Here is a 121,896-nt window from a genome sequence, read left to right on the forward strand (position 1 = left end):
CTCAATGTTTTAACTCGCTAACTAGTTTGGACCGAGCGTTACTTTGAATACTTGTAATTGAATAGATATATTAGTTCATTCTTTATTATTATTTATTCATTATTTGTTTAATTATAATAGTTTTTTATTAAACCTATGAATAAAGTATTTATGGAACAACTATTGACTAATTATGTAAATATGTCCTTCGTATATAATTTATAATATAATGAAAATAAAGACATAATTATTATCAAAATAATTAATTAATTAAAATTAATTTATAACAATAGTTAATTTTTCTTGTATGCACTACCTCGATGAGCATTATTAGCAAATAATAGAATTGATTTTTTTTAAGAATTGTAGTTATTAAATGTTCAGATCTCCGATCTATATATATATTTATAAGTTGAGTATAAAAGCATGATTAATCAATAGATGAGATGGTAAGACTTCTAATGCATATTTTTGTGGTTGTGAGTTCAAACCTCATGATAGACATTTTTCATTAGAATATGCTCATAGTTGAAAGATGACATGGCGAGGGTGCCACGTGACACATAAACGTTTTTAGGAACGCTTTTAATATATAAGTATAGATTGCTCTATTTTAATGTATTTTTATGTATCACGTGCTTCACGAGGTTGTTTGTGTTTTTTATGATATTTTAGGTCCAAGGAAGAGACTTTGAAACACTCCAACGAGTGAGGAAAGAATTTAGAAGCAATGAGAAGAAGAAATGAAGCTATGGTAGCTAATGAGGAAGCAAGATTGAAGAGATAAGTTAAAGGGTCTTATGAAGACCCTGCACGACTGTGCCAAACCTTGCACATCCGTGCAGGGGAGTTCAGAAGCTGAAGATCATTCTGCCCAGCTAGGTTTGCATGTCCGTGCAGATGACGTCTCCCCAAGGCAGTAGCTACAACCTCTTTTTTTTAGCATTCAGCACGATCGTGCACTCTTTGGCACGTTTGTGCAGGGGCTGCACGTTCGTGCCAGACATTGGCACGTCCTTGCAGCCCTGTACGTAGTCGATTCCGATTCTTTTTTTCTCCGTTCTTTTAGTTTGGGGGTCATATAAATACTTTCTTTAGCCTATTTTGTAAAAATCTTCATCTTCTCTCTTAACTCCCTTAGGCTTATTCTCTTAATTAGTGCATAGTATTCCTCTCCACCCTTAGTTTATATTTTCAAAAACTCAATCATTTGTACAAGAATCAATTGAAGTTTGTTCTATCAATTTATACAATCTCTCTAACCTCTAATCATCAATTTTAGAAATCTCTTTCCTCTTTCTCTCTTGTTATTTTTCTAATTTTATATGCTTTTAATCTTACTTTATCTCTAATCCTTGCTAATTGTTCTTGCATGTTCAATACATCTTGATTTCATCTCTCCAACAGTTTAATTGAATAAATGATAGCTTTGGAATCAATTGTTAGAATGCTTTCCACCATGTTTAGTGGGTAGTTAGTTAGGGGTTGGGTGAAAATCCAACCAAGCCATGGATTGATTGAATTAAATATCTTCATGTTCTACTCTGGGTTGATGTTATTTGTACTTGAATCGATTGATTGCATGTGTATTTTGGTGGCCAACTTTATAATTATCATGTGTTCATGATCCGAAAGATTCTAGATCATGCATAAATATTCCATCAAAAAAATGGGCCTATAAAATTTGAGTCACGCACAACAATATATTTGAAGGGATAAGTTTTTTTTTTTATTATTTTTTTTTTAATTTTTTAAATCTCATTAGTTTTCAAACAAGGTCTTATTTGACATTACATAATATCCTATAATTTGATCGAATCTAATGACATCTGATATAAAGGGGATTTGATCTAAGGACTTTGGCACCCCAATACTTAGGTATTACCCTAGGAGCTTAACCATCTAGCTAGTTGACATCTACATGATATATAACGTCAAATTATATGTATGTAGCACTAGCTATAAGCAAAGCCTAGCTATAATGTAGCAACTTCACCTCCACATCATTTAAAGGGCCATAAAATAAATTATGATTAAAGTCCGTCTACATAATTTTCTCTATGTGGCACACCCGCTCTAAGCTTATAGAAATAATGAAATTAGGGTGGGCTAATTAAACTAATTAAAAATTGAATTCAATCCGTGATAAACCTAATTCTTGGCGGGGCGGGTCAGGGTCGCTGCGAGCCTAGTCAATAAGAAGGACACATTTTATTGGGCTATGAGCGGGTTAGGCCAATGCAGGTTGCAACCCAATCGCGGATCGATAATGAACGGGCCAATAAACGATCAAGCAAAAAGAATAAATGGCAGAGAGTGAGGGATAGCTCAAGTGGTTAGAGCTTTCCTCCCGGTTCCAGAAGATCCTGAGATCGATTCTCACCCCCGCCCTTGTGGCTGTCTAAACACACAAAAATTTTCAAAAAAAAAAAAATGGCAAAGCCAACATTACATGCACATGAATGTGCAAATATCTATATAACTTATTTTACATTATTTATTTTCTTTTCCTTATTAAATTGAGCAAATATTTTGGCCCGAAATTAAATTATTGATCCTATATTCCTACCCAATATAGACCATGTCCATTAAGGACCTATTAACCTTTGTACTAACTCTATACTCATTGGGCAAGTACCCGTCCAATACCCAGGTCTAGTCCATTTATTAATGGCTAAACATAGCTCAAATTATCATGCATTTAAATTGCTAATTATAGTGCAAATTGAAATTTATATTTCATAGTTTATCATACTAGCTAGTTTCTACGTTTCTTCCTCCTAATTACTCATCCATCATCTTAAAAGCAACCGCATGCTTATTTAATGCAACTCTACATATAAACTATGAAATGTCAAATGAATTAGTATTATTAATCACTTTCATTCTGAGTTTAGACGCCACATTTTCATACTATTTCAGTATTATTTCTTCTAATTTATACTATTTCATTATTGTCGTTCCTTTTGAATCTTATGATATGCTATAAAATGGAAATTAAACTACGTAGTAATTTTTTTTTTTTATTAGTTTACAATTGGTGGTAGCCTGGTAGGTATTCCAGGACAATATTGGATTAAACATCAGATCAATTAAATGGAAATGAGTTGTTAATAAATGTTAGAAGAAATATTGGTTTTTTTTTTTTTTTGACAACTGAAGAAATATTGTTAATAAATATATTGCTAATAAACAATATTGTAAATAAACTAATAAATGTAGAAGAAATATTGTTAATAAACATATTGGACTAAACAATATTTCTAATGAGTTGTTAATAAACATCAGAGCAGTATAAATTAGAAGAAATAGTATAAAAATGTACTGTCTAAGCTCAGAATGAAAGTGATTAATAATACTAATACATTTGACATTTCGTAGTTTATATGTAGAGTTGCATTATATAAGCATGCGGTGGCTTTTAAGATTATGGATGAGTAACTAGGAGGAAGAGACGTAGAAACTAGCATGATAAACTATGAAATATAATTTTTCAATTTGTACTATAATTAGCAATTTAAATGCATGTTGATTTGAACTATGTTTAGCAATTAGTATAATCCATGTGTTTCATTATATATAGTTATCTGCTCAGTCAAACATGACGACTGTTATATATGGATTCGGGCTACACCCATCATGGCCATCAACAATTGGTGAAAAAATTCTCCTAAAAAAGGAAGTTGTTAGAGGTAGACTTAGTATTTATACAAATTTTAGATAGACCTGATTCACATTAATTAATTTATTGTGAACTATTTTTATTAGGGACCAATTTATCCCTGACCGATCGAGTAACCCCTTATTGACCGAGTAACCCCTGATCAAGTAACCCTTGAATAAGTAACCCTGGCCGCACATAAATATCGATGTATTAGTAAAATTTCTATACAGAATTTTTACTGATAATAAATTATAGATTCTTCTTTTTTTTTAATGAAAGAATTATGTACGTTTTATTGATGAAACTAATTAAATTCTTTGATATAAACTGAAGAGATGAAAATAATATTTTCTGGATAAAAAAATTCTCTATCCGATCCTTTATGTTTTTTCCAGTTGAAATTTTTCAGAAAAATAAAAAGGACCAAAGGAAATTATTATTAAGAATATCAAAAAGTTGTTCAACTCTCAAGTCTATATCAAAGAATCTAATACTTCAAAAAAAAAAAGGAAATTTTCACTTTTGCTACCAGCAAAACACATGTATTTCACTTTTGCTACCGGAGAAAATTTTATTTTCATTTTACTACCATACAAAAACAAGTTTGTTAAAAATTGCTACCACTTAACACTTTTAGTTACTATTTCCGTTAGTGAGATCTAACAACCCTCACTGCCAGCTCTCCCTCCTCAGACACCCTCACTACCTCCCCGTCAGCCACCTTGACCCACCATAAAAAAATACAAAATAAAAACACCCAGCCACCATCACTACCCAGCAACCCCCTACCGGAGACCGGCGCCCAAAGCGTCGCCCGGCACCGGCGACCCACCTCCCCCTCCCTTTCCTCCACCGTCGCGACCCTAACCCAACCTTTCAGCCACCATACCATCCCTTACTCCTCTCAATTACCCACGACACTCTTCCCACCGCACCACCATTACTCACCTTCAACCTCTCGCAACACCACAAAAAGTCCAAAAAGCGCCGCTACTGCTGCTGCTCCTCCCTCCGAACAAGTCGCCCCACTCCCCAGCACCAAAAACCGACACCTCTAACCTTAAAGCACCAGCCCGAAACCACCCTAAACGGGTTTTAGGGTTTCGCTTATGGTTGTTTCAGGGCGGTGGTGGTTTAGGGTTAGGGGTGGCCGAAAAGGGTATGGGAAGGGGAGGGGGGTCAATTCCGGTGGGGGAATGGGGAGGGGGGCAATTCTGGTGGGGCGAATGGGGAGGGGGGTGGTTTCCGGTTTGGGATGGGGGTTGGGGCAGCGAGAAGGGGATAAGGGACGGGAAAAGGCTGCGTAGGTGGAGGAAAGGGAGAGGGAGTGGATGGAGTCGCCGGCACCGGACGACGCTTTAGGCGCCGACAGGGCAAGGGGAGGGTGGCTGACAGTTGAAGGTGGTGGCTGGGTTTTTCTTTTTCTTAAAAAAATTAAAAAAAAAAATTTAATTTTTTGAATAAATTTAACGAAACCTTAACAGATTCCATTTAGTGGTAGCATTTTTTAACAAACTTGTTTTTGTATGGTAGTAAAATTAAATTAAAATTTTCCCCGATAGCAAAAGTGAAATATGTGTGTAAAAAAAAAAAAAAAAATCAAGACCAATCAAATGACCACCACAAATAGGGCATCGACGATGAATGGGATCATACAAAAGAGACCATAGTATGGTACTCCCTCTGATTCTAAATGTTTGATAAGACTTTAATTATAATCGTGAAAATGTTAGGTATTTGATAGTTAGAATCGAATGTGGGGGCTAATCATTTATCGTCCTCAAGCAACAATATCCAATGGGTGCACGTTGTATACTTGTATCGATATATGATTTTAACAAGTAGAAATCTAAGAATAAGGAAGATTGATCCGGCCCTTTAGCTTTACTGGCAAAAGGGAGGGCGAGCTTGCTTTCACTAGCACTCTAAGTGGCCGGGGAACTTCCATGTTGGTTCATAACTTCATACAATTGTAAATTTAAGATCTAAAGCAACTTGAAAACTCATACAATCATACAACTCTGTATATAATATGATAGAACTTAAGAATTACCGAAAATTTTGCAAAAATTGTCCCTTGAACTAGGGTTTGGAATATGGAAAAAGTGGGAATATGCACATACTCTGTAGTTAACAAGTCCACAAAACTTCCCCTCAGACATAAATAAAGTTCTCCGTACCAATAAAGTAGGCTATCTACTTCTCTGTAGCACTTATTTTTAGGAGAACACCCCCTCGTTAACTTAGTTCAGTTCAACAACTTTCTTCCCAGTTATATGTACTTTTTAAAATTAAACAAAGTTGTTTAATTATAAATTGTACTTTATACTTGGGTAATCCTTACTTTTCCTAAGTCGAACATATTATATGAAATCATGTGATCTTATTTGTCCCGAAATCAGTGAAAAAGTTGAATAAAATAGACCTGAACATTATTATGTACAGAGGAAAAAAAAAGGTATTAGTGTTTGATAAAATTGGGTCATTACTTAAAGCGAAGCAATTTTCTTTCTTTGAAAAAACTGATCAACATAAATCATTATTAACCAATATAATTTGCATATATCATAAAGTACATATAATGGGATGTATAATTTTTTGTATGCGGCCTGCTGTACCATACAGCAGTGGTTACTCGAGTTGTCGGGGTTATTCGAGTTACTCGGTCAAGGTTACTCAAGTTAGTCGGACTGGGGTTACTTGAGTTACTCCTGACCAAGTAAACCCCTCAAGTAACCCCTGACCGAGTAACCCCTCGATTAATCCATGACCAAACCCATCGAGTAACCCTTAACCGAGTATCCTCTCAAGTAACCCCTAACCGAGTATCCTCTCAAGTAACCCCTAACCGATTAACCCCTCAAGTAACCCCTGACTGAACACTCAAGTAACCCCTGACCGAACTCTGTAAGTAACCCTTGACCGTATTACTTGAATAATCCCTAACCGAACTCCTTAAATAAAACCTAACTGAGTAACTCGAGTAATCTATGACCGAGTAACCCCTAACCGAGTAACTCGAGTAACCCTTGACCGAGTAACTCGAGTAACCCCTGACTGAGTAACCCCTCAGATCAAGTAACCCTTGACCGAGTGAAACCCTCGAGTAACCCCTGTCCGAACCCCTTAAGTAACCCTTGACTGAGTAACTTGAGTAACCCCTTACTAAATAACTCGAATAACTCCTAACAATATAAATCGGGTAACTCCTACCACATGGTGTGACCTACTGAACCATAAAAGTTTCTGCTTGTTTATTTATTAAAAGAACAAAACGTTTTGGGAGACAAGTTTAGGAATGACATTCGGATAAGAGCATAGATTTAAAAAGTTTGATGATAAGGTTATTGGAATAATAATTGGTCCCAAAGAATAGAATTTGCAGTGCCCAAAAACCAAGTAATAACTGAAAAATTCTATTAAATTATTATATAATTTATTTAAAAGAACAAAACGTTTTGAGAATATGCTTAAGAATCACATTCCGATGAGCTAAATATAGGCCCCAAAGAATCACATCATCGAATCAATTAATTAAATATTGCCTCCATCACATCTTCTCCCACTATATAAAGGTGGGCAAGCATGGCATTATTGTTTGCAAGTCAGACAGATTACATACAGAAGAAGGTCATACTTGATTAAGGTAACTGCCTAAGCTATTGATCTCTTTAATTAATTAGCTTGCTCAATTCACTGATTTTAAATAGTTTGGTATTTTTTTCTTTTGGTCCGACTGGATTACAAAGGCAATACAAGTTACAAATAGGGGTGTGTGATTCGAAACAATGATATATTGTAAACAGAGTCACAAACCTTCAGTCTTAACCACTAGGCCTTGTCTTATTGGTATCTTAATTAGTATTTGACACTAAAGCATGTGTTTTTTCATTTTAATTGATAATTTGTGGTTTGTATGTAGGAGAATAATATACTCAAAAGATGGCCAGCACTCAAGAATATGCAGCAACAAAGGTGATGTTCAGTAACAATGTTCAAGCTACGCTGAGTGTTAAGCTCATCAACGGCGATGGAGAAGATCCTGCACAAGTTTACGGAAGCATAACTGGTCGCTTTGGAATCAGTAACCAATTTTCACTGTTTAATAGGCCTCAAAGTCAACGCATTGACGTGAGGCCAGGGGAATTCATTCCCTTAAGCCAGCCGAGTGTGAATGTGCCTGAAGCCGCCGATGCAATGGAGATTACAGCATACTTGATGGATTATGATACTCTTTCTCCCGACGATGAAATTGCAAACGGTACCGTTACGTTTCTAGTCAGAGGACCTGGTGTGGAAGAGAAGCAACCCATCAACGGAAAGTATGGCTCCATCGAAGTTAACGTCACTTGGGGTTGAGCTTGTGTTGCTCAACTAATATAATGCTGGTGCGGTCTTGAATTACTAGCAAGCTAGCTAATATAGCTAAATAAAACTTCCTTGCACTAGTGCTTACGTTTCCTATGCGTTCATGTACTACTTCAATGTTATTATCTGAATAATACTTCGTAATTTCATATGTTTTTACCTACTAAATTGGGGGTAATTCCAAGTTTCTCATATTGATTAACAAGTCTAAATTGGAGGCCTTTGTATATGTGTTTTGCTGCTTCGTTGCCAATACTTTGGAAAAAAATGACCTTTGTATGTGGTATAGACGGATCCAAGAGGGGCTTACCCCGAGCCTTGGCCCGCCCCATGGATCAACTTAGGTATTAATATATATTGCTCTATTAACTCATGCAAATATAAAATAGCTTAGTTGGTTATGCATGCTTAATATGTTGTTGAGGTCGTGGGTTCAAATCCCTTAGTTCTCATTACTTAGGGGAAAGAAGAGTTCGTTTATTAAGTGGCAAATTTCAACTCCGAGGAAATACCTCGGGGAGAAATTCTTAACAGCACAAAGATACACCACGAGTCTACATACACGAAAAATTGAAAGTAAATCACACTTCAAGAGAAATCAAGGAAGTAAATTTAGACCATGAATTTAAACCATGATTTGGAATATCCAACCATGCATTATATATACAAACATTTAAATGATTTGATCAACTGAAACCTTGGCGTGTAAATCCACGTACGTACGTACTAATGAACTATTCTTGTGATCAGTGGCGGATTCAGGATTTCCGAGATGGTGAGTCACCATCAATTATTATGATACCGTTCTCCCGAGGATGAAATTGCAAACGGTAACGTTGTGTTTCTAGTCAAAGAAGCTGGTGTGAGTGAGAAGAAACCCATGAACGGAAAGTATGGCTCCGTCCAAGTTAACGTCTTTTGGGGTTGAGCTAGCATTGCCCAACTAATATAATGCTGGTTTAGTCTTACGAGCTAGCTAGTATAACGTACTAAATAAAACTTCCCTGCACAGATACGCAATGTGTTCATGTTTCCTATGCACTTATGTACTATTTCAATAATCCAATTATCTAAATAATACTTCGTATATCAATTACCTACTCAATTGGTGGCCTTCATATAAATATGTGTTTTGTGGCTTCATTACTAATAATTTCTATACCACTATTATGTAATTACGTGTTCTTTGGTCATATATTAGCTGAATACGTCAAAAACTAATAATAGAAGTCACTAGATTATCTTTGCGAAATATAACACAGAATATGTCCTCATGCACATCACTAAACAAAACAGAATTTTGAGCTTTGAAAAATGATCAACTACTAATGGAATGAACAAGACTAACCAATGACCATCACAAGTCGGGCATTGACAAGGGTTAATATGAATAGGATCATACAAAGGAGACCATTGTATGGTAGCATTCCCTTTGGAAAGTTTGCAAACGTAGAATCCTTTTCCTTTACATCCTAGACATGGTTTCGCCTCGCTTTTCTGCAGCAAATAAGACCAATTTGCAAAAGTGTTAAGACTGTTAGGTATCTGACAGTTAGAACGGGGGATTATATCCTTACAATTAGAAGATTGAAGAGGATACCCTTTTAGCTTCAGTGATGGATTGGATGACTTTGATGGTGGAAGAAGTGGCGCCTGGCCAGGACGCCGCCAACGTGGCGGTGGCGCCTGGCAGGGAAGCCTACCCCATGGCAGGGGCGCCTGGCCAGGACGCCAGCACCGTGGCTGGGGCGCCTGGCCAGGACGCACCCCAGGCCAGGCGCCCCAGCCACGGTGCTGGCGTCCTGGCCAGGTGCTTCAGCCATGTTTATCTTTTTTTTTAATTTTATTTCAAGTTTTGTTTTTGTTTTTGTTTTTGATTTTTGTGTTTTTTTTTTGTTTTTTAATTTTGATAAATTTGAAATTAAATGTGTGTTAATAATTTTTTTTTTTTAAAAAAAAATTAATTTGAAATTATATTTGAAATATGTGTGTATAATTTATAAAAAAAACAAAAATATGGTTTAGTTTGACATTATGTTTTAATATGTGTTAATTATTTCCAAAAATAAACAAATGAATTTTTAATTTGTATGTGTGTGAATACTTTTATATATAATTACGTGTTAGTTTTGTGTTAATTATGTGTAAATTTTAGACATTAAATGTATTATGCGTTAAATATGGAAATGATATTTAGAAATTACTTTTGTGTTAATTATTTTGTGTCAAATGTATTAATTTAATCCTTATGTAATTATATTTATATGTTATTGTTGCAGGATTATAGTGGAGACGGAAATGATTATAGTGGGATTTTCGTACATGATGGTCTGTTCGAAGATGCTCAACAAGCGATTGATTGGGCAAAACAGGTTGCAATTAGATCAGGTTTTTGTTTAGTAGTAGCAAGTCATAAATCTCAACGGGATGGTAGAATGGATCGCATTTTGAGATGCGACCGTTTTCGCAAAAGGGAGGAACGAGATTTCAGTCAAGCAATTCGGTTTGATACAAAGCGGAAAGGTTGTGGGTGTCAGTTCAGAGTAAAGGTTCGACAACAGCAAAGGCGTGACGGTTGGGAAGTGAAGGGCTACGGTAAATGGGGGTATCACAACCTAAGATGATAGTATATAAAGTGGGTCATCGACAGTTAAGCGGCCTAAGTCCTGCTGCGAAACTAGTTGTAAAAGAAATGAGTGATGCTCAAGTGAAGTCTGCTAAAATATTAGCATCTATGTTAGAGAAATTTCCTGAATTCCAGCCAAACCGAAGACACATCTACAACGTCAGACAGAAATTGAGGTTTGAACGGTCAGAGGGAAGGAACCCTATACAACAGCTTATAAACCAGGCACAAGCACGTGGTTACCTCTACTGGTTTAAATTTGATGAAGACGCATCGGAGGTGACTCATTTGTTCCTTGTGCATCCTGATTGTGCTGATATGATTTCGTCTTGGCCATCTGTGATTTTGATCAATTCAACGTACAAGACAAACAAGTACAAGTTCCCACTAGTTGAGATGGTTGGGATGGCTCCAACGAACCAGAACTTTCTGATTGGTTATGCAGTCATGAAGGATGAGACGGCTGCGAGTTACTATTGGGTGTTGGAGAAGTTGAGAAATTACATCGGCCCAAATGTTCAGCCATCAGCCATCGTCTGTGATTGTGAGGGAGGTCTCTTTGCCCCTATAGCGGAGCTGTTTCCGGAGTCAAGCCATTTACTGTGCACATGGCACATCAACAACTGTGTGAAAGTCAAAGCCTACAACCTTTTTAACAAGAATTTAGATTCAGTAGAGAGATTGGTAAATGGTAAGTGGCGGAAGATCCTACAAGCTACCACAGAGGCAGAGTACGATCGAGCCTTGAATAACTTCAAGGATGCGTACCAATGGTGCCCGGCAATCGTAGACTTTGTGATGCAGCAGTGGGTACCTCAGAGGGAAAAGTTTGTCAAGTATTGGAAAAACCAAGTTCTTCATTTTGGAAACACTACAACATGTAGAGTTGAGAGCGCTCATAGAGCTTTGAAGGACTGGATTGATTCTTCCACCTCTGCTCTGGATACACTGTTCGAGAGAATAAACAAGGCTATTGATACTCAGAAGAACGGCATCAAGAACTCTCTCGAGAACTCCAGATGGCGACATGGCATGATGTATAGCCATTTCATATTTAAGATTCTCCATGGTCGTGCGTCACACTACTACTTGGGGTTAGGGGTGGGACTTTTCAAACCGAACCGTGAAACCGCCCGTTACCGAACTGAACCATCACGGACCGATCCATTTATAAACCGATAAATATAAACCGAAAACCGAACTGAACCGTTCAATATCAAACCAAAACCGAATTGAACCGCTCAATGTCAACCCGTTACGGACCGTAAACCGATAACAAACCAAACTGCACAAATCCGAATCGAAACGAAACCGAACTGAATGGTTTATAAACTCGTTAATGACCCGAACCGTTTATAAACCGAAACCGTTTAAACCGAAAAAAAAAACCGTTTAAACCGAACCATTTGCAACCCGCTAACCGTTTAAACCGACCCGTTTATGAACTGAAACCGTTTAAACCGCACGTATAAACCGAACCGTTATAATCCGCTAACCGTCTAAACTGAACTGCCATAACCCGTTAAACCGTCAAAATCGAACTGTTTTCGAATCGCAACCTGTTTAAACTGATCCGATTACAAACTGCTTAATTCAAATTGAATTATTTACAACCTAAATGGCTAAATAGTAAATACAATTAAATAATTAATGTTAATAAATGTAGATATAATCAAACGGCTTAGGTTTATACAAAGGTTTATATCACCTAGATCTAGGCCAACGGCATTATTAATATCGTTTTAGATTACTTATTTATTTTAATTACAAGATATATCATTTGTATCATTTTCATTCCAGTAATAATGCTAGTCCACCCAAATTATCTTCATTGTTCCTTGATATTCATGATCATCCAATAACACTCAAAGCCTCAAAGGTAACATAAGATTGGAGATGTATGAGATTGCGTTACACAAGTGGCATAAGCATTAGAATATTATTGTACTAGTCAATAAGGCGTACAATCATTCACATTATCACTTTATAAAACTTTCTTATACAAGTATTTTGTAAAGGGGAGGACTAAAATGTTTATAAAACACATTTTTTTAGCTTTTCTTAAATTAAACCAGATATTAAGTAAAAGAATTTTAATAAATACGGAGGCATCCCAAATCTGTAGCCACAATTATTTCATAACATTACCACAAATCCAGCAGATAAATAACATTAAAATTAGAGTAATATCAACAAGCAATTAAAAAAAGTCACCATTTTCATTGATTAAAATTCACAATACATATACCAATACATAATGAAACTGCTATCACTACTACCCAGATTAGATTTCAGATTTATCAACTGAAACATCATCAAGTTTAGGGTTGCAAAAAATGATACATGATAAGATGAAGGGAGGAGTGAGAATGTGAGTGATTTGGGAGCAGAATCTTGAAGCAGCAGCACAGCACCCAAGAGCAGAGGAAATAGCAGCAACAAGCAGGAACCAGCACACGCAATAACAGATCAGCAACTTATCAGAAGCAAGGAATAATATAAGCAGAAGGGACTCAGCAGGAACTTATTTTTGTTTTTCAAAATTGCTCTCAGATTTACGTTTATCGTATCATCACTGAGCAATGGCTGTTTTAACTTCAAACTTGAAAAATGTTGCCAGCAAGTACATATACATTGAAGTCTCAACATAAATGACAAGGGCAACGATGATTCAAGAAAAATTAAAACAGCAAGCATAAGAAACAGCAGCAACAAAACTTATCATAAATTCATAACACAAAAGGCAGCAACACAGCATTTCAAGCTGGCAGGAGGCAGGAACCAGCTAATGCAGGCAACAATATAGGCAATAACAACTCAGCAGAGACAACAACCAAAAGGCAAAAGCACTACCAGCAGGCAGCAGCTCATAACAAGTTCAAGCAACTTCAAAATTATAGCTTTTTTTTAAAAAATTGCTCTCAGATTTACATCACTGAGCAATGGTTGTTTTAACAAAAACTTAAGAAATGCTGCCAGCAAGTACCAAAATACATTTAACTATTTAATTCTCAACATAAATGACAAGGGCAACGATTTTAAAAGTCTTGAAAAATGCTGCCAGCAAGTCTGAAAATAAATGACAAGGGCAACGATTTTAAAAGTCTTGAAAAATGCTGCCAGCAAGTCTGAAAATAATGACAAGGGCAACGATTTTTCAAGATAAAATAAACCACAATGAGACACAAATACCAGTTATGCAGATGAAGCACTTTCGGCTTCAATCTCTTTACCAATAAGGAGGACGTCTTCCTCAACATCCGCTTGATAACCACGACACCAGTATGGAGATTACAGCATACTTGATGGATTATGATACTCTTTCTCCCGACGATGAAATTGCAAACGGTACCGTTACGTTTCTAGTCAGAGAATCTGGTGTGAGTGAGAAGCAACCCATCAACGGAAAGTATGGCTCCATCGAAGTTAACGTCACTTGGGGTTGAGCTTGTGTTGCTCAACTAATATAATGCTGGTGCGGTCTTGAATTACTAGCAAGCTAGCTAGTATAGCTAAATAAAACTTCCTTGCACTAGTGCTTACGTTTCCTATGCGTTCATGTACTACTTCAATGTTATTATCTTAATAATACTTCGTAATTTCATATGTTTTTACCTACTAAATTGGGGGTAATTCCAAGTTTCTCATATTGATTAACAAGTCTAAATTGGAGGCCTTCGTATATGTGTTTTGCTGCTTCGTTGCCAATAAATAATCTACGGAGTACAATTTACCGGGGGCTATTGAAAAGCCTTCCTTAATACTTAACTTTATAAAACACGATAAAGCCCGATTGATCAACATAATTAACATTATAACATGGATAAGCTTCCTAGAAGGAAATACTTTGGAAAAAAATGACCTATGTATGTGGTATAGACGGATCCAAGAGGGGCTTACCCCGAGCCTTGGCCCACCCCATGGATCAACTTAGGTATTAATATATATTGCTCCATTAACTCGTGAAAATATAAAATAGCTTGGTTGGTTATGCATGCGTATTATGTTGTTGAGGTCGTGGGTTCAAATCCCTTAGTTTTCATTACTTAGGGGAAGGAAGAGTTTCGTTTATTAAGTGGCAAATTTCAACTCCGAGGAAATACCTTGGGGAGAAATTCTTAACAGCACAAAGATACACCAGGAGTCTACATGCACGAAAAATTGAAAGTAAATCACACTTCAAGAGAAATCAAGGAAGTAAGTTTAGACTATGAATTTAAACCATGATTTGGAATATCCAACCATGTATTATACAAACATTTAAATGATTTGATCAAATGAAACCTTGGCGTGTAAATACTCGTACGTACATACTAATGAACTATTCTTGTGACCAGTAGCGGATTCAGGATTTTCGAGATGGTGAGTCACCATCAATTATTATGATACCGTTCTCCCGACGATGAAATTGCAAACGGTAACGTTGTGAGTCACCATCAAATAGTGTGGTCCGCGCGTTACTTTGAATACTTGTAATTGAATAGATAGATTAGTTCATTCTTTATTATTATTTATTCATTATTTTTTTAATTATAATAGTTTTTCAATAAACCTTTAAATAAAGTATTTATGGAACAACTATTGACTAATTATGTAAATATGTCCTTCGTATATAATTATAATATAATGAAAATAAAGACATAATTATTATCAAAATAATTAAATAAGTAAAATTAATTTATAACAATAGTTAATTTTTCTTGTATGCATTACCTCGATGAACATTATTAGCAAATAATAGAATTGATTTTTTTTAAGAATTGCAGTTATTAAATGTTCAGATCTCCGATCTATATATATATTTATAAGTTGAGTATAAAAGCATGATTAATCAATAGATGAGATGGTAAGACTTCTAATGCATATTTTTGTGGTTGTGAGTTCAACTCTCATGATATTTTTCATTAGAATATGCTCATAGTTGAAAGATGACATGGCGAGGGTGTCACGTGACACATAAACGTTTTTAGGAACGCTTTTAATATATAAGTATAGATTGCTCTATTTTAATGCATTTTTATGTATCACGTGCTTCACGAGGTTGTTTGTGTTTTTTATGATATTTTAGGTCCAAGGAAGAGACTTTGAAACACTTCAATGAGTGAGGAAAGAATTTAGAAGCAATGAGAAGAAGAAATGAAGCTATGGTAGCTAATGAGGAAGCAAGATTGAAGAAGAAATGAAGCTATGGTAGCTAATGATGACTAATTTCGAGTCCAAAATTCATTAATCTTCACCTTCGTTCTGCCACGAACGATATGAATCGCGTTCTAATACTCAACACGGGTGGTGGAAGGATTCGATGCATGGATTTAGACTTGTTTTGTTCACCTAAGTTTTCTTTTCCGCTAACTGATAGAGCTACTTATCCCATAGTCGGGTCGTGTAATGGACTAGTTCTCATCAAGGTTATTTTTGTTGCATATCCCGGATTTGGATACAACGATTTAATCAAATTGATGTTGTTCAACTCTTGCACGGGTGAATTACTTTATATCCCGGATTTTTATCCCGAATTCACCGAGTGTTATGATTTTGGGTTTGGATTTGGGTATGATTCTTCAACACAAGATTATAAAATTGTTAGACTTAATTATTAAATTTGGTGTATTGAAGGTCTTTGTTTTTAGTTTAAAGGCTAATTCTTGGAAAATAATAGTTGATAATAATGAATCTATTCTACCATATTCATTGTCGTTGAAACACGATTGCAAATTTGGTGTGCTTATACACAACCATTTACTTCATTGGAAATTCTACTCTTTTGAGATGGAAAGCTATAGAATTGGTTGTTTCGATTTGAAGACGGAACAGCGGGTTAAAGATGTACCATTACTGGGCCATCGAGTTGATATAGATGTAATTTTATCTTCACCGATGTACCAAGGAAATCGTAATCTCTCTGAACTCATTGAAGCACTAAGAGACGATATAAGGGATGTGAAAAAGTTAGGCGTCCTTGACGGATGTTTGTGTGTATTGACCAAGAATCCAATAGAAGATTGTGGAAATGTTTGGGTGATGAAGGAGTACGGAATCAAAGAGTCTTGGGTGAAAATCTTGGGAGTTTCGGATTCCATTATTACCAAGTCTTTGTATGGTACAGTATTCGAGATAAAACATACACAAAAGCCCATCAAATCCACAAAATTCCTGAACATGATGATATGTCACGGTAGCTTAGTCGTCCTCCCTCACGGACAACGAGTTGCAAAACAGCAGCAATGATGATCAAAGTTAGTGTTTTGGGGATTTTTGATGTCCTGCGGGAGAGTTACAATTCCAAGACTGACTTCTGGACGCCTGTACCTGCAAAATCACGGAGACTCCGATTGATGGGAGCTCCGCCTCCGACAATCAAGTTAGAACGTGTTTAAGGAGTTAAGTACGGAAATTAAAGAGTCTCTCTTGGATTCCAAGAGAGGATCTGCAGTGTAAGATTGCTCTGTTTGGGGTGTCAGGTGACTGACTTGTTTTCTGTTTGAGAGTAAATGTGTTTGGCTATTTGTGAATTCCATGTTTCCTTGGGGGAAACATCTTATTTATAGTGGAAGAAATAGTCCAATACTAGGTTTCTTTGTGAAAACCTAGGATTGATTGGACTCTGCCTAGGAGTTTGGGTCGTAAAGGCTGCTTTCCTATCTGCCACGTGTCATGTCCTGATAGGTCCAGTTTGGACCTCAAACGAGGTGACACGTGGCGGATTTCAATTGGTCCACGTGGCAGGTTCCTATTGGTCCACGTGGAAGGTTCTTATTGGTCCACGTGGAAGGCTCCTATAGGTCCACGTGGCGCATCAGGACTGGTCCACGTGGATGGGGAAAAATCCCCTAAACATTTGCCCCTCACAGGGGTGACGTGGCATGCCACGTGACACCTGTGACAGATGTCACGCTGCAATTGGCCAACGGTTTTTACCGTTTTTTTTTTTTTTACATGGGCGACCCTTGGAATTCACCCCCCTATAAATAGGGGGGTTGTCCAAATCATTTTACTTTTTACAAACTTTTCGGACAGCATTTGGATGCCTGCTCTGACAAAGAAACTAGGACGACTGCTCTGACAAAAGATCGCCTGTTTTCCCTGACTTTGGAGCCGCCTTCTTTTTACAGACCGCCTGATCTTTTTGAACCGCCTGTGTCAAGGGACGCCTAATTCTACAGGACGCCTGTTTCTGAGGACCTGCAAACTTAGCAATTCTTCCAAACTTCTCACCAGGTAAACGACTGTTCCCTTGTTTTGCTTTTATTTCTCTTTTTAAGCATGGTAGCCCAAAAACACGCGGCACGATCTAGGTTAGCGATCAGCCGGTCACTGGGGACAGCTGAATCTAGAACTATGAGTGCTGATTGTTCCTTGCTGGACCACCCAATGCGAATCGCCAAGTGTCTGACTGTCTACGCGTCTGTGCAGGACATAATGACGAGAACCAAACGAACTCAAAGAATTACCAATTTTGACGGCTCTTCATTCCATATTCCCATAAGCGAGGTGTCGTTGGTGCCGCCTGGTACCCCGAGCACCCCAAACGACTCCATTTTAGACGAATTAGAGGACGAGGTCGAGAACTCAATTCCTCTAATAGACTTATCCGGACAGGCGGCTGCCATGTCCGAGACTTCGAGCGACTCAGAGTCAAGCTCGACCAGTCGGTACTCCGACGATTCTGAGGAGAAGCACCGCCGGCTGCATGAAGCCAGGGAGAGTCGTGAAGTTGAAAAGGGGGACGACTGGGCACAGCCGTCTGCTTCTCAGCGAGAGACGCATACTTCCTACTACTGCCAAGTTCCCAAGGGCAGATGCAAAGCGATGTCCGACAGAATAAGAAGCTTTCGAGCTGAGTTTTTCATGGGCCGTGATTACATACTCATGGTATCGGATGCCGAGGACACTGTCATCTGGCCAGAAGCGACAAGCTACGGGGACAAGTGTTTTGGCTGCTACGAGGCGGCCATAAAAGCTGGTTTAAGATTTCCTCTACATCCGGTTGTAGAGAGGATTTTGGACGGTTACCAGCTTGGCCTCTGGCAGTTGGCACCCAATTCTTGGTTAAACATACTCGGCTAAATAGTCGGGTGCGAGATGATGGGGGTGGACGCTTCTTTGAGGCGTTCGCCCATATGGACTATCTCAGCCGGACCCCTAAAGCAAGCGGGACCGGCTTGTATCAATTGTCTAGCCACAGGGGCTACAACATGACTAGGGGGAAGGAAAAACTAAGGAAGGATTGGAGGAACACCTTCTTTATTGTTTCCTGCCCTGACAAAACCCTGAACAGGAAATTTAATAGGTGGAACAGGAACCCACCCTTCCTCGCAGGCGGCTCTGACCTGCCGCCTGTTCCTAGAAAGGCGAAGGAAGAGATCCTTGACAGGGGCCTCTTCCAAGTGTTTATTCAGGCAAACCCAGTGACTGGGTTAAGGGAATTTATCCCTAAGTACTACATCCCAAAATACAACTCGCTGTATGAGGGGATGTATCTGGCCGCCTGTGGCCTGAGTTTGGAGATGCCGAGAGGTAGGCATCCGCTTGTTTTTTAATGTTTCTCTTGGACTTGTTTAACTTTTTGTCTAACCCTTTAACTGTGTTTTTATGTAGACAAAGCAATGGAAAGGATCTCGGCCTCCAAGAGAGTAGCCGCCCAATACCGCGCAGCCGTCCTGGGCAAGCGGCCTTCTGAGGAGTCGCCTGCAAAGGAGGCGCCTAGGGTAAGCTACTTTAGACTTTACTTCCTTTTGCATGCTACTTTCTTTTAGATTTGTGGCTAACTGTTTTCCTTTAAAGGGAACTGTTGCCAGACCCTCCTCTTCGTCTCAACCGGACCCCAAAGTCCGTAAACAGACGGCTGGGGACATGTCCACGCCTAGCAACACCAGGCGTCCAGCTGAACGACAAGGGAGAACCCCAACTACTCCCGGGAGCAGCCGTCCCCCATGAGAAAAGGAAGCGGCTAGAGGTACTAAACTTGCATTTTTTCAACTCTTTTAAAAGGATCGCCTGTTTCAAACATGCAGCCTGCCTTATGTTATTTTGTTGGCATAGTGAACTAAGACCAGTTTTGCAGGCGCCCCTGAAGAACCGGAGCTGATTATAATGGCCAAGGCCATGCTAAAGGCCATCCCCGTGGATGAGAGGGACTCGGTTAAGGGAGTCGGCACCCTTAACATTGACGGCATCCTCACCCTCCTTGCTGAGGTACACTTGGCTTAATTTTCTCCTCTTTCTGTTTTATAACTAGTCGCCTGTGTTATTGACGACTGTTTGCTGGCCGGCTGCAGACCATGCTGCGTGTTCACGGTCTCCGAAAGCCCATCAACGAGAAAAACAAAGAGGTAAAGGCTGCGAAGGCCATGGCCGCCTCTAACTCTGATAAAGCTATGTTTCAGATAGCTCAAAATGAGGTCCTGACCACTGACATTGTATTATCAGGCGTCAGCCACTTTGCAGGTCAAGAAGGACTTAGAGGCGGCCAGGAACAAAATTGCGGAGCTGAAAAAGTCCGTCAATGATCTCAAGGAGGAGATGGCGCCTCTAAAGGATGCGGACAAGGAAGCCGAGACCCTTCGCAAAAGGGTCACAAAGCTGAAGGGCCGCCTGGAGTCCCACGAGGCGGACCTCTCCCAGAAGTTTAAAGAGCAGGCGGATTAGGAGAAGATTTCTCTTGTCAAGGATATGATGGAGGACTGCTCCTCTATCATGAAGATGACTTTGGCTACCCTCTTTCCAGACGCCAGTTATGATAAGTGGGGGAACCAGTTTGTCCAATGTACTGATCAGTTTAACAAGTAGGTCAAGGGACAAACAGACGGCGATGTTGGCGGTGAAGGCGAGGAGTCCCACTCTACTTCTAGGGAGTCGGACCATGGGGAGGGGTCGGCTGGCGAGGAGGAGCCGCAACAGAAGGAGGGTGGTGCCGAACAGGAGCAGGCGCCAGTGCCAGAGAAGGAACAGGCGGCTGCAACCCCTGACGTCCCTCCATCTGCTTATTTTAAAGCTTTTTATGTCATTCTTCGGCCTGCGTGCCGTGTACTTTCTTGTTTCATTACCCGACAAAGGGGTCGGGGTGTATCAACAATTTCTTTTAACATTCTGTCGGCCATCAGGCCGACTTATTTCAATCAATCATCCGGCCAAGTGGCCGGTTTTCTTTAAATTTTTGAATGCTTCAATTTTTTGCTTTCTTCATGAATATATTGCTAAGTATGGGTAGCCCGTATGTGTAGAATACCGACTTTTATTGCCCCTGGATGTCTGGACGCCTGGTTTTTTGGCGATGGAAAACCAGTCGTCCAGGTGGCCATGTACCCAGGTGAGAAGTAGAGGAAACAGGCGGCCAAAGCCACATTCTCCTCTTGATTTGCCAAGTTTTTCTTGGCTATTATCCCAAATGACGACTGTTTTTTCGTTGATAACAGACGCCTTGTAAATGATTTTGAAAAAATAGGGGGCGGAGCCGTCTGTTTTGTAAAACAAACAGGATTACCCAAGCCTAAGGGTCTAAATGGTCTGACACCGCCTGTTTTAGAAAACAGACGATGGCCTGACCTCCCTTGCTCATATTAGCAGGGAAGCCCTGGGAAAATTTTGGGATTTGGTCCATCCTTGCCCCGGATTGAATAGTAGAGGAAACAGGCGGCGGAGGCCGAATGTTCCCCTTGATTCACCAAGTGTCGCTTGGTTTTTTACTCAACCTGTGCCGACTATGTTATTAACAGGCGACCCTTTTTGACAGATGACTTGAAAAAATTGAGCAGGGAGCCGGTTTGTTCAAAAACAAGCGGCTTCCTGACTTGTTAAAGATTAGAGGATAAGAAACCGCCTGTTTTTGTAAAACAAGCGGTTTTGCAGATATCTTTTTTATTTTTTTCGAGTATGGAGGCTCTTGATTAATCTTGAATATTTGATCCTTCTTGGCCTCTTACTGAGTAGTAGAGGAAACAGGCGGCGGAAACCGAGTGTTCCCCTTGATTCGCCAATTTTGGTTGGCTATTTACTCAATTATCAAATCGACTGTACTTTGTCCCAAGTAAGTACAGTTGGCTTCCGACTCAGACTTGAGCTAGTTACCACTAATAGGGGTATGCTTGGTCTTTGCCTCATTTTAGCCATTAACAAGGGTCTAGGGATCGCTTAGGTGGGCCGCTTGTTACTAGTACTTTTAAAACGACTGCGAGATGTCGTAGGAGACACTCGGTAGGGCCGTAAGATGCTAGTATTTAGGAAACGACTGCGAGATGTCGTAGGGGACGCTCGGTAGGGTCGTTTGTTTTATAGAGAAATGTGCCACCCGAAAAGGGAGATGCTCTCTGCAACGAATTCACCCGGAAGGATGTCGCCGGACGCCTGCTTTATTTTGGGATAGACGTATTTTTTAATATAAGGGATCATCCGACCTTGGGCACTAGGGTGATCATTCGGCCCATAGCCTTGATAGACGATAGGCTTACTAGTTTATTTAGACTTGTCGTTTTAAACTTTTTCTAATTCATAAGGTAACTATTTTAAAAAAACAGACGATGCGCCTCTCTAAGGAGACACTACAATAATTAATCTTATTTCCGACGGAAAAAAACCGTCGAAAAATAGAGGATTTCCTTCGGAAATAGACAATTCCGTCGGAAAGTCGTCGGAAAACGTCTGTCGGAAACACCCTCGTCGGAAATAAGGTCATTTCCGACGGAAATGCCAATTCCGATGCATTTTCCGACGGAAAATTTGCGTTGGAGAATGGTGGCTGGGGGCTGGAAAAGTCCGTCGGAAAGTAACGACGGAACAACAAATCCGTCGGAAAGTAAGAACTTTCCGACGGAATAAATCCGCCGGAAAAGGTGGAATTTTCCGACGGAAATAATCCGCCGGAAATTTCCGACGGAACAATTCTGTCGGAAACTCCTTGCTATTCCGACGAATTTGTTTCGTCGGAAATTTCCAGCGGATTATTTCCGTCGGAAAATTCCACCTTTTCCGGCGGATTTATTCCGTCGGAAACGCTATTTTTTTTTCATTTCCTCTGTTTTGACCTGTTGTTTGCTATAGCAACCTGTTTAAAACATAATAAAATTTCATTTGAAAATAAAGCAAACTATCAACATAAATTAATAATTATAATTACTACATTCAGTTTGGATTAGTAACCTAAATTGCATCTCAAATTGTGTACAGTACGGGAAAAGAAACAGAAAGCTACATGACGGGAAAAGAATCAGAGCCCCCAGAACCGGGGTTGTCGTCCCAAGGGTCTCGCGACTGCGGCGGCATCTTGGAACATGTGAATGGAGTGTTGAGTCCGGTCATGCGACTCAACATCTCGTCCATCATCTCTTTGTTCCTCCGCTCCAGTTCCGCCATCTGAGCCTCGGCTTTAGCCTGTAACTGAGCCTCAAATCGAGCCTGTAACTGAGCCTCTAACTGAGCGTGTACCTGGGCCTGCACTCGAGCCTCGATCTCAGCCACAACAGACGGCAGCGGCTGGTACTGCTGAGAGGACCCAGATCCTCGAGAATGGGATTGATAATACAACTCAGCACCTCGACCAAGCCTCCTTACTCGGCCTTTCTTGTTACGCCCGCCTGCTGCCTCCCAGTACTGCTCATCTTGGCTTTTGGAAGACTCCTGACTGCTTGATTCCTCAACCATTTTCTGATATGTTTCTTGCATAACATTGACGAGATATATTAAGAAATAATGACGTTTAAAGAGAAAAAAGGCCAACAATAAAGGGTTCTTATCAACTGAAAAATTGACGAGAAAAACGAACCTTAGAAGTGTTCTACCTTGCCTATTTTTCACATTGAGTATCAAACTAACCTATAACTTTCACTAACATACCAATATAGCCTAGTTACAAGTGTTCATGCGTTGAAAACGAACCCAAGAAGTATTTCACTAAGTTTTGGGTCGGTTATCGTGATTTTCAAGGGAAAAGGGGCCAAAAGGGGCTCTACCTTGCCTATTTTTCACATTGAGTATCAAACTAACCTATAACTTGACCACCTCTTCGGTTCAGCCTGTTCTGGGTGGACCGCTTCTGGTACGTGCCATCAGAATCCGGAATCTCCATCATCTTCTTGTGCACTTCCTCCGACACCCAATACGGTCTCACACCTTTCATCTTCTTCGTGACAGTGTAAAACATGTCACGAAGGCGTGTACCAGCCCGAGCTTTGAATGCCGACTGTACATGACTGTCCAGCTCCGGTGACCACGTAAAATGTTGCTGCAAAATCAAAACTCGTAAAACGTAACAAGAAAATATTTTGTAAAATAAAATAATATACAATTGTATTGGTACATACGCTGAACAAGTTCCACCAATGGGTTTTTGTGGCATCGTCAACTTCTCCATAGTTCCTCCAAGGCGCCGTGTAGTGCCCCTGGATCGAGCCGGAAACAGCTTTCTTCACTATTTGGTCATCAAACCTGTTTCAGAACAACAAAAACGACGTCAATAGCTTTTGATAATTAGAAATATGAATCACGAAATGCACATAACACATGGTCTAATATTCTTACCACAACGTGGTCGGGTCTAGGCGTGGCACACCGTGCCCCGTCGACTGCTCTGAACTCCGGGGCTGTGACAGATCCTCATGTTGAGTAAGCGAACCTAGTACTTGAGTGTCACCCAGACCCTGAACAGTCTCAGAGTTATCCTCAGCGGTCTCGGGGGCCCGCTGGCTGTCTGAAAAATGGTACGAGGGGTAAGGTTCAGATCTTCGCGTCTTCCTCCCCGAGATGTCTCCCTTTCTTCCGCCGGCCATGGTTCCCTACAAAACAGTTCAAGGGCATAACATACATACATACATACATACATACATACATAACATACATTGCATAAATAGTTGTATTCCTCATATAAATCAATAAAGCTACTTATTACTATCACTACTGCTACAATGATCACTACTGTTATCATCAGTACTATCATAAAAAACAACAATGTCGTCCTCATCCTTGTCACTGTCCTCTTCGTTGTCACTTGAAGAGACGCTTGATTCGTCTTCAGAAGCAGACACAATATCGTCGTCCTCACCCTCGGAGACAACAAATGCATGACCATCGCCACTGTTTCCATCGCCACCGTAGTCCGGGATATCAGTTGGTGGGAAGAGTGTACTGCATTCTCGTGTTTGTGTTCCTTGCAAGAACTCCAGGTCAACAGGAGCATCCACAACGGACCTTGACTGCGTTTTAAACACATCCCACCATTGAGACCGATCCCGTCTAAGGCTCGGATATGGTGCATAATACACCTGACCAGCTTGATAAGACAACACGAATGGGTCATATTTGGGGTATTTCTTAGTATGATTCACGTCAACAAGCTTGTATTGTTCATGTATGTTCATACCCCTACCACAATCCATCCAACTACACTTAAACAAGATGGTCTTGTATTCACGGATCGCACCAGTGTAGACAACTTCAATAATGTCTTGTAACATGCCAAAATACTCTCCTCCATCTTGACTGGACACACACACACCGTAATTGATCGTGCCCTTATGTCTGTCGTAGTCTTGCGTATGGAAATTGAAACCACTAACAGATATTTGGCTCCAAGTGCGAACTTTCTTGAACGGACCCATAGCCAAAGCTTGCAACACATCAGATCTTGATTTCTCTTCAGTTACCTATTAGTGTTAGATAAAATTAAAGGACGTCATAATTGGATTATACATACAGAAGTCAATAAATATCCCTATATTTGAAAGAGGTCCCACCTTGTCCCTAAACCAATTAGGAAACTGTGTTTCGAATGTCTCCCATACAGCTTCTCTATGCAGAGTAGGACGGGCGCTAAGAATATGGTCCTCAAACCTCCTGCTACAACAGCAAGAACATGATCAAGACCGTGAAACTCAGTACACGTGATCATATGATGGAAACAATTTAGTTACTGTGGATTACCTTTCATAATCACCTAATATGCCACTGTTTGATAAAACAAATAAGTGTCCACGTTGAAATTCCTTTTCATCTAACCACCTCAATTTTCCCTCGGTTGACACACGACCGGTGTCCTCCATGAACAGTTCTGGGATGTCATTCGTGTCGATGGAGGTGTCAACATCAGCATTCACATTCCGACCCAGATCTCGTGTTTTTGTGTCAACTGACGGCTGGAAGTAATTTGAGCAGAAAATTGGTAAGCGCTGCCTATCGAACCTTCAACGCGAGCCTTGTTGCCAATTTTCCGTTTTATATGGTTAAGGAACCTGAAATTAAAGTACGTTATGAAACTAAACGTTGAATTTGTGACTGCTCAACAACTAAATCAAGGGTTCACTACCTCTCAAACGGATACATCCATCGATACTGCACAGGTCCAGCTAACTTTGACTCGTACGGTAAGTGAATGGGTAAATGCTCCATAGAGTTGAAGAATGCAGGTGGAAAAATCTTCTCAAGTTTGCAAAGGATCTCGGCAATGTTCTTTTCCAGCCGTTCCATATCACTGACTGTGACTGTGTAGCAACACAAGTGTCTAAGGAATTGACTGATCTCTGTAACTGCATTCCACGCATGAACAGGGAGCAATTCTCTCAATGCGACAGGTAATAACCTCTCCATGAACACGTGACAATCATGACTTTTCATTCCATGTATTCTACACGCCTGCATATCCACACATCTGCTCAAATTGGAGGCGTAACTGTCAGGGAATCGCAGGTCACGAACCCACTCACACAAAACCTTCCTCTGACCCTTATCGAGGGAGAATGGGGCCTTTGGCATGACCTCATTCCCTCTATCATCAGCCTGTAGATGAAGTTGTGGTCGCCAACAATATTTGGCGATGTCTTTTCTGGCCGAAGGTGTGTCACAAGTTTGTCTTCTCACATCCATTACAGTGTGAAATATTTGATCAAAGAAGTTTTTTTCAATGTGCATGACATCTAAGTTGTTACGAATCAGCAAATGCTTCCAATACGGAAGCTCCCACAAGCAACTTCGCTTGAACCACCCTTTATTTTCCTTTTTCAACACTTGTAGTGATTCAGGCCCATCGGTGGCCCTCGGAAGGTCTTTCACACATTCCCAAAGTTCCACCCCTAACATGATGTGCGGCGGTGAGCCTTTTTCAACTCTGTTTTTGCAAAATGCTGTTTTACTTTTTCGGAAAGGATGATCTACAGGAAGAAATTGACGATGACAATCAAACCACGAAACTTTTCCCCCATGCTGCAACCAAAATGCCTTGCTTTTTTCCATGCAGTACGGGCATGCCTTCTTACCAGCCGTAAACCATCCAGACAACATACCATATGCAGGGAAGTCACTAATGGTCCATAGGATGGCTGCTCTAAGGTTGAAGTTTTGTTTCTTTGATATATCATAAGTACTTGCACCAACTTCCCACAACTGTTTTAGCTCCAGTATCAGTGGTTGCATGTACACATCTAAATTTCCCTTCGGGTTTTTGGGGCCAAGGACTATCAGTGACAAGAACATGAACTGTCTTTTCATACACATCAAGGGAGACAAATTGTATGGGGTCAAAATCACGGGCCAACAAGAGTACTGACCCCCGAACTTACCATGAGGAGCAAAACCATCTGTACACAACCCTAGTCGAACATTCCGTGGATCCGAGGAAAACTCTGGGAAGCATGTATCAAGCTGTCTCCAAGCTTAGTGTCACTAGGGTGTGCCATCGTGCCTTTGACACGAGGATTATTTGCATGCCAACTCATTTCCTCTGAAAGGTTCTTCGTTGCTAACATCCTTTGCAACCTAGGTGTGATCGAGAAATAAAATAGCGCATTCTTCGGAACCAAGCTGCCTTTAAAAGTTCTGTTGTATCGATCACTGCCACACACTCTACAAGTAGGAAGTTTAGCATCCTCTTTCCAAAACAACATACAACCCTTGGGGCATGCATGAATCTTTTCATGCGACAGCTCCAACCCCTTAACAACCTTCTTAACATCGTAGAATGTCTCACCCAAACGGCTGCTGCCAGGGATCACTTCTGTCAACAATGAAACGAACCCATCGACACACCTGTGCGGCAAATTGTACTCACACTTTAAGCTAGTAATTCTTGCCGCCACCTCCAAAACCGACATCGAACTCCCTTCATACAATGGATGTTCAGACGCCTTCAACAAATCAAGAAAACGCTTTGCTTCAGCGTTAGGCTCCTCCTCTGCAGCTTCAGTACCCGATCGATCATAATTATGACCAACAACATCCATAACCATATCACGATATTCGTTTGACTGGCCTTCTACCGAGGATTCAGGTAACCCTTCCCCTTGACAAAGCCACTCCCAATAACGAGGAGTGAATCCCTTGCTGTACAAATGAATTCTTACTGTGTCCGGATCCTGAAAACGTCTGTTATTGCATTTAACACAAGGACACCTATATTCATTCTTTGCAGTCTCACGATGCTCTTCGCAAAACCGTATGAATTCCTCTACCCCTTTCAAGAACTCAGGCTTAATAGAACGCCCATCCAATCTATCATACATCCAGCTCCGCTCTCTTCGTTTCATGATTCTAACTTCAACTGGTATTATTCATTTCAAACATCTTTAGAAGATTGAAATACTAAACTAACATATATACATTATACTAAACTAAACTAACATACATACATACATACATTATACTAAACTAAAGTAACATATATTATACTAAACTAAACTAAACTAACATACATTATACTTAACTAAACTACACTAACATACATTATACTAAACGAAACTAAACTAAACTAACATACATACATTATGCCAAACTAAACTAACATACCTTATACTAAACTAAACTAAACTAACTAAACTAACATATACATTATATATACTAATAAACTTAACTAATTAAACTAACATATAAACATAATTAACATAATTCGTTAGGTTTTTCACATAATATATATTATTGGTGATAAATTAAACTAATAAATTAACATATAAACTAAACTAATAAAACTAACATATAAATATAATTAACATAATAGTTAGGTTTTTCACATAATATATGTTATTGGTGATAAATTAAACTAATAAATTAACATATAAACTAAACTAATAAATCACTAAACCATTATACTAACATATAAACATAATTAACATATAAACTAAACTAATAAACTAAACTAATAAAACTAACATATAAACATAATTAACATAATAGTTAGGTTTTTCACATAATATATGTTATTGGTGATAAATTAAACTAATAAACTAACATATAAACTAAACTAATAAACTAAACCATTATACTAACATATAAACATAATTAACATATAAACTAAACTAATAAACATAATTTGAGTCGTTTTTCACATAATCTAACCTAATTTCACTTAAAAATTAACATGAATGGGCGTTTTTGAGCATAAAAACGAAGAACATCAATGAAAAACGAACCGGATTAAGTATGGGGTTATTGATATTAAAAATTAAACAAATAAATTAACATAAACATAAACATTAAAAACACTTACCGGATTGCTAATGGGTGTTGTTGATTTCGAGCTTGGAGCTAGTGGTAAGGGAGGTTGGGAGTGAAGGAGGAAGACGAAATGAGGAAAGGAATGAGGAAGACGAAAGACGAAAGAAGTGGGAAAAAGTTTCTGAGAAACCAAGGCGCGCTAAATTAAGGTCAAAAAACTTTTCGACGGCTTTTTTCCGTCGGTATTTGATAAGTCGTGTTTTGTGCATATTTATTAGCTTATTTTTGGTTGGTTTTATTAGCTTAGTCGAGTGTTTTAGTCCATTTTGGTGTAATTTGGTTTAGTTTCGATGATTCGATGCTTTTATGGGTAGTTTCGTTGTTTTTGATGTATTTCAGGATTAACGGAGCTAATTGAGTGGAAATGAAGCAAAACGTTGATGAAATACTTGACAAATATGACACCTGTTCACTATTATGCTCATAACTTTTGATATACAAATGATAATGGAGTGATTAAAATTGCATTGGAAAGTAGACTTGAAGACCTTTCCAACGATATATTACACGCCTCAAACGGAGCTCTGGATATGAAGTTATGACTGATTTAAGATGAGTGATACGCGAAGCAGAGCAGGCACGTCCGTGCCCAGCAGTCAGGCACGTCCGTGCCTGGAAGACAGACTCTGCAGCGATTTTTATTTCTAGAGAGGCACGTCCGTGCCTATGGAGAGGCACGTCCGTGCCTCCTGGGATTCTTGTGCGCCAAGGCTTGGCTGATTTTCTTATCTTTTTGGGCTTGTATATATATCTTTTTAGCCTTGTTTTTCTTTTTTTTTATCTATTATTCATTAAGTTTTTTTTTTTTTTTCAATTCCTATTATTAAGAACTAGTTCTCTATTTTTTATTTCCTCCACTTTTGTAATTCAAGATTCAAGCTTTCTACCTTCAATTCAATTCAAGATTCAGTATTTTCTTTTAATCTCTTTATTTATTCATGTTTTCTTTATTATTTATTGTTCTTGATTTTTTTTTGTTAATATGTTAGAGTAGATTGTTGTTCTAGATTTAGGTTGAACCCTAATATGGTTAATACTTGATTTATTCTTTTAAATTCTCAATTAATTATTTATATTGTTCATGCTTAATTGATTGCGCTTATGCCAATACTAGATTAGAGATAATTAGTATTGTTATTATTCCATTGTTTTAATCGCAGCGAGAGTTGGGTTTTAACGGATTTGAATAGATCAATTAAGGGTTTAATATTCATCACGAGAGTAGTTGAATGGATAATTAGGAAGTTAGAGTAATGTGCTTAATGTCTCTAATTTGCATGATTCCGTGAGAACAGGCTTGATTGTGGGTTAGAGAAGCCATTGATACTCGAGAGAGGTCCTTGGTATTATTTAGGGATTACTTTTCCTTGTGAGCATATAATTAATTGATTGGGGTAGGAATTTATCTTGTATTGATTTTATTAGCGGTAATACTTAATTCTAGAGTCTTTATTATTATTAGATTTATTTTGTTAGTTCATAGTATATATTATTCAACTCGTTATTTTATCTTGATTCGGCTATTGTAATTCATAGAAACCATTGTTTAGTCCAACATTCTCTGTGGGATCGACCCTGACTTACCCTACTACATATTAGGAGGTTTAGTTAGGTTTTTGTTATTTTTGTTAGGTGTGCGACAGCCTACCAGTATTTCCGTCGGAAAATGGTATCCTATGCGCATAACCGTTATCCGACGGAATTTCGGACGGATTTCCGACGGAATATTCCGTCGAAAATGGCATCCCTGGTTCAAACATTTTCCGACGGAAAAATTCCGTCGGAAATATTAGTCTCCGACGGAATTTTTCCGTCGGAAAATGCCTAATTCCGTCGGAAATTCATTAATTTTCCGACGAACTAATTTCCCTCGGAAAAACCACCTGTTTGCGACGGAATATTTTCGACGGAATTTTATTCCGCCGGAAATTTCCTTAATTCTTGTAGTGAGACTTGAACAAAGTAAAGTTTGTATAAGGCGGCTGTTTTAGAGATCAGACGGCTTGTCCCTTTAAGGAGACTTTCAGGGCCGGCTGGTTTACAGTCGGTTTGTCCCTAGAGGAGACTTTTTAGACCGGCTGTTTAAACAGGCGCCATGCCTGACTGAGGGGACTTGGACAAATTAATAAAATAAATGATAAATTTCATTGATGTAAATACAATTACAAAAATTTACAAATCCTAGAAGTAGTATTTTTTCAAGTTGTCTACATTCCAGGTTCTGGCTAGCTGCCTACCGTCTGGTGTTTCCAGGCGGTAGGTGCCGCCTCTTATTTCTTCATAGATGCGGTAGGGTCCATCCCTGTTGGGAGTTAATTTTCCCTGCTCATAGGCCCTGCCGACTGCTTCCAATTTTCTAAGTACAAAGTCCCCTACTTTGAGGGGCCGCTTATGTACTTTTCTATTGTAAGCTCTCGTCATTCTTAGACGATAAATTTCATGACGCAGGGCTGCATTGCCCTTGCGTTCTGGAAGTGAATCTAGTGCCAGCCGCATGGCTTCCCAGTTAGCCTCTTCGTCATACAACATGACTCGAAGAGTCGGCTCATAGTGTTCAATAGGCAGAACAGCCTCGGCCCCATAAACCATGAGAAAGGGAGTTTCACCAGTCGCCCCTTTTTCAGTCGTCCTGATGGCCCACAGAACATGCAGTAGCTCGTCAGCCCAGAGGCCGCCGGTCCTTTCAATTTTCTTTTTTATGCCACCGGAGATCAACTTATTGAAGGCCTCAACTTGGCCGTTTGCTTGGGGGCGGCCGACTGATGCGAAGCAGTGAGAGATTCCCTGGTCTTCCAACCAGTTTGTGAGAGCAGGCGTCTCGAATTGAGGTCCATTGTCAAAGACCATTGACATGGGAACCCCATACCGAGTGATGACATTTCTCCAAATGAAGGAGATGACATCCTTGGTTTTTATGCCCTTGACTGCCTCGGCCTCTACCCATTTAGTGAAGTAGTTGACTGCTACCAATATATATCTCTGTCCTCCTGTAGCAGGCGTGTAGGGACCCAGGATGTCCATGCCCCATTTGGCGAATGGTATTGGGCTATGGATAGCCATCAGATCAGTGGCCAGACGATGGATGAGCTTGCCAAACCTTTGACACTTGTCACAATTTTTAACCATCTCCATGGCGTCTGCTTCTAGGGTAGGCCAAAAGTAGCCTTGGCGCCTAGCTCTTTTTGCAAGCGTTCTGCCGCCTATATGAGAGGCGCAGACTCCTGAGTGCAAGTCTTCCAGAACCTCTCGGCCCTTTTCTGGGGTAACACATTTCAGAAGGGGTTGTAGATATCCCTTCTTGAAGAGTTCTCCCTGGTGCATCTCAAAGTTAGACGCACGTTTTTTTATTATGGTTTTTTCTGGGTAAGTATCCGGCAGGGTGCCGTCTATTAAGTATGCCCGGATGTCATCCATCCAGGTTGAGCTTCTATCAAGGACTCCAATTAGCTCTTCCTCAATACTTCTCTTTTCCATCACTTCCTAGAAAACGGATTGTGGTGTGTCACAAGAGGCGGATGATGCCAACTTGGAGAGGGCATCCGCCTGGTTATTCTCAGACTTGGGCACCTGGCTGAGATGGAACTCCTCAAGTGTCCCGGCCTCTTCTTTGACCGCCTGTAAGTATTTGATCATAGCCGGATGCGTGGATTCATAGTCACCATGATATTGGCTAACAATCAATTGCGAATCAGAACAGGCGTCCACCTTTCTTGCCCCTGCCGCCTTACACATGCGGATGCCAGCAAGAACGGCTTCATACTCTGCCTCATTGTTTGAGGCTTGGAACTTGAAACGTAGTGCATACTCATACTTGTCTCCTTCAGGAGACTTACATATGACGCCTGCACTACAGTCGTTCATTGTGAAGCTCCCGTCCACATATACCTTCCAGACTTGATCAGAATTATCTAGAACAGCCGGCCTATGAAGTCGGCAAGTGCCTGCCCCTTCACTGCTTTCCTTGGCTCAAAGGAGATTTCCAAGCTTTGCATCTCGATTGCCCATTTAATCATTCGGTCGGACGACTCCATGGTTGTTAGTGGCCGCTTGATTTGCTGGTCAGTGTATACCACGACCGGATGTGCCAAGAAGTAAGGTTTCAACTTCTTTACTGCCATATAGAGGGCCAGACCAAACTTTTCAACCATAGGGTACCGTAACTCAGTATTTTTTTAGTACATGGCTGATAAAATAAACAGGGAGCTGGCTGCCGTCTCTTTCAACAAGGAGGACGGCACTGAGAGCATGGTCGGAGACGGCCACATACATATACAACACTTCCTTGACCAGAGGGCTAACAAGCCTTGGTAAAGAGTGCAGGTGTTCTTTCAATCTTTGGAAGGCCACCTCTGCATCTGTGCCCCATTCAAACATAGCTTTTTTCTTAATTGCTTGGAAGAAATAGAGGCACTTGTCGCATGACCGACTGAGGAATCTCCCCAATGCCGCTAGGCAACCTATTAGTTTTTGAACTTCCTTTACAGTGTGGGGCGACTGCATGTCTATGACCGCCTGTATTTTTTCAGGGTTCGCCTCTATCCCTCTTTGATCAATTAGAAATCCGAGGAACTTCCCAGACTCAACACCAAAAACGCATTTTTTAGGATTGAGCATGACATGGTGTCGCCTGAGTGTGGCGAATGTTTCTCGGAGGTCTGTGATGTGGTCCGTCTGGAGTTTGGATTTGACTATCATATCATCAATATACGCTTCTAGTTTCCTTCCTATTTGATTAACAAAGACTGAGTTTATCATTCTCTGGAAGGTAGCAGGCGCATTTTTTAAACCAAACGGCATCACAGTATAGCAAAATAACCCTTGGTCCGTGACAAAAGCTGTCTTTTCTTGGTCCTTCTTCCACAAGGGTATTTGGTGGAAGCCTGAATAGGCGTCCATGAAGCTCATCAAGGCATGGCCGACTATTGACTCGACTAGACTGTCGATCTTAGGAAGAGGATAGCTATCCTTCGGACATGCCTTGTTGAGGTCTGTGTAGTCCACACACATACGCCAGGTTTCATTCGGCTTTTTAACAAGAACTATATTGCCAACCCAATCCGGGAAGTAGCAGGGCCGAATGAACTTAGCATCTAATAGCTTTTTAACTTCGGCAGCTGCCGCCTGACTTCTCTGCTCGCCATGGTTTCTTTTCTTTTGCCTTACCGGCTTCTTCTTAGGATCCACGGCGAGTTTGTGGACGGCTAGATCCGGGCTGATGCCTGGCATCTCGTCCACTTCAAAGGCAAAGATGTCTTTGAATTCTTTTAACAAGTGGTGCAGGGCTGCACCAATTTCAGCAAAAGCAGTCGTCCCAACTTTGACAGTTCGGTCGGGACGAGAGTCATCTAGGACTATGTCCATGTGCTCACCAGCCGGCTGGGGACAGAGTTCATCCAGCCTTTGGCCAGTCAGTGACTGCTATTGTTTATCTTTTCTTTTGGCCCCCATCTGGTTGGCCTTTCTTTTCTTGCCGGCTGTTGTAGCAACAGGCACGGCTTCCTTGACTAAGTCAAGGTCAGCATCTTCTCCACTAGGACCGGCTGCGGTCGTAGTGGGTTTGACATCAGAGAGATAGCACTCCCTTGCCATTTTTTGGTCTCCCCGTAGGGAGCCGACTGTTCCATCATCCTTCTCAAATTTGAGGAGCATAAGAGATGGGATGATAACAGCCTTGGATTAATTAAGGGTGGGACGCCCTAGAATCATGTTGTAGGCCGACAGTTCTTTAACAACTAAGAACCGGACCACCATGTGGCGTCCATTTCCCTTCTCGCCCAGGCGGACGGGTAGGTCTATTCGACCTACCGGATGTACTACACCGCCCCCAAATCCCACTAAGGGATGAGAGACCTTGTGCATACTTTCAGGTTTGTACCTGAGTTTGGTCAGGAACTTGAGACTGATGAGGTCAGAAGAACTCCCAGTATCAATGAGGATGTGGCTGACTCTTTGGTTGGCCACCTTGCATACGATGACCACGGGGTCATCATGCGGCCTTCTGATTTGGCCCCGGTCTTCTTCAGTAATGACGACCTCGGGGAAGGGGTCCTTGGACGCCTGTCCCTCGTCTACTGAATTAATATCAAGGCCCCTGATGTATTCTTTGTTACCCCGAATGGTTGGGCCGCCTCCTGCGAAGCCGCATGCTATAGTATAGATTGGAGTTTCATCCGTATCCGAATTGTTAGCAAAGCGAGGCTTCTTTTTAAAGGTCTGCCCAGCGTTAGCTGGTAGGGTAACCTTAGACCTTAAAAGGTAAGACTTGAGTACCCCTTTATCAGCTAGCCGATCCAACAAACGCTTAAGACTGAAGCACTCATTGGTATCGTGACCAATATCCTCATGAAAGTGACAGTATTTGTCCTTGTTCCGATCTTTTGCGGAACCTTTATCTCCATGAGGATGGAGTAACAATCCTTGTTAAATTCGTACTTCGGGGAGTACGACTTCCCTTCTTTCTTTTTCTTCTGGGGTGGTTGTTCAGAAGTCTCAGGCACCCAGACTTGTTTTCTTTTTTGTTCTTCTCTTTCAGCCGGCTGTTGAGGCCGACTCTCTTTTCTTTCGGACTTCTTTGAGTCCGACTGCTTTCCGACATTGCAGAGGTCGGTCGCCTGTATATAGGCATCCGCCTCCATTAATGCCTCTTGGAGGGTAGCAACCCTCTTTCTGACGAGGTCGAACATAAAAGTCGACCCGTCCTTCAGACCCTTAAAAGAGTCATTGAAGGCTACCTCATTAGGGAGCCCTTGAATCTGAATTCTCATCAGATTGAAGCGCCTTATATAGGAGCGCATCCCTTCCTTCTCCCCCTGCTGTATTGTGCCCAGGTCAAGGCTGGTTTTCTTAGCAGGGATGTTCATGGAGAATTTGGACGTAAACAAGTATGCAAACGTCCTAAATTTATTTATACACCCGGCCGACAAGTTGCCGAACCATTGTTGGGCGACGCCCTTTAATGTAGCCGGGAAGCATTTGCACCAAGTGGCGTCCTCCAACCCTTGTAGATACATGAGGTTGGTGTAGGCCATAAGGTGGTCTTCTAGATTGGTAGTACCGTCATAGGTGCCTACCAATACATTTTTAACTTTAGCCGGTTGGGCAGCCTCCGTTATTTCTTTGGAGAATGCTGAAGGCTGATCTCCCAGTCTTTGCAGCCGAAGCTGCCAGTCCAAAGGCTGGAATTCGGGTGCCACCTGTCCTCCAAAGGGAGTAGGCTGCACAAAAAATTGTCCATATGGCTCGTACTGCTGTTGTGGCATATACGGGGACGCCTGGAACATTTGAGGAGTAGAATGGACGGACATGCCGCCTGTCTGACCTCCTTGATTTAAATTAGAATACCTCATAGAGGTATTCTAAAAACTATCATTGAAGTTCGTCGTGGAAGCCGACTCTGATAGTTGCATACTCTTCTTTTGCTGGATTATCATCCGGGCATCGGAGTATGCTTTTTTGGAACCATCCGGCTGAATATGTCGGATGGCTTTTCTCTTTCCTGGCGCAGGACATTGAAGTCTGGCCAGGTTTACTAAAGGTTGCTGCCCCTCCCTTGGTTTGGGATAAGGAGTAGCCTCTCGGTTCTTGACCGGCTTATTCCTCCCAGAATGGGAGGATTTTTTGGCCGATTGTTCCTTGGTAGGAACAGTCGCCCGATCTGTAATGAGGTCCCTTATTTCCCCATTGAAACTTGTTATGAGAGACATGAGTTTGTTTCTCGTGATGGGGGTGGAACCCTCGTCCGCCTGGTGATGACCAGCCAGCTGTCCGGCTGTTTCACTAGGCCCGGCCAGGTTAACGCTCCGTTCCCTCCTTTTGGTGGGACGGATACGTCGTGACCGGAGGGACCCGTCGGGGGCCGTATGAGTGGCGACTTCATAGTCGTCATCTGTTTCCTGGTCTGAGTAGACCTGGACTTCGACCATGGGCCACTTCTCACTTAGAATCGGTACAGGTTCTTGTGAAGTCATCTTAAAAGTACTCTCCCCACAGAAGGCGCCAAATGTTTCGGGGTTTTTTTATGTCCTACGGGAGAGTTACAATTCCAAGACTGACTTCTGGACGCCTGTACCTGCAAAATCACGGAGACTCCGGTTGATGGGAGCTCCGCCTCCGACAATCAAGTTAGAACGTGTTTAAGGAGTTAAGTACGGAAAGTAAAGAGTCTCTCTTGGATTCCAAGAGAGGATCTGCAATGTAAGATTGCTCTGTTTGGGGTGTCAGGTGACTGACTTGTTCTCTGTTTGAGAGTAAATGTGTTTGGCTATTTGTGAATTCCATGTTTCCTTGGGGGAAACATCTTATTTATAGTGGAAGAAATAGTTCAATACTAGATTTCTTTGTGAAAACCTAGGACTGATTGGACTCTGCCTAGGAGTTTGGGCCGTAAAGGCTGCTTTCCTGTCAGACTTTCCTATCTGCCACGTGTCATGTCCTGATAGGTCCAGTTTGGACCTCTTACGAGGTGACACGTGACGGATTTCAATTGGTCCACGTGACAGGTTCCTATTGGTTCACGTGGAAGGTTCTTATTGGTCCACGTGGAAGGCTCCTATAGGCCCATGTGGAAGACATGTAGCGCATCAGGACTGGTCCACGTGGATGGGGAAAAATCCCCTAAACAGTTAGTGTGACGTTGTAGCTAGTTCTACAATATAATGGTGATTTTCAATTAGTATGTATGTTACAATTGCAAACTAGCTTCGTTATGTTTTTTTAATTTATTGTATCTTGCTAACAATAAATAATGCTAAATTAAATATTTATCTAGAGGAATTTTTCCATGAAGTATTAGCTGCAAAACCAATAGATAGATCTTCAATTCGTTCAAAAAAAAAAAAAGATAGATTTACAATGATAACAATAAATTTTGAAGCCACCCACTATAACTGTTAATTATCATCGTTAATTTATAATCTTGAATTTACTCCTATGATTTAATTGCATTAGACATCTATATTGAATAAGTACTCCATTTTAGCCACCAAAATCCCGAACCTTAACCCCTTTCGCTCTAGGTTATAGCTTTGTTAGTAAATTACCGGTGACTTGTGATCCAAAGTAAAGCTTTACTGTTAGTAAATCAATGAGGTTTCTCCGATATATTATCTTGTTTACAAATAAGCAATTGAACATAAAAGACTTGACTACGTACATCGGAGAAGTTGAACAACTTAACCCAAGTGTGGATAAGGTGGGATAGCCTTTTGCTTAACGACTTCATCCCTTCAATCAAAAAGTATAGCCTAGTATTCGAATGAGCTATATGTAGTAATATTAGTCGTGTGGCAATTCATATAGGTTTGTGTTTCTGAATTGGTATAAAGGATGGTACCAGGCCAAGCTCAATAACATTTACATTCTCTAAACCATTTTAGCCAAGAGCTTGAATTGGTGCATTAATCCAATATATCATATCGCTAATAAATAAAGTCGGACTCGCGGCCAGGCCACGAGACAGAGACACTTGGCATTCCTGTTATTCGCCAAGTGTCGCGCCACGTAGGAGATAAATAGGTATTATTATGACATACATGATGCTAAGTAAGAGATTTTTGGATAGATTTTTTAAGATAAAACTGTTGTGTAGAGTTTTATTGTCGATAAACTTCTAATATTTAATATATACAAAATTAATCCTAAATTTTAATAAATATTTTCGGTTCTATTTCTATCATCAAATTCGTTTTAAAAAGTTCTTCAAAATAAGATCCATTTATAATATATTAATTTATTTTAAAAATAATAGTGAATATTGGTAAAAATACTTCCATTTCTGTAAAAGTAATTTAAGTTCAAAAAAAAATAATTTCAAGTTAATAACAACATAAATATAATTTATTTATTCAAAAAAATAGAGAATACGTAAAAATAAGTCCTAATCAGTAAAAATAATTTTACTTTGCTAAAAATGCTTTCAGTTTAGTAAATAATTTAAGTTCAATAAAAATAATTCAAGTCAATAATAACATCGATATCTATTTATAAAAAAAATCACAAAAAGTAAACTACTATATAAATTATCAAAAGGGATTATATGATCGTATTTAACATTCACGCCAAAATTTTATCCTAAATCTTATTTACCAAATGGGCATCACCCAGGCACAAAAGCCGGTCTTGCATCCAGGCCACGAGACAGCGACACTTGGCATTCTAGTTTTTCATCAAGTGTCGCGCCACGTAGGCGACAAATAAATATTGTTGTGACACATATGATACTAAGTAAGCGAATTTTGGATAGATTTTCTAAGATAAAAATGTTGTATAGTGTTTTATTATTGATTTACTTCTAATATTTCATATATACAAAATTAATCATAACTTTTAATAAATATCGAATAACTCGGCTCTAATTCGATCATAAAATTTGTTTTAAAAAATTCTGTAAAATAAAATCCATTTATTATACGAGTATATTAAGTTAATATAAAAAATAATAGAGAATTAGTAAAAATAAGTTTTAATAATCAAAAATATTTTAATTTGGCAAAAATACTTTTAGTTCAATTAAAATAATTTAAGTTCAATAAAAATGCTTTCAAGTCAAAAATAACATAGATATCTACTTTACAAACAAAATTACAAAAAGTACACTATCATATAAATAAGCGATATGATATCATACGTCTAAATATCCTGCAAAATTAAAAGGGATTGTATAACCACATTTAACATTCAAGCCAAAAAGTTTATTTAAAGATTTAATCAACAATCTGGACATCGCCTACGCACAAAACTAATATATATATATATATATATATATATATATATATATATATATATATATATATATATATATATATATATATATATATATATATATATATATATATATATATATATATATATATATATACCTCCTGGAAAAAAAAAATTAAAAAAAATTGATATATAATATACCCAATAATCTAATATACAATACGTAGTAATATATATATTTATTATACTGTAGGATTTTTTAGTTTTTGTGTAGACTTTAATCCTACTCGAAATTGATATAATTTCCATAAAATTAAATCCATATTTGCCAATTATCAAAAAAGTCCCAAAAATAAAATTAAAAAAAATCTGCTGCTAACTTTTTTTTATTTGAAACCAAATCTGCTACTAACTTTTTTTTATTTGAAACCAAATCTGCTACTAACTTTTAATAATCTATAAATAAACAAAAACTATCTTGATTCTAACGTACATAATTCTGCCTCCAACGACACAAATCGCCTTCTAATACTCAACACGGGTGGTAGAAGGGGGAGGATTCGATGCATGGATTTAGATTCGTTTTGGTCTCCTAAGTTTTCTTTTCCGCTAACTAATAGAACTACTTATCATACGGTCGGGTCGTGTAATGGACTTGTTCTCATCAAAGTTATTTTTGTTGGATATCCCGGATTAGGATACAACGCTTTAATTAAATTGATGTTGTCCAACCATTGCACGGGTGAATTACTTTATATCCCGGGTATTTTTCGCGAAGAAATCCAGTCTTTTGAGTTTGGGTTCGGGTTTGGGTATGATTCTTCGACGCAAGATTATAAAATTGTTAGACTTATTATCAACCTTAGTGTATTGAAGGTCTTAGTTTTTAGTTTAAAGGCTAATTCTTGGAAAATAGTTGATGATAATAATGCATCACCTATTGTACCATATTCATTGTTGAAACATGGTCGCGAATTTGGTGTGCTTATAAACAACCATTTACTTCATTGGAAATTCTACTCTTTTGAGATGAAACGCAATAGAATTGGTTGTTTCGATTTGAAGACCGAAAGTGGTTTAAAGATATACCATTACCGGACTATCGAGGTAATAAAGATGTAATTTTATCATCACCGATGTACCAAGGAAATCGTCATCTCTTGGAAGCACTAAGAGACGATGTAAAGGAGTTAGGCGTCCTTGACGGATGTTTGTGTGTATTGACCAAGATTCCTAGCGTTGTTGATGTTGTTGTTGCGTTGTTGTTGATGTTGATGTTGTTACGGTTGTTGAAAAAAAAACGCAAGGAAGAAGGAAGGAGGAAGGGACGAAGGAGAAGGGTATGGAAAAAAAAATGGAGGAAGGGACGAAGGGCGAGAAGGAGATGGAAAAAGAATGAGGCAGAGAAGAGGGAGGAAAGAGGGGGAGGAGAGAGAAAGAGAAGAGAGAGGCGCGTAGAGGAGAGAGAAAGAGGGCTACGGTAAAATTGGTTTTATAATAGTACGTTCCGACGGAATACTCCATCGGAAACCCCTAATAATCCAATTTTTTTATTTTTTTCCTTTAATTTTTTCCGACGGATTTTTTTCCCTCGGAAATCACAGCTTCCGACGGGAAAAAAATCCGTCGGAAAATTTTCGAGGGATTTTCCGACGGAATTTACGTTTTTCGACGGAATTTAAGTCCGTCGGAACGTTTCCGTCGGAAATTGGCCTATTTCTTGTAGTGAAACTTAGGGCTGCCATCGATTTTTATCGATGGTAAGCCCCAAATTCTTCTTTAATTTAATGTTTTTAGCAAATAAAGATCACCAACAGTATGGTGATTATAGTTAATCCCTCCATGTAAGGTTTAGTATTGTTTGTTTGTTTGTTTTTAGTATGTGCAGGGATGCAAATTTGGAAAATTCGTCTTGCAAATTTGTGGAATTGCGGGTCTGTTGGTATAGGGGTACAAATTTAGAAGATTCGTCTTGTAAATTTGCAGATCTTGATGACCAATCAAATTTTATCACTTTTGTGATTATACATCGATGGAGCTCCGTCAAGAACGATGCAAAGACATCTAAAATTATCCAGGAGCAGTTCAGAAGCGATGCCATTAGTTTAGGGGTGTTTAATTCTTCTATTGAGAATTTAGATCTTTTAAGGGATAATTTTAAGTGCCGAATAACTATTATCATTTAATGAAATCATCCCTCCCTATTCCATTCAAAAAAAAAAAAAAGAGGTTTCTCCAATATTTCATCTTGTTTATTACTGTAATAAGCAATTGAACATCTCCTCAAATTACAAGACTCGACTACGTACATTGGAGAAGTTGAATAACTTAACCCAAGTGAGGATATGGTGGGATAGCCTTTTGCTCATAACCTCTTCCCTCCAACCAAAAAGTTTAGCTTATTATTCGATTGAGCTATATATATGTAGTAATATTAATCATATGGCAATTCAAATAGGTTTGTGTAACTGAATTGGTAAAAAGGATGGTACTAAACTCAATAACATCTGCACTCGCTACACCATTTTAGCCAAGAGCTTGAATTGGTGCATCATTCAAAAATTAAAGTCATAAAATACGACGAGTTAATACGTTCAAATCACGCAAATTAATTTTACAAATATCACATGCTTTATTTACGAGGCAATTAGAGAACGGAGGAAATTGCTAACAATACAAAGATACACTTATTCCCAATAGACGAAACATTCTAATTTAATCATAGAATGTGCGTAGCCACGAGTTTACATGAGGAATTGGAAGTAAATCACACCAAGAGAAATCAAAGAAGTAAATTTAAACCATGATTTGGAATATCCAATCATGCTTTATACAAACATTAATTCAAACATTCATATGATTTGATCAACTGAAACCCTGGCGTATAGTACGTACTATTCTTGTGACACCGGCATTTTTATGTGATTGACGTTTTTAATAAAGATCATATTGTCCGCAAGCAAGAAATGGCAGATAGGTTGGCCAGGCTTGAGGCCGAGGAGCCCGAAAGCAGCATATGAAGGGCTCCAATTGTCGGTGTCATGGTGACACCCAACAAGAGAGGTATCCACCTTAAGATTGTCGTTATCAAGGCTTTGGAGTTCAACGCGATAAGCTCTTGCCCCCTCCATACGGTGGCACATGAATGCTCCGTAGGGGAATGCCGCCTTGTGGCAAGCTATTGTGGGATTTCCAATCTCAACCACCTTCTCTACTTGAGTTATGAGATATCTGTAAACAAGGTAACCAATGATTAAATTACTAATTAACCATGATACATAGTAATTAACCATGAATAACATATAAGTAAAAACATGTTATCTTCGCCTTAAAAAAAATAATATTCATTAAAAATAATTTAAGTTCAATAAAATAAGTTCAGTTCGTAAAAATAAGTTATAACTAATAACAATTACTTCAGTAAAAAATTGTATAAGTTCAGAAAAATAGTTTAAGTTCAGTAAATAACTAGTGAGGAAGAGAAAAAGACTGTGAATTTAAATTTGGCCTCGTTAATTTTAAGCTTAAAAAAGTGGAGCAATGCTTATTACCTTTGGCTAACTTGCATAGGAGGCGTGACCGTTACACCAAGGACTTTAAGATCCATACTAGGATTTGAAGGGTGGAACTCTGAATCAACAAAATCAACCAAATCTTCTAAAGTGGGAGCACAAGTATGGTGACCAAACTTGAGTGGATCTTCACAACGAGTTAAGGTTGATTGCATAAGTTCTGCTTGTTTGGAGCTCGGATTTATCGAGAAAGCTGAAAGTACTTGATCTAAGTTTGTGGAGCTGAATGGTAGTTTTTCAACTTCATCTTTAGTCATAAACGATGGACCCAGGTCGGATGGACCTAAGTATTGTAATTCATGAACTGTCCCTGGTTTTAGTAGGTCATCTTCGCGGATGAAAATGGAGGTAAACATCTTGTTTTTGAGTTGTATCTCGGATGTTTCTTGGTCATAGTTATACCTACGTAATTCAACATGTCAATAGTAGTACTTTACACTTTTCATGTTAAGAAAAGGTTATGAATAGCCATAGTCATAATGAACAATCGCGGGCAAAATGCTAAATTTGAAGATGAAGATAAAACCTTTATTAATTTAGATCAAACATAACATGATCAAGAAGGTGCAAACATTCGTGTTTTATCCTTTTTTTTTAGGAGTCATAAAAGGATTTGTACGTAGTGCAACTGTTATATCGATAAATTAAAAGTCGATCTTTATTAGGCTTTATGAATATGAAAATTCTACAGTAGCATTGAAGTCCAAGTCCGAAAAATAATGCAAATGCGTAAGAGTTAATTAAAATATGTGAATGCATTGAAGTCAAAATGTCAAAGAACATACCAACTGTATAGAGCCATGGTCTTGTCCCTATTGAAGCTTGCTTTGCCCTTTTGGTAATCAAATCCTGTCCATTTAATAAAACACACATTAAATATAAGTCTTTGAATCTAGCTCACGCAATCTAATCTACTCTACTTATGATAAACTATTAATAATTAATTTAAATTATTATATGATTATATAAATTAGTTGCACCTGATGGATTCGGCAGCATATACTTCAAAACCGGTGGCATGGGGACATTAGGAAATTTCATATTCCAGTATGCTTGTGCAGATGGAGCTGTAGTAGCAGTGTCATCCGCAACAACTAGTTGAACCTAAATAACAACATACATACATCGATAATTAAGATCACACATACGACAACACATTCCATAAGCGTTCGAATTGATGAAAACATTTACATTGCATATAAATAAAGAAAACTATGTACATATAAAAATCTATATGTGAACTCTAAAGGATTGCGACGAAAGTTACTCCCAGCCTAGCTAGAGTCCCTACTCTCAAAACATTAGCGTATTATAGTATGAATGTAGTGTAATTTAAACTAGTAGTGCTGCTTTAGTGATGTAATAATTGAATTATTAGCTAGAGTAGAGGTAGTAGTATGCGAGTTATAACATAGAATCATACGGGAGGTGAGTTACCGAGGCAATGAACATGAAAAGAAAGATGCATTGATTCATAGCTGCAATCTCTAAGATAGAGTCTAAGAACTTTAAATTAAATGAGAATAATGCTTATTGAAGAGAAGAGAAGAGAGGAGGTGTAGGATTTATGTGCCGAGGTACCCTCTATTTATAAGGTTTAGGGTTGGTCCATGCATGCATGTTATTGTTGACTTTGGATTTCTGTCACCGTAGGTTCACTTATACATAATTAAAATCATTATTAGATACTTGTATTTATTTTTTAGTGATAATTATTGTAATTAATATATAGTACAATTTAGTACTCCGTTAGTGGCGGATCCACATGCGTTGTGGGCTACTCTATAAAATAACCCATTAAAAAATAAAATACAAAAATGTGATGAAAACAAATAATCAAAATTATAATTTTAAAAACTTTTTTGTTATAAAGGTTAGAAAAAGGAAGAATACTAGGAGATTTTTTTTACGGTGGAAATTCCTAAAGTGAGTAACATTTATTCCCGTCATCATAAAATATAAATATTATGTTAATATTCGTATGTGTATGCCACACCGTGTGGCTAAGGTTACTTATTCAGGGGTTACTTGCTCAGGGGTTATTCAGTCAAGAGTTACTTAGTTAGGGGTTACTCGATCGGTCAGGGGTTACTCGACCATGGATTACTCGGTCAGGGGTCACACAGAAAACACGCTAACCAACCGGGTAATTCCAGAATAAGTAACCCCTAACTGATTAAGTAACCCCGGCCACACAGAAAACACGATGTAAATATTAACATACGAGAAACATGTTTTTCCAGTCAAAAAAAAAAAAAATTAAATGTACATCTTTTTTCCTAAAAAAAAAAGAAATAAAAGACAACTATTATAACAATAGGATAAGCTTTACACTTTTCTTTCATATAATGACAATTGACAACAATAACAAATACTCAATAATAGTGCATTGTACGATGTAATTATGTGAATATAAAATGAGAATAAAAGTACATATTTTGATTTATCAACTCAAATGAAACATTAAGTTGATCGTTAAAGTATATTAGTAGGTAAGTTCCTCCTGAAAATTTTGGTGTAATTCTTCATCTTTGTCTTTTCCCAAAGGACTCAAGGAAGACTCATTATTTAAAATTTTATATTCATTAAAAAAATCTAGATTTAAAATCATCTCTTCAAACCAATAATATGTTTGAAAATTCATATTATTACTTCTCATATAGGCATATTATTATTTTTTATATTACAATACATCATTGATCATTAAATTAACACAATTCGTATTCCAATTATTGATGTAGTGCCAAATTACTTCCCATTTTTAATGTTTCCGTTTGAGGTTTTTTTAACTTAAATACTTGTATTTTTTATGCAAATCAATATTCCCATTTGCAATTGTTAATGACATGTGACTTTTGTATTGCAATCAAAGAAAACGGATTAGTATGCTGAAGCAAGCAATTAACATTAAAAATTCGGGATTAGTTATTAAAATGAATAATGAAGTACTGTATTACGCTAAAGATGGGCAATGTTTGCTGTTGAGCACCCAAAGTGATATATACGTTCTTTTTTTTTTTTAATTTTTTTTTTAGTTTTAGGAAATTAATATACGTACCTTATTTAATTAACGGTGCTTTTTATGAGAGGCTGGCCACACCGTGTGGCCGAGGTTACTCAGTCGGTCAAGGGTAAATATTTAAGAATAATTATTAACAACTCATTTCCGTTTAATTGATCTACCGCCAATTGTAAACTAACAATAAAAAATAAAAAAAATAGTTTAATTTCCATTTTATGGCATCATTAGATTCGAAAGGAACGACAATGAAATAGTATAAATTAGAAGAAATAGTATGAAAATGTGGCGTCTAAGCTCAGAATGAAAGTGATTAATCATACTAATTCATTTGACATTTCATAGTTTATACGTGTGCGGTGGCTTTTGAGATGATGGATGAGTAATTAGAAAGAAGAGACGTAGAAACTAGCATGATAAACTATGAAATATAATTTTCAATTTGAACTATACTTAGCAATTTAAATGCATGATGATTTGTACAGTGTTTAGCAATTAATACGGATGTCCGTGATTCACTATAGTTGTCTGCTCATTTTCGAAGTCAAACATGACGACTGTTAAATATGGGTCTGGGCTATGCCCATCCAGAAGTTGTTAGAGGTAGACTTAGCATTTAGGGTCTCGTCGAATTATAGTTGTCTGCTCATTTTCTCTCAAAATTTTTGTAAATTTGGGATATTTTGTACGTAACTTTTGGCAATAAAAGTTTTGAATTGATTTATTTCTATCTTGCAGCAATAACTTGGCTATTATGCATCATAGTTGAAATTGAAAATGGAGGCTAATTTTTAAAAAAGTTTAATTTTGTTCTTCTAATCATCTGAAAAAACAGTCCATTATTATGATATGGAAATAAATCTTTCTCAGATTGAAATTATTGCACCAGTTATTTGTCACGTTATACTAACGTTTTATTAACAATAATATGCATGTAATGAACTAATAATGATCCCATCATATCTAACAAGCATAATATATTGACAGTACATTAAATTGGTCAAAAGTAGAGTATAGAAACCAATGATAAACAACTAATTACATCTAGATTTTCCCATCCAATCTAGTCTCTCCAAACATGTTCCCCTCGTTAATTGCGCCAGGTAGCAAGGTAGTATGCTTACAATAATTACTCCGTAAGTACATTAACTAATGATGATTAAGAAATCTTATTTTTCCATCCAATCTAGTCTATACTATCCGCCAAGGCGACAAGTATGAGGAGCCGATTCGAGTTGGAGGAGAATGAATGTAATTGAATGATAGATGAACTGATGACGGTCAGCGAAAGTAAGGCGGTAGATTACGAACAATGGACTAGACCTGTTAATTGTTGAAGCTGTTAATAGAAATGTAAAACAAGAAAAATGAATCAAAGAAGTGAACAACATACTCACAAACTGTTATTTATATCTCACACACTAATTCTCAAGTACATATGATTGAATATATAGCTGAAAAAGATAATAATAATATCTTAAAAATAGGATTCATTAAACCCATGATCTATCATGTTCAATAAATCAAGGACCACTAACAAAATCCCACTAACAAACTCTACTAACTGAAAATACGTACTTTGACCCAATTGTAATAAAAGGACAGTTTTGCAATGGCCACGATAATTTTGTAGCCATTGTAATCTTTAAAATTGGACCATTGATATGCAATTTTAAATCATGGCCATTCATTTGTTTGACTACATAATTCTAGTAATAATAAATAAAAATTTATAAAAATGTTAGTTTTAAATCCAAAAAACTAGTTGCATCAAATAGCACTGAGTTAACAAATTAGAGATAATCTTCCCAGTAATCACTCTATTTGTAAATGCAGTTTGTAGGATGTTTAGTTTCAACTTTAGGAATACGTTGCGCAGAATTCATCTTCCCCGGTAACTCAGTAATGTATTAGCCATCTAATTATATAATTCTTAGTTCTAATAAAAAAGATCGAAGTTAGAATTGGAGACTAGTGTAACTGTAAGTGAATCAATAGTTATAGTACCTTATTTGATATTCTTCCATTTTTGTGTTTACGATTTTGTTTTTATATATGACGAAGATGATGATTCAGTTAATAATTTTGGTGGAAAAATTGTAGATCTTAGATACTCTGATTTTATGTTGATTGTTAATAAAACAGCAGGCAAGAGTTAAACTTAAGACTAAACAAAGCATTTACTTTCTTCAATTTGAAGGTTGAAACTTCAATAACAATGGCCATTGTGAATAACAGTTTTTTTTTTTTTTTTTTTTTTTGGTTGTGAAATAATTGAAAAACAGTTTTTTTGTTTATATAAATTTTTAAGTCAATTGGATATATGGATGGACAAGATTGGTCTTAAAAAATAAACGGCCGAGATCAAAAATAATTACAATAGCCACAATTTTTCAGTAGCCACTGAAAAGTCTTCCTATAAGAAAAAGATAATTATTAAAACAACTAATCCTAAATTCCTAACACTTAGCCACTAAGTGTGCCATACATTGACTAACTTAATGGACATGGTCTATATTGGGTAGGACCAATAATTTAATTAGGGCCAATATATTTGCTCAATTTAAAAGGAAAAGAAGATAAACAATGTAAAATAAATTATATGGATATTTTCACAATCATATATATGCAATTTTGGCTTTGCCATCTATTCTTTTTGCTTGATCGTTTATTGGATCGTTCATTATCGATCCGCGATTGAGTTGCAACCTGCATTGGCCTAACTTGATTATGACCCAATAAAATGTGACCCTCTTTTGACTTGACTCGCACCAACCTTGACCTGACACGCTCAGTCCAATAATTAGGTTTATCACGTACTTAATTCAATTTTCAATTAGTTTGATGATTAGCCCACCCTAATTTCATTATTTCTATAAGCTTAGAGCGGGTATGCCACATAAAAAAATTGATGTAGACGGACTTTAATCATAATTTATTTTATGGCCCTTGAAATGATATGGAGGCGAAGTTGCGACATTATAGGCTTTTTTTTTTTTTTGAACAATCATAGGCGTATAGCTAGTGCTACATATTTATAATTTGATTTTATATATCAAGTGGATGCCATCTAGCTAGTTGGTTAAGCTCCTAGGGTGATACCCTTATATTGGGGTGCCGACGCGAACTCCTTAGATTAAATCCCCTCTACATCAAATGTCATTAGAGTTGATCAAATTAAAAGATATTATGTACTGTCAAGTTGAAAAGTGTTCTGTCAAAAAAAAAGTTGAAAAGTGACTCTATAATTATATAATAAATACCTCATTAATAGAAAAAAATAAAATAAAAAAATACGGATCGAGTAATCCCTATAATACTAATGATTTAACCCTTGTATACTACACCAAAAATTTGTGTTTAGTTTGTGTGTAGATCTTTTTTTTTTTTTTGGAAACAAACCCTAGCGAGGAACTAAACTTTATTCATGGAAGAATCATTCAAAAGAGAAGTAATACACGACGGAAAATTCAACTCCCAAAATAAAATCCTACTCGAATTTGATATTTTTTTATTTATTTATTTTATTTTATTTTTGAAAGAAACTCGAATTTGATAATTTTCATAAAATAAAATCTATATTTGCCAATCATAAAAAAAAAAGTTCAAAAATAAATAAATAAAATTTCTCCATTCCTATCTATTAATTAATACTAAAACAAAACATGCTGACATCATCTTTTTTTTCAAATCTATACACATGAGCTATTCTATTTTAATTGCTTTGAAAATTGTTTTATGAATTAGTACAAAATCAATAGATGCTTCTACAAACTACTATACAACGTATTTATTGTTGGAAGCTAAAATAATAATTTTGATAACGTTGGTGCTAATTGTGGTTCACATATATCCTTAACTGTAAATTATTTTTATATCTAACTAGTTTTGTGCCCGTGCAATGCCCGGGTTGTTTATTTAATTTTAAAATAATTTTTTTTATCTAAAATATATGTTATTTGAATTTTCAACTCATGGACTAATAATCACTTGACAATCATACTTGTCCGTTTATGGGTACTTTATGGATTAATAATTACTTGACAATCTAAAAAAATTAGAAGTAATAATGTACAACCAAAAAGAATGGTTGTCGAAAGCTGTGATCTTTTTTCATTTTCTCTGAACACCTAAGGAAAGGCTAGTTGAATCTTAAGACTTAAGAGAACGGTTATATATAATAACAAGTCTCTTTGAATTTTTATTTTTTTCTTTTGTACCTCTCTGGATCTGTTATTTGTATAGAAATATTGGTACTTTATTGAAAATAAAATTCTAAACCAAAAGTTTTATTAAAAATAAAACTCTAAAATAACTTTTTTATCCTACTAAATCTATCCAAATTTTATTGAAAATAAAACACCAAAATAACTTTTTTATCCTACTGAATTAATCTAACTTTTTATCCTACTCTACAAAAAGTATATTTAAATAAATCCTTAGTGTCATATTAATAATTAATTGTCGCTTATGTGGCGCGACACTTGGCGAAAAGTTGGAATGCGAAGTGTCGTTGTCTCGTAGACTGGCTAAAAGTTTAGCTTTATATATTAGTTATTAGTTTTGTGCTCGGGCGATGCCCAAATGGTTGATCAAATTTTAAGATAACATTTTTACTTGAATGTTAAATACGGTCAAATAATTCGTTATGAGAATATAGGATATTTGGACATACGATATCATGTGGAGTGTAGTTTGTATAGTTTTGTTTGTAAATAGATATTTATGTTATTATTGACTTGAAATTATTTTTATTGAACTTCAATTTTACCAAACTAATGTTATTTTTACTACTTAAAACTTATTTTACTGATTCTCTAATATTTTTTTAAAATAAATTAAATAACAATGCATTTTGTATGCGGCTAACCATACCATCTGGCCGGACAAAGTAACCCCTATAAAACTGATCGAGTAATCCATGTAATACTAACTGAGTAACCTCTAACATTGACTAAGTAATCCCTATCTATAACACTAATTGAGTAATCACTATAACACTGACCAAATAACCCCTATAGCACTAACGAAGTAACTCTGATCCTTGTAATAGTTAGTGACACGGGTTGGCCAGCTACGCATAAAAGTTTGTGATTAAATATATTATAAATGCATCTTATTTTAAAGAAATTTTTAAAACGAATTTAATGATGGAAATAGAATTGAGTTATAGGATATTTATTAAAAGCTATGATAAATTTTTTTTATATGAATTATTAGAATTTTATCGATAAAAAAACTGTATGCAACAATTTTAACTTAAAAAATCTATCCACAAAGCGCTTACTTAGCATCATATGTGTCACAATAATACTTGTTTAAATCCTACGTGGCGCGACACTTGGCGAAAAACTGGAATGCCAAGTGTCGCTATCTCGTGGCTTGGCTACGAGACCGACTTTATTTATTAGTGACTAGTACGTACCTCAGGCGTTGCCACAAATACCCATTTTAAATAGTGTACTTATTTGTGGGCATATTTTGTATTATTATTATAATTATAAGTATAATAATAACAGTAATTATTATTTTTATTAGTATTTATATTTTTTTAAAATGTTAGATATAAAAAGAGAGTAGAAATACTATCTATTATTCTTTTTTCACGTTTGTTATCATTTTCTATTTTTGTAAGTTGCACTATATTCACTTGGATGGTCTAATACGACCAATGGTTGTATACACACACACACACATACACACACACATATATATATATATTGTTTATCAAAGTTTTATGTCGACATATGTGTTAAATTTCAAAGGGACGCTAAAATAATAGAGGGGGTATAATTTTGTGAGAAGAAGAGTGTGTCGGTAAAAAAATATTTTTAACACGTTCAGATTATACTACCTCCATTTTTTTTACACGTTTTGACTTTACCACTATTCACACACTTCCCTTTGACCGTATTTTGTGATTTATACGTAATAAAAAATATAGTCATGTGGGGTCTTGTTAGATTCGTCACGATATATGTTTTCAAAATATCAACTTTTTATAATTTTTGTTTTTTAATTATTACAAATATTAACGATTGAATATGTGCACTGACAAACATGACTAAAGAAACGTGTCAAATAAAAAGAAACAGAGGAAGTATATTTTTATTATTGGCTTAATTGGACCATTTGTAATAATATATGGCTAGTAAATGGGCTGGAGGCTTTGTAAAACCCGTAAAGTTCTAAGACCTTGCTAACATTGATTTGAATTCACTTCAAGATTCTCTTGTATTATACAGTTTTGTTGTGTCCTAATTTTAGTAGTTTTTTACTTCTTTGATTTCATTAACAAAATCACAAACATACACAAATATTACAACTGAATTTGAAGAATACCTTATTAAAAAGCTTTGATTGTACATCAATAGTAGACTAAAATAAATACAATGATACATGGCCATATTTATAATTAAAATTACGTTGTTATTCGTATATGAGTAAAATTATATTGTTGATTGGATATTCATATTAATTATAATATGTGGTGTGTTACTATAAATAAAATCTATTGTCAATAAAAGATAAAAAAAATTCAAAAGAATTATAAACTATTTTATGTATACTTTTTTTATCCTAAACAAATTTATCCAATCTAATCACAATAATATCTATTTGTCGCCTACGTGGCTCGACACTTGGCAAAAAACTGAAATGCCAAGTGTCGTTGTCTCGTGGGCCTGGCTGCGAGACCGGCTTTATTTATTAGTGATATGATATGATATGATTCTAATCTTTATATAAAATTTAATGCAACTGAACATAAATAATTACAAAAAAAATTAATTTTAGTCGTACATCGCACGGGGATAACCTAGTTTTTAATCTATAATTATAAACAAAAACTTTGATTCGAAAATCCCTAGTAAATTATTCATATATATAGTACTACGTAATTTTGTATAGATATTATCTCTCACACACAAAAAAAAAATTCAAAAAATCAAAACCCTAATCTAAGAAATATATATACATAGGCCACTCCAGCTGCAGACAAAGAAAAAAATAATTTCCCATAACAATGCTTCCCTTTGATATAATTCTCTCCGAAATACTCCCAAAATTACCCACAAGATCACTTCTTCGCTTCAAACGCGTATGCAAGTCTTTTGGAACACTAATTTCAAGTCCAAAATTCATCGATCGTCACCTTCGCGATTCCGCGTTGAACTACACAAATCGCCTTCTAATCCTCAACACGGGTAGTGGAAGGATTCAATGCATGGATTTAGATATGGTTTGGTCTCCTAATTTTTCTCTTCCGTTAACTAAATCTAATTATCACGCGGTCGGATCGTGTAATGGACTAGTTCTTATTAAGGTTAGTACGTTTTTTCTTTGAAACAAACGTTAGGGATAATTTTATAGCATATCGCCTCTCCGCCAAAGCAATAACACTTTGGGGGAGCTCATTCATACACACAAGCTCAGAGTTGCCCCGAGTATCCCATCTGGCTACTAATTGAGCAACAGTATTCCCTACACGTTTGATATGTGAAAAATAACAAAGGTCAAAAGAACTTGCTAACTGAGAAATATCATCAAATATCACAAATATAGGAGTCATTCCATGTGCGTTGTTGTTTGCCTGCTTCACCACACACAAAGAATCATACTCGAACCACACCCGTGTATATCCAAATCTTCTCGCAATCAGTAAGCCATAACGAAGAGCTGCAGCCTCAGCTTGTTCCACTTCCCATACACCTCTGTGAACTCTGGTTGCTGTTAGTTGGATGGTACCACGGTAATCCTTAACCACGACTCCCAAGCCCACATATGATGCAGCTATATGCGCATCTACATTAATTTTCATGGTACCTGCAGGAGGACAGCACCACTAGGCAACAGAAGGGGGAGAAAATATGGGAATTGGATCAGAGATATTGCGGGAATAGCTAGCATGATCAATTGCATTTTTCACCAAATTTGTTGCCATAATTACAGGATCTGGTTGCTGATTCTCGAAGACTGGCTTGTTCCTGCAGAACCAGATGGCCCACGCCATTGCTAAGATCCTTCCCAATTTCTCATTGTCTACTTTGCTCGCCATCCAAAGGAGTCTAGACCTGAAGGGTTCATGAGGGAGGTCACGAATCAGGGAGGCAAACTCACTCCCATCCCACCCTCTTTTTGCATTATGACACTCAAAAAGCACATGAGAAACTAACTCAACATCCACCTCACAACTCAGGCATATTGCATTTTGAATAACGTGGCGTTGATACAATGATTCTTTTACAGCCAGACTACCCCTACATGCCTTCCAAATAAAGTGATTCAGTTTCGGTTGTCTGTCTTTGCACCACACCAGGGCCTAGAGCTCTTTATTTTCTTCACCAGACATATCTTCAAGCTGACCAAGGCGCCCCAACCAATACCCTGATTTAACAAAGTATTCACCGTTCTTTGCTGGCCACCAGAAGAGGCTATCCGCCATATCATTGCATGTTAGGTTTTACAGTAATTCAAACAACAAAGAATTACTTAAAATTGTGTGGGAAACAAAACCTAAATTGTGTATAATAACAATCAATTATACAACAAACCAAATACTATTCAAAGTATTACAACCAAGCACCAAAAATACAATGTATTTCAGAAAATTACAAATGAAAACACTAATGTAAAGAATACAAACTTGCCTCAACTCCAATCCTTGATGATGATGAAAATGAACATGAAAAAAACGATGACCACTTGAGTCTCAAACCTTGATACACTGTCAAATGCGTGTAAACACTTTCCTAAAGAGGTTTATTTCCCCCACACGGTGCTTGGGTTAAACCGTATTTCCCCCACACAATACTTGGACGCGCGGGCGCTCCTTCCAGAGAAAGTCTGCAAATGAAACTAGAAGACAGTGAGGGGCGCGGTTTAAGCGCGGTCTCCCGCACGGTCGCGCCACCAGAGCAGCGCGGGCGCGCCTCAGACAGCGTGGCCACGCCCCCACTTTCATCCAACATGCTGATTTCCAGAGAGGTGCGCGGTTTAGGCGCACTCTCATCGCGGTCGCGCCTACCTGGCGCGGGCGCGCACTCTCTCAAGTCTCACACTTTACAACTCTCACAACCCCAATCACAATTACAAAGCAATTACAAGAATCTTCTAATGCACTCAAGAAGCTCAAGGATGGAAAAAACTCTACTCTGAAAATACTTAGAAACTTTATGCTCTAAAACTCAGATTATTTTTCCACACTTAAAACAGCAGCGTTGAAAGCTATTTATATAAAGCTTTTAGAAGTCTCAACCAAGTTCCCACTCCTCCCATGATCTCACATTCATCATAACTAAAATAGTCAGAGTAACGTTGAGGGAGTTGTGGGTTATGGTTTCCCTGACTTCTCTCAACTTGATTCCTTAAAACAAGGTAACAGAATTTTGCTTAGTCAAAATCATCAGTTAAAAAGATATTTATTAAAAGATAAATAATTATTAGAAGATAAAAATAATTAAATAATTATTTAATAACAAACTTATCTATTTAAAATAAAGAATTATTTATCAATTATTTTATTTCTAAAATTCATCTTTTCAAACTGATTTTATCTTTTCCTAATTTTAAGGGTTTAAAAAAACTGTTTTAAATCAATCGTAAAACTTTTCTGAGTTAATCATCAAGTTCCTTCAGGAACTTCAGGTTCCTTCAGGAACTTCGAGTTTCTTCTTAGTTCCTTCCAACACTTTGCTTCTCAAGTACGTACATGAAATTACTAAGTATTTAGAGCTGTGAGGATATCTTGAAAGCTTGCATATTGCATCAAGACTTCCAAACTCTTTTGTTCCTACTCCGAAACATTTAGTTGTTGTACCTGAATTTTCTGTTCAACCAAGACTCTTTAAACATCATTAGTCGGAGTTTGTTTTACGTAAGTCAATCATCAAAATATAAGGTAGTCAATTCAACAATATTCCCCCTTTTTGATGATGACAAACAAAAACAAACTCGGTTAAAACAAAATAATCATCCAGGCAAATTTCGTAACCATTAACTGAGTAAACTAATTATATAAACAAAACAGTAAAATAAACTAAGTATTAAGAAGTCTGCATCATTAATAAATTATGAAATTTATACCTTTGCTTAAACGATGAAGACTTGAAGAGGAATCGGTTTGAGTCCAGCTTTCGGAGTTTGTTCTTCTCTTCCCCCTTTTGACATTATCAAAATGATAGAAAGAGCATGCTATATATAGTACTAAACTACGGAGGGAGTAGTAAATCTGAATTCATGAACGATTAAGCATGCGCACACAGTTCATATGCAACCAAAATGAGAATATCAAATTCAAAAACAAAGCAAGCCAGTTGAGTTCAAACCAAACCGAAACAAAATGAACTAAAGAAAAAAATCCAAAATAAACAAAAGAAAAAACTAAACAAAAGAACATTGTTCATAAATCACAAGAAATAGTGGGGTAGGTATGTTTGGCAAAGACTAGGAAATGGTAGTAGCGTCATGGTAAGGGAACATCCTTGATCGCATCAAGAATGGTCTTGTAACAACTTTCCTTGACCTTAGCTTTGAGTTCCTGGGTTGAGGAGTCCATATGAGCGTTTATTTTATCTTCCAGAGAAATCATCTGAGTTTGCAGCCCCTCAACTTTAGTAGCCAAGTTATCCAATGTGGAAGAAAGGTGAGTTATACTCATGAATGATGCAGACTTCTTAATACTTAGTTTATTTTACTGTTTTGTTTATATAATTAGTTTACTCAGTTAATGGTTACGAAATTTGCCTGGATGATTATTTTGTTTTAACCGAGTTTGTTTTTGTTTGTCATCATCAAAAAGGGGGAATATTGTTGAATTGACTACCTTATATTTTGATGATTGACTTACATAAAACAAACTCCGACTAATGATGCTTAAAGAGTCTTGGTTAAGCAGAAGATTCAGGTTTGAAGTAATATGTTCCGGAGTAGGAACAACAAAGTTTGGAAGACTTGATGATGAATGCAAGCTTTCAAGATGTCCTCACAACTCTATATACTTAGTTACTCAGTGTACGAACTTAAGAAACAAAAGTGTTGGAAGGAATTAAGAAGAAACTCGAAGTTCCTGAAGGAACTTAATGATTGACTCAGAAAGTTTTAAACGAAAATTTGAAAACGGTTTTCAAAACCCTTAATTTAAGGAAGTGATAAAATCAGTTTTGAAAAAGATTTATTTTATAAATAAATAAAATCAAAATAATTCATTAATTTAAATGATAAGTTTTAAATTAATTAATTATTTAGTTATCTTTTTTAATAATAAATAATTATCTTTTTAATAAATCTTTAACTGATTTTTGACTTAGTAAAAATAACTGTTTACTTAAATTAAGGAAGCACGTTGATTTAGGAGTCAAGCTAGGGAAATCATGTTCCTAAATTTCCTCAACCTACATCCCAACTTCTCAGTCAAAGAGAACGTGGGATTAATATAAGGGGGAAGTGGGAACTTGATGGAAGCTTGGTTTAACTCTTTATAAAATCTAAGGGTGGATGCACATAGCTAACTCTGACTGGTCAAAATTTGATCCATCAGGAATGCTGATCAAAGGAAACTTGAAATTTTTGTGAAAAAATAACCCATGAGAAGGTGTGAAAAATCACTACAAACCACAAGAAAGCATAGAGTTGCACCTGACTTATGGAAACAAACCACAAGTAGCTAAATGTCTTGCTACTTTGTGACAACTTTCTGCATGAAGTCGCAGACAACTTGCTAAAACCTTTGATCTAATCTGATGTATTAAGCTACATATCTCTTTCAACTTAATTGGTCTAAGATGGACAAGTATTTTTGTTTCCCATCTTTTGCACAAGCCTGATGATGACAAAAGAGGCTAAGTTCTGTTGCAGGACACAGAAGAATAAAACTGCACTACAAAATCTGACTTGAGAGAAAATCTACAGCAGAAACATAAAGATTTTGTCGCAAAATAAAATTAATACGATGATATACCAAAAATTTATATATATGTACCTGGTCCTGTAGTTTTTCCTGGTAGAATCCTGCCATTAGGGTAGCATCAGTTGCTATAACTCCAACTTTGACACCGCTACCAGCTTCCAGAGGCCTAAATTTAGCTTCCTTAAGTTCCCAAGCAACACACTCAGCCATATGAAGAAAAGGCTGCTTACTCCCTTGTGATATTTCACCATACCAAGCATGTGAAAGATGGCAAGGCATGACAATGCATCGTGCTCCCCCTTCTTCAAGGAACAATCTTTTACCTCTCAAATTCTCAACCATCCTAACATGGTCTAATCCTGAAGGGATGCTACCACCATTGTTGTCAGAAATGTACTCACAGCTCGAAGGAGATGTTGGATCACTGCAGACAATGAAAGGGACAGTTTCGTGTTTATCTCTTGAGCTCCATAGCACAAACTTCTCAAGGAAGATCAATGTAGTAAGAACCGACACACTTCCAATGATTCCAACAGTGTTCTCTTGGCTGTAACAGGGAGAAGCACTCGAGGAACTGTTAAATTTCTGAGGCTCTGATGTATTTTTCTTGATTTGATCAGTTTTTATAGGAAGAGAAGAGGGCTGCAAGGAAACCGAAGATGAAGAAGGAAGTGATTTTATCATGCAGGGCTTGTTTGTACGTTTATTTACGTCATGAATTACATTCAAGGGATAATTCGGGGGAGCAAATGACAATCCCATGCCTACTCTAAGTCCCAGTTGAGCATCAGGTATACTTAATACAGAGTACATAAACTATAATATCAATGATTTTTGTCTGCAGCCAAATAAAAAACAGAACTCTTTCTCCTACAGACTAAAAACACCGAAAAATATATATATATAAAAATAAAAGGCAAGATTTGAAAATAGGAGTAATTACAGATTCATGAAATAACATAAAGAATGAAGACACTGAAGGCAGGTTTGTACTCTCCCAAAGTTTTGGGGGGTTTTATTGACATTGTAAGGTTGTATAGGAATCTGAATTATTGCCTCTTTGTACTATCAAGGGCCTACAAACTTCAATGCTTGGTTTTATGTATCAAACAATCAACGAGACAGATTAGACCAGTAGATATTTTATTTATCGTAAATAGTCAGAAGAGCATCTATGTTACAATATACCGCAACTCCGCAAGGCATGGCTTAAAAGATCAAGCAGTAACCCTGCAGTAAAAGAGAAGCATAAGAAAGAAAATTGCACATACACTCACACCGCGACACGGATGTACATAGTTTTACTCTTTCATTGCTACTTGGACGGTTGGACCACATGAACTCCGATGGGAAACCTTACTAGTGAACAAGGACAAACTCCAATGAATAGATGTAATGAGCAAAAAATTTATATCAATTACTCTGTAATGAGTAACAAATAATCAAAAATTGCTGTTCTATTTATCCTCGAAAATGCCTCCTATTAAGTCCCTACGGTCTGTAAACACCCCCGTCATGTATAAAACATACATCGGTTATAACTTGGGCAAGTGCTAAGCAAAGAGTAGTGTTTGTAACAGTACAGTCGTTACAACCACGGTATCATCTCTCCCTAGCACACAAAAAATTCTCTAGACATCATGTTACCATCTACTTTTCTAGGGAAATTGGTAACTGGTATATACCCAATCAAAATTTCTGGTAATGCTTTGATAGATGCCTAGAATAGAGACATCAGAAGTAGTGGGTCCATAGTTCTATTGGTATGTGACAGTTCAGTGAACGGCAGAAATAACTCAACTAAGATGTAAATTGTTCTAGTATGAATTATTGAGACTGTTTCTTATCGTTGAGGGCATGTGAGACAACAGCCAAGTTGAAATTGGAATGCTCTAGTGACAAATTCCATCATTAAAATATCGACTTGCACAAAAGTTTGTCTAATCCTCAGATCTTTAAGTCATTGTGATTACCATAACGACTGCTATTAGCAGTTGATTGATAGATGGTTAATTCATTTGTCCGTAGATTGAGAGTGATTTGTTTTCCTATCAGACATGATTGTGATTTCTTTCCTAGTCAATTTGTTACATATTTCAGTAACAGCCTCGATTATGCAGCAACAGACCAGATTTAGGTAGTTTGAATGAAGAGTCTACTCACTCACCATGAGGACTTTTCAGAGGAAGCCTTGAAAGTTCATTTTCTTACATGTAGTCACATGCGAACTTACGAAAATTGAAGTAGGCAAATACTCCTTCAGTCTACTAATAATGTTAGCACTTTATTTTTTTCATTTATCTCAATATAATGCTCGCACTATATATTCAGAGAAAGCCATTTGCAACTGTTAACACTAAAAACAGATACTTCAGAGGAACATATGACTTGACTGGAGTTCCAAAGAGACTAATTTTCCTACCATTATACACCTTGTTCAATGCTCTGTTTCCTAACTAAGAAAGTGGAAAAGCTTAAGCATATTCCCACAAGAGAGAGCAGGGGGGAAGCCTGCAGGACAAAAAGAATCACGTACTCCGTAATAAGTTGCTGATGACAAGAACATTTCCCCTACAATGTCTACAAGATTATTGGTTTTACTTATTAGGGTCAGTCAAGGTACAGAGACCCAATCATCGCAAATGCGTTCCCAAGAGAAGAGGACACCAGTGTGCCAAGGTATATTTAGCTCAAGTATGTCATCTACGACAGGTATTTTATTGTTGTAATTAGAATTCTATCACTGATGCGAAGCCCAGTGGGAGTGCACCCTCCTGTCCTCAGACTGGTTATGAGAGCTCATGAGGTCATGGGACAAAATGATCATGGAAAGGGGGGAAGGGGATTGTTAGATCATTTTACGCATAAAAAATATACTAGTATATAGATATACATCACAGGCAAAGAATATTTATTTCTGACAGAATAAGAATAATCACAATAAACTACAAAATCAAAGCAAAATAGGAAAGCAAAAGTTAACAGCTACAGATTTGAAAGAGAACTATTAGGCTCTTTAAGTGGACTGTCAGAACTGCTTTCTGATACCCCTTGAAAGACCCAAGTAGATATGAGGTGATGGGCAATTGCGAAAGGCCCCGGTATAACCATTGATGCAAGCTCTCCGCTTTCAGTGTTAAAGTCCGAGGAGAGGTTCTGACTCTGTGTGACCCCCTTGCAAATCTGCTCTACCTTGGCAGCAGCTGTTTTTTGTGCCTTCTCATATTCAGCAAATGTAAGAGCTTTCTTGACATCTTCTCTGCTATGCCACTGAGCATCTAAACAACCACGTACATACATTAGCGACGTAAAACAGATCAGATGTAAGCTGATGTTCGCAATTCATTAATCAGGTATAGAATAGTTAATTGTAAGTTCTTACCTAAGTAATACTTCCTCTGTTTCTCAATAAATAAATCGTTATGACTTTCATGGTTACCAACGAATAACTTGGACTCAATAACTACAAGTATTTATACGAAGTATATTTTTAAAAAAGAAATTATAAAGTCAATTTTTAAAAATTATACTGAGATTAACCCAACAACAATTTGAATAGTTACATTAATTTTTATCTTTATTAATAATAAAATGAGATCCCATAAGTAGTGTAACAAGTCAGCAAGTAATGATAAACTGAGGAAGTATTGAGATCCTACTTTCACTTTCATGTCCAACTGAGGATGGCGAAAGAAAGATACAATAAATAGGAGAAAATGTGGCAAAACATACCTTCCAACTCATCCTTATCCACAGTTATTTCAAGAGATTTCGCATAAGCAAAGAAGCCTACCATCAACTGGCAGGGCATGCTGCTTGGCCCAACTGGAACAGGTCAAAAGTTAAAGTTTGTTAAGCTGAGACAAGAAACTGATTGCAGAAATTTATCTGCTATGATCATTACAGTATGACAACATAAAAAATAGTCAAATAGGAGATGTTACTCAGACAACTGCTCCAAAAGAACTTACCAGGCCATGGCTGAGAACTATGATAAACAACTTCTCCTACTTCAATGCCAGTTTCCTCCCATGTTTCTCATCTCACTGCTTCTTCCAAACTCTCTCCAGGCTAAGACAAATGTTATTCGATAAGAGATATTTTAGGTACAGAGTAACTGAAGCAGAAAGCACAAAGGAGAGGAGAAGCTAATGATTCTTATAATGTCACACATCTCAAAATTGGAGGCACAAATGTATCACAAATACGGAAAAAAAGAGAGGTATGGAGTCCTCATATTTCTGCAGAGTACTAACCTCTAAAAATCCAGCTAAACAACTCCACATTCTAGGTACAAATCTCGACTGTCTGCTTAAAAGTGCACGGTCATTTTCCTTGTCAATCACGAGCATAATGACTACCTGGTAACAGGACAAACAACAGGAAGAATTTAATTCTACATTCAAACGGTTCACCTTCATTGCATAATGAATGAGAGACTGGCATCACCATACTGGATCAACACGAGGATATATCCTCTTTTTGCACAGTTCATTTGAGCACTGCACTCTTTTACCAGCTTCTCTGGGAATTGTTTTACTTCCACACTGCCCGCAAAATCGAGATGTACTATGCCATTCAAGCAATGCTCTAGCCTAACAAACACCAGACACAGAAAATACAAGACCATAGTCAGTCGGAAGTTGAACAAGATAGCAAACTAAGAAGCTAGAATCAAGACAACTGTTTAGAACTGAAGCGCTGAATTAGCCAGTTGGATAACTGGTTTTGAGCTTATGCACTGAATTAGAATGAGAAACAATATCAAATAGAAAAAGCTATAGAACTAGATTCGTCAGCAGTCGCACAAAGAAACTGACAACTGTTTTGGCAAAGCAAGGCTGTATAACTGACACTATGATAGAAACTTAAGCACATTTAAAAGGAACAAACTTGGTCATTGAATATGGAAATAACAGATTCAATCCCAAGTTCCCAACCCCATAGTAAACAGAGTTGAGGAAGATAGCCTTGCATTTTTATTTACTCGTAGGTCTACATAAATACTGTTAGAACAATGTATACTACAAGAGGGGGGGTGAATTGTAGTGTATGTAGACTATGGTAAATTTTGCGGAATTAAAGCTACTACTAAGAGAAAAGACACTGAGATAGGCAATGAATAAATTCACTATGTAAAAATGATTTACAATCACTAATACGTTGCCTAGACTCAAGTTCCGTGGGGAACTCAAGTTATCCAACTGTGATCCCTCAATCACAGTTTCTCACACTTTGTGATTCTACTCCGAATCACTTGTACAGTGTAAAGAACTCTCTCAAGTCTCATACTTTACAACTCTCACAACCCAATCCCAACTACACAATGATTACAAATGTTTCCTAAGGAACTTAAGAGACTAAAGATGGAAGGAACTTCTCGTTTAAACACTTTGAAACTCTACGCTCAGAATACTTAAAATTGCTTTTCCACACTTTCAAAAAGCCACGTTGATCTCTTTTTATAGGGAGATTATCCAAGCTTCTATCATGTTCCTACTTCCCCCTCAATCCCACGTTCACCTATATTGGGAAGTTGGGATGTAAGTGGAGGAAGTTGAGAAACATGATTTCACTAACTTGACTCCCAAGTCCAACGTGCATCCTGTTTTTAAGCAAACAGAATTTTACCAAGTAAAAATCAGTTTACAAGAATATTTATTAAAAAGATAAATATTTATTTATTAAAAAGATATTTAAACAATTAATTAATTTAAAATAAATTTATCTTTTAAATTAAAGAATTATTTAGATTTTATTTATTTATAAAATAAAGCTTTTCAACTGATTTTATCCCAATATTTTCAAACTGATTTTATCTCTTCCTTAAATTAAGGATTTTGAAAACTGTTAAAAACTTTTCTGAGTCATCCGTCAAGTTCCTTCAGGAACTTCAGGTTCCTTCAGGAACTTCGAGTTTCTTCTTAGTTCCTTCCAACACTTTTGTTTCTTAAGTTCGTACACTGAGTAACTAAGTATATAGAGTCGTGAGGACATCTTGAAAGCTTGCATTGATCATCAAGTCTTCCAAACTTTGTTGTTCCTACTCCGGAACATATTACTTCAAACCTGAATCTTCTGCTTAACCAAGACTCTTTAAACATCATTAGTCAGAGTTTGTTTTACGTAAGTCAATCATCAAAATATAAGGTAGTCAATTCAACAATATTCCCCCTTTTTGATGATGACAAACAAAAACAAACTCGGTTAAAACAAAATAATCATCCAGGCAAATGTCGTAACCATTAACTGAATAAACTAATTATATAAACAAAACAGTAAAATAAACTAAGTATTAAGAAGTCTGCATCATTCATGAAATTAATAAATTATGAAATTTATACCTTTGCTTAAACGATGAAGACTTGAAGAGGAGGCGGTTTGAGTCCAGCTTTCTGAGTTTGTTCTTCTTTTCCCCCTTTTGACATTATCAAAATGATAGAAAGAGCATGCTATATATAGTACTAAACTACGGAGGGAGTAGTTAATCTGAATTCATGAACGATGAAGCATGCGCACACAGTTCATATGCAACCAAAATGAGAATATCAAATTCAAAAACAAATCAAGCCAGTTGATTTCAAACCGAACCAAAACGAAATGTAAAAAACAAACCAAAAAAAAAAAACCAAAAGAAACAAAAGAAAAACTAAACAAAAGAACATTGTTCATAATTCACAAGAGATAGTAGGGTAGGTATGGGTGGCAAAGAGTAGGAAATGGTAGTAGCTTCATGGTAAGGGAACATCCTTGATCGCATTAAGAATGGTCTTGTAACAACGGTCCTTCACCTTAGCTTTGAGTTCCTGGGTTGAGGAGTCCATAAGAGCGTTTATTTTATCTTCCAGAGAAATCATTTGGGCTTGCAGCCCCTCAACTTTAGTAGCCAGGTTATCCACTGTAGAAGAAAGGTGAATTATACTCTGTGTAAGTGTAGTGGACAAAAGCTTAAGTTCCTCCTGGATTTGCAAGGAACTAGGACCAGAGCTAAAAGCACTGAATCCGAAACCAGAAGTATAAGGCTGGGAAGCAGGTGGAGAGGGTATGGTGTGGTGAGCAGGGGATGGAACTGGAGTTGGTGATGGAGTTCCTTCTGGAACGGATGAGGAGGGACCCTTCCTTCAGAAACTTTGGTTGAATCATCATCCAACTCAACAATAACTAGCTCAGATTGCAGGGGTTTGGGTTTGGATGTAGCAAGTCTGATACTTCTCCTTCGTCTGCTTGGTACAGGGGTGTGTTTGACAGAGCCCCCAACTTCCTGAAGTAACTCTTGCAGTAATTCCTCTTGATCATCCTCTTCCTCCTTCTCATTCTCTTGATCATCCTCTTCCTCCTTCTCATTCTCACTCTCCACTGCCCCAACACTCTTATCTTCTTCGACCTCTTTGTCACTATCTTTCTCTGTTTCTTTCTCACCAATTTCTTTGGTATTTTTCTCACGGTCGTCTTCTTTCTTTTCTACTTCCCCCTCACTGTGTTCCCCCTCGGAATCACGTTGCCCATCAGATGCAAAACAAACATTCTCATTCACCACTTTTAATTTTAGCTTTAATAATGATTTTTCCTGAAGGATGTGTTCAGGTTTGAGAGTGTATGTCTCGGTTTGGGGCAAAGGAACTTTCAGATCTTGAAACACCACTGTCAAAAGGGAACCATAGGGTATGTGTAGGTCGGGAATGCAGTGGTCTAGGTGGGCGATCATTAAGGCAGGAAAGTTAATGCTAACTTTCTTTGCTAGACAGAAGATGAGGGATGCATCTAACAGGGTAACAGTACTGCGTTTTTGGGAACGAGGAAGAATTCCTCTCCAAATGATATTGAACAGTAGTTTATGCAAAGGAGTTAAGGCATTGTGGTTAGTTGTAGTAACTTTCGGGTTTCCACCAATAAATGTGACAATTTCGGTTTCATTGTGGCCATCTACGGTGTTTTTGGATTTGTTTTTGACATAGGTTCTATATCCAACATTTGGGGTTTTAAACAATTTGGCCAAATAACCTGCATCAAACTCAATATTCACACCACCAACCGTAGCACTACATACACCATCAACGCAAACAAAGGATGAGCAAAATTCATCCATTAATGTAGGATAAATTGGAAACTTTGAACACACATCCAACAAATATATCCAATTTTGATAATCCAACAACTCTAAAATTTCGGAAAACTTACAATCCGTGCACCATGAGTGATCAATTGCATACCCAAGTAAGAATTTGTCGTTTCGGGTTTGCCGGGCTTTCTTCGATGGTGCCGAGGTGCGACAGGCCTTAGTGTTTTCTGGTTTTTCCTTGGGTTGAGTAGCCTTGCGTTTTGGAGCTTGAGAGGGGGAAGGAATTATCATAGTTGGAGGGACGGGTTTTGATGGGGTGTTCCGTCCGGATCGTCGTTCCAAGGGATTAGATGTGATGTTGGTTTTCATTGTTGGGTGAATTTTGAGAAAGTAGGAGAAGTGGGAGAAGTGTATAAAGGGAGGTTGGTGGGAACTTGAAGGTGAGGATGGTTTTATGGGGAGTGACGGGTGATGAGAGATGATGATGTGACTATTGAAGAGGAGTAATGGGGAAAGTTGATATGTTTGTGAGGAGTGGCGGTTCAAGGGGTGTGGTGAAGTGACGGTTTAGGGGAAGTGAATGTGGGAGTGAATGTGGGAAAGTGTGTTAGTGGGGAGGTTGAAAGGTTGTGTGATTTATTTACAATAAAAAGAAAAATAAGAAAAAAAATAAAAATAAGATTTAATTGAGAAAATAAAAAATCTTTTTGTTGTTTTGGAATTTATAAGATGAAATTAGTAAAAGGATAAAATTAAAAATTTAAAGATAAATAAAAATTCCAGTAAGTTACTTCAAAGTAAAATACTGGTTGACCTGTACAGAGCTTTTCAAAAAAAACTTGGAAAATAATATGGCTTAATTTGTCTTCTTTATTGACATAATCACATGATCACACACTCATTAGAATTACACACTCTTTCATTGCAAGATTCGAGATTATGTTTTTCACACCAAGATTATATATAGCAATGCTCAGTCGTTTCACTAAGACATACCTTGGGGTTCCAAGAAGAACTGCTCAATTTAGCTTTATCATTCCGAGTTCCAATCGCATCTTTTCGAATTTTTCTCTACTCAAAGGCTTTGTTAGAATGTCAGCAATTTGATATTCAGTTTGTACAAATTCTAATTTAATGGAGCCTTTTTCCACATTGTCTTTTAGAAAATAATGCCGAACATGAATATGCTTTACACGTGAATGATGTACTGGATCTTTTGAGATGCATATAACACTAGTATTATCACAGTATATAGGAACACATTCTAAAATTATGCCAAAATCACGCAACTGTTGCTTTATCCATATTAATTGGGAGCAACATGCAGCAGCAGCTACATATTCTGCTTCAGCAGTGGATAGAGCAACAGTGTTTTGTTTCTTGGAACTCCAAGAAACTGGACAAGAGCCTAAGAATTGAACCATACCTGACGTGCTCTTGCGATTTACTAAGTCTCCGGCATAATCTGCATCAGCAAATCCTTTGAGATCGAATGTATCACTTAGTGGGTAGAATAAACTTAAGTCTGCCGTTCCTTTAAGATATCTCAGTATTCTTTTTACGGCAGTTAGATGCGACTCTTTTGGATTGGATTGGAACCTAGCACAAAGACCAACACTAAAAGAAATATCAGGTCTACTTGCAGTTAAATATAATAAGGAACCAATCATACCTCTGTACTTTGTCTGGTCCACAACACAAGTTCCTGAGGGATCTTCGTCTAATCTAGAGTTAGTTCCCATAGGAGTGTGGTTAGTCTTTGCGCTGTCAAGGTTATACTTTTTCAGGAGTTCCTTGACATATTTTTGCTGATGTATAAATATTCCTGATTCTGTTTGTTTGATCTGCAGTCCTAAAAAGAAATTGAGTTCCCCCATCATGCTCATTTGGAACTCACTGCACATCAAGTCAGCAAAGTACTTGCACAAAGATTCGTTAGTTGCACCAAATATAATATCATCAACATAGATCTGTACAACTAAAAGATGAGTTCCTTTAGATTTTAAAAACAAAGTTTTATCAATTTTTCCTCGTTTAAAATCATTTTCCAAAAGGAACTTAGACAATCTTTCATACCATGCTCTTGGAGCCTGTTTTAGTCCGTAGAGAGCCTTATCAAGTTTAAAAACATGGTTTAGAAAGTTTGGATTCTCGAATCCAGGGGGTTGATCGACGTAAACTGTTTCTTTTAATAAACCATTCAAAAACGCACATTTTACGTCCATCTGATACAGTTTAAAACCCATAAAAGCAGCAAAAGATATTAAAATTCTAATAGCCTCAAGTCTAGCAACAGGAACAAATGTTTCCTCAAAATCAATACCCTCCTGTTGGTTATATCCCTTTACAACCAACCTAGCCTTATTTCTTACAATTGTACCATATTCATCAAGTTTGTTTCGAAAGACCCATTTTAAGCCTATGACCTTTTTATCTAGTGGCTTAGGTTCAAGATGTCATACCTGATTTCTTTCGAATTCATTGAGTTCCTCTTGCATGGCTATAATCCAGTCAGGGTCTTCTAAGGCTTCTTTGTGGTTGCGAGGTTCCAAAGTAGATAGAAAAGCATTGAAGGAACAGAAGTTCCTCATTTGCGATCTAGTCTGAGTTCCTTTGCATAAGTCACTGATAATTTTGTCCAGTGGGTGTGACTTTTGGTGCTTCCAAGGTTTGGGCTGGAAGGTTTGGATAGTAACTCGACTATTCTGATTTCCTGAGCCAGTTGCTTCTTCTTCAGTGATTTCCTCTTGTGTTATTGGTTCCTTGGCAGGTTCTTCATTCTGAGGTTGTTCTATCGAAGGAACTTCAGTCAGTATGTCGAGTTCCTTCTCTGGATTTTCATGATTTTCATTTAATCGAGTTGGCTGCTTATTTGGAATTACTGCATCTTCTTCTTGTTCTTGAGAACGTACTAGACCAATTTCAAAGTCATAGTCCTCATGCTCCTGTGTACATGGAAGTGGATTAGTTTCATCAAATATAACATGCACACTTTCCTCTACACACATAGTACGTTTATTGTAAACTCTATACGCTTTACTGTTAGTAGCATATCCAAGAAATACGGCTTCATCACTTCTTTCATCGAATTTCCCTATGTTCCTTTTACCATTATTATGCACAAAACATTTACAACCAAATGCTCTCAGATGAGATATATTCGGTTTTCTGCCTTTCATAAGTTCATAGGGTGTCTTATTTAATATAGGCCTTAGCATGACACGATTTATAATATAACAGGCTGTATTCACGGCTTCTGCCCAGAAGTTCCTTGGAAGATCGCTGGCTATTAACATGGTTCGAGCCATGTCTTCTAAGGTTCTGTTCTTCCTTTCCACAACTCCATTTTGCTGTGGAGTTCTTGGAGCTGAGAAATTATGACTTAAGCCTTGTTCCCTGCATAAATCATCAAATTTAAAATTCTCAAATTCAGTGCCATGATCGGATCTAAGGTGTATCAGTTGATGACCGGTGGACTTTTGAATTCTCCTGAAAAATGTAACAAACTCATCAAAAGTCTCATCTTTGCTAGACATAAAAATTACCCATGTGAATCTAGAATAATCATCAACAATTACTAAGACATACTTCTTTCCACTTCTACTTTGAATCCTCATAGGACCACACAAATCCATATGAATTAACTCTAAAGGTTTCGTGGAACTCACCATTTTCTTGGATTTAAAGGATGATCTGACCTGTTTTCCTTTCACACAAGCATCACAAATTTTGTCACATAGAAACTTGATTGAAGGAAGTCCCTCTACCAAGTTCCTTGTTCTTAATTTATCAATCAAAGAAAAACTTGCATGACCAAAACGTTTATGCCACAGTAAAGGATCATCCTCGATGACACTGAGGCAAGTTAAGCTGTTCCTTGGAACTGTATTGAGATCCACTGTATAAGTGTTTCCTTTCCGAGTTCCTTCCAGCAAAACTTTCCCAGTGTCATTCTGAATGATGCTACATTTTTCAGAATCAAAACTTACAGAGTTTCCTTTATCACAAAATTGTGATATGCTTAATAAGCTGTGTTTGAGGCCCTCGACTAAAAAAAACGTTATCAATAGCTTGGGAACTTGACCTTCCAACTTTTCCTACGGCAACAATGTTGCCTTTCTTATTATCACCAAAGGTCACAGTTCCTCCTGTATAGGCCGTCAGTGAGAGAAATCTTGATTCATCTCCTGTCATGTGCTTGGAACAACCACTATCGAGGTACCATTGGTTATTCCCCTTCACTACGACCTGCAAAAGAAATTAAGGGTTAGATTTAGGAACCTCATCTTTCATGGGTTCCTTCGTTGATACTGCAGACTCATTTTTCTTTTGCCATACATAAGCTATATTTTTAGTGGACTTAAGTTCCTTTCTTTTGCATTCAGTATCTTTGTGTCCTGACTTGCCACAGAAGGAACACACAGTCTCACTAGGGAGTTCCACGTATTTTTTCTTTTTACCACTATTCTTCTTTTTGTGGTTGAAACCCAAACCCTCTGTCCTTATGGTTTGAGCTTTGGATATCCACTTTGGAACTCCCATGTGGATTGCACTTTTGTTGTTTCTAGCTCTTTCTAAATCCTTTTCAAGGGACTCATTTTTGTCTTTAGTAACCTGCAATTCTTTTTTCAAATTTTCAAGATCATCATTAAAGGTTACTAAAGGCAATTGAGGAGCATTATTAGAATCAATGTTAGTGCATAGCAATTTATACTGAGTCAATTCAACATTTAATATGATATTTTCATTTTTGACTCTTTCCAGTGTTTCTTTAAGCATAGTGTTTCTATCTAGCAAATCAAAGAATCTTCCCTGAACATCTGTTCTTGAACTATACAAATATTTCATATGATCCTTATAGATTTCTAGAGCTTTTTCATTTTATCCAAGTTTAAGACATACTTCTTTATATTCATCCAATGTTTCTATGAGCAAAGAAATTAATTTGTCTTTTGACAGGGATTTCAGAAATTTAGGTTCGAGATTTACCTCCTTTGACTTTTTAGCAGATTCACTATGTTTAGCCATCAAACACAGGTTTGCAGTCTCTTCTTCCGTAAATTCTTCTTCATCCTCGGAACTTGTGTCTCCCCACGCAGCTATCATGGCTTTCCTGTAATCAGATTTTGAAAAGTTAGGAGTATGAAATTTTCCGTGTTCCTTCATTTTGCCTTTTCCTTTTTCTGATTCCCAGAGAGGGCATTCCTTGATGAAGTGATCTGTGTTCCCACATTTGTGGCATCCTCCTGTTTCCTTGGAATACTGGTTCTTCTTGAAGTTCCTTTTCTTTTGGTCACCAAACCTTTTGTTGCGGTACAACTTTTTTAACTTCCTGACTAGCATAGCAGCTTCTTCCTCTTCAGATTCGGAATCCTCTTCACTTGGTTGGGCAACTTTTAAAGCAATTCCTCTGCTTCTTGAGCTTTCTTGACTTTTGTTTGATAGGTGAAGCTCATGAGTTATCAAGGAACCTGCAAGTTGTTCAAGGTTAAAAGTTGTAAAGTCCTTTGATTCCTGCAAAGCAGCCACTTTGGATCTCCACCGTTCATCTTCAGGAAGACTTCTTAGAATTTTGCGTACCTGTTCATCCATAGGAACAACTCTACCAAGAGAAACTAATTCATTAGCAATATTTTTAAAACGAGTAAACATTTCTTGAATAGTTTCTTTTGAACCCATTTCAAAACGTTCATATTTAGAAAGCAGTATATCAATTTTAGAACGTTTGACTTCATGAGTTCCTTCGTGGGTTATCTCTAGTAAATCCCATATTTCTTTAGCTGTTTTACATCCCATAACACGAGTGTGTTCATCTGGCCCTAAACCCCAAACTAGGAGTTTTTTAGCAGTAGCATTAATCTCTTTCTTCTCAAAGTCGCTTCTATCATATTCAGAGATAGGTTTAGGAATTACCTCATTTTCTGCATTGGTCTTGGTTACCTCGTAATCTCCTACTTCGATAGCTCGCCAGACTTGATAATTCTCGGACTGTATGAACATCTCCATCCTTGTCTTCCAATAGGCATAGTACTTCCCATTGAAGAGTGGTGGTCTTTGTGTAGAGTAACCTTCAGCTAGTCTCTCGTCCTTCGACATTGTTCCTCCAGGAACTTGACTCGACGTCGACAGGGCTTCCTGCTTTTCCGAGTTCCTTGCTCTGATACCAATTGTTAGAACAATGTATACTACAAGAGGGGGGTGAATTGTAGTGTATGTAGACTATGGTAAATTTTGCGGAATTAAAGCTACTACTAAGAGAAAAGACACTGAGATAGGCAATGAATAAATTCACTATGTAAAAATGATTTACAATCACTAATACGTTGCCTAGACTCAAGTTCCGTGGGGAACTCAAGTTATCCAACTGTGATCCCTCAATCACAGTTTCTCACACTTTGTGAAGTGTAAAGAACTCTCTCAAGTCTCATACTTTACAACTCTCACAACCCAATCCCAACTACACAATGATTACAAATGTTTCCTAAGGAACTTAAGAGACTAAAGATGGAAGGAACTTCTCGTTTAAACACTTTGAAACTCTACGCTCAGAATACTTAAAATTGCTTTTCCACACTTTCAAAAAGCCACGTTGATCTCTTTTTATAGGGAGATTATCCAAGCTTCTATCATGTTCCTACTTCCCCCTCAATCCCACGTTCACCTATATTGGGAAGTTGGGATGTAAGTGGAGGAAGTTGAGAAACATGATTTCACTAACTTGACTCCCAAGTCCAACGTGCATCCTGTTTTTAAGCAAACAGAATTTTACCAAGTCAAAATCAGTTTAAAAGAATATTTATTAAAAAGATAAATATTTATTTATTAAAAAGATATTTAAACAATTAATTAATTTAAAATAAATTTATCTTTTAAATTAAAGAATTATTTAGATTTTATTTATTTATAAAATAAATCTTTTCAACTGATTTTATCCCAATATTTTCAAACTGATTTTATCTCTTCCTTAAATTAAGGATTTTAAAAACTGTTAAAAACTTTTCTGAGTCATCCGTCAAGTTCCTTCAGGAACTTCAGGTTCCTTCGGGAACTTCGAGTTTCTTCTTAGTTCCTTCCAACACTTTTGTTTCTTAAGTTCGTACACTGAGTAACTAAGTATATAGAGTCGTGAGGACATCTTGAAAGCTTGCATTGATCATCAAGTCTTCCAAACTTTGTTGTTCCTACTCCGGAACATATTACTTCAAACCTGAATCTTCTGCTTAACCAAGACTCTTTAAACATCATTAGTCAGAGTTTGTTTTACGTAAGTCAATCATCAAAATATAAGGTAGTCAATTCAACAAATACATCTTCTTGTTCATATTGTGAAAGTTAAAGAGCTGAATAGCTAACAGTTTTACCCTACATACATATTACATTATTACATCTACCCATATAATACTAGTGAAATTAATACTTCCCAAAATGAGATATCATTTGATAGAAAACAAGATACATCTCTAGCTTCAAGATTCATAATCAACAATACAAATGCTTCATTCATGTTTATCTGTCATTCATGTGTCCCATTCACCACAATCATGTTAACCAACCCACCTAAGGTACCCGCATAAATAAAATATCACATTTTAAAGCCCCTCTACTTAAACAATCATTAACATTCCTGGCACATATCAAACTTATTTCTTCCATCTCCGATAATAAGAAGACGCTCAAGCTCAACTACATCTACCAGTCTACCACCAAGACTAGATCTTCAACCTCATTAAAGAATCCATCTTTGCACATTCATAATTGAGTCAAAATTAAACAGCTACAACCACATTACCAATCCATGTGCTAATTCTATTACCTGAAGAAACTATTTTGTTCTTGCCAAAGCTATCAGAACCTACAAATACTGATCTTCGAAATTCTAACTACTTTTCACCTCTATTCAATCATTCCCTATAATATATAACACCCTCACACTTACAGCTACTAACAAAACTTAATACCAACACAATTTTGCACCACATTCTAGATAAATCCTCTCAGCAATCTACATCACAACTCTCAATTAGATCACAACGAGATAAGACGATTATCATTCCCATATAAAACAGCTCACGAGAGGATCATGGTGGGACGAACCAATTAGTTGTCACTATTATAGGTATCAAGTATCATTTCAAAGTGTCACCTAGCTATAAATGATGGCAATCAATTTGAAACACAAAAGCACAATCAAATATAATCTTACTAAACTAGCAAAAACATCAAAGAAAGCATAATCAATGTAATATAAGCAGAAAGAGAATACATCAATACATACATGACCAGCAACAGCTAAATCAGCCATAGCACGAGAATCAGACCAATCAGTAGCCACCATTAAAGTCCTAAGCTCAACAAAAGAGAAATACTTCTTCCCCAATTCATCCACCAATTTATCATCCTCAGAAACATCAATTGCCCAATAAACAGAATCTTCCTCTGATTTCGAACCCAGATAAACCAACGAATCTCCCTCAAATTTAACCGAAGAATCAGCCAATAAACCCTTACAATCACCCAAACTAAGCCAACCCAGATGCCAATTTGGGGAGGAACCCTGAGAACCCGCCAAAGGGCGCCCTTTTCTGAAGGGCAGTACCTTAAAATTAAGGGCAATGGCGTCATGGGTATTCCCTAAAAGGTGAGATTTAAGAGCTTCGAGAGCTGAATTAGGGGAAAAAGGGTCGTTTGATTTGGGGATTTTGGCCTTAATGGGGTTGCCGGCGAATGCGTGGGATTGAAGATTGATGGAAGACATGGTTGAAAAGCGGAGGAAAGCAAGTGGAAAGGTGAGTTTAAGGAAGAGAGAAGCGGTGGTTGGTGTGGAGGAGAGAAGTAGGGGCATTGGTGGTGGTGCTCTGGTTCATTTGCGGTGGTTTTTAGGGAGGAGGAGAATGTTGGTGGTGGTGATGATCGATGAAATCGCCAAATTGGTGAGCTGAGGAGGCCAAAGTTAGGGATGCAATGTTGACGTGTTGCGTCCATGTTCTGTGATTTTTGTGTGGATATGATAATGTACATCAGTACATTGTAAATGTCAATTTTTTTTTTTGATTAAATGTAGGATTGTCAAAACCTGATCCGACATGAAATAAGCGGGTTTGGGTCAAGAATTCACGACCCATTTACATAATTGGGTCGACACGAACAAGACACGAAATTAAACGGGTTAGGTTTGGGTTGAAATTTTCAACCCGAAACCAACACGTATAACCTGATTATATAAATGGGTTGAACGACAACCCCATCAACCCGAACCCGACATGCTTAATTTATTAATTAAGTAGTAAAAGAACTGAATTTTCTTTATTCAAAACTTGTAATTTTGTAAATTACCTTGACAACATTTATACATTTTGGTAATTTTTTGGCTATTAATTTGGCAAAAAAAAAAATTATAATTTTCATCTTTTGTAAATGAAAATTTAATTGGCGGTAAAATTTGAGACAATTCTTATGTATGGTTATATTGTTAAAACTACTAGACTCTCCTCCTTCAACCTTTTGCTTTTCTGATTTTCTCTCTCCTCTTTTAACCTTTGTTGTTTCCTCTCTCTTCCTTCAACCTTCAATTTCATTGGTGGAAAGTACACATTTTCACTACGACATTGAACATTTCGGAATCAGTGGAGGAAGGAAAACTCAGCTACCCTTTAGGGTTAACCATGCCATTAATTTCTCCTTTTATTAATGTTTTGGTTTAATTTTGCCGGTAAAGCCGGCGGAAATGGTGGTGCTAGTAGAGTAGAGATTGGAGGTGGGTGGGAATTGAAAAAAAAATAATGTAATTTCTGGTTTGATTTTTGCAGTAAAAATACGGTGATCTATTATAGGTAGGTGCATTTAATGGCTCCACTTGACCACTTGCTAAAAACACGATAAGGTGGGAGGGAAGAAACTTAGTGTGATTTAAGGTTTGATTTTTGCTAAAAACACGGTGACCTATTATAGAAAAAACTTGAACAGAGGAAGAAGGTGGGAGGAAGAAGAAGGTGAATAGAAGTTAACGGTGTTAACTTTAAAAGTTCGGTCCAACTTGTCACAACGGCCCACAAACAATAAAAAAATATATTTTTTAAATTAAAAAAACACAAATTTTAATGCAACTTATTTACTAAATTGCCATTTAATAATATTTTTTGTTTATCTAGGTTATAAATCGGAGCTTGCTCTTTGCTCAAAAAAAATAAAAAAAAAAACTGTGGCTTGCTCTATACTAAATACTCTAGATAAATAACTTATTGTTGGAGTGACTTTATGGAGCTATATTTAGACGATCGTAAAGACCCGCCATATTTATGTATTTGACCGATCTAACCCATATATAACTAGGGTGGGTTAGGGCTTTTTTTAATGGGGCTCCAACCCATTGAATTGCTCTGTCAGTATTAATAAGAAGAAAAAAGCATTAATGAACATATCCCTGCCTTGCCTCCTCCTCTTGCTTCTCCTCTCTCTCTGAGTTCTCCGTTCTCCATTACATTATAAACTATTTGTTCTCAGCGTCTTCTAAGGTAAGTTGTTGTTTCTTTTTGTTATCATCATATTAATTTCACATTCTAGTGTTTGATTTCATTTCGTGCAGTAAGGTTAGGGTTCGAAAATCTCAACTTTTGGTTCTAAATGCTGAGATTATGTAAAGAAAATTATGACCCTTATTTGATAATTGAATCAAATATCTCTAAATTACGAGCCTTGTTTGATAATTGAATCAAATTTCCCTGAAATTATGAGCCTAATTTGATAATTGAATCAAATATCCCTAAAATTATCATCCTACTTTGATTTGAATTGAATCAAATACCCCTAAAATTATGAGCCTAATTTGATAATTGAATCAAATATCCCTAAAATTATCAGCCTATTTTGATAATTGAAATTAGACCTTTTCTCAATTTGTTTGTAAATTTTTTAAACTAGTAATTTTTTTTAACAATTTGGATTTTAACTACCAAAATCTATTCTGGATGAGACATTAGATTGGATTGGGTGTTTGGTATTTAGTTTGGAATTGATTTAACTTGTAAAATCCAAATAAATTCCTTGTGAAGTAATATATTTTAATTAATTTGTATTGTCTCACCATTGATTTGAGTTTGTTTGGTGAATTTATTCAGCAATGTATTCATCAAAATCGAAAGTGTATCCAGGGATAGAGGACTTGCCAGGTGATATGGTTGAAGTATTTTCGATATCAATAGAACCTTACTACACTGATGATATAGAAAGTGTTGAACTTGAAGGTTTTGTGAGGTTATTAGATAACACAGTTTCTGTTGATGGTGGTATTGATATGTTCAAACCTTCAGATAATGAAAACTCTATAATGTTTCCTAATGAAACCCAACAACTACATTTGGTTGGTCCGCCAAATTGTGTAAGGTCCGATAACTTTACTTGGACTTTATTCCTTAACCTCAAGGACAAGAGTCATAATGTTAACTTATGTCGTGGGCTTGTTGTTTACTCGGGTTCAGCTCATGAGATGACTTGCGATAAACTTACTTCCACTTTTGTTGGAGGTGAAGATGGGCATGCTATGGTGCATTCCATCTTCTATACTGATGCGGTACAAGCTGCTGTGAAAGTTCGTCTTGTGGAAGGACTACGTGGCTATGGTGATTGTGCAATTTATGGTCATATACGCGCTTACAGCAGCAAATTTGCTTCTGATTGTGAGTATGATAAAGTGTTTTATAGATCAACTCTGTTCTACGCGTCACAAGAAAAGCCTAAGAAGTTGGTGGAGGGGGATTGTTTTTCACTGTCAAGAGATAAGGTGGCTGTGCCATTGGATAGCAACCTTTGTCTGGATGTATATTTGACAGATGCGTTGACTGAGCATGTAGTGTTTAGAGGTACTCTTGAGCTACCAGTAGAAGAATGTGGTTCAGTCGTCAGGAAATATGATGGGATTGAGGTTTCAGCAACCTATGATATTTCGCCTCCTCAAATAGATTGGAAGACGATGAAGCCGTCGGAGTTTCAAATTATTGGTAACAAGAGATACTTGGTGTAGAGCAGCACGAGTCAGGAGAGGGTACGTTGTGTCTGTCTTCACAGTACCAAAATTGTATTTTGAAGATGTGGTTCATCCTGTTTTAACTTAAGCTATCTAATTACGTTTGTGTTTGTTAATTTTAAAAATAAGCACTTTGATGCTCAGTTTATTGTTCCTGTTTGTGATATAAGTATTGGTTGTGTTGTATTATAAATTTATGACGGTGAATCTATATTAAGTACTTGTTTTCTAGACCTCTCACCCTTTTTCATTATGATTTTACCAGTCTATTAAGATTTCATTTAATATACTACATCTAGTTATGCTTTTGATGTATATATTTAACAGTAAGCTGTTAGGTACCGTTGGTAGTTTTTTGCAATGTAATGGTTTATAACTATTTGTTGTTAAAGCCACATCATGGTTCATTGCTACTGCTAGTATGCTTGCTGCTCCTGGTTATAATGGTTGTTCATCCTTCTTTCTTATGCTCCTGATGTACTCTAATTGTGTTCTTTTCATTTTATTTATGGATGAAAATTGTGAAATCACTGGCTATATAATGAATAAAAAAATATTTAAGGATATATATATATAAACAACTTTAGCTGAAAAAAGTTAAGTCATTAACGACACGACACCGGTTCTGAAACCGGTACCTAATAGTTGCAAAGGCACTAATTCAAATCGGTGCCTTTGTACACTGACACACTGTAAAAGGAATTAAGACATAAGTCACCGATACAAAACCGGTGCTTGTTAAGTCAAGCAAGCAATGCATCCTCTAGAGCACAAGCTGCTGAACCTCATCCACAACAACTAAGGCACATAACTTAAAAACAATTACTACACCATAGTCTATATTAAAAACAGAATACAACAATGTACTTATTTTCCTTCTATCTCAATCACTGCTATTCTCATGGGATTGAATCTTATTAACTCCCCTAATAACGTACAAAGAACGAAAATGTGGGATCGTATCCGTATATCAACCTTATCTTCTTTTAATGGAAGGAAGTTAAAGGGTTGTGTAAACGTGTAGGAGGCGAAAGTATGATGTTAAGCCAGTGGATTCATTATTGGCATCGAGTTACCTCCATGAAAAAGACATTGATTTCGAGCCAGTGGTTGTCAATCCGAAAGCTAAAATACCATCAGCAATATTGGATGTTACGGAGATGACTTAGGCCTGTTGTGTATGAATTTGTAGTGGTTGGCTTGTGTGTACTTTCATATGGGAGTATTGCGTAATCGTTGGCAAAAATCTTGTCACAAAACAAATGCTTCCTCGTGAAAGAACCTTTCAGAGATATAACGCTCTTCTCTTTATAGAAGCACGAGTGTAAATAAAAAAAAAAATGAGACATCCATATCAATATTCACAAATTCTTCAAAAATGCAGATGTACATTAATTTATTGTAAAACGGGTTAAAGTTGTGTTAAAAGTACTTAAAGTTACCCTTTGTATTGCTAAAGTTATTATTATTTCTATTAATAAATTTTATCTTACAAAATACTTTTAATGTATTTAATTAATCATATTAATCTTTATATTATGTAATCACGTATCTATAAGAAATTACACATTAAAATAGCGACAAATTAAAAGTTACCCTTTAAATGGTTAAAGTTACCATAAAAATAGTTAAAGTTACGCTCAAACCGACCATTTTACAATAAAATTAATGTACATCCGTTGTACACAAGACTTATTAATCAATATTTTAATTAAATGATGATAATGACAGTTTAGGGATTAGAGGATGAAAATCGAATTAGGAATTTGTGATTGAGAATTCAATAAAAGATAATCCCTTATAATGGGAATTAATTTAGAGTAATTAAAATCAAAGTTATAATAATAGTACAAAGTACTTAAAACATGGGAATTAAACCATCCCAATCTCAATCCCAATTACCAAGTGACAACCAATACAAACATAACACAAAGGTAGGGAGTTAATTCTAAGAACCGTGTCTCTAACTTCTTATGATTAAAAAATAAGTAATTCAAGCATCAATTTGACAAGCATGTCATCCCCTTCCTTGTCAGAAACGATCATCTTAAAACCTAATGGATACTTTGGAATGTCTTTATTGAATCGAATAAGTTCGACCTTGCCCTTATCAGAATAAACCAAGTCGAATTTCATGATTGAGGAGTAACCATACGGTACAACCAGATGCGATCTTAGAAGAGGAATGTTGTAACAAGAACCCGTATGATCCAATATCAATGGCACAGGGTTTGTCGCGTTAAATAGCACAATATCAAGACAATCGTCCTCTAAGTCTTGGGTTGCAAGAGAACGAGTCCGAGAATCAAACGGCCTTCCATACTGAAAAACAATGGTTCCGCGAACCCAACTGTCATCTTCAGAGTTAGCAGAATGTTTCATTAGAATAGCATCCTTTATAGCATAAAAACCTGCTGCTTGGTTAAAAGTGTAATATATGGTTGCACAACCCATACTACCAAAGATACGATCAACACCCAACTTTTTAAAATTGCCATTTTTCCCTGTAGTAAATTTTGCAACAACTTTGCCCTCAATTGTATTACCATCTCTATCTTTGAGATCAAAAGTGAGAGTGAAAATTGATCTAGCACGGAGTGACCGATTAAAAGCTAGAGGCAAGGAACCAGTTATAAGACTGGCATCATCAAATTGTCGATTGAAGATGCAAAAAGTACCATCTTCATCTTCAACAAAAATGTTACCATAAACATCAAACTTGTCAACTGCATCATGCTTTATTCTCACCGAAAACAAATCACCAAATGGACTTTTCTCAACTCCCGAGAAACCAACTCCATCTTCTACAAACTTACCATTATCCATCTCAACCTGTTATCACTAATATCATATCAATCAATATAATGCTGAATTATCACTAATATCATATCAATCAATATAATCCACCCAAAAAAATAAAAAAAAACTCACAAGAGAAACAATACAGAAAAGAACACAAATTTAGGTGATTTCATAGTTTCAATTAAAACACCTTCACCAAAAAAAAAAAGTTTCAATTATATTATACCTCAAAAATCACATGATTTAAGGGAAGAAAGGTACAATTGATTCAATTATTGAATTAGGGTCATAATTTTCTTTTCTAACAACATAATCGCGGGTTATATTAGAATTAGAATCAATAGTTCAAATTGTCGAACCCTAAACTTACTAAACTGACAATTAAATCAATAAAAAAACCTAGATTGTGAAATTGACATGATGATTACAAAAAGAAACAACAAATTACCTCGTAAGTTGCTTCGATGGAGAACGTTGAGTGCGCGCTTCAATGGAGAACGTTGAGTGCGCGCTTCAATGGAGAACGTTGAGAGAGGAGGAGGTGGAAGGGCCGTAGAGGGCTACGTTCGTCCGTTTTTTTTCGTCTTATATTGACAATTAGCGCCCATTAAAAAACCTAACCCGCCCTAGTTATAAATGGCTCGGATCCGTCCAATAAATAGAGGAGGTGAGTCTTTTGGAATTTTTGGGTAATTATTACTGATACCTCCGTCTTTTGGCTTTTATCTTTGATACTCATCATTAAATTTTTATTATCAGCGGTATCTTCATAATTTTCACCTAATTACTACAGTAAGCATGCCGTTAATAAAATATTTAATTAGTTAATTTGAAATGTTTTAGTTGGAAAAATGAGGAAAAGACTTCAATGCCCTCCCATTTAATCTCCCTCCAACATTTCCCTCCTAAAATCAATTCCCACCACATTAACCTTATAAATACATGCTCTTCTCTCTCGTTTTTCTTGCTTTCTCTTTCTCTTTCGTTTTTTTTTTTGCTTTCTCAATTTTTTTTTAAAGTTAAATCTGCAATGACTTCCTCTTCTGGCACAAGATCTTTTGCAAGCAACAGAAATTTAAGAGGTGTGTGGGTTAAAACCATTACCTGCAATTGTAATCCTCCAAGATCTGCAGACATTAGTTCTCAAACTCAGCAGCTAATCCTGGAAGGGCCTATTACAAGTGCAGGCTCTGTGATTTGCTCTTGTGACTCTTTGATGAACATATTGTAAGGGATGTTGGTGGCAGATCTGGTGACATGTTAGAAGCAGCATATGTTCAACTATTAAGGGCAGAATTCACTGAGTTCATGAAGAAGACAGATGACTTTGCTGATTTTGTTCATATGGTTGTTAAGATTGTTGTTGTTATGTATTTAGTCTTGTTGGTTGTTGTTTTGAAATAGATGTAGTTCAAGAGTGGGTGTGTGAGTTGCAATGAGAACTTAGTTGTGAGATGTAATTTGAATTGATAATAATAAAAGTGTTTGCTTTATGTTATACTCCCCTGTTTCATTAATTATTAACACTTAATGGTGCACTAACAAGAACAAAGTAATAAAATTAGGGAAACTAACAAGAATAAAGTAGTAAAATTAGGAACAATAAAAGGCATATATTAACCCAAACATACTGTTTCAGAAGGTTACGTCAAAAGTTAACTTGTACCAAGTTCCCAACAAGTACACTTGTCTCACCAAAAAAACTTAACCAATTGTTTGATCAAACAGCACCAAACTTTGGTTTATATATACATCAAAAAGCATCTGCACATCTCAAAATTACATCCTTGTCTCGGCTATAGGACTGTGACAGGTCTTGTGGCTGACTTGACAGCTGTGCGCTTGTGAGCTCAGTTACAGACCCTTCAAGGCATGATTTTGTTGTTGCTTCCTTTGCAACATTTGTCTGATCACTCACTCTTGGGCTGTGTATCTTACGTGCTTCTTCGGCCCTTAGCTCTTTTCCTATCAGCCCTCCTTGGTTCACTTGATGATGTTTCCTTACCCTGGACACAAGAAAATACCCTCCACAAAGTTTAGAAGTTTAATTTTAAGTTATGTTTTTATGTTGAGCTATATATGCTTCTGCTATCATTGAAGGTGAAGATTTTCTTATCCTTTTGATCCTCTCAAAGGCATGATATATAATTGTAGACTATGTTTGTAAGGGGCCTTAAAGTGGTTGCTTATTAACATTCAATATTTCCAATCCTGTTGCAAGTATAAATCAAATTTCTAACTGAATTTGAATATACTTTTTTTGGGCGTTTTATCCCGTAGAATATTCTACGGGTGAAATCGCCTAAAATTTTTGAATCTCATAGGGGCTTTTGAAAATTCTAGGCGCTTCTTTTGAAAATTTTAGGCGTTTGACCTACAAAAAAAAACGACTTTAATTCCGACGATGTGTCTGATGACCTTGCCCTCGGTTGGTGGTGGTTTGTTTGGATGAGAGAATGTACGATTGAGTTGGAGGCCAAGGAAGAAAAATATAAAGTATACACGAGGGCATATTTATTCATTTATGTTTAAATGCGGGCGTTTACAGTAAAATAAGGGCGTCGTTTAACAACTTTCTTTTAGAGCTACTATACTCTTCTGGAAAAAACTAGTCTAGCAGATTCTTTTCTTCTTCCTTCTCGACTTTTGTCGTGTTCAGCTCTTAAACCCTTGTCTTTCTCTTTTATGTGAATTTGTGATCTGAAAAAATGACATTGTTCTTCAGAAGATTAGCAAAAGCAGCTCCAGTTGCATTTTCCAATGCATTTAAGGGCTCTCAAAACTCCACTCCTTATACCTCTCGTACCCCTTTTGGAGTGATTGCCGCTTCAATTACTGGAGGAATCTCACTTTATTACCTCACTTCTTCCCCAAATTTGGTATATTTATGGCTTAATTATATATGGGATTTCCATCAATTGCTCATTTTATAATACAATGCCCTTTAATTTTGTTGATTGTTTGGTAATTTATTGTGTTTTTGTTTATTGTCTGAGGGGGGTTATTAATCCCTGTTATTTGGTTTTGACTGTCAAAATGGATTAATGGGTCAATATATATTTTTGGTATGTATGCAGCTCAGTAAATTGGTTATTGGTATCATTGTTGTTTGCAATTGCAGCTTCTTTGAATGTGATATTGTCGATTAACAGGATTTTTAAATAATGGTATGAATGTATGATATGTTGATATGGTTTTATAGATTAGTATTCATTGATACTTAATTGATTAGTGATGATGGAACTGATATCTATGGTGTGTTAGGTTCCAGTTTGGATTTTGGATGATTAGTGGGGAGCATCTGGGTGTATTTTGTTGATGGATGTCGAAATGGTTGTGGCTCGATAATTTTGGATTAATTTGAGGAGAGAATCTTATGAGTAGTATATTGTCAGATACTGAATATCGAGTATCAATGCTTATGTTTTCGTCTAACCCCTTTGGTTGGGACTGTAATTGGATGATCTTCACGACCAATTTGCTAGGCTTTCATTTCTTTGGTTGTATTTGGGGCTTTTGATGTGAAGCTTTTTGTTAATTATGTCAAATTCTATGATGTGTATGATCGAATATGTTACTTCTTTCATTTTGCACATCCAATATGCTTGTTTTGAGAAACCTATATAAATAAGATTTGACTTTTTATTTTTTTAATTTTTTTTTTATGTTTTGTGGCCAAGTCACAAATTGGTTTTTACGATGCTACCATTATGTCTTTGCAGGCTCATCTAGATTCAATCAATGAAGAAACGCAGAAGAAAGTTGGTAAGTTTTCTTTTTACCATTGCTTAAGTGGTGTTATTCTTGGCCTATGCTACTCTATGGATTGATTTGCTCTTCATGTCTAATGCTTGATTGTTTACGGTTAGAGAATGTATACAAATTACTCAACAAGTTTTTATATTCTCAACTTAATAACATAGATTCTATATATACATTTGGTGCCTTACTTTGGTATTTCCTTCCACCTCTCTTTCCTATGTTCACTGTTTTCATGTAAGATTTTAACCTGCCAAGTTTAACTCTTTTATCTGCCCCACTGCCTACCCCTTTTCTGACAAAAAGAGGATGATCAGGATGTGGAAAGGATTTTTTTTTTTTTTGATTCTGCACCTACCTTAATTGATAATTCATTTTATTTTTACAATGATTGTTCTCCACTTCTCCTAGCTCTATCTATCTCTTGACTGAAAAACTTGTGTAAGTTCGAGCACTGAATCCAGATAAGTGGCTTGAGTTCAAACTGCAGGAAACTGCAACTGTCAGCCATAATACGAAGCTCTACAGGTTATACTCCTGTTTAATGCTTGTTGAAGTTTCTTTTGCTTTTGATTTATAAAAGTGTTGAATACTTTCTTGTAATGTCATATAATTGATGTTCTGAAACTGTAGGTTCTCATTCGATTCTGAAGCCGTGTTAGGTCTTCACATTGCTTCTTTGCAAGCATATTCTAAACAATCATGCTTCTTTGTAGAGCTCCTACAGGGCAAAATGATGAAGGGAAAACGAAATATGTCGTTCGACCGTAAGTGTCTTCTTGAGCAATACATGATTATTTATAATTTCTTTGGGTCTAATAGGAATATATCGTCTAGTGTGACATAGATGGATCATATTTCAGAAACTGCTTTATTAATCTGTCTTGCTATACATCCAACTACATCTTGCACTTACATTCTGTGTACCCATTGACATGTACTTGACAGTTAAACTTAATTAGTCTCTTTTTATAAATATATGTATCCTGCCTTAAAAATATTGGATTTGTAAAACTTTTTATTAACACCAGTAGTTTTCTTTCTTTGTCTCAGCAATGATTCAAAGGATAATAATATACCAACACTTCTATTGTAAATCTTCATATGCTTGTTTGGGTCATAAACACCATTTTCATGCAGTTTGAGCATCCTAAATCTAAGAGTAAATCAAACGCATAATTAGGATTGCTATCATCTCTACTGTAATCTTGTTTTGAAAGTTTTCTCTTACAGTCTTACTGCAGCAAATTTTAGAAATTGAGATGTGGAAGCCTTTTTCCATTAAGAGTGTTCTTGAAGGTTGGTGTCTTTAGTTTTTAGTAGTGAACAGAGAATGGAAGGAGCCAAGGAGGCTTCATCTACAACTCTGGGTCTCTGGTACTAATATATTCAATCGCAGCATGCCAACACATTTTTCACATTGTTTCGCTACTGTACCATTAAAGACCTTCTTTGCAAGAAGCTCTGGAAAGTTTTGCCTGTCATGGATTCTTTATGATCCCATATGTGGTAGTGTTACATGCAGAACTTGGCTCTGACTTTCTTTTCCACTAAGGGAATTCCTCTGTTGGGTACATGTTTGATATCCTGTGCTTCTGTCTTTTCAAGTTTACATTTTGGAATTTGGTTTTAGTACATGAAAGCTAGATCTGAATTCCTGTCCATGATAAGTCTACTTCTTCTATGTTAGAGGTTTTTTTAACATGGTTATTAAACCAATTTTCAGTAGAAACATGTCTTTTGATGGAATGCCGTATCTCTCCATCTTACATGTAGAATGTCAAATGGATGGTTTTTATTTTTTTTGTTGGGGGTCTACGGCTTTGTATTCCTGATTTATATGCAAATTGCTTTCAGGTACACTCCCATCTCTGATCCCGATTCCAAAGGGTACTTTGATTTGATGATCAAGGTCCGTCAACTTTTATTGTAGACTTATTTCCACATTTCATTTTTTTAGTTGTTAGCTAACCACTCTGTTTAAAAACAGATATATCCAGAAGGTAAGATGAGCCAGCATTTTGCAAAACTCAAACCTGGTGATGTTGTAGAAGTCAAAGGGTAAGCTCCTCCGCCTTTTTTTTTAGTGCTGGTTACACTACACGAAACCAACAAATTGGCAACGGTTCATAACCCCCCAAAGGCAACAGTTTTGAACCGTTGAGTATTTGAGGGTTGCCAAATCCCAAATAAATTGGCAACGGTTCAAAACCGTTGCCAAAGACAATGCGCGCTTTTTTTTTTTTTTTTAATTTTTTTTTTAACATTGGCAACGGTTAACCGTTGCCAATGACCTGTTTTTATTTATTTATTTATTTTTTAAAACATTGGCAACGGTTAACCGTTGCCAATGACCTGTTTTTTTGATTTTTTTTTTTGGCTGCACTAATATTGACCTGTTTTTTTTTTTGTGTTTTTTTTTGCTGCAATATTATTATTATTATTAATAATAATAATAATTATTATTATATTAATAATAATAATAAATATTAATATTATAATAGTAACAATAATAATAATAATTATTATTATATTAATAATAATAATAAATATTAATATTATAATAGTAACAATAATAATAATAATTATTATTATTATTATTATTATATATGATAATAGTAACCATAATTAGTAACATTAATAACAAAACATAAATAATTAATAATAACAATCGCAAGAGATGATATAAATTAGAAAAATGTTTCATGTATACTATACAATAAATAAGCTAAGCCTAGGATTGATGAAGAGATGATATAGTACAAAAATGTATGACAATATTTACAAATTAAATGTGATGTAGGTCGCCAACATCTCCCGAATTACATGGAGTTCCTCGCTCGTGTATGGAAGTCCCGTTTGCCCCTTGCAAAACTTAGAATACACAAAACGTGAGTTAGTAGAAGTGAAATAATAATAATTGGGGTTAGTTATAGGTGACTAATGCTTGAGATTACAAGAAAAGAGCAAGTAAGAGGTTACGGGACGCAATTTCAACCAAAATGGCTCAAGTAAGGCCATTTTGGCTACTGGGATGCCTATTTTCTACAATTCTTGTCTATTGAACTCAAAACTAGTTAAAACATGTCATTATCACTTAGTTATAGGTGACTAATGCTTGAGATTACAAGAAAAGAGCAAGTAAGAGGTTACGGGACGCAATTTCAACCAAAATGGCTCAAGTAAGGCCATTTTGGCTACTGGGATGCCTATTTTCTACAATTCTTGTCTATTGAACTCAAAACTAGTTAAAACATGTCATTATCACTTAGTTATAGGTGACTAATGCTTGAGATTACAAGAAAAGAGCAAGTAAGAGGTTACGGGACGCAATTTCAACCAAAATGGCTCAAGTAAGGCCATTTTGGCTACTGGGATGCCTATTTTCTACAATTCTTGTCTATTGAACTCAAAACTAGTTAAAACATGTCATTATCACTTAGTTATAGGTGACTAATGCTTGAGATTACAAGAAAAGAGCAAGTAAGAGGTTACGGGACGCAATTTCAACCAAAATGGCTCAAGTAAGGCCATTTTGGCTACTGGGATACCTATTTTCTACAATTCTTGTCTATTGAACTCAAAACTAGTTAAAACATGTCATTATCACTTAGTTATAGGTGACTAATGCTTGAGATTACAAGAAAAGAGCAAGTATGAGGTTTTGGGACGCAATTTCAACGAAAATGGCATACCTCTTCAAGCTGACGTGTGTCTGTACAATGACTCATCACTATGTCATACATGAATCTCATCACGTATAGGCCACAGTCAACTCCGTTTTCCTGTTGTGCGCACTAGCATGAGGAACAAAGCAAATGAATCAAAATGCATAGCTCCATGAAACAAAGCACAACATAACCAAACAAAGCACATGAAACAAAGCAGAACATCATGGGTGAATTACCTTGGGTGCTTTCCATGTAGGACCTCGAGCAGATCGAGGATTTATCTTCTTCATGGTACTACAAAAAATCAAAGTAATAAGTTCAAATTTGACGTTTATAATCAATTCATATGAGTTCAGATATGAAAATGAATAACAAGAAGTGAAACAAACGAGATGCTTACCTTTGCAGTATGGACCTCACGAGGCGCTTTCGAGCTTGAGGTAACCGAGCAGAATCAAAGTAGAAGATTGTGTTACTGGAAACACAAATCACAAGTAGGGTCCAATGAGAACTACACACGAGACAAACAAATCAATAGTTAGCCTGTTACAACAAATAAATTGGGAAAACAAATGAACTTGACTAGCATAATCAGACGTACTCCTCATAGTATGGGACGAATATGAACTTGTCTCCTGCACTCACTGATTGCCTGATACCCCGTTCAGCATAGTACAACACGTCAGCGGAGTTGCCTAAGATCCTAGCAGTTGACATCTGCTCAGGGCACAACCACCCAACTTGACAAGGAGATTCAAGCTCCCATATTTGCTCCTGGAGTGCTCTACATGCATGATAACAAAATGTTAATCGAAAACGAAACGACAGAAACACAGCTTTTGGTACTGAATAACTTAAATTGAGTACCAGTTCAATTACCTCATGGATATTTGAATGAGGGAAATGTTAAGCATTGAACCGCTTAGAAATTCCTTCACATCTTCTTTGAATAGCCATGCGGTTGCATCATCATCGTAGTGGAACAGTTCCTTAGGAAGTTCAATTTGGATGGGGCTGTCATTAGGCAACACGCAAACACGGTTGTGCAAATAAGCTAACTCTTGAGATAGCGATTGAAGCACCGTGTCTTCAACTAATGGAGTAGCTTGCGCATCTGAACCTCGTGAGCTTGCCTTCATCGACGCTTTTCCACTAACCGAGCCATGGTCACTCCTCGCCTTTGGGCCCTCCACCCTCTTCTTTGGAGTTTGGCTTATCCTCGATGGCTAATAAGACAAATAACACAAATGGTTAGAAAAGATTTCGTTCCAACTCTTGCGAAGAAAATCGGGTATAGATTAAAGCGTGAAGTCTAAATCTTAATTACCTGGTTCATCAACCGTATCCAAGCGGATGGCCATTGCACAAAACTACCTTTTGCTGCCTAAAGTGTAGTGAACTCATCCTCCTCCATGGGCACAAGTTTTAAGATGTCCTCGAACCCGGGAACCACAGAATGGATCCCGACAGAATAATGCTCAGGCAGAAGAGGACGCAAATGGACCGTACCTTGTTCGGCCGGTTGTGCACTACCATAGGCAACAAGAGTCAAAGGTCCATCAAATGATTCGCCCGGGTGAAGAAGTTCACAACGGGTCTCTTCCTGCACCAATTAGGAATATAGGCAACAACTTCATTACAATATTCATAACTACATATGTCAGGTGCTTGCTTAAAAAAAAAAGGAAAAATAAAAACCAAAACGAGTGCAGACAAAAAAACAGGAAAAACCGAGCGTTGCTGTGTTGTTGATGCTGTTGCTGTCTTGCTGTTGCTGTGTTGTTGCTGCTGTTGCTGCAACTCTGCATGCTGTTGCTGTGTTGCTGCTCTGCTGTTGCTGCTCTGCTGTGTCTGTGTTGCTGTGTTGCTGTGTCTGTGTTGCTGTGTCTGTGTTGCTGTGTCTGTGTTGCTGTGTTTTTGTTGCTGCTTTTCTGTTGCTGTGTTGCTGCTGTTGCTGCTTTGCTGTTGCTGTTGCTGTGTTGCTGCTGTTGTGTTGCTGCTGTTTGGTTGCTGCTGTTGTTGCTGCTCTGCTGTTGCTGTTGCTGCTCTGCTGTTGCTGTTGCTGCTCTGCTGTTGCTGTTGCTGTTGATATACAGCAACAGAAACAACACAACAACATAGCAACACAGCAACAGAGCAACACAGCAACAGAAACAACACAGCAACAGAAACAACAAAGCAACAACACAGCAGCAACAGAGCAACACAGCAACAACACAACAACAACACAGCAACAGAAACAACACAGCAGAAACAACACAGCAACAGAGCAACAAAAACAACACAGCAACAGAAACAACACAGCAACAGAGCAACACAGCACAACAGAAACAACAACACAGCAACAGAAACAACACAGCAACAGAGCCAACACAGCAACAGAAACAACACAGCAACAGAAACAACAGAGCAACAGAAACAACACAGCAGAAACAACACAGCAACAGAGCAACAGAAACAACACAGCAACAGAAACAACACAGCAACAGAGCAACACAGCACAGCAGAAACAACAACACAGCAACAGAAACAACACAGCAACAGAAACAACACAACAACAGAAGCAGCAACCATCACAGCAGAAACAACAACACAGCACAGCAGAAACAACACAACAACAGAGCAACACAGCAGCAACACCAGCATCAGCAACAAGACAGCAGCAACAACACAGCAACAGAACAGCATCAACCAACACAGCAGCAACAACACAACAGAAGCAACACAGAAACAACACAGAAACAGCAACAGAACACAGAAACAGCAACAGAACACAGAAACAGCAGCAACCATCACAGCAGCAACAACAACACAACACAGCAACAGCAACAGCAACACAGCAACAACAACAACACAGCAGCAACAACAACACAGCAACAACACAGCAACAGAAACAGGAACAGAAACAGCATCAGAACAGCAGCAACCAACACAGCAGCAACAACAACACAACAGAAGCAACACAGCAACAACACAGAAACAGCAACACAGCAACAACAACAACACAGAAACAACAACAGAACAGCAGCAACCAACACAACAACAGCAGGAGAATAGAAACAGTAGAATAGGAAACAACAGCAACCATCACAGCAGCAACAACAACACAACACAGCAACAGCAACAGCAACACAGCAACAACAACAACACAGCAGCAACAACAACACAGCAACACAGCAACAACACAGCAACAGAAACAGGAACAGAAACAGCATCAGAACAGCAGCAACCAACACAGCAGCAACAACAACACAACAGAAGCAACACAGCAACAACACAGAAACAGCAACACAGCAACAACAACAACACAGAAACAGCAACAGAACAGCAGCAACCAACACAACAACAGCATGAGAATAGAAACAGTAGAATAGGAAACAGTAACAGCAACAGAAACAGATAATCACCTGCAGAATAGGAAAGTCATGAGGTGTCGGAGTATCAAGCCCCCTTGAGTCCACCGGTGTTGTCGAGGGGAAGGGCAAGGTCGGGAAATTCATTTGCTTCACCCATGCATTGAACTCTTCGCGCATCTCATTGCGCACTTGTTCTTTAATTGAAGCCACTGTTGCATCGCTTTTCTGTGGCGAGTTCACACTTGCTCGGGATCTTGCAGATTTGGTATATTCGGGACCCATTACCTTCTCCCATCCTAGCAAGCTTCCCCCAGCACCTAATACCCGTCCCGGATGGTAGGGCTTTCCCATAGCCAAGGTGAAGGGGTCCTTCTCTACCGTCGGGACGAGCTTGCCTTCAACAAGCTCTCCGGTGTACTCAAGCTTGAGCAAAAACAAAATGGCAACATGAAGTAAATGTTTATATAAAGTGATAAACATGCAAATGAAAAATGTAGCTCACTAGTTCATAGTTGCTTACTAGCTTATCTGTCATGAGTTTGGTTTCCGGAGCCTTGATGGACCATTTTCCGGTTTTCTTGTCCCGCGAATGCATAGAGCAAAAGAAATCCCCAGCACGACTCACCAAAGTACTGGTCGTGGAGTCAGATGGCGCTGTGGAGGACCCTAGAAGCGTTGTTGGGTATATTCCTTCACTCACCCACGTATCCCTCCATTCATCATACGTCATTGCTCCCATATGATGGTGGTATTGCTTTTGCTTTGCATTACGGGAATTCTGCTCCCTCATTTCCTGCGTAAAAAGGTAGGTTAGTTTCATTACTAATACAAAAGACGATAAATTACAACGCAATTTTCATCGGAGTTCTTTAGACTTACGATTTCTTCTTTTTTACATTTTTGAAGAACGAAAGCTTCCCAATCATCCTTCGAGATGCTAGGCCATATTTGCCATGGGAGTTTATCTTCATCGATGACATCATCATCACTGGCATCTCCTTTCTTGTTATTTGGTTTTCTCACAAGTTTCTTTGTGATAAACCGACGAACTAAGTTACACTTGAAGCTTCTGAATCTTGCCGCAAGTAAGGATTCAAACACCCTTCGCTTGGCATACTCATTTGGAATGTTAAATAGACTCTGCAAGCACAAATAACAAGCATTATTAGTTTGCCCAAAACATAACAATAAATTGAAATTGTTTATAAATAATCACATCAAATCAAACTTACCCTGGTATTATTCCAAAACGTGTCAATCAAGCCTGTAGGTATGTCGCACATACGAAGCGTAATGGGGATTTTGCGCGCACAAATCCCAACTTGACCAGCATACTGACGACGCTATTTACCTGAGGGTTGCCCTACACTGTCATACTCCAAGACCATAGGACCGACAGGTTTCTTGAAAGCTGTCGTCGGACCCCTCTGCTTTTTCTTCGCTGGTGCCTGCACCCCCGCTCCACTTTGATCCTCACGAAACGGCTCCATAATGGCATTATCGATTGGAGGCGCTTGCTCAGCCGCAATTTCAAAGTCATCTATCATTCTCTCCAATACATCTTGCTCCTGATCTTCTGGCTCACCCAAATCAGTTTCCTTGTTCACATCATACGGCTGGTCCCCATCATTAGATGAATCATCTGAGTTAGATTCAACATCGTCAACTCGAACACGGAATCGATCGTCCGCCATTAGATGTTAAAACCTGTCATTACAAACATAACACGTTATTAGCTGCTAAATTGTAAGGTAAACTTATAATCATATATAAATTGCTGAATTATAATACAAATAAACTCTGAAAATGGTGATGCAAGTCAGCATATTAATTTAAAAGAATATAAGAAAAATGGGCAAGTAATTCAACAATTTCATTCATTTTCACCTAAAATGTGATTTTTTTATTATTTCTACGCCTGCAATTCAAACTAACAGAAAATATACAGTACCTCAATCTAATATTCCTTCATCGTGGTCTGATCTCATGTAATTGGATTGGTCGTCTATCTCATTTAGCACAGCAGGTCTAGGAACAGTGAAAGGTGCCGAGTCATCAAAGGCATCATATTCTTCCTCATCCTCGACATCTCCAACGCCAAGGATTCTTCTTTTGCCGGCTAGCACAATAGACCATTTTGAGTCGGCAGGGTCAGATACGTAAAACACCTGCTTAGCTTGAGATGCAAGGATGAATGGTTCCGCACTCTCATTCAGGTTGCCAAGATCTACAAGAGTAAAGTCATCAAATTTGACGTTACGCCTGATATTATCGACCCACTTACACCGGAAAAGAGCAATCGTGAAGTCACAATAATCAAGCTCCCATATTTCTTGAATTCGACCGTAGTATGACAACTCTGCATCAACGGGTGATTTATCCTTAGCACTTGCAAACTCCCTTGACGATGCCACAACCGTTACACCACTGTTTTGGGTCGACAACGATTTCAAATCTTGACGCTCAGTCCAAAATGTGTACCCATTTATGTCATATCCCTCAAATGAGCGAACATCATCCCTAGGACCATAAGCAAGCCACCTTACTGTAGCTGTGACACTCTCATCCATTCCACCCATCACTCGATCACGAAACCAACTCACAAACTTCTTATTGTGCAACTGCATCAGTGCCCTTTCACCTTTCGACGGAAACTCATCACGCAAACTAGCCATGTGCTCGTCTAAATATGGGTGAACATCTGCAACATGGTGCAACACATATAGGTGTGCTTGTAAGAACTTCTCTCGATCAGGTGACATTCGTTTCGACCCGATTGTGCCATGACCATCAAGTCTACCTTCATGTCGAGAAGTAGGAATACCAATAGGTTCAGCAACGGCTATGTAGTCGGCCACAAAATTACCAATCTCCTCGGCCACGGTCCCTTGAATCATACTTCCTTCCGGGTGAGCCCGATTCCTAACTTTATCTTGCAATGTACCCATGTGTCTTTCAAAAGGATAGCACCACCTCAAGAACACTAGACCGCACAACTTAATCTCACGCACCAAATGAAGAATCAAATGCACCATTATGTCGAAAAACGAGGGCGGGAAGTACATCTCAAATTTGCACAAAGTCACAACCACATCCGCCTGTAAAGCATCAAGGGTACAAGGATCAAGCACTTTGCTACATATTGTATTGAAAAACGAACAGAGGCTTGTAATAGCTTCCCTCACGTGCTTTGGCAAAATACCACGTATTGCAATTGGTAGAAAAACTTGCATCAGAACATGACAATCATGGGATTTCATACTTGTCAGCTTCAATTCTCCATTTAAGGATACAAATCTTTTCATGTTAGATGCGTACCCTGATGGAACCTTAATGCCATACAGACATTCACAAAACCTCCGTTTTCTACCCTTGACAATGTGTAGCAAGCCGGAGGTAAATAGGCCTTCCCCTCTTTGGCTTTTCCCTCATTTTTCTTCTTCGACGCATTCGAGGCCTTTCCCTTTTCCTTGCTCTTCCCCTTTCCCTTTGTCGAACCCATTTCTTTTTTCCTTTTCCTGTTCCTTTCCCTTACTAACCCTTTGCTGAACCCACAATTCTGGACGCACCCCCATCTTTTCCAAATCTAAACGTGCACCCTTTCCGTCCTTTGTCTTGTTTTGAATATTCATCAGCGTTCCCACAAGAGCGTCACACACATTCTTCTCTATATGCATTACATCAAGGCAGTGCCTAACGTCATGTTCTTTCCAGTACGGGAGCAACCAAAATATTGATTCTTTTTTAAAGAGAGCAACTGATTCCGCCGCTTTTTCAGATTTCCCAAATACTGTTCGTACACCCTTGACCCGAGCGTAAACCTCCTCACCAGTCAGTGGCCTAGGAGCAGTCCCCTCCTCCACCGTCCCATCGAAAGCCTTTTTCTGCCGACGGTACGGGTGATCGCGCCTCAGCAATCTTCTTGTCCTCAAATACACCTCCTTGAAAGAATGATCCAGGCGTCTGCTTGGCGTATCATCAATACAAATGGGACATGCCTTTTTCCCTTTATTCTTATACCCAGACAAGTTGCCATATGCAGGAAAATCATTAAGGGTCCACATAAGAGCTGCACGCAATGTGAACATCTCATTCTTATGAGCATCAAACACGGAAACCCCTTCGTCCCACATCTTTCTCAAATCATCAACCAATGGCGCAAGATACACATCAATGTCGTTTCCAGGTTGCCTTGGCCCCGATATCAAGAGTGAAAACATTACATATTTCCGTTTCATGCACAACCAAGGAGGCAAATTGTAGATCACTAAAAGTACCGACCATGTGCTGTGCTGGGTACTAAGAGTGCCAAATGGATTCATCCCGTCCGTGCACAAACCAAGCCTTAAATTTCTGACTTCATCACCAAATTCCCCAAACTTCATATCAAGGTTCTTCCATTGCGGGGAGTCAGCTGGGTGCTTCAGCATTCTGTTTTTCTTTCTTCCCTCTGCATGCCACCTCAGGTTTTTAGCGTCTTTTGGTAAAGAGAACAGACGCTTAAACCTAGGAATTATGGGAAGATACCACAACACCTTAGCAGGAGGTCCCTTCGTACCAGCATTGCAACTCTTGCGCTTGTAGCGCGACTTCTTGCATCTTGGACACTCCTCCAATTTTTCATATTCATTTCGGTAAAGAATACAATCATTAGGACATGCATGTATCTTCTTATACTCCAAACTAAATGGACACATGAGCTTTTTAGCGTAATAGTAAGACTTAGGAATTTCATTCCCATCTGGCAGCATCTCACTTAACACGCTCAACAAGGAAGTAAAACTACTGTCCGTCCACCTATGCTTCGACTTAATGTTAAAAAGAGTTAGCACGGCTGATAGTTTGGAGTACTTTGTGCACCCAGGATACAAAGGCTTTTTAGAAGCCTCCGATAATGACTCAAACACGTCACCTTCAAAACCACGCATCATCTCATCCACACCTTCATCATCAACCTCATCCTCATGATCATCCTTAAATCCCTCCTCAGCACCATCATCATCAATATGTTCATCATTCTTGTATTCCTCGTCCACACGGATATTATTGCTTCTATCATCATGCACATCTGTAGGGAATTTTTGCGTAACTTTTACGTTTCGCCCTACTGTTGGTGTCATGTGTTACGATGACCCTTTGGCTAGTCACCGTGAATGATATTGAAATGTTAGACGGAGTCGCCAATGAGTTTGGGATAACTCATAACCGGTCATACGACCTAGTTACACCCCTGATCGCGGGCACTATTAGGCCGGATCGACCCATTTTTACTGGTTTGTAACCAAAGAAATAGGATTCGGGGATTGAAGGTACGAACATAAGCCACGTAGGCCGTATTCGCCTAAATTGGCCTCTACTCGAACATCTTGCGTATATGGCATACATTATAGTCAATTCATTGCAACGTTTTAACCTTAACCTATTACTAACAAGTCTAGGTGTTTTAAGGACTATCTTAGATGCACATGTAATCCTATTATTAAGTGATCGCTTCGATTTAATCAAATTTTAGACTAAGCAATATTATTAGTTTATCTGATTTAGAGTGATTGCAATTACATGTTCTTTATCCTTATGTGCATATTTCATTGTAAATTACAATGTGTTATGCTCTTTTTACTAGATGAATCAATATACATGATCATAAATATTCCAGACATAAATTATGTCTAAATATAACGAAGCAATATCGATAATTTCAACCATAAATCATATATGTCCAAGTATCAATGATACTTTTAGACATAATGAACAACAACAATAATTAAAGCGAATAAATCATAGCATCACAAATAAGTATAAACATGCTCATATCACGTAATAATAACAAATAAGATTAAAAGCCTAGCATGACACTAATAAAATCGAAAAAAGGGAGTTAAGAGAAAACCCACCTCGAGTGCGTTGATTTATTGCTAAAATCCAACAACGCAAATAAACCGTTAGTATTGACAAGGAAAAATAATAATCAAAGCTTAAATAATTAAATAATTAAAATAAACTAAAATAATTAATTTAAATAATAAAAATATTAAATTGAGTTGATGAAACCCTCAGGTTAAAACCTTTTACGTTTGGGCTTCAAAAGATGTGAATCGCAAAGGGAACAACGCTGTGGCGCAATGGTGAAGAATAGGTGGCGGTTTGCTGTGAAAGGTGGCGGTTTGTAGCTTAATAAGCTGCGGTTTTTCGATTGTGCGTGGTGTTTGATTTGTGCGTGAGGCAAGGTCCTAAGGGGTTTTGTAACTAAGAGAAAGAGAGAGAAGAGGAGAGTTTGTCAATACAAAACTCTAGAGATTTTTGGTTGATTAATTGTTGTGTGTGTCATTTGAGGGTGAAAGACTTGGGTATTTATAGGGTGAGGATGGTAGAAAAGATAGAAGAGAATTGGTGGCTTAAACTAGTTAGGAGACTTGGCCAACCAATAAGAAATTTTGGTGTTTTAATAAAATAATTCTATTGGTTGAAAAATAATTTAGCAAAGGATAATTATTGATTAATTTAAAAAATAATTATCATTGAAGAATTTAATCAAGATAGCTGGCCACATCAAGAGGTTGATATTGATCCATGAAATAAATCTAACGGCTTAGAATGAATAATTTGAATCCAGTGGTCTAGATTAAATAATTATTGATAATTATTAATAATAATCATCAAAATACTTAACCATCCAAATTAAATCCAAATAACTGCAAATTAATTTAAGGAAGATAATTAATAACTATTTTCCTTAGTCAAATAATAAAATAAAGAGAATTAATCCTTTCACAATATAATAAAGTCGGCCATGTTAATTATCGGATTTTAAAACTACAACCAACTTGTAAAAATCGTACAGGATTCGTTTCTTATCCAAAAATCTTGAAATTTTGACACGATGTAGATAAATGTTTTTATGATCTACATATAAAATTTCAGCTTCAGATTCCCAGCCAAACGTTCCCAGTAAAAGTTTTACCGAACTGCTGTATGGAAATTCCGATTTCAAGATTCAATAATATTTTAATCTTGAAAATAGATAACCAAATGGAAAATTAATCTTTTGAGCCTTTGAAAATCAGATTTAGGCTGCCATTATGTAATTTTCTATCTTTAAATCAAAGGTGGTGATTTAATATTAAGTTTCAAAATAAAATCAAGAAGATAAAACTTCCATTTGTTGAAAGGATAAAAATTAACAATTTAGCTTTCTAATAATTAAAAGAATTATTTAATAAATAATTCTAATAAAAATCATGGAAATTAAATAATCACAAACCTGATTAAATATGTGGGCTTAATCAGATTTTAATTATTTTGGACTTACATAATTTGGGCTTAATTCTTAATTAATCCCGTAATGTCTTTCTCGTAGCAGCTTGGACCGGGTTCAGTAAAAAAGCCATAACTTTCAAAATATAACTCGGAATTGAGCTCATAATATATTGCCGGAAATCTCTTTCCAAGCCCGATCCAATGGAAAAGGAATCAGACCCAAATAATAAACCGTTTTTTCTGGGCTAATCCGATCTTTAAAACATTGCATTTGGACTTTATTCAATTAAGCTTTAATTATTGGACTTAAATCATGGATCATTACAAGAAGGCATGAAAATGGATATTTAAGGGTTTTAAGACACGAACAATAATTTGGGCTAATGGTTTAAGGGTTTGGGTGGAAATTAGGCAAAGCTTAGAAAACCGTGCACACCTTGCGAATTCACATCAATTGTAACTGTAACGAGTATGTAACCTTCATCATCGGGTTTCATTTTGGGAGACACCGAATTAGGTGTCTACAACATCATACCCAATAACATCCCCACTGTACTCTCCTTCTTCACCATGCCAAATCCACACATGATATTTAACCCTAAACCCACGACAAACTACATGATCTCTAATGATATCAACACTATTGACCACCTTCACATTATTACAATCAACACAAGGACAATAGAGGCACTCGAAACCCATTCTGCGCTGATAAGATGAAGCCGTCTCGCAGAACTCTTGAACCCCATTAAAGAATTCCAATGTATCACGTCTACCATACATCCATCCACGATCCCTCTCCATTAAGTAAATTGTCTCTAAACATGGCAACATATTACGAATAATGTATAATTGCTACATCAATTATATATACAAATCAAATTCAAACACACAACATGCATATAACATTCATATAGATACAAAAATGCATATATGCTTCCAAAGGGTCCTTATCACTCCAACCTAACCCATCCTTGAACGTTTACTCTCACTAGTGAATGTATATCAGATTTCCAATTTTAAGGAAAATCCGGCAGCATTTCCCCCCAGTTCTCCAAGTACACGACGTAGGTAATTACTTACCCACATATGTACCCAGAGAACATGGTGATCCAGGAAATGCTAAGCCAAGATGTTCCTTAAAATCGAAAAAACTGACATACATTCACCACCTAAGTGAGAGTAAACGTTCAAGAACAGTCCCAACCGGGGACTATTCAAGACTTTCTCCTAATGAGAAAGCCTTGAACGGGTATCTAGGCATATGATGATACATGCAATCAATTAAAAACCAATGGTTTAATCACACATCATGATAGAAGATGCACCAAAGTTATATCACACACCATCTCCAAATTAAAAAATTGTGCACATAAAGTTATATATATATACCTGAGTACCTATAAAGGCTCAACACTCTCAAATAGAAGGTCAATGCCAAGGTCTATGCTTCGCCCAAAAATTCCTGATAATCTTTTTCAGTGTAACCTATATAGAACACAAATAGAAAACCAGATTAAGGGAAAAGATAAGAATGATATTAGTGAGCAATGCAAGAACAAGGACAGTCAGAGTAAGATATACCATACCAGGATGTTTTCCGCCCACTCTCCAAACTGATAATCTTACCCTAGAAGCCCTTGACACCCATTTCTTAGCCTGAAACACGCATATATATAGTGAGAAGCAACTCATAAAGAAAAGTATATTCAAACCCTAAACCCTAAACCCTAAACCCTAAACCCTAAACCCTAACCCTAAACCGTAAACCTTAAACCCTAAACCCTCAACCCTCAACCCCCCCCCCCCCACCCCCCTTCTCTCTCCAAAACTAAGCAACCCTTAAAAGGAAGTAAACAAAGAAGAGAAATAACAAACTACTCAATATAATTTTTTGCAACTCAAATGCAAACGACAAAGACATCCACCCTCTATGATAATAACCCACATTCTTTATCGAAGTGAAAAAACTTCTTAACTACTCCATATAAGCTTATTGCAACTCAAATGCAAGTACACACTATGCCTCTTAGTCTCTTTTTTTCTAGCTTGCTTCATTCACACCAAAGATACAGCATTCAAGCATACAGCATATAACATACAACAGTTAACATACAGTTAGAGCAGTGGAGGCAGTTACGATGAAATTCAGGAGTAGCCAGAAAAGAAGAAAAAAGCCATATGAGGGGGCTGTCATCTTGCACACTGTTGTTTGCAGGAGACAATGGAATTAATTCATTCAAAAGAAAAGGGAGAAATTTACTCAAATAGCACACAACTTTATTCAAATAGCCGATTTTCGCAAATGAACCACCACAATCAAGTGCAAGCCCAGAACTTTATTCAAATGAACCACCACAACTTTATTCAAATGCAAATAATTGAAGCTATAATGGTTTGGGGCGTAGAACAAGCCCAGAACAGAAGAGGTGAGTGCGCGTGAGGAGTAGAACAGAAGAGATGAACTTACCCTAGAACAGAAGAGATGAGAATGCGTGAGGAGTAGAACAAGCTAGCCCAGAACAGAAGAAGTGAGTGCGCTTGCTTGATGAGGAACCAAAATGGCTTCAATGGACCCTTCAATGGAGTGAATTGAGCTTCAATGGCGCGCGTTTTTGGAGGTTTCAAGCGAAAATGGAGAAATGCAATAGGCTACAGTACGTATGTAGAAGCTGAGTGCGCGTTTTTTAATTTTTTAAAATGGCAACGCCTTTGGCAACGGTTAACCGTTGCCAACTTCCCCCAACACCTATGGCAACGGTTAACCGTTGCCAACTCTTCCCCCCCTTTTTTTTTTAAAAAAAAAATATTTATATTTGGCAACGGTTAACCGTTGCCATAGGTGTTGGGGGAAGTTGGCAACGGTTAACCGTTGCCAAAGGGGGATATTAAAAATGGCGCTCAATGAAGTTAGCAACGGTTTTCATAAACCGTTGCCGTAGGGGGGTTGCCTATTTCTTTTTTTCTACTAGTGTTAGGATTTTAGTGCAGTTATTGATCAAGTTGCTTATTTGAATTCTTGTGCAGACCCATTGAGAAGCTCATGTATACTCCCAACATGAAGAAACACATCGGCATGGTAAGAAACACATCGGCTTGGAATGTGATATCCTTTTTGAGAATTTGTTAGATCTGACATAGGGTTTCAAATGAGAAAATATTACTAGTAGTTAACTTTGGCTTTATCCTCTCTACTTGAAAACTCCTCATTATTTATAGTTGTGACATGAACTTATTAGTTCCTATTTTTCTGTGAAATATTCTTATGAGATGAAAAGTATTGTGTGGGTTGATGTTTTGTGTACTTGTAATTGGCAACAGATTGCTGGTGGGACAGGTGTCACTCCAATGCTTCAAGTAGCTGAGGCTATCCTGAAGAATCCAGATGATAAAACTCAAGTTAGCTACCCTTTTTCTTTGGTACCATGTATAAAATCTGTTTCAGCATTCCTTTGTATGGGGCTTTACTTGAAAAAAGGGCTAATAATTTTATAATATTGTCAAAAAAAAAAACGAGTATTATGAATCTGGTTTTTTATAGTTATTAGCTATCAATTGATCTTACAGGTATCACTGGTCTATGTAAATGTCTCTCCTGATGATATTTTACTGAAGCAAAAGCTTGACATACTTGCCACTAGCCACCCTAATTTTAAGGTACTGTTGTTTGATTACTGACCAAATTCTGTCATCAAGTATGACAAATTGGGATGCTGAAGGTTTCAATGAAAAATATATAGGTATTCTACATTGTTGACAATCCATCAAAGGACTGGAGAGGCGGGGTAGGCTATGTCTCAAAGGATGTTGTCACAAAAGGCTTACCTGGTCCTGGGGACGATACTCTCATCATGGTAAGATAAACATAGCTCTTTCAACTATTAGTCAATGGTTTGTGAATTTTCGTCTACATCAGGTGAATTGAAGCCTTTGTTCCTAAGCATGTTAGTAATTTCTCTCTCAAGTGTTCAAATTTTCATCTGTTCTTTGATTTCCAGGTATGTGGTCCTCCTGGTATGATGCAAAAAATATCTGGAGACAAGGCTAAAGATTACTCTCAAGGAGAGGTACTAAAAACACTTATGTTGCTACATTAACGGCTTAAACATTTACGAACCTAAACTATAGTCTTAAGACTTACTTCAGACTTCTAATCCCTCCATCCTTAGCTAATAGGGTGCATTTTTAGAGTAAATAATATAGAAAATATACCATAACTATCTACCAGTATCATTTATTGGATTTTTACTTTGAGATGACCTAATATAGATTTGTACCCTATATTTTGGGGGCGGAATGAGTATATGATTGAGCTGCCTAAGGTGGCTTCTCGCATGATGTTGCTAACTTTCTATGATAACCCACATCAGTATTCCTATTTGGTGTTGACTTAATTCATCATTATTGATTCGTTGCACCGGTTTCCTATTTTGCAGGTAAGTGGAATACTCAAGGAACTTGGATATACAAAAGAAATGGTCTACAAATTTTGAGGGATCCTGCATAATTTACAGAAATAGGAAAAGAATTTGGATAACATAGTAGCATCTTGTAGCTTGAAGGGCACAAGTGTGCTATAAGTTAGAAATAATTCAATGAAGGTGCTCTGCTTTTATGGGTTTCGTCCTTTGGAGAAATGGACACTTGTTTTTCTGCACGTTCACCAAACTAAAGAAACATTTGTAGGGCGTTTTTAATGCTCTATTGTTGAAATGAAATGAGTATTGTTGGCTCATTTTGTAGATTTTCTTATATTTATCTGTGAATTTGATATTCCACAAATGAATTGGGGATTAATTTCAAGAAATTGAACAAGATACTATCTCTTCTTTCGAGTTTCAAATTGAAATAAATTATGATACAACAAAATGCACTTTGGGAAAGTTTTCATTGATGTATTCAAACGACATGCATGGCTTGATGGCTAATATTTACAGAATGGAAAGGTATTCAAGCTGGGGATTCATACCAAGTCAAGTAGTCACTACTGGATGCCAGTTGAGTGAGGGAAAGGAAATTTTGGAATTAATTGTTGAGAAAGATTGTCAATCATAATGTCAGTCAGTAGTGGTACTAATTCGGACATTGCAGTTCTGTTTGAATCGGTTTAGAAGATTGAACCATAGAGTAATTGGAATGGTCATGCTGTGGTTTAAAATTTCGCATACTAATGAAAATGTTTATCTTAATAAAGTGTTACTAAACAACCCAGGTATCGCCTAGGACACCAAACTATTCTATTAGAGGAAAGTTTTTTTTTTTCCCTGAGATTTTAGAGTGCCACATAGGATTATTATTTTTAAAAAAATTATTAGAGCACCACGTAGGATTATAATTGATTTATTTCATGATAAAAAATTTATATAATAAATAAAATTATAAACTTTATCATACAAATGCATGAAAATCTTTGATATTACAAAAATACGAGCAAATCGTGCAACGCAGAGGTTTAAATCTAGATTTTTAAGAAGGAGAGATTTAAAAAAAAAAAAAAAAAAACTTGTCAAAAAGAGGGGTTAATTTATAAATTAAATTAAATTTATAAAGCTATAATTAAGAAATTAAGACATACTTAAAGTACAAGCTAGTTTCTTACTATTAGGGCACAAACTACCTACAAAGATTAGTTTTAAGTATTATGTAACATGAAAAGCTAATTTGTAGAGGTGATCAATATTGGCCAGGCATGAAAATATGGCGGGTTTGGACAAGCCTAAAAACGCATTTTTTAGTTAAAAATTCGAGTTTAGCCCGAAAAAACCTATAAAGTTTGATTTGGCTCGACAAACCCGCTACTTTCTTCTCTTTCAAGTTTATCAAGGGGTGTATGTGTAAATTACATATAACTTTGGTTAACTGTTGTTTTCTCTTTCCTCCTTCAACCTTTTGCTATTTTCTGATTTTCTCTCTCCTCTTTCAACCTTCAATTTCAATGGTGAAAAATACACATTTTCACTACGACATTGAACAAATCGAAATCAATGGAGGAAGGAAAAGTCAGCTATCCTTTAAGGTTAACCATGCCATTAATTTCTCCTTTTGTTATTAGAGTTTTCGTTTATTTTCACCGATGAAGCCGGCGGAAATGGTGGTGCTATTGGAGTAGAGATTGGAGAAAGAAGATTGGAGGTGGGTGGGAATTGAAGAAAAATTAGTGTAATTTCTGGTTTGATTTTTGCAGAAAAAATACGGTGACCCATTATAGGTAGGTGCATTTAAGTGAATTGCTATTCGTCGCTCGCAAATTACCAGGCATCGCTCGCAAATTGAAGTGAGTTTACCATTTTGCCCTTAGCTTGTTTTTTCTATAAAAGAGAGCCCGAGGTTGCAGTAAGAAAACACGAGCTTCTCACAAAATTTACCGAGGCTCGAAAATTTGACTTTTTGTTAAAAAACCCGGGGCGTAAAAATCCCGAGCTAATTCACCCAAAATCGAACTTTTTTCTCAAAAAAATTTTCTGTCCATAAATCTGTCGGTTGAATATGTGGAACGACGCCAACAATCGCACACCGGAGGCATCGTCGGAAGATCCTGTAAGTTAGCAAATTTTTTTTATTTCTGTTCATTGCACATCCGCCTAAAAATTCCGGAACTTTCAAGGAGGATCCGCCTGAAATTTCCGGATCCTCCTTGAATGTTCCGGAATTTTTAGGCGGATGTGCAATGAACCAGATTTGTTTTGTTTTGGTTTATTTTTTTGATATTTTTACTGTTATTGTTAATGCTGTTATTGTTATTGTTATTGTTATTAGTATTATTATTGTTATTATTATTATTAGTATTATTATTATTATTACTATTCTTATTATTATTATTATTATTACAATTATTACTATTATTATTATTACAATTATTATTATTATTATTATTACTATTATTATTAGTATATCTCAAAAACAAAGTCATACAACCTACAATAAATTAGTGGGTAGCCGAGATACAATCTGAGCCCCCACTCCTCTAGCTATAGCAAAACCCACCCTAGTGAAGATATGAGCTGCAGCACGAGCCCCAATGTCTAGCTATTATTATTATTGTTATTATTAGTATTATTATTATTATTATTATTATTATTATTATTATTATTATTAATAGTGTAATTGTAGTTGTTGTTATTATAATAATTAGTGGTGTAATTATTACTATTAATATTGTTTTTATTGTTGTTAGTGGGATTGTAATTAATGTGTTGTTATTATTGTTGTTAGTGTTGTTATTGCTGTAGTTATAATTATTTATTTATATTGTGATGGTTTTATTATTTTAGGGTTCGGATAACGAAAACGACGCCGAATGTGTGAACTACAGTGAACATTTTGTCACAGACACGGTCTTTCCAACGTTCGAATCTGCCGCTGACTGGGCGGATGCTGTTGCCCTAAATCTGGGATTTGTCCTTGTTAAAGCATCTTATTGCAAAAATAGAGATGGTAGGCCTTACCGGTATTTGAGGTGTGATAGGGGACGAAAGAGTCAGCCGAGGGATCTCGAGAATGCAGTTCGGAGGGACACAAAAACGAAAGCTATTGGTTGTCCGTTCTACATCAAGATTTACTACGTGCTTGTTACCGATAGTTGGAGGATCCGGGCAAAAAACGACGCAACTGGGACCCATAATCACCCAACTATTGTTTATCCGGAGGGTCACCGTAAGATTAGTGGCCTGAGTCCGGATGCGAAGAAGGTTGTCCGCGACTTGACGAAGTCGAAGGTTGCGCCGCGTAACATCATGGCAACCATTGTTGAGCAATATCCCGGTGATCATCCAAACATCCGGCATATTTACAATTGCCGGAATGACTTGAGGGCAGAGATGTCCGACGGGAGAGGAGTGGTCCAACAGTTTCTTCATCTGGTGAGAGAAAGCAAGTATCTGTTCTGGGTCAAGGTCGATGAGGAAGGCGTTCTCCAACATGCGTTTATGGTTCACCCTGTAACGGTGAACATACTACGCACGTACCCGCATGTGATCGGCATGGATTCTACGTACAAGACCAACCGGTACGGGATGTCGTTCTTTGAGATAGTTGGCGTCACACCCACAAATCAGAATTTCCTAGTGGGTTACGTGTTCATGCGCAACGAGTGCACGCACCATACAACACTCTAAATCATCAAAATTGCAAGGGGTGGGAAGTTGTAAAATTCTGCTACAATCATCTTCGGAGAATAAACCCCTTAGCATATCATAATCCCACTCACCATTACCCGGATGTTTAAGGGTAGCCACCTTGAGGTCAGGATCAAAATTAGGCCCATGAGTAGGTACTGTAGTAAATGTCTTACCAGGGAGCCATGAATCCAACCATACTCGCACAGATTCATCATTGCCAACACGCCATTTTAGACCATCCAGCAGTAAAGACTTTGATCCCCACAAACTTCGCCACGAAAAGCTGGGGTCATATCCTCTAAAAGCTATCAAAATTGTATTATTCTTAAAATACTTGGCTTTGAGTATTGAATGGAGAAGAGTGTTAGGCAATGTGTGCAGGCGCCATAATTGCTTAGCAAGCAAGGCTTGGTTGAACACCTTGAGGTCACGAAAACCCATTTCACCCATGGATTTTAGGCGGCAAAGAGCCTCCCAACTATGCCAATGCATCTTCCTCCTTGAATCCGAAGAGCCCCACCAAAAACGAGCTAAGAGAGAGTGTATTTTATCAATTAAGCATTCCGGAATTTTGAAGATGTTCATCATATAAGTCGGAATAGCTTGTGCTACGGCTTTAATTAGGACCTCTTTCCCTGGTCTTGACAAAAGCTTCCCCTTCCATCCTTGAACTCTTTGCCATATTCTCGTTTTTACGCTAGCAAAGATTGCCTTTTTTGATCTCCTAATTGTAGGCAAACCAAGATATTTCTCATGTCGCTCAACCTCCTTCACACCAAGAATATCCACAATTTCTTTCCTCCGATCCGTATTGACACATTTGCTAAAGACAACATCGATTTTGCTTAGATTAACACTTTGACCGGATGCTCTCTCATATTTGCTGATTATATCAGCTATCACCAAGCATTCACTAACCGTAGCTCTAGCAAATAAAATAATATCATCGGCGTAAAATAAATGAGATACTCTCAGGGCTCCACTACATATTTTTGCACCATGTATACGACCATCAGCAGCAGCTTTGGATAACAAAGTGGAAAATGCATTAGCAACAATAAGAAACAAGTAAGGAGAAATAGGGTCCCCTTGTCGAAGGCCCCTAAATGGAGTTACTGAACCTGATATGCTCCCATTTATCTTGAAAGCAAAAGACACACTAGATAGACAATCCATAATTCTCCGAACCCAATCATCGCTGAACCCCATCTTGTACATAACCCTTTCCAAAAAGACTCATTCGACTCTATCATAAGCTTTGCTCATATCCAATTTCATGGCATTGACCCCTTTTCTCCTTCCACTTTCCTCTTCATAGCATGAAAAATTTCAAAAGCAATGAGGGCATTGTCTGTGATTAATCTTTTCGGGATAAAAGTACTCTGGTTAACGGAGATAATTTTATCCAAAAAAGGTTTCAATTTGTTTGCCATCACTTTTGAAATAATCTTGTATAAAATATTGCAACAACTAATGGGTCTAAATTCTGTCATGTTTTTTGGATTTTCACATTTCGGAATTAAAACCACGCAAGTTCTATTAATCTCAGTCAAGTCACAATTGCCATTCCACCAATTTTTCACAAAACAAATAATATCATTTCCAACAATATGCCAAAATTTCTGAAAAAGTAGAGCATACATACCATCAGGGCTCGGAGCTTTATTCGGGTACATTTGAGAAAAGGCATCTTTAATTTCTTTGTCTGTAGGTTTGGCATCCAAATCAAAATTCATCTCATCCGAAACAACACATCCAATACCATCCAAAGCTTGCTCAAAATTAGTGGGGTCTGCCGTAGTAAAAAGAGTGTCAAAATAATCTGCCACTATCTCTTCCAGTTCCTTCTTGCTTCCCTTACAAACACCATTCTTATCAAAAAGACCCGGAATGTTGTTGTACTGCTTCCGCATGCTAGCCTTTTGATGGAAATAAGCAGTGTTCTTATCTCCATCCTTCATTTCATTCGTTCTAACCCGAGCATGCCAATAAGATTCCTCGAGTCTGTGAAGGTCATCAAGCTCAAGGGAAAAAGTGTTACATTGTTCTAACATACTGCATCGGGGTGTTGTTGCTGCACTTCCTTAAGCTTCTCTTCAGCCTCTTTTATTCTTTTTTTAATGCTACCAAAAGTGATGGCAGCCCATGACTTCAAGGCATCCGCACATTGAGACAATCTATGCGGCGTTTGAAACGCAGCACTACCTTCCCAAGCATCCTTGACAACAACACCACACTCTTCCTTCGATAGCCAAAGAGCCTCGAATTTAAATTTCTTTTCAAACTGCCCCTTATCATGTTGAGTTCCTGCAGTAAGAAGAAGAGGCGCATGATCCGAGCAGTAAATAGGAAATACTTGGATCTCATGAACTAAGAATTCGGCACACCATCTGACATCCCCTAAAAATCAATCGAGTCTTTTCCTTACAAAGGTTGAAGGAGAATTGCCCCTCTTCCAAGTGAACACGCTGCCACGAAAGCCTAAGTCCTTCAATTCACAGTCATCTAAAGCTTATCGGAATGCATCCATAGCCCTTTCACTTCTCCATGGAAGCGAACTACTTGCCTTCAATTGAGACATTAGCGCCCAAGTGAGGTGCTTATTCTCATTTTCGAGCCACCCATATACACCATTATGATCACAAACATCAACACAAAAGTGGTGAATTGAGTATGAGACCACTTTTACATTGATATCTTTCCACCACAACCCGAGAACCCCCGAATTACCATTACTACTAAGACAAACTCCATTCATAAAGCCGCACGAGTTTCGAACCCTTGACAACGCGGTATTATCAATCATTGTTTCCATCAGGAAAACAATATTCGACCTTTCTCTCCAACACCAATCCCGGAGAGCCTTACACGTCCATGGGTTGCCAAGCCCATGAACGTTCCAACTAAAGATTTTCATTGTTGTTCGAGGGTGTGGTTGATGCCACCACCCTCTACTTTCATATAGTTGGACACATCACCGCCTTTACTCCCCAGCTTCACCTTCTTTGCATCTACCTTTCCCAATATCTCATCAAGAACCAACCCCATCTCACTCTCTGCCACTCTTTTTTCTCCTACCCTGCTAATTACCCCACTTGAGGCTCCTAAGCTTCCTGCAATATTCACAGTTGAACCTCCCTAACACATCTCTCTGAACTTTTGCCTTTCTTTTAATATGCTATCCTAAAAATGTTCCAAAGTCGCTTGTTATCAGGGCATTCGCATTGACATGCCTATCAGTCCACACCTTTCCTACAACCGCCAAAGATACCCTACCATCCTCATCTTCCTCCTCATCAATCACCCAATGATTTCAATCTCATTGTTATCGTTAGTTTCAGTTATTGCAACCCGACGAGCCTCCTCTTTCTCTCCCCCAGAGGATACAATCCCCTCTTGTGAAGCCATACAATCTAACGCAAAGAGTACGGAATCAAAGAGTCTTGGGTGAAAATCTTGGGAGTTTCGGATTCGATTATTACCAAGTCTTTGAAGCATTGTCCTCTAGCTTACCGTGGGATCGAAAAGAATGAAATTTTAGTAGTCATAGAAGAAAATGATAAAAGAAGCAAATCAAGCATTAATGCTGAGTTTTTATGGTACAATATTCGAGATAAAACATACGCAAAAACTCATCAAATGCACAAATTTTTTAAATATGATGGTATTGATGCTTGTATATGTCACGGTAGCTTAGTTGTCCTCCCTCATGGACAACGGATTGCGAAAGAGGAACAACGTTATGATGATCAAAGTTAGAGTGACATTGTAGCTAGTTCTACAATATAATGGTGGTTTATTAGTGGTTTTCGATTAGTAATTAGATTTGTTGCTATCAAAAATTTCATTATGGCAAGTTAATAATGTAGTCTAAATTTATTATTGATTGCAAGCCGCTTAATTTTGTTCTAGGGATTGACATTAAATAGTACTTCATTGTCTCTTTAAAAATAATTATATACACCTGGGTGTAAGGTGCGTGTTAGACTGGTTGGTCAAGGTGTGTGGCTTTTAAGTGTTTATAATTAAAAAGGTGGGGTATAATAGTCATTAACTACCATGGTTTGAGTATTTCTATTGTGGCAAATAGCAAATCACTTTGAAAAATGGAAAAACTAGAAGAGCTTGAGTTTATGATTCTCAAGGGCGAAAACTTGATTTAATGGACAATAACCTTATGGTAGAATTAGTTACATGGTTAAGAAGAATATTTCCTCTCGTTTCCAACTTGGAAGTTCTTGTCCATTAAACATATATAGCGCTTCCAAATAAGGTTTGATTTAGTAGTACGTGAGACTAATGACCAATGAAAACTCCAATTTATAAGCGATAACTTAAAGGTCTCAAGTAAGGCTCAATCACTAATAGAGATCGACTTCAATACTCGAGATTGATCAGATCGATGGGTTTAACTCGAATCCCATATCTACTTACCAAAACAGAAAAGGTACTCCGAACTCAGTCTACTCACGGTACTCAAAATGAGTTATGAGTCTTACCGCAAACCTCTTTGTCACATAAAGTCGCAAACCATGTCAAACTAATAACTAGCGTGTAATGAATTAAAAATTCCTAAAATCTCATAGCATTAATGGGCACCATATGGCCTAATTTGATTCCAACAAGCAAAATAACTTTCAGCCCAAAAAATGCACAATAACATGAATGCAATAATGAATATGACTACAATTGTAGCAAAAAGGTAATCAATTGTGCCTTTACATTCTATTCTGCACTCTTACATATTCATATGTTCTTGCCTAATTTAGTACGGAATAGTAGACAATTATTTAGTAAGTACTTGAGTATCACATGCTCTAGCTTAATTAACCCACTAATTAGTTTATTTCTTATTACATTAATATTTATGGTAGTCCATATCATAATGTAACAGGCCAGGTGTGATTAATCTAAGAAAGAAAGAAAAAATTAATGGAAGAAATAATTAAGCCAAGTATGACTGGCAAGATAACTAATAACCTAGGCTGTAAGGCGCCAAGTGGCAGTTTTACATTTGCACTTCTCACATAAGGTTTAATTAATAACATATAAATGGAGTTTTAAATAATAGTTGTAATTGATTATTACAAATACAACCTACACTGATTTAACACCATTAGGTCAATCAAATTAGCCAATAAATCAGTATTAAGTATTAAATTTAGCACCTGTATAGCATACAAAGTACTAGTCAGTATAAAACCTAACATCGATTACACCTTATAGATTGGTATAAAGCTATATAAGTGGTGTTTCTAATTCTTTTTATCTTAGCAAACTAATCCCGTATTGTACACTTGCTTATTTTATAACACTATTCTTATCGAACATGGATAAATAATATGAAAACGATAAGGAGATGAGCTTTTCCACATAGTGATGAGATTTACACAGTACATTTCCATACAAAGATGAATAGCTATAGTATGATCATATATTATTATATTACATCTTACTATGATTCGGGTTATCTCTTTTGAAAATAAAAAGGAGTTAAATTTAGCTAATTTTTACTGAAATAAAATAATTTTTGTTAAAATAAATTTAATTTAAAATTATTTTATTGCATATTTCATATGGGGATGAACGGAGATACATATAAATTTTTTATATAGAGATGACAGAAGTTCAAATTATTCAAATACGATCATCAATTATACGAGTATACAACCAAGGGGATGATATAATAAAGGAATCATCTCACTCCTTTTTTTTTTTTTTCAATTCATTCATTTTTAATTTTTTTTTTCCAATCAATTTCAATATAGAGAGTCTCACAATTATAGTTCTCAAAAAGAGGATAGAATCAAATGATTAATATTATCTCTATAATCTAAAAAAAATACTTTTTCATATTTTATTGTAGTATGTTTATCTAAAAAGCAACATAAAGAATTTTGTAACGTCATAAAGAAAAGAATAAAGAAAATTTCTTTCTTTGCTACCAATCGGATTTGCCTCTATTTGCTTCTATAACAGTCAGTTAAACAAATTGTTATAAATACTTACAATCAATCAAATTCACGCAAACATTAGAGGATCTACTCTATAGTTAATTACTACTCGATACACATTATTTCACATTTATGAGGTTGTATCATCAAGTCTCGGTAAAGAGATTTTGGGATGGGGATTTTCTTACCCCTCCCCTTACCTACCAAAAATATAAAAAATATATTATTCAATTTTTGTAAATATAGCCGTATAAGTAATAAAATCTTTATAATTAAAATGTAAAATAAAAAGTGATTTTATTGCACAAAATATAACATATTGTTCAATTATTATTCCATTTTATCATTTATATCAGTTCCGTAATTACAAAATCTTTTCAACATATACAACGTATAAATTAAAAGGCTAATTTGTACAAGTATTTGATATTAACGTCAATGACTTAACTTCTCTGAAATTTTGTACCAAAAAAAAAAAAAAAAAAAACCTTCCAAAAGTTCCAATTTCTCTAACATTCTTTCGAAACTACACGAAACGAATCTCCCAACTTAGCCATCTTCTTTAGGCAAACGGCGCAACAAAGAATTCACCAATTTCGTCACATTCATTTACATTTTACATTTTTCTCTTTCTCTCTCCTACTCTAAATTTAACAGTTGTCTGAGTGCTGTCAGTTGGCTTCCGTTAATGACTGATTTCGAAGACTCAGAGGAAACCACCAATTGGGTTTTCTTACTATTCAAATCTAAACCTGGGTTTCTTAAATTTTCCCCAATTTAAGCTCTTTTCAATTGGTGGGTCATCAATTTAGGGTTCATTCAATTGTTATTTTTCTGGGGTTTTGTCAATTATTGCTTCTTTCTTCACATGGCTTTTGGTTGGAATTCAGTTTACAAAATGGGATTTCAATTTTGGAGGTAATGAAGCTAAGTTGGTCTTTGATGATTTTGTTATTTGCTGAAATTTTTATACTGTTATTTCGTTAAAAAGAAGGAAAGGGGGCAATTAACTTATTTTATGTGATTTCCCCCCTTTTTTTATTTGATTCAATTCATTGTTTTTGTTAGTCTTACCTTAAAACTTATAATTGGGTGGAGAATAGTTCTTGGAAGTAGTAGTTGAGCAGTAAGTAGGATTTATACTGAAAGTTGGTTGTATTGGGAAAAGATTGATTCTTGTATAATTCATCAGAGGATTGAATTTTTGTTGGGTGGAGTTGAATTTGAGCTGTTAATTTAGCTGTGTGAATTATGTCTGGTGGGAGTGGTACCCCTGTTGGGGCTAATTTCATGAGGCAGAGGCATAGTTGGGGTTATGCCTCCGGTGGGGAAGATCTAGAAGATGATGCATGTTCGAAACCAATGCCTTCGACGCCTTCGATTCCGAGAGCTAAGACATGGATTGAGATCATGGAGAATGTTCTTTGGATTGGTTCAGCAGTATTTATCATATATTTTGGTGATTGGCATTCAAATCTTGTTTATCTCTTGTGGCACGATGATCGAATTAGGAGGTAATTCATCTGCCTCAGATCTCATGCTACAATTCTTTGATTTTTGCTAGTGATTCTTGATTTTCGATGTTTTTGTACTTTGCTTTTGGCTTTTGATGTGCTTATACTCTTGATTGACTTTACTTTAGGTGCTTATATTTTGATTCACTTTACTTTTGAGCTTTTTGGGCTCAAATATGATTATGGATTTGGCATTTATGTGTGGAACTGTGGATAGAAAAGCTCTAAATTTGATTTGTCTCTAGCTGTCATGTGATCAAGGTTCTTGGAGTTGCTATAATTGCTTCTAACACAAAAGATGCCTTGAGTGACTTTATGAACATTGACTAGGATCTTTGGTGTGCCCCCAAAATAAAAAAGAAAAATGTCATGGACAAATAGTATTTTTCCTGTGTAGATGTAAAAGGGGAATTAGAAAACAATACCAAGTTTACAATTTCAGAGCTTCTCGCCCTGTTATTTTGTTTAGTGTATACAATGCTTTGCCATTTTCTCTACACTTTGAACATAGAGTGAACTTGGTATTTTTGTTAGATGACATTATATCTGTATTCTCTACCCTGTATGCGTGGACGGCATGCAAAAACTGTCTTTCAGTGGTCTTACCTACCAGACAGTATTTGGGTGAGCTTAGTCCTTCTAGCAGACTTAATCAGGCCTTATTTTATCACATTTCCTTGACAAAGTATGACCATAAATGCAATATAGGGAGCTAAGCCTACCATCTTGCTAAAAGAAAAAGACCAATGGGGTATATGTGTATTGTTGATGTAAGTTAGATTTATGTGAAGGTGAATTACATGATGGTCAGAGATGCGTACCTCTGCATGACAATTGACTTTTCTTTTTCTCTTTGCTTTTTTAAAGGTTGCTTTTGTGCCTGATTTACTTCATATTGAAATAGAACACTGTCTATGCTTGGTCTTTTGCTCTGAAACAGTCTAGACTAACAATTTTTTTAGCTTGTATTACAAGTTTGAGGTGATATGCTGCGTATATCCAACTGAAAATGGTGGAAAACTAATTTATGTAGAGAGAATCCAGGGATCAATGCTGTTCTCACTCTTGAATATCTACTGTTGATAGTCTCTTTGTTTAGGAAAAACAGATGAGGATGGATTTTTTCAGCAGTTTCAGTTACAGTTGTATTGCCAGAGTTTTGTGTTTTGTTACCGGGCAAAGAGTTGTGATACTTGTGAACTTCAGATGCTTCTTCCAACAGAACTAATTTTTTTTTCAGTTTGAGATTTGACATGGGCACATGGACTTCCCAGCCCCTTTGTGGATGAATAATCAGTACATTTAGATATTCTGTGCAGACAGTAGTCTTTGTGTGGGAACTCAAGTTCACAGATTGTCATGTTGAAATAACTTTATGCACATCTATGTATTGTCTCTTTATCAATCACAGTGATCGAAAAGCGTTCTTGTTGCGACTCTCAATCTGGATTTCTGTTTTATATTGAGGACATCTATCCAAAAGCCAACTTGCACTCAGTTTCTCCAGGGCATACAATATGACAGAAACCTGATGCTGGAAACAATTGATGCTTATTAGTGCCAAGTCCTAGATCAATCTCTTTCCTGCTTCTGTCCTTTTCTTCCTTGATCCTTATTTAAGTAATATGCCTACTGGTTGCATCCCTGCTCTTGTAACGGATGCTTATCCTCTTAGATTTCTTTTGTAAAATCTTTCATTCCACAAGTATATAACCATAAGCGATAATTTCCTTGTAGCAGTTCATACTACTTATGAAGGATACCATTGTATTACAATTACTTGATATCCTGAAGTGATCCATCCTTGCTAGAGTTCCATGCATGCTGAATTTTAGACCCAAGTTTTAAGTTAAGACTTCATTTGTTTGAGTTGCAACCATGAATCCCCTTTTCAAATTGCCAATATGTCTCTGCTTTACTTGCTATGTTGGCAAAGATGAGGATAGAATAAAAGTGAACCTTCAACGTTGATCTTAAGTTTGTTTGAAAAGAGGGGGAGGGTTTTCATGCTCATCTGGTGGATGGAGTTTGGATGAATGTGGATTTCCTAAGGAAGCTCATTTGACTGATTCTAAACATGTTTGGGCTTATAGGATTTCTTTTCAAAGATTTATTGATCTCTTCTTTTCCATATCTCCCAAATTTGGAAGGCAATTTTGATACCTCAACAGATAAAATTAATTTGTTTCTTATGCAGTGATTTGATTTAAACCAAAGATGGGGAGATGATAAAACTTAAATCGTCCAATAGAGGCATGATTAGCCATACTTCCTTAGCCCTGGGGTGCTCCCTCACTGTGAAGGCTTTTTTTTTTCAATATCATTGGGCAATTCTTAGATGACAGGGCCTTTTTCTTTCAAGAATGTCACTAGTGGGTAATCTTCCTTGACTTCCTTGACTGTCAAAACAAGGATGTGAAGATTTTGATTATAGGAGGGTAGTTCATCTCTTAGATACTATCGTGACTATCAGAGAACAAGACATGTAGGCTATCCCAGAATGGTTATTAGAATTACAGAGACGAGATTAGGGGAAAGGAAATGGATTGATTATCAAAGAGCCATTTTCCTCGATGAATGCAATGGTTCAATTTGAGACTCATTTGTGTCTTTTTCTGTTTACCTTTTTCTTGACAGCATAGTAGAGTTTCATTCTTATTTATTTTAGTTACTCTTGGAGTTTCCCTTATCCATGACCTCCATAGTTGAGATAATCTTAGCCCCCATATATATTGAATTAAGTATCTGTTTTTTCTTCATCAGTAATCATTTTCTTGCTTGAAAGTGTGAGTCGTTAATTCGTTATTACACACCATAACACCCTCCCTTCCTCTGCATTTTTCCCTGATCCAAATGGACATTATGCTGAGAGCCTACCACCCTAGCCTTGTTTATTAGTTTTCTAATCAGATACTTATGTTCCCTTCTCCAACATTCTCCAGTGTTGTCAAGAAGAACAATCCACCTAAACATTTTAGATATGGAATTGTTGGCATATTTGATTTTTAATATTTTGTATGGATAGGAACTTGGAGTAGAAGTTTCACCTCCTTTCAAAGCCTTGGTCTTTTTTATTCCTTTTTTCTATGTTAATATTCACTTTGTCCAATTGTTTACTCTTGAATATAGCAGAGATATTAGAAGTGGATGAAGAGTTAGTGAGAGGAAGTGTTGGGACTCACTTGGGATGGAGAGAGAAAAGGGGTTTGTGGATGGTGAGAAAAGGGGGTATTGTTATTTCAATTAAGACTTTAACTTGAAGAAAAACTGTGATTTTCATTTTGGGATAACCTAACCTAATAAGTGTGAAGTTTGTTTGAATTGTGAGTTGTGACAAGTACATGACTACTGATCATTGATGTAACTCCCCAACATTCCCATTATGGGGGCACCGTGGGGTACTTCATTCAATTGTGGCTTCTAGATTATATTAACCTTTTTGAGAGATGCAAAGTACTAGAAAGTACTTAACTGAAGCAAAACTAATGACAATGTCATGACTGGAAAAATTGCATTTATCTTCTCCTTGCATTATGACTGGGAGATACTTGGTGCATCTGCCTTGCCATTGGTTTTTTTCTATGTTATTTCTTTCTCTGCGTTTATTTAATATCACCGTGCCTATGCTCTACCATAAGCACCTTCATGTGCTCTATTACCAGCTTCACATGTAGGGTTAAGTTGAGTCCTGCAAAGAGCATAACCTTTGTGCTTAGTTGCCTTCTTTGCTCTAGGCTGTTCCAGAGTTTCCAGTCTGTTGTTATGAGTACTTCATGTTCATCCATTGTCATGTCCTGTATTGACACCAATTTATAGCCATTATTGATGTTCTGTAGAAGGTAGATATGTTTCAGCGATCCTTCACCTTGTTTTTCCCTGTATTGCATTAGTTTCTCTAAGCAGTTAGATACTTTGTATAATGTTATATCGGTTTCTGAGAGCTCATTTATAATGTAAGCTGGTTATATGAAACATTCTTTTTCAACTGTTTTTGGCATATTAATTTTTGTGATGCGTATGTTTTTTCGTTTGATTGAATCATCTTTTTCTGTATTCTGATGGCCTTAAATTATTCTGGATCTTAATACAAGCTTATTATTCTTATGTTGACTTTCAAAGGAAATACTGGCATGGTACTGTGGTAGTGCAATACTTGTTGCACACTTTGTCTATATGTTGTCCAACTTGATAATAATTTTGATGCTTAACCTGCAGGATACCATTATACTTAGGATTTGGAGGTGTTCTTTTGAGTGCTGCTTATTTCATTTATACGAGCATGTCAACATCAGGTGTTAGAAAATCAAATGAGAACTGGGAGATACTTGGTGCATCTGCCTTGCCATTGGTTACCCTTCTGGGCCTAACTTCCTTTTGCCTGTGAGTGCCAACCATAATTCTGAGTTTCTGAAGTATTTGTGAAATCACTCTTGCATATGTAAGTGCTTAAACTTGAAATTTTGCAGATTCACCTGGGCTTTGTGGCCGATTTGGAGCTTCTTGACCCTACCTCTTGTGGTATGTCTCCATTCCTTTCCTCATCTTATTGATTACCTCTTATTTGAACACCCTTCAGCCCCATGCCAAAAAATGAAAAATTCATGTCTCATGCTCATGCTCATTCTGCAGTTCACGCTCTTCATGGCCTGTATGGTTATATCGCCTTATTTGATTAGCGGGACAGTAAAATCACAACCTGAAGTGCTCCGTCTTGATTGATGGTTGATCTGAGTATTTCAAGGGATATGCACATGGTGAAATAGAGCTTTAAAACCCATTCTATCTCGGGGGAAAAGGAGAATTGGAAAATTGTTATTCATGTAAGTTTCTTTTCTATGATGCAATCCTTCCCATGTTGGTGCTAACCACTACATTGGCTCAGCTCTGATCTTCACATGTTCGCGTTGTATTCTTTTTACTAGCCCATCCAATTGAATGAAGTAATTAGTTTAAAATAGGCCTACATTGTCTTTGCCAGATCTCACCGTGAAGTATGTTTTTTTTGTGTATGGTCCAGCACCATCTGTAAAGAATTATCAAATATAGTGTGGTTTGAGTTTCTCCATCTTATGGGGAGGTTATAGTTTGCGCCATTGGATTTAATTTGCAACACATATTAGACTTGGGCCAAGCGTTGATGCGCCAATTACAGCAATCTGCGCTATGGATCCAACTGCGGCAGTATGTCCTAATTCTCAATTTTTGTCCAAAAAAATGTACCTTGTCCAAGCTCACATATACTCCGTTTCTCTCACAGTTTTCCTTGTGCTTTTACATGAAACATTGTTCTTTTTATATCAGCAATTCTATTTTCTTTGTAACCCCTGTTACTGTTACTCCGTATTGTCTTAGAATTTTCGTATTCCTCATATGCTCTTGTTTAGTACAGAGTAGATCAAAATGCCACAATGGTAATGAATTTGTACATAAGTTTGCGAAAATTACATACTTCTGATCTTCTTGAGACTATCTCGGAGTACAACATTCAAGAGATCATAAGTGCAACAACAAGCTTTCATTTATTTCATTATGTTTACGTGGATTGAATATGCATACTTTTCTTTAAAATTAAAAGTGGTGCCAAAACACAAACTACCAACTATATTTGAGGCTTCACTATCTTCATTCACAAAAGAAAATAGGTATGGGGTGGGTTGCCCATCTCGTGTCACATCTACCCTAAAGTTGACCTCACATCTTGGATACTTTTTGTTTCTTTATTTTTATTTATTATCATTATTATTTTTCGTAAATATCTGAAATAATACCTACACTTAATTAAAACATACTTGTATGTTTTTTTTAAAATGTTCTTTTACCATCATGAATGATTAGTTGATACTTAAATTGATACTCCATTCTTTTATTAAAGACCAGTATTTTTTTTTTGGCAAATCAAAATTAAAGACTTATTTCTATTTTAAGGTTGTACTATTTGAGAATATTCTCTACTTTTTATGAGTTGTCATTGCTTTTTTGTACTAATAATGATATTTTACATTAATTTCCAACACTTTCTCTCTCCCTCTCTTTAATTAGAGTGCATTTAGGCGCATAGGGTTTATGTGTTTCACATGCACATAGGAGGGCAATCTGGGGTTTTTATCATTTTTTTTTCTCTCTCTTAATGGTACAGTGGTACATTTAATGTACCATTATGCATGTAGTGGTACTTTTTGCCGTCAAATTTTCCAACACTGCTTTTTCTCATGTTTCCATTATTCGCAAAAAAGTCATCATATTTGTTTCATTGGCACATAGGCCATATGCGCTAATACTTCTCCCTTCAATTATTCCCAACTACTTTTTTTTTCTCTCTATCTCTCTCTAACCCCACACGCACTTACGTACTTTCATCAACTTTTTTAATTTTCATGAAAAAATCCCAGATAAATGTTAATAAAGAGACGGATGGAGTACTTAACATGCTCCTTTTGCCTTGAATCATATCGCGTTATATACTCTTTCATGTAACGAAAATTTAATAAGAAATGGAGTAGCAAATAAATCATACTCGTAGCTAGTATTCTTATCAGATAATGAAAGAGAATCTTGCACGTAAGGAGCGTTACGTAAGTACACTAGGATTACAATAAAATTTGTTGTATTGTATTATTTTTCCAGCAGACCACGCAACCTAGTAGTTATACATAATATATATATTTTTTTTAAATCATCAATTAATTTAATGTTGCTCAAGACAAAACGTCATAGTAGTATTAAACTACTAATTTCTACTCTTTTACAATAATATCAGTTTTATTAATATTTTTTTTGTAGATCGGAATCCCATTGAACTCACATGTTTTGGATTGTTCTACACTATTTGTCTCGTTTGATTGGAAAAGAATTTAGCAAAATAAAGGACATGTAGAAAAATCAAAATTATCACTATTGGAAAAATAAGGGGAGAAATATTAAAAAATATAAATAAATAAATACGGAGTAATATACAAATTACAATTATCTAAACGTTGTATGGAAAATTAAAAATTAATTTTGGGATTAGAGATGACTAACTTATATAGATTGACTACATTGAGTTTGGCATCAACATAAGAATATGGACTGTGGAGTAACTTGTAAATA

At 37.0% G+C, this 121,896-nt stretch overlaps 8 protein-coding genes and 1 pseudogene across 15 annotated transcripts; 4 read left to right on the forward strand and 5 right to left on the reverse strand.

Moving 5' to 3' along the window:
* Positions 1-7,179: 7,179 nt before the first annotated feature.
* On the forward strand, positions 7,180-8,179 carry LOC110707919. Its single transcript, XM_021885996.1, has 2 exons — positions 7,180-7,289; positions 7,566-8,179. Exon 2 carries the CDS (start codon positions 7,586-7,588, stop codon positions 8,000-8,002), a length of 417 nt encoding a protein of 138 aa, XP_021741688.1. The 5' UTR covers positions 7,180-7,289; positions 7,566-7,585; the 3' UTR covers positions 8,003-8,179.
* Positions 8,180-27,208: 19,029 nt separating this feature from the next.
* On the reverse strand, positions 27,209-28,141 carry LOC110708139. The gene has a single exon (XM_021886245.1). It carries the CDS (start codon positions 28,139-28,141, stop codon positions 27,209-27,211), a length of 933 nt encoding a protein of 310 aa, XP_021741937.1.
* A 14,274-nt stretch (positions 28,142-42,415) lies between these two features.
* On the reverse strand, positions 42,416-44,954 carry LOC110707920 (BURP domain-containing protein 5-like). The gene is made up of 5 exons (XM_021885997.1): positions 44,813-44,954; positions 44,356-44,479; positions 44,161-44,224; positions 43,355-43,777; positions 42,416-43,034 (listed from the first exon to the last, which is right to left on the reverse strand). The coding sequence occupies exons 1-5, from the start codon at positions 44,849-44,851 to the stop codon at positions 42,698-42,700; spliced, it is 987 nt and encodes a 328-aa protein (XP_021741689.1). The 5' UTR covers positions 44,852-44,954; the 3' UTR covers positions 42,416-42,697.
* Positions 44,955-57,680: 12,726 nt separating this feature from the next.
* On the reverse strand, positions 57,681-75,553 carry LOC110707921 (nudix hydrolase 19, chloroplastic-like). Of its 5 annotated transcripts, XM_021886002.1 has the most exons (6): positions 74,634-75,541; positions 62,754-62,894; positions 62,556-62,660; positions 62,271-62,370; positions 62,032-62,124; positions 61,183-61,577 (listed from the first exon to the last, which is right to left on the reverse strand). In XM_021886002.1, exons 1-4 carry the CDS (start codon positions 75,198-75,200, stop codon positions 62,338-62,340), a joined length of 846 nt encoding a protein of 281 aa, XP_021741694.1. In that variant the 5' UTR covers positions 75,201-75,541; the 3' UTR covers positions 61,183-61,577; positions 62,032-62,124; positions 62,271-62,337. The 5 variants fall into 5 exon arrangements, with proteins under 5 accessions (XP_021741692.1, XP_021741694.1, XP_021741693.1 ...); XM_021885999.1 differs by lacking the exons at positions 61,183-61,577; positions 62,032-62,124; positions 62,271-62,370; positions 62,556-62,660; positions 62,754-62,894 and adding exons at positions 69,310-70,606; positions 71,348-73,590 and having other exon boundaries at positions 74,634-74,721; XM_021886000.1 differs by lacking the exons at positions 61,183-61,577; positions 62,032-62,124; positions 62,271-62,370; positions 62,556-62,660; positions 62,754-62,894 and adding an exon at positions 57,681-58,941 and having other exon boundaries at positions 74,634-75,542.
* Positions 75,554-76,715: 1,162 nt separating this feature from the next.
* Positions 76,716-78,617, forward strand: LOC110707923. Its single transcript, XM_021886003.1, has 2 exons — positions 76,716-76,869; positions 77,473-78,617. The coding sequence occupies exon 2, from the start codon at positions 77,475-77,477 to the stop codon at positions 78,372-78,374; it is 900 nt and encodes a 299-aa protein (XP_021741695.1). The 5' UTR covers positions 76,716-76,869; positions 77,473-77,474; the 3' UTR covers positions 78,375-78,617.
* A 1,561-nt stretch (positions 78,618-80,178) lies between these two features.
* LOC110707924 lies at positions 80,179-81,807 on the reverse strand. 2 transcript variants are annotated; one of them, XM_021886005.1, is made up of 2 exons: positions 81,628-81,807; positions 80,179-81,218 (listed from the first exon to the last, which is right to left on the reverse strand). In XM_021886005.1, the coding sequence occupies exon 2, from the start codon at positions 81,201-81,203 to the stop codon at positions 80,355-80,357; it is 849 nt and encodes a 282-aa protein (XP_021741697.1). In that variant the 5' UTR covers positions 81,204-81,218; positions 81,628-81,807; the 3' UTR covers positions 80,179-80,354. The 2 variants fall into 2 exon arrangements, with proteins under 2 accessions (XP_021741697.1, XP_021741696.1); XM_021886004.1 differs by having other exon boundaries at positions 80,179-81,209; positions 81,628-81,806.
* Positions 81,808-83,664: 1,857 nt separating this feature from the next.
* Positions 83,665-103,957, forward strand: LOC110707926 (annotated as a pseudogene).
* On the reverse strand, positions 88,689-99,173 carry LOC110707925. 3 transcript variants are annotated; one of them, XM_021886008.1, is made up of 10 exons: positions 98,031-99,173; positions 97,860-97,880; positions 93,198-93,672; positions 92,845-93,105; positions 92,486-92,758; positions 92,017-92,388; positions 89,937-90,212; positions 89,211-89,835; positions 89,010-89,120; positions 88,689-88,903 (listed from the first exon to the last, which is right to left on the reverse strand). In XM_021886008.1, exons 3-7 carry the CDS (start codon positions 93,246-93,248, stop codon positions 89,994-89,996), a joined length of 1,176 nt encoding a protein of 391 aa, XP_021741700.1. In that variant the 5' UTR covers positions 93,249-93,672; positions 97,860-97,880; positions 98,031-99,173; the 3' UTR covers positions 88,689-88,903; positions 89,010-89,120; positions 89,211-89,835; positions 89,937-89,993. The 3 variants fall into 3 exon arrangements, with proteins under 3 accessions (XP_021741700.1, XP_021741701.1, XP_021741699.1); XM_021886009.1 differs by having other exon boundaries at positions 97,860-99,173; XM_021886007.1 differs by lacking the exons at positions 97,860-97,880; positions 98,031-99,173 and adding an exon at positions 93,917-94,229.
* A 9,843-nt stretch (positions 103,958-113,800) lies between the features above and the next one.
* LOC110707927 lies at positions 113,801-120,125 on the forward strand. Its single transcript, XM_021886010.1, has 4 exons — positions 113,801-114,807; positions 119,023-119,187; positions 119,274-119,325; positions 119,437-120,125. The coding sequence occupies exons 1-4, from the start codon at positions 114,545-114,547 to the stop codon at positions 119,524-119,526; spliced, it is 570 nt and encodes a 189-aa protein (XP_021741702.1). The 5' UTR covers positions 113,801-114,544; the 3' UTR covers positions 119,527-120,125.
* Positions 120,126-121,896: the final 1,771 nt, after the last annotated feature.

The sequence above is a fragment of the Chenopodium quinoa genome, unplaced genomic scaffold, assembly GCF_001683475.1.
Source record: "Chenopodium quinoa cultivar QQ74 unplaced genomic scaffold, ASM168347v1, whole genome shotgun sequence".
NCBI classification, from domain to species: Eukaryota; Viridiplantae; Streptophyta; class Magnoliopsida; order Caryophyllales; family Amaranthaceae; genus Chenopodium; species Chenopodium quinoa.

Excerpts from the sequence above, each read along its gene's own strand:
- LOC110707927 (XM_021886010.1), top strand. The coding sequence starts at position 114,545 with ATGTCTGGTGGGAGTGGTACCCCTGTTGGGGCTAATTTCATGAGGCAG. Across the intron at positions 119,188-119,273 it reads GGCCTAACTTCCTTTTGCCT|ATTCACCTGGGCTTTGTGGC; the intron begins GTGAGTGCCAAC and ends GAAATTTTGCAG. Across the intron at positions 119,326-119,436 it reads TCTTGACCCTACCTCTTGTG|TTCACGCTCTTCATGGCCTG; the intron begins GTATGTCTCCAT and ends CTCATTCTGCAG.
- LOC110707919 (XM_021885996.1), top strand. The coding sequence starts at position 7,586 with ATGGCCAGCACTCAAGAATATGCAGCAACAAAGGTGATGTTCAGTAAC.
- LOC110707924 (XM_021886005.1), bottom strand. The coding sequence starts at position 81,203 with ATGGATAATGGTAAGTTTGTAGAAGATGGAGTTGGTTTCTCGGGAGTT.
- LOC110707925 (XM_021886008.1), bottom strand. The coding sequence starts at position 93,248 with ATGTGCGACATACCTACAGGCTTGATTGACACGTTTTGGAATAATACC. Across the intron at positions 92,759-92,844 it reads AATGTAAAAAAGAAGAAATC|GAAATGAGGGAGCAGAATTC; the intron begins GTAAGTCTAAAG and ends CTTTTTACGCAG. Across the intron at positions 90,213-92,016 it reads ATGACTTTCCTATTCTGCAG|GAAGAGACCCGTTGTGAACT; the intron begins GTGATTATCTGT and ends TAATTGGTGCAG.
- LOC110707920 (XM_021885997.1), bottom strand. The coding sequence starts at position 44,851 with ATGAATCAATGCATCTTTCTTTTCATGTTCATTGCCTCG. Across the intron at positions 44,480-44,812 it reads TTTTCATGTTCATTGCCTCG|GTTCAACTAGTTGTTGCGGA; the intron begins GTAACTCACCTC and ends GTTGTTATTTAG. Across the intron at positions 43,035-43,354 it reads CCTATGCAAGTTAGCCAAAG|ATATCTCATAACTCAAGTAG; the intron begins GTAATAAGCATT and ends CCTTGTTTACAG.
- LOC110707921 (XM_021885998.1), bottom strand. The coding sequence starts at position 66,727 with ATGAAAACCAACATCACATCTAATCCCTTGGAACGACGATCCGGACGG.
- LOC110707923 (XM_021886003.1), top strand. The coding sequence starts at position 77,475 with ATGTATTCATCAAAATCGAAAGTGTATCCAGGGATAGAGGACTTGCCA.
- LOC110708139 (XM_021886245.1), bottom strand. The coding sequence starts at position 28,141 with ATGAAACGAAGAGAGCGGAGCTGGATGTATGATAGATTGGATGGGCGT.